General features: G+C 44.2%; 2 protein-coding genes across 4 annotated transcripts; both read right to left on the bottom strand.

Moving 5' to 3' along the window:
* Window positions 1–5,399: 5,399 nt before the first annotated feature.
* On the bottom strand, window positions 5,400–19,614 carry LOC130267316 (platelet-derived growth factor receptor-like protein). Of its 2 annotated transcripts, none has more exons than XM_056516857.1 (6): window positions 19,168–19,614; window positions 14,421–14,742; window positions 8,671–8,822; window positions 7,736–8,029; window positions 5,946–6,085; window positions 5,400–5,700 (listed from the first exon to the last, which is right to left on the bottom strand). In XM_056516857.1, exons 1-6 carry the CDS (start codon window positions 19,214–19,216, stop codon window positions 5,479–5,481), a joined length of 1,179 nt encoding a protein of 392 aa, XP_056372832.1. In that variant the 5' UTR covers window positions 19,217–19,614; the 3' UTR covers window positions 5,400–5,478. The 2 variants fall into 2 exon arrangements, with proteins under 2 accessions (XP_056372832.1, XP_056372833.1); XM_056516858.1 differs by lacking the exon at window positions 19,168–19,614 and adding an exon at window positions 18,705–18,812.
* A 5,507-nt stretch (window positions 19,615–25,121) lies between these two features.
* Window positions 25,122–77,308, bottom strand: CCDC69 (coiled-coil domain containing 69). Of its 2 annotated transcripts, none has more exons than XM_056516863.1 (9): window positions 56,947–57,000; window positions 55,600–55,645; window positions 55,133–55,269; window positions 53,748–53,823; window positions 50,189–50,229; window positions 49,188–49,289; window positions 41,290–41,409; window positions 39,857–39,954; window positions 25,122–25,668 (listed from the first exon to the last, which is right to left on the bottom strand). In XM_056516863.1, the coding sequence occupies exons 1-9, from the start codon at window positions 56,974–56,976 to the stop codon at window positions 25,494–25,496; spliced, it is 825 nt and encodes a 274-aa protein (XP_056372838.1). In that variant the 5' UTR covers window positions 56,977–57,000; the 3' UTR covers window positions 25,122–25,493. The 2 variants fall into 2 exon arrangements, with proteins under 2 accessions (XP_056372838.1, XP_056372837.1); XM_056516862.1 differs by lacking the exon at window positions 56,947–57,000 and adding an exon at window positions 77,131–77,308 and having other exon boundaries at window positions 25,123–25,668.
* Between the last annotated feature and the right edge of the window lie 25,511 nt (window positions 77,309–102,819).

The raw sequence follows: 102,819 nt of genomic DNA, 5'->3' as shown, positions 1-102,819 counted from the left end.
ATAAAATACTAGAAGACAAGTGATGTGTAATGATACGGTCAAAATAAATACTGGTCAGTCCTTGGGCTCTGCAGGGCCCAGCCAGCCCAGTCTGACCTTTCACCTAGGGTGCGCATAAGAGTAACACCACAGGGTGAGCGATTTCATATACCACAACGCGTTTCTACCTACTGGTTTATAGCAGGTGTCATCAGGAGGTATCAACAATAATAGCAAGTATAGAGACCGACATACTAGGACTTATAGTGTATGGTCCTATATAGAACTAATATACTGTTAAGAACCAGACCTCTAATAAGATGAGTGACACAGTTTTTAGTGATCAGGGAGCCTGCAAAAGAAAAAGCACATAACTCTCCCTACTATGTTGCTCAGTTTGAGCTAATTCACAATGTGACATGAGATCATATCCGTGAATCCTGTGGGGGAGAAAGGCTATCCCTAATGGTCACTAATATGTCACACATGGTCTGTAGCAGATCTCAGCAGGGTTCCCGATTTCCACCTGTGGAAAAGAGATATAGAAATACTGATATTGAGATCTATGCCTGTGGAGAAAAGTTCAGTGCTGTACAGAGACTGACTGAGGGACTCACGGGTTAGCTGGTCTGTGTGGCGTGTAGACGCTACCCTGTCTGTAACAGGGTACCGGAGGTGTCCGGGTCTTTTCGCCTACTGCGGCGAAAGCTGGCGTCTGACGTCACTTCCGCCAGCAGTGCTGCTTTATACAGCGCGGCGCGCCCCGCCCCCCGTGACGCAGAAGGGAGGCGTGCGTTTCAGTAAGTAAACAGATACACGCGCTGTCATTAATACTTAGCAGATGCTGGTACGGTGACGGTTTAAGGATATCGGCATTGTTTATGGCACAATGGTAAGTATCATAGACTAGAGACTCTTCAACAGAGGCCGGACAACCTTATAATAGTGGGACTTAAAAAGCTGATGGAGTGATAATTCTCACATCAGTTGCTCAAATCTGATAGGATCGGCAATGGTGTGTATTTCCGGTCCTAGGTATTTAAGTAGGGATTCGTTAGTTGATCAGGGATGTAATCCCGAACAAGCAAGGAGACAGCTCTAAATAGAGATAAAGCAAACATCCAGGAGATCCTTAATATCCACCGGCCCCAAGACAGGTGTTAATAGTACAAAAATGTAAAATATATAAAGATATATAGAAATATGTAGTGCATGCGATGTGGCAATAGCAGGAGGGGGGGTTCCCTATTAGATAAGAGGGAGGGATATATCAGGGCCCTAGGGAACCTGCTCTGTCCCTAATTAACCCTATTATGGGGACCTAAAGCCTAGGCGGGGTGGCCGCCCTAAAAAGGGCGGTCCCGCACAGGAACCTCCTACACTGTCCTATTATACCCTGTCGAGGGGTGGAGGTGATGATAACTCCTCATCGACCAACTAAGGTCGTCCCTGACTGCCTAGATGATCACCCCAAACATTATTGCCAGATCGCATTATAAAAAACATGAGAATTGTAGCTGCTCATTTAGACCCCTAGGTGCAACAGAGTCCAAAAGGTAGATCCATCTGCACTCTTTTTGTAGAAGGAGCCTATCCGTATTGCCCCTTCTATCTGATGGTATCACTCTCTCTATCCCCACAAATTTAATTTCACTCATTGCCCCTCCATGTACTGAGTTAATATGTAGAGCTACCGATGTATCTCGCATATTGCGTATGTCGCCTACATGTTCTAAAACTCTCTTTTTGAGGGGATGGATAGTTTTGCCTACGTAGAGCAAAGGGCATGTACATACTGCTACATAGATTACATATGGAGTGGAGCAATTAATAAATTGTTTAACCTTGTGGGGGGGGGACGATGGGACTACTGATGTTTTCAAGATGTGTTGACAAGCGCGGCAGTGTCCGCACTGAAAACATCCCTGTGGGGTTTGATGTTTCCCCAACCATGTTTGTCCCTGTGGGTTTTGGTTTTGCAGATGGCTGTGGACCAACAAGTCACCCAGACTTTTTCCTCGTCTGTACGTTATCTCTGGTGTAATTCCCACTATGTCATGGAGATCAGGATCCATTCTGAGAACTTCCCAGTGACGGTTAATAATTTCCCTTATTGGAATTGCACATTTATCATAAGTGGCAATGATCCTCGCTGGTTGTCGTTCAGTTGAGGCACCTGATCTTGGGGTGAGTAGCTCGGATCTCGGCCTGGATGCTGCGTCTCTATATGCTTGATTGAGAATGTACTGGGGATAACCCCTTTCTCTAAATCGTGACATCATATCCTTTGCTTCTGTCCTAAACTCAGTTATTTTAGAACAGTTTCTCCTGAGGTGGAAGAACTGCCCCTTCGGGATCCCCCTCTTGAGGGGGCCCGGGTGGCAGCTCTCCCACCTCAGGAGACTGTTAGTTGATATCTTTTTCCTGAGGATAGTACTTTGTAGTGTAAAGTCAGAGTCAATAAAGATCTTGATATCCAAAAACGCCAGTTCTTTTGTCTGTGTTTCATAAGTAAAAAACAGTCCTAGATTATTTTTATTAAGGGCTTCAACCAAGTGGCCAAATTTTTATGCCGTGTCATTCCACAGAACGAAAACATCATCTATAAACCTTAGCCACATCATGGCAGATTCACAGAAGTGCTCCCGCTCGTCCTGGAACAGGGTGGTTGCCTCCCACCAGCCCAGGGTAAGGTTTGCGTAACTGGGGGCACAGGGGCTCCCCATCACGGTTCCCCTGAGCTGGTGGTAGAAGCGTCCCTGAAAAAGAAAGTAATTCCTAGTTAAAGTGAATTGGAGTAGCTGAATGACCAGCTGGTTATGCTCCTGGTATTGAGAACCTCGTGTACTTAAATAGTATTCTACAGCCCGCAAACCTATCGTATGGTGGATTGATGAGTATAGTGCCTCGACATCAAGACTAGCCAAGATGGTCGTCTCATTTACCACAATGCCTTCAATTCTTTTTAACAGGTCCATAGTGTCCCTGAGATATGACGGGAGGCTGAAGACAAATTGACGCAGTATTTTGTCGAGGTAGATCCCAACGTTCTGCGTCAAACTCCCCACCCCAGACACAATGGGTCGACCCTTAAGTGGAATAAGGCCTTTATGGACTTTGGGGAGCGCGTAGAACGTTGGGATCGTTGGTGTACTAGGGTACAAGAAATCAAACTCTTTTTTATCAATCAATTTTTTATGTAAAGCGATATTAAGGATTTCTATAAGTTCCCTGCAGTAAGGCAGTGTGGGATCAGAGGGAACAATCTCATAGGTATCTCGATCATCAAGTAATCTCTTTACCATTCGTATGTACTTGGGTTTGTCCATGAGGACAATGTTGCCCCCTTTATCTGATGCTTTGATGACCAAATGATCATTTTTTTGTAATTCAAACAAAGCCCGTTTTTCTGAGTGTGACAGGTTATCCCTGTGTCCCATATTGGTAGGCATTTCCCTCAGATCCCTCTGTACCAACTGCAGGAAAACATCAATACAAGACGTGTCCGAGATCGGTGGAAAGGTTCTTACTTTTAGAGGTAGATGGGTCCATATTTTCCAGACTTTGGGGGAGATTTATCAAAACCTGTATAGAGGAAGTGTGGTGCAGTTGCCCATAGCAACCAGATTGCTTCTTTCATTTTTAACAAAACCTCCAGCAAATGAAAGAAGCTATCTGATCCAGAGATTTTCAAGTTCTATGAAGGTTTGAATCGCCGCTTATACTTCACCTCTTGCTTGTGTGACCTCTCTAGTTCTAAAGAGTCTATGTTCCCATCGCTGAAGCAAGGGGAGTAATCAACGAGTTTAGTCAGGTTTTCTTTACTATAATTGTCGCAAAATTGTCGCGACTACGTGTGTTTTCGTGCCACAATTTGCATGAAGAACAAAAGCAAGAAAATTCAAACTTGCTTACGTAGTAAATTTTTCAAAATGGATTTGCTTTAGTCTGGTATTTATCAACTGCGACAGTCGCAACTGCGCAAAAAAAAGGTTAAAAATTGACTAAATTTACTCCAGCTCAAACATGGAGCAGAAAAAGCTACTGCCAAAGTAAAAAAGGAAAAATTGCTTACGTGAAAGAAAATGATCAACAGGCTGAAACCAGTTAAGTCACACATAAGCAAAAAAAAAAAAATTACAAAAAAAAAAGAATACATAAGCAAACATTGATAAATGTCCCTCAATGTTTCTCTTGTAGTTTGCCAACCCTCTTGGATGTTGTGCATGCCATGTTCTTTCATCTAAAAAGCCTTACACTACCATCCTTCCCAATAGAGCCCTACTCAGGCTTTTAACGTTTCAGGGTAAGGTTGCACCATCCTCAAATATAAATCACGTAGTCACTTTACACACCCCTTCCTGCTGACATGTACTGTGGATGATTAAAGAGCAGTTAACCCAAAAATTTGCTTTCCAGTGGTGTGACTCATAAGCAGCTTTATGAGGACCCACGCACATCATGTTTTAGGACATCTATCAAGCTGTATGTCAAAGTGTCAAATGCAGGAGCGTTGCTAGGTCTTCAGAAGACCGGGGGCTGAAGCCCATAGTGCAGGCCACGCCCTACCGTAAGCCACCTCGTCAAAGGCTTTCTACCGAAACGCTGTGTTGGGGTGGCGTTGCTCTAGTGTCCTCCTGCCCTGCTATGTCATGTATGGTGATGTATTGGCACCTTATTGGAATATATGTTGTGATCTCCTGTACACTGCATTGCTGTTATTCTTTTGTATTATGAGTAGTTAATGATGGTTCTAATTGGTGCTAGAATAATATTCATGTATAGCATTTAGTGACACTGTCAGTTTTTTTTTTCCCCTCTGGGGAAGAGTTCCTCCATTTTTTTTTATTTTTATCATAATTCAATAGAGAAGTCTGGCAGTTGCTTACTACTCCTCTGTCTATTGGAAACACATGACCACTTGCCCATGCCAAATGTTCACATGTATAGGGAGATAGGAAGAGAAAGCTGTAGGCCAACAGTTATTGAAGATGTATAGTCATCTTTAAACAGATGTCCCTGCAGCTATTGTCTGTGTATCTCTATGAGGAGTCCAAATACAGGAAGAGAGGGAAGAACAAGCAGGGCTCTGTTCAGGGTCCTAGCTTGTCAATCATCCTCATGTGTGAGCTTGTAGCATGTCACAGAGCCTCACCGCACAGAGCCCTGCTTGTCCCCCATCACTTCCTGTATTTGGACTCCTCATAGAGACACACAGGCAATAGCTGTTGGGACAAAAACATACATATTTTTTAACCAATGTATATTACAAATATACATATAATGGTATTATCTACACTATATAAAGTTTTTGTTGATGACAGGTACACTAAGTAATAAATTAAGAACCTAATATTTGGCATGAAAAATAGTACTACAAATACAGTACATTCAAAATATGCATATAAAGAGACTGAATAACCAATCTTTTAACATGTTTATGTCATATAAGACATCATCAAACAACATACATCCCATACACACAGAATCCCAGCTATCTCATCCTTGGTTTCTCCCTCTGGTTGTAGACGTTGCGGGGAGGATGGTGACACTCGTGGTTACACTGGTGCTCCCCTGTAGGTTTTGAGCTGTACAGGTATAAATGCCGTCATCCACAGCACGAGCTTCATCAATAGATAAAGTGCTTAGAGACTCCTGCAGTAACTGGCCTCCACGTCTTGTCTGGGAGGTGTGCTCTCGGACATAAGGAGGCCTGCCGATCTGTAGAGACACAGAACTGTCAGTCTATGGCTGTGCAAAGTGATTATTTCTGGCAATTTGTTATGAGATTTGCTGACCTTTACAATCATTCTACCTTACTTGTAGCTTTTGCAATACTCCAGTTTGTAGCATGTCTGGGGCGTGCTGGGAGTTGTAGTTATAAAACAGCCAGAAAGCCACAGGTTGAAGGTCATGGTTACAGAAGTAAATTCACCTTACAAGGTAAATATTCATTTCTACTTTACCTGTTGCCCAGGATATTCCCAGTTAAACTCCACATTAATTTCCAGTTCACCTAGAACAGTGCAGGTGACAACAAAATTCTCTCCTGCTCGTGCTGACCTCACTGATGCCTCGATAGTAGGTTTGGGGGGAGCTGATGGGTCTGCAAAAATACAAACATATTAAAATCAAAAACTTTTATTCCCAGTAACATTCCCTACTGTAAAACCCAATTTGTATACACATTACTATAGAGACAGTGACACATGTTAACATTGTCACTTTTTTGGTGCAACCTAACTCCCAGAGTATATGAACCTGTTTGGTGGCCCAAAGTGTCTCTATGGTTAGAGTCTCCTGGAAGAACATATGCATAACATCTAAGACTGGGGCTATTTGCAGCATAATACACCAATATGAATTACCAGGGTGGTCACAATGCTAAGAGTTAAAGAGGTATTCTGGGGAAAAAAAAAAATATATATATATATATATATATATATATATATATATATATATATATATATATCTGGGACTGGTGTAATTTTTTTTTTTTTTTTTTTAATGATACCTACCTAAACCGTTGCCCAGCTGCTCACTGCTTCTACTTGCGGTACAAAAACAATATCAGAGCAGGACCTGTTCCATCTCAGAAGCAGTCAGAAGCAAATAGCAGCAGTAGGTTAGTATCATTTTGTTTTTTATTTTTACAATAGCCCGGCCTATATATATATATATATATATATATATATATATATATATATATATATATATATATATATATAAAATGTTATATAATGTTAATCCAGAATGACCTCAGCAGAGTATTTCCCATTGCAGATGCACTGCAGTTAGAAGAACGAGCTTCCTGCTGCATCCTGGTAGCTTTGTGTGTCTGCTCGTAGCGGTGGATTTCCTACTGTGCATCTGCTATGAGAAGGCACTGTGTCTACAGTGGGAAATCCGCCTCTACCAGTGGACACATAGAGCTACCCAGCCGCAGCAGGGACCTTGTTCTTGTGATGGCCGTTGGCGCATCCACGGCATGAAATATGCTGCAGATGTGCTACTTTTGATCCTACCCTTAAAAATGCTGAAAGGATTGCTGAAACATGACTGTTCGAGAAACAAAGCAATACATGTCCATGGGTAGTGACTGGTACTGCAACCTAGCTTTCTTATGAGTAAATAGAGCTAAAAAGTTTTCCAAAATAGTGTAGCCCTTTTGAAATTTGAATGTGGCACTAAAAGCCTTCCTGAAGCCCCAGCTTCAGTTTCGGCTTAAAGGGGTTTTAGACTGATGGTCTATCCTCAGAAAAGGCCATCACTCGCTAATCGACACAGTCATGATGCCCGCATCACACAGTGAACAGTGCCAGATGCAGTTGGCTCAAGTGTAAAGCTGATCTGCGGGCATGATGGGTGTTTGCATCCCATCAGTGATTGATGGCCTATTCTGAGGATAGGTTATCAATCATATTAACACGGAAAACCACTATACATATATGGTAATAAAGGGGAAACTATTTGTCACAGGTTCATGTGCTTGGGGTTTTTCTGCACCCTAGGCAGTGCCTATTCCTCATTTTTTGCCATTGCATAGTGATGAGATACCTGGTGCCACCTAACCATGGGCAAAGATGCCACTCTGGACAACACATTACTACTAAAGCCAGTGATTAGGTGATATGGTCATTTGACCATCATTTTGCTATTAGTGTATTTGGATTACTGTTTTTAGTAGTTGGAAATGCCCCAATTTTACATAGTTTGCAAACTATAGAGATTGGTGGCTTATGGAAAGAGCACTCACAGTGCACATATATCAGCATATACTTGGTTGACATCTGTCGAAGGTTTCCGAGCTCTGCAATGCAGAACAGTGATCCTGCAAGAGATGGCTGTGATTGGTATATGACCATTCCCTTCTTCAGGTCATAAGCAATCTTCACCCCATCCACAGGGATCTCTTCTGGTGGAAACTCTCTATGAAGAGTGACTTTGGCTAGTGGGTTAGTGACCTGGCATGGAAGTAATGCTGGCTGTCGTGTTCGAAGCTGGACGACCACATAATAGTCCTCTGTCGGGACAAAGAGTTCCTGAGGATCTAAATGAAAAATTTAGAGAAACAAATAAAACCGATCAGCTAAAAAAAAAGACATAGTGGGGCATCATCTATCCATAGGTGATCCACCAAACACTCTATTAGGGCCTCATATATCTAAATCATGCCAGAAGAGTGTCCTTTTGGCATACAATTGGTTTGTATCCTCCTGCATAATTTTATTGTGCTATACTGAAAAGTGCGGTAGACTGTGCTTTCAGTGCCGAAGCATCCTGTAAACAATGTGCAGTACTCGTATTTATTTTATATGGAATCCTATAGCATTTCTTTATTATCACTTTGAAGTGAGCAGTCACTCAAGATGGTATCTAGACACGTCTGCCTTGCAGAACTGGGCTTCTAATGGTATAGCTGAAGGCTTGCAGAAATTGCAGTTGTTCCCGGGCCCTGGTGCCTAAGCGGAACCAAAGCTCCCTATGCCACACATTAACACACCCATATTATAAATGGCACATGGTAGCTGGGGGTCCTGCTACTTATTTTACATTGGCGTCTAGAAACTTTACATTACATCTCTGTTGGAATCTGAACAGGGAGGAATTCTACTTGGAGTTTGTATAATTTTTCCCTGACATCAACCATAGACATTCCCAATAAATTGTATAGAAAATGTATAAGCTCACCGGTGACAAACACAAAGGTCTTGCCAGTTTTCTCTTCTCCATCATGGCAGTCATGTCCAGTGCATTGGTAACCACCACAGCTGAACTCCCCTGTATCGGCTGCTGAAGCATTCACCAGGATCAGTTGACTGTAACGTCCAAAGTGTTTTATCCTAAAATATGGATGATTATATGATTACATTTGTGGTGGCCCAGTACGGGAGTTGTTACCCTGAACCCTTGCTGCCCTGTCAGGCAGCCTCCCTGCAGTGTCGCCTGACCCCCAACCCCCCCCCCCCCCCCCCCCATCTATACTTTTTTTTATATATAACTGTTTATTTATTGTTTTATCAATAAAAAATTTTAATACAGCAAAAAAGGAAGAAAAGGGAGAAAAACCCAGTAGAAGCAAGGGTAAAAAATAACATAAAAATCCCCTGCATCTATTCTAATGTAATTGTATATTATCCCCTATGCTATGTATATAAGAATGTTGTATCTTTAAGAAAGGTTGACATGTGATCACCAGTTGTCCTGTGATTGTTACCCAGGAGGTATCAGTGACATAAGGGTGAACAATGGGACCCCACCAGAGTCTCCCCCATAAAAGCCCTGGGAGGAGTCTCTTCTCTCAGTTCCTGAGTCTTTGCTGAGGTGCAGTAGAGACTAAGTGTGTGTCTGGAGTCATAGGAGCCTCAAGTCAAGTCTGCAGCTACAAGTCTACAAGTAAGCCAAAGTCACACCTTAGTGTGGCATGGAGTGTGATGCAGGGCAGATGGCATTTACCCCCTGTATTTGTGACGCCAGGGTGTGGTTTATCCTCAATACTACCCAAAGGTATACCGCTGGATCCTGGGCTAGGCACGGGGGCAAGCAGAGCCGGCATCAGGGGGTTACAAACCATACACCTGTATGGGGCCCTGATCCTCAGGAGGCCCGGACATCCCTGGACCTTTTTTTCTTTTTTTACTGGCTCGTCAATAAGTGACTGCGACTGTCACTCACTGACCGCTGGGTGCCCACAAAGACTATGACGGGCCTCATGGTCTGGGGGGCCTGCACATTTCTATTATCTATTTTTAGGGTGTGGGCCCCTTAAGAATCATGACAGGGTTGGACAGGCCAAGGGCTGATGGGAGTAGAGACGTCACGTGCCCCGTGCAGGCACACACGTCTATTCCAATCACCTGACCTGTCCCTGCCTACGTCCCCGTGCAATCTCCAGCAGCCTCCCCTGCAGTGACAGGAGCAGCAGTAGCCTCACGCGGTTGCACCGATCCCCGGCAGGGTAGGTAAACTTGCGTGGGGGGTGATAGGAGGTGCAGTGGGGGGTTATGGAGGTGATGAGAGGTGCAAGGGGGGGTTATTGGGTTGATAAGAGGTGCAGGGGGGTTATGGAGGAGATGAGAGGTGAAGGGGGGTGATGAGAGGTGTAGGGGGTTAAGGAGGAGATGAGAGGTGAGGGGGTTATGGGGTGATGAGAGGTGCAGGGGGGTTATGGGGGTGATAAGAGGTGCAGGGGGGTTATGGGGGTGATAAGAGGTGCAGGGGGGTTATGGGGGTGATAAGAGGTGCAGGGGGTTAAGGAGAAGATGAGAGGTGAGGGGGGGTTATGGGGTGATGAGAGGTGCAGGGGGGGTGATGGGGGTGATGAGAGGTGCAGGGGGGTTATGGAGGTGATGAGAGGTGCAGGGGGGGTTATAGTAGTGATGAGGAGAGGTTTGGCTGGGGTTTTGGGGGATGATGAGGAGTGATGAGGACACAGAGGATAAGAGGGGGTGTATGTGTATGTGATGTGTATGCAGTATTGTAGTATGTATGGCAGTATTATATTCAGGGGATACAGTGGATGGCAGTATTATATTCAGGGTACAGTGTGTGGCAGGATTATATTCAGGGTACAGTGTGTGGCAGGGTTATATTTAGTGGGTACAGTGTATAGCAGTATTATATTCAGGATACAGAGTTGGGCAGCATTACATTCAGGTTACAGTGTGTGGCAGGATTATATTCAGGGTACAGTGTATGGCAGGATTATATTCAGTGGATGCAGTGTGTGGCAGGATTATATTCAGTGGATACAGTGTACAGCAGTATTTAGGGTACAGCGTGGGGCAGTATTTTATTTAGGGTACACTTTCTGGCAAGGTTATAATGATTACTGTCTTCATGCAGAGGATGAGGATCTGCTGACAAAGTGAGGAGCCAATGATGTCTGGATGTCAGACTCTGCAGAGAAGATGGAGTTGGGGGAAGACCTGGTCTCTGGACCCGATAAAGAAGAAAAGAGAACAGAGAAGATATCACTCAGGTCAGAAGATGTCACTGATATCATTGTGTGTTCTCCTGACTGTCCCATCAGAGCTGTAGTCACTTGTAAGTTCTGCAGTGATGATGGGTAAAACTGTGTCCAATCTGTGTCTCTCCAGCTGTTACAAAACTACAACTCCCATTGCCAGAAGCTCTCCAGACATGATGGGAGTTTTAGCTTTCCAACAGCTGGAGAACCACTTCAACCGAGGTGATCGTGGGGGTCTCAGCAGTTGGACCCCTACAAAAAAAAATGGGCTGCTTATAATAAAATGCCCAGGCCCTGGGGGTGGGTGGGCAGGAGGGAGCGGTAGGGAGCCCTGAGGTAATTTTTTGCATTGGGGCCCTTTGGTTTCTAGCTACACCCCTGCTCATTGATACAGCATTGGGGGCAACGGTTAACAGCAGAAAGCGGCGTACAACAACTATATAGTGGCAAATTGTGCCCCGGCCCATATAGTTGTTGTAGGCCCCTCTTTGCTAATAGTTTTCCCCCCCATATAGTTGTAGGCCTCTCTGAGAGGGGCCCAGGCCTACCACAACTATGGGGGCAACTAATAACAGAGGGGCCTACCCAAACTATTTGGAGCCCCCTGTATAGTTTGGGTAGGCCCCTCTGTTAATAGTTGCTTCCTTTTAAAGGAGTAGTCTGGTGACTAGACTACTCCTGCTGACTTGACAGATGACTTTGACTTGACTGACTTGTGACTGACAATGCTGTGACTGTGGCTTACTTGTAGCTTGTGGCTGCAGACTTGACTTAAAGGGGTACTCCGCCCCTAGACATCTTATCCCCTATCCAAAGGATAGGGAATAAGATGTCAGATCGCCGCGGTCCCGCTGCTGGGGAGCCCGGGATCCCCGCTGCTACACCGCGCTATCATTACAGCACAGAGCGAGTTCGCTCTGCACGTAATGACGGGCAATACAGGGGATGGAGCAGCGTGACGTCATGCCTCTGCCCCTCGTGACATCACGGCCCGTCCTCTTAATGAAAGTCTATGGCAGGGGGCGTGACGACCGCCACGCCCCCTCCCATAGACTTGTATTGAAACGGGCGGGGCGTGACGTCACGAGGGGCGGAGCCGTGACGTAACGATGCTCCAGCCCCTATATTGCCCGTCATTACATGCAGAGCGAACTTGCTCTGTGCTGTAATGATAGCGCAGTGCCGCAGCGGGGATCCCAGGGCTCCCCAGCAGCAGGACCGCGGCGATCTGACATCTTATCCCCTATCCTTTGGATAGGGGATAAGATGTCTAGGGGCGGAGTACCCCTTTAAGGCCTCCTATGACTCCAGACACACTCCTAGACTCGACTGTGTTGGACCTCAGCAACAAGAGCTCTAAGCTCCAAGAGAGAGAGCAGAGGCTCCACCCAGGGCTTATATGGGGGAGACTCTGGTGGGGTCCCATTGGTCACCTGATCACTGATACCTCCTGGGTAACAATTACATGACAATTCACATGTTAAACAGTCTTAAAGTGACAACACTTTTTTCACACATTACACAGTATAATACATGGTAAACATATGTACATGGGGGGACAAGTGCAAGGGGGGCCCAGGGGGACACTGAAGGGAGGCTGCCTGACAGGGCAGCAAGGGTATGGGGTAACAACTCTCATACTGGGCTACCACATTGACTTGGCTGGAGACAGACTAGTCACTGTCATCTATTGTCAAGTCAACGTGGTCTGCACTAAATTGTCCAAAACCACTGCAAGTCCCAGCAAGCCCTTAAGGTCTCTGAAGTCACTGGTCAACTCTGTGGACCTGGCTACACAGTATAGACTGTACCATCTGTCACTCAGTAAAGCTACCGTTGTCCGTAACTTGGCATCGGAATAGTTATTACCCCCGTGCCTAGCCCAGGATCCAGCGGTATACCTTCAGGTGGTATTGAGGATAAACCCCACTCTGGTGTCACAAATACAAGGGGTTAATGCCATCTGCCCCTAGGGTAATTCCATCTGCCCTGCATCACACCCTCTACCACAAATTATTCATATGTCTATATGAAAGACCAAATGGCCTACAAGAGCAATATCTTTTTGTTGACAGAACATAGAAGTCATAGAGAATCTATGCTTTTGCTTATGAAGAGTAGTAAAATGTAATCATAAACAATGGGGTATTGCTTAGGCATGGCATGCCATACATTTAATGCAAAGGTGGTGTTGTGCTCATAGCGCCCAAAGGAGAGAGAACATCTATCTTACCAGACTTGCTGTTCATGGGGTTGCACCATTCCACTACTGAAAGTATCTACATTTGAGCATTATAACGCCACTGTTGTGCAATGGATTAAGTCAGCCTGATGTAATGAACGACACCATGTGGATTGTTGGGAGTGTGTCATTTACATGTGAACGAGATGGCACCAGAAGACAATCCAGCAGAGGGGGTGTAATGCTGTGCGCAATGTTTTGCTTGGAAACCTTGGATCCTGACATCATGTGGATGTTACTGTATCACGTTCCATCTATTGAACCATTGTGTAGATCAAATCCATCCATTCATGGCAAGAAAATCCCCCAGCCACACAGCAAAAAAGGTTCAGTAATGGTTAAAAGTGGTATTACGGCTTTATACATCTTATCCCTATCCAACGGACCCCTGCGATCAAACATCTTATCCCCTATCCTTTGGATAGGGGATAAGATGTATAAAGCCAGAACCAAGGTTTAAAGCGTTGACTTGACCGCCAAATGCCCCAGATCTCAGTTAAACTGAGCATCTGTGGGATGTGATGGAAAGACAAGACCAATCTATGGAGATAAGACATCACAAGTCACAGGAGTTAAAGGATCTGCTACTAACATCTTAGTACCAGATACCACTGGACTCCTCCAGAGGTCTTATGGGGTTCGGACCTTGATGTGTCAGAGCCGTTTTGAAAATGGAAGAGGAACTTACACAGTATTAGGAGAGCAGATGTGATGTTATGGCTGATCGGTTTATCGTGACCTTACTTTGCAGAAATAGCAATTGACAGAGGATGTGTGTTTAGAATTAGATGTTCCTGTCAGTCAAGGCCTTGCGCCATGAGGAACCAGTTTGTATTAAAGGGGCTATATCAAGTGTTAAGCAAAAATTTATATCCATATATAGCAGACAAAAAAATAGAAAAAAAATACAACTATAGTTACTTACCTAGCCCTTGTCCCCATCAGCTCCCATTCATCTCCATCCGGTCCCCCGATCTTCTGCTTTCATCCGGCTTTTCGAGAAGAGAGCACATTATAGGATGCAGGAAAAAGACAAAATATCAGGGGATCTGACAGACGTAACCAGGAGCTAGAGTGGGCCAGCAGGGGACCTGGGCTAAGAAAGTTTATTTTTTTTATTTTTTTCAGCAGGACATACATTTTTGCAAATGGCAGATAACCCCTGTAAACTTTGGGATTCTACCCATACATTGTAAACTGTTGATACCATATTTTGCTAACACTACTTACTTCAATCTTCCCTCATCATCCTCCTGTAAGTAATGAGGATAGTTCCAGCGTACGGAGGTGCCTTTACAGCGGAGATCCAAGGTCTGAGCAGCTTTTATAGTCAATGTGTCACTGACTGGTTGAAACCTTCCCGACTGTACAACCTGAGACAGAATGGACCCCGCTGTTTGGCCCTGGTGGGATGGTTTAGCCTTGGGCTGACGTTTGATGGGGTCCAGCTTGGGCTTTTTCGTTGTCGATTTAGTTGACATCCCAAGGGCTGCTTGCTTTGTTGCCTTTTTGTTTGTAGTCTTTTCTGGTTTTTGCTTGACATCACATTCAACTGGGAATGCATTCATGATAAAATATGTTAAACAACTGTCTATATAGTGCAAAACTGGTACTATTTTTACCAAATGTATCTGCTTATTAAAATTAAAAAAATACTGATATTTCTGGGTAGTTTTAAGGGTGTTATAAGGCAGACTGGGGGTAAGGTTTTGATTCAAATGCTGGTTTGTAACTCTCCCATGATCACTTGCAAAACTGCCCCCAGGCGATTAACACGTTTCCCCTCCTTCTTCTTAGGCAACTGGCTGCAGCAGTAGCCCTCCCCAATTGCTAGATCTACAATGGATGATTACATCCCCATCCAATGGATCTCACCAATGTTATCTTCATCTCTATCTATACGGCAAATCTATCTATATGTCAAAGAAAGAAAAGTGTCGCTGTCGGCTTCTGAGTGTGCAGACTATGGGTATGTTCCAATGGTGGAATGTCCGTGCAAAATTCCGCCATAATATTCTGCACAAACATTCCGCTAGAGCAGAGTCCCATAGATTTCAATCATTAGAGCGAGCGTGGAGAAGCGTTAGGCTGTGCGCTTCCCTCCCTGACTCGCTGTGATCTCCATTCAGTTGCAGGAGACGAGCTGCATTATGGTCGACATTTATCATTGTAGGTGTAAGTGAAACATTTTTCTACGCCTTTTTTTTTTTTTGGGTGCTGGTAATGTGTAGGAGCACCACATTTATTAAATGGTCCCAGAGCACTTGATACATTTTGTGCAGGTCACATTTTCTGAAATTTCTCTCTTCACATACTAAAAAGCTAAGCTAAGTCTGGGCTGGTGTCATTTTAGAGACTTTTCAGTGACTTTGCGCCTTTTCACAAAAAGGCACAGTTCATAAAACCCTTCCATATCATGTGTATTGCCAAAATCAGTGGATTGCAACTCAAAATCAGCAGAAATGTGTAAACCAAAAGTGCAAAAAAAGGCGCAAATAAACCCTGCTTGTGCCTTTTTTGCGCCTTTTCTAGACACAAAAAACTGTCTAAAGACCATGATAAATGTCGGACTATAAGTCTATAGAGCCCGTCTAGGGCAAGTGGACAAAGATTGCAGCAAACCAATAGAATCCTGCAGTCACATGCCTTTACCCTCTTATTCTAACAATAGGAGGTGGTCCGAACACTGAGGGGACATTTTCTATTGTGTTTTGTCGCCACAAAAACAGCATAAAGGGCGCAACTCTGGTCGCAGTGTGTTAATTCGCCTTTTTTGTATATATGCCCTTTTTAAAAAGATTACTGTGAAATCCAGCTGTGGATACTTGCCGAAGCAGTGGACAATATTATTTGTGCCTTTTGGCAAAAGAGTGCATAAAAAGGCGCATCGACCATAAACAAGGCACAAATTTATTCCATGTCGAGGCAACCTTTTCATTGTGGCTGGAGCCTGCGAAAGCTGAAGTAAAATTCAAAAGGTGCTATATTAATTAAGGCTGTGCACCTTTTATAGTAAATTTGGCGCAAGACAGCCAAAATAGGCACTATAAATTCAGTGAGGAAAAATGGCATCATACAGGCAACTTTGATAAATGTCCCTCATAGACCCCAACCAATCAAAACGTTTGCCATGTCTCTAACTTGTCAAAAGTTTTGCTAAATGATAGGGATGCTTAAGGGTGGAATTCTCTTAAATGGAATCATATCGGCTGTCTGAATAGTACACATGTGTTTGGTCTCCATATTGGTTCACTCCATGCCAAAGAGGCATAAGGCAGTGCTAGAAAATAATGGCAGCCACACAAAGTATCAGCACTTTTTACTTACACCCCTAGACATCTTATCACCTATCTAAAGAATAGGGATGTCTGATCGCTGGGGACCCCCGCGATCTCAGCTGCGGCACCCCAAACATATCTATGCACGAAGCAAACTTTGCTCAGTGCCGGATGACTGGCGATGCAGGGAGGAGGCTCGTGACGTCACGGCCATGGACTTGCATTGAGGGGGCATGGCAGTGACAAACCTCCATTAATGCACCCAACGCTCTAAAGAAACTGTGGGTGCAGCAGGGAGATCCCGGGGGTCCCCAGCAGCGGGACCCCTGCAATGAGACATCTAATCCCCTATCCTTTGAATAGGGGATAAGATGTCTAGGGGCGAAGTACCCCTTTAAAGGAAATCTGTCATCAATGTAGCCTGCACTAACCTGTCGGTACAGACTGATTAAAACAAGACACAGACCACGCTCCGTAGTGTGATAACGTTAAAACATAGGCAGGTAAGTGAAAGGTGGCACTTACACCATAATGCAACGCGTTTCACAGTGATGACTGCTTCATCAGGCATTGCTTCTCCAGTGGCTGTGTCCAGCGCCTCTTACTCCTGTCACAAATTTGGAGGAAGCTATATATCGTGGTACAGACTGATGACAACAATACTTACCTTGTACCATTCCGACCATAGCCGATAACTTATACCGGAATTTCGGTATAAGTTATTGGCTATCGGCCTGAAAGTTCACAGATTATCGGTATTGGCCCTAAAAAAATCAATATCAGTCAATCCCTACTATATCTATTCTGGCCATTTCTAAGTATAGGCTCATTTTGCCGAGAACAGGATGCCGATGTATACTGAGGCAGAGTGACTCAGTTCAGGCCAAATCCGCTATTTTAACAGGATTTATAAGTGTGGTCTGCTGCGTTGTCCAGTTGAAATAGTATATATGGCCTGAATGGAGTCAATAGGTGACTCCAGGCCATAAAAATGAACGGTACCCACTGCTCTTCACCAGTGTACGTTTGGCATTGCACTCTCAGCGGTATACCGACTGATACTTATCCCAAAGAGGCACAACACAGGATGATCCTAGCCTTTATGTTTAACCTATGCAACCTATGACAGTTCAGCTGCATCCTAACTTTTATGACCATCATATTGATCAGACCATTAAGAATGGAAAGAGTTACACAATTTAACCCATTTCAGCAAAAGTGTTGATCTAAATGGTCAAGGTAATAACATTTTTTTCTACACTGTGCACACAACGTCACTGGCCTGCAATACATACAGTACACTACTACTAGGATTCAAGGGAACGAATCTACAGTGATCCCTCAACTTACAATGGCCTCAACATACAATAGTTTCAACATACAATGGTCTTTTCTGGACCATTGTAAATTGAAACCAGACTCAACATACAATGCTATGGAATCTGTGAAACGTGTCAATGGCTGGAAGAACCGACCAATCAGAATGGATATTTCACTGGTAAAACCCCTGTATTACTGAAGCGCATGCACTGACTGGTGTCTGGTTTCGCCCCCAACAGTACAGGGAGGTATTACATGTTCTGTACTCTTTACCTCTGCCAGGGTTATCTGCTCCTTTGGACACCAGGTGAGGGCGGCTCCATTTTCGTTTTTTTAGGACATTGCGTTAGAGATGAGCGAACTTACAGTAAATTCGATTCGTCACGAACTTCTCGGCTCGGCAGTTAATGACTTTTCCTGCATAAATTAGTTCAGCTTTCAGGTGCTCCGGTGGGCTGGAAAAGGTGGATACAGTCCTAGGAGACTCTTTCCTAGGACTGTATCCACCTTTTCCAGCCCACCGGAGCACCTGAAGGCTGAACTAATTTACGCAGGAAAAGTCATCAACTGCCGAGGCGAGAAGTTCGTGACGAAACGAATTTACTGTAAGTTCACTCATCTCTACATTGTGTGTTCTGTACAGACCCTGAAGAAGCTTCTTTCCTCTACATAGACCAGTGTTTCCCAAAGAGGGTGCCTCCAGCTGTTGCAAAACTACAACTCCCAGCATGCCAGGACAGCCGAAGGCTGTCCTGGCATGCTGTGAGTTGTAGTTTTGCAACAGCTGGAGGCACCCTCTTTGGGAAACACTGAAATAGACAGTGATTTACAGCTCCCAGCAGATCTTTATTACTTTTATATGTAAGGATTTGCTTTATCTATATTAGTTATCTACTTATTTTTCTTTGATCCTCACTTTTTCCTATTTTTGGATGGCATTTTGGTGGCTTCAGAACCAATTACCAGGTTCCCATAGAGTTATGGTCTTAACATACAATGGTTTCAACATACAATGGTCGTCCTGGAACCAATTAATATTGTAACTTGAGGGACCACTGTACTATATAGGCCCAGATTTATCAAACTGTGTGAGAGAAAAAGTGGAGAGATTTTCCCCCCAGCAGCCAATCACAGCTCAGCTTTCACTTTACCTCAGCTCGTTAGCTGAGCTGTGATTGGTTGCTGTGGAAAAATCACTCCACTTTTTCTCTCACACAGTTTGATAAATCTGGGCCTATGTCTTTCCGGGTAGCACGGGAAAATATTGTTATAAATTTGTGCCCATGCCTACAGTAATCCTTTTATATAAAGCGATATTGGATGTGCACAGCGCTAAGGTATCGATGAGATCAGGAATAGTGGGACCAGACAGAACTTACCTAGAAGTAATAGGCTGGGTAGTAGGATCAGCAGCAGTTTATAATCCATGACTAGTCCTCCAAATTCCTCTCAGGAGTGAGAATATGCGAACAGGACGGCTCTGGAGGGTCACGGGATTCCTCACTGCTCTCCTGCCAGGAGGAGGGGAGGTGCACACAGGGGACGTTGGGGAGGAATGAAGAGGTGGGATTGTATGGAAGGATACATTTGGAGTTCAGGTTACTTCAATAACTTGCTGGAAGGAATTCTTGAAGTCCAGAAAGAGTCTACATGTAGCTGAAGGGAGAGTGTAAAACCGTTTTGACAGAGTCCTGTTACATTGTGGGGCTCCTGTGTGCACATAGGAATGGACACAAAGACCCAGATTTACTATGGCTGCTCTGCCAAAATATTGGCTCCATCTGCCCCTGAGCTATGGGCATTTTTTTGTAATAGTAAAATGCACCATGCCCCGTAACGGGGGTGTAGGTTATTGGAAAGAGGAGGCGGCTTAAAGCGGTACTCCGATGGAAATGTTTTTTTTGTTAAATCAACTGGTGCCAGAAAGTTAAACATATTTGTAAATGACTTCTATTAAAAAAAAAAATCTTACTCCTTCCAGTACTTATTAGCTGCTGAATACTACAGAGGAAATTCTTTTCTTTTTGGAACAAAGTGCTCTCTGCTAGTATCATGAGCACAGTGCTCTCTTGCTGACATCTCTGTCCATTTTAGGAACTGACCAGAGCAGCATATATGTTTTCTATGGGGATTTTCTCCTACTCTGGACAGTTCTCAAAATGGACAGAGATGTCAGCAGAGAGCACCGGGCTCGTGATTCAGCGGAGAGCTCTGTGTTCCAAAAAGAAAAGAATTTCCTCTGAAGTATTTCAGCAGCTAATAAGTACTGGAAGGAGTAAGATTTTTTTTAATAGAAGTAATTTACAAATCTGTTTAACTTTCTGGCACCAGTTGATTAAAGAAAAACAGAAAACGTTTTCCACCGGAGTACCCCTTTAAATGCAAAATGATGCAGAAAATGCACTGAAATTGTGGTGTAAATAAAAGAGGTACTCCAATGGAAAAAAAAAAATATTCTAATCAATTGGTTCCAGAAAGTTAAACAAACAGATTTGTAAATTACTTCTATTAAAAATCTTAATCCTTACAGTACTTATCTACTGTATACTACAGAGGAAGTTGTACTTCTTTCTGGAGTTCTTATCTGTCTGACCACAGTGCTCTCTGCTGACACCTCTGTCCATGTCAGGAACTGTCCAGAGTACAAGCAAATCCTAATAGCAAACCTCTCCTGCTCTGGACAGTTCCTGAAATGGACAGAGGTGTCAGCAGAGAGCACTGTGGTCAGACTGGAAAGAACTCCAGAAAGAAATACAACTTCCTCTGGAGCATACAGCAGCTGATAAGTACTGGAAGGATTAAGATTAATTAGAAGTAATTTACAAATCTGTTTAAATTTCTAGCACCAGTTGATTTGAAAAAAAATTTGTTTTTCTCCGGAGTACCCCTTTAAGCCACCTGATAAATTGGCCAAACTTAGACTAGACAGTCTACAGATGCACCAGATTCATCAGTCATACCTTAAAGGGGAACTCCAGTGGAAAAAATATTTTAAAAATCAACTGGTGCAAGAAAGTTAAACTTATATTTAAAAATCTTAATCCTTCTAGTACGTATCTGATAAAAAGCATGTCATTTTTAGGTTAGCATGTCATTTTCAGGTTATTAAGTACATGCCACGTGCTCACCAGTTGTCAAAGGATATCATGTCTATAGACAGACAACATGACACACTATATACCAATGATGGTGAACCTGTGGCACGCCGAGCCCCCTCTGTAGGCACGCGGCCACAGGCCCCCCGTCACATTCTGGACATCCCTTTGTCCCGAAAGGTCATTTCGGGACACAAGGATGTCCTGGTTACCTCTCTGCGGCCCCGCGTTCGCTTTAAAAACACAGGGACCGCCGGGAGGTAGAGCGCGCAGGGATGTCACGTCACTGATGTCCCGTGCGTGCGCCCGTAAAGCAGAGCGGAGCATCGGGGAGGACAAAGGATGACGCGCGCATGGTAAGTGACCAGCGGGACATCATCTTCGGTGTTCCGACACAGACATACAGCCTCCAGCCATACACTGTATATGGCTGTAGGCTGTATGTCTGGGGGGGGGGGGGGGGGGACACTGCCTGCCTAATGTGGGGTAAATTTTATACTGCCAACCTCGTGGGGAGGGGGGGGGGACGTTTTATACTGCCAACCTTATGGGGGGGGGGATTTTATACTGCCAACCTTGTGGGGGGGGGGGGGGGGAATTTATGCTGCCAACCTTGTGGATAAACACGCCCACACGAGCGGATCTCCAGCACGTATTACGCTGCAGAACCGCCGCTGACGGACCGCTGTATGCTGCCTTCACAGGTGCCTGCTCGGAGTGGTAATATGCCGCTATGAGCAGACACACTGCGATGTGAAATTTTCCTCACGCATGCGCAGTATACTCGCACGTGGCGGCAGCTCTCTGCCTAGCTCATAGAGCAGGGGGAGCGGCCGCGATGTGTGCGAGTACACCGTGCATGCGCAGCGACTCGCACATCGCTTCAGTGTGTCTGCTTGTAGCGGCCGCGCCGAGCAGGCACCTGTAAAGGCAGCATACAGTGGTCCTTCAGCGTCACATCCACTCGTGATCCGCTCGTGTGGACGTACCCTTAGGCTACGTTCACACGTTTTGCTGCAGATTTTCGGTTGCAGATTGACCTAGACAATTAGAAACTCTGCAGCAGAAAAACTACAGCAGAATATGCATGTGTGAACTTAGTGCTTTTATAGGAGAATAATGTGCACTATGGCATGCAACGGGCATAGGACAATTGTTTGTCTCCTCTACATGAACCTCTTAGAACATCCTCCATATGGATCCACATGTAAACAGAAGCACTGTATGGGTACAATAGCAGGCTGTTATATACAACACAGATCCATAATAAGGCCATGTTCACACATCTTCATGAAATGTAGGCCGTATTATTAAAGTGGTTATCCAGCACTAGAAAAAAAAACACAGAGCTAAAAAGGTAGGTTCACACTACTTTACTGCTCCTGCTCCTGCTGAAAACAGGAGCACTGGACCCCATTGATTTCTATGGCGAACACCTAGTGACTCTGTTCAGGACATATGCGCTATTTTCAATGGACTCAAAAATTGTGGGCTGCTGCGCTTTTGAAATAGCGCAAATGTCCTGAACAGAGTCACTAGGTAATGCTTTAAAGGGGTACTCCGGCCCCAAGACATCTTATCCCCTATCCAAAGGATAGAGGATAAGATGTCTGATTGCAGGGGTCCCACTGCTGGGGACCCCCGCAATCTAGCATGCAGCACCCACCCTGTAAGCACTGCTGGAAGCTCTCAGCGCTATGCCTCCCGACCACGGGGACGGAGTATAGTGACGTACGACTCCGCCCCCATGTGATGTCACGCCCCGCCCCCTCAATGCAAGTCTATGGGAGGGGCGTCACGCCCCCTCCCATAGACTTGCATTGAGGGGGCAGGGCGTGACGTCACACGGGGGCAGAGTCATGACGTCACTATACTCCATCCCCGTGGTCGGGAGGCATAACGCTGAGAGCTTCCAGCAGTGCTTACAGGTGGGTGCTGCATGCTAGATTGCAGGGGTCCCCAGCGGCGGGACCCCCGTGATCAGACATCCTTTGGATAGGGGATAAGATGTCTTGGGGCCGGAGTACCCCTTTAAGGCCATAGAAGTCAATGCGGTCTGCTTCTCCCATTAACAGTATATGGCAGCAGCCTGTTTTCAGCAGGATGCTGCCAGGTACCACTACCGGGACTAGTAAACTAGTGTGAAACTACCCCAATTTCTTCAAAAAACAGCACCACACCTGTCTGCAGGTTGTGAGGGGGTAATACAAATTGGCTCAATTCACTTCAATGGAACTGTGCTGCAAAACCATACCTAATCTGCAGTCAAATGGGCTACAAATTGCAGTTTTTTTAAACCTTTTTCTAATGCTTTAGAACAGCTTCAAAGTGTTACGGTCACTTAGTAAGTTTTGACACATTGCAGACAGGTCAAAAGTTATTAATGCAATTAATAGTTAGTTAAAGCCGGGTGAGGAGAGTAGCAGTGGGCTTTACCCCTCCCAGTCTGAATAGTTACAGGTGACGACTCCATTATAATCTATGGAGCCAGTTTCCTGAATTGAGCGTCTGAAGCGCAATTCACCCGGCTATAACATGTGCGACATGTCAAAAGTTAGTTTAAATAACAGTAACACTTTAATGGTGTACCTACAAGAGAGACAGACTATGCAAATGCTTGGCCCGTGTATGACAATAAATCACAGCATTGGAGCCCAGCTGCCACTAGGGGGAGTTCACTACATTGATATTTTTACAACTTTCTTTGAGTTCAATAGTAGCTTTACTGTATAAATTAAGGTTTCCCAACCAGGGTGCCTCCAGCTGTTGCAAAACTACAACTCCCATGCATGCTGAGAGTTGTAGTTTTGCAACAGCTGGAGGCACCCTAGTTGGGAAACACTGGTATAAATCAGTATGCATAGAGCTTCCCCTAGTGGTGGCTGCAGGCAGAGCATTGACTGGGAAAAAGGGAAGCACTGGATTTGGAGCTGTATAGAGGAGAGGCAAGCCCGGATTACATAGTAGGGGCACAAGGGGCATATGCCTAAGGCTTCCACTACCTTGAGGAGCTATTGAAGGGGCCTCCAACAAATCTACCTACTAGTCAAGAATTTTCTACTTACACTCCTGGAATTATCAACATATATATATATATATATATATATATATATATATTCTCACCTCTGGGAAATAGGGGTTATTTTACTGTATAAGTGATTAGAAATCATATCCTATAAACATTGGATGGAGAGTTAGCCATATATGCTTGTGGCTCAGACTTTTAAAGTCTAAGGGGGTCTCTGGCTTAGTCTGTCTCCATAACTTTGCAGTTTGTTAACCTAACCCAAGTGTATTACGGCTCTAATGGTTCTTTAAAGACAATCTGACAGCAGGGTCTCCCAAACTAACCTGAATATACAGGTAGATAATATGAGTGACCATCTAAATCAGGGGTGTTCAACTACTTTTATTAAGGGTCCGCTTATCTAGGTCTAGCATCACGTGAAGATGTAACTCTACAGTTCCCAGTATTACCTGAATACTGCCACACACTGTGCCCCTGAAAATTATACTGCCGCACACCGGGCCCTTGAATATTCTACTGCCGCACACTGGGCCCCTGAATATTATACTGCCACACACTGGGCCCCTGAATATTCTACTCTGCCGCACACTGTGCCCCTGAACATTATACTGCCGCACACTGGGCCCCTGAACATTATACTGCCGCACACTGGGCCCCTGAATATTATACCGCAGCACACTGGGCCCCTGAATATTATACCGCCACACACTGTGCCCCTGAATATTACACCGCCACACACTGTGCCCCTGAATATTATACCGCCACACACTGTGCCCCTGAATATTATACTGCCACACACTGTGCCCCTAATTATACTGCTTCACAATGTGACCGAGTATTATACAGTGGCACATCGTGCCCCTAGTTATAGTACAGTAATTTCACACACTATGCCCCCTAAATATGCCCTTAACTCAATAACTGTGCCCCGACCCGAACCACCCCCCCCCCCACCCGCCACAAAAAAAAAAAAAGTTATATTATATATATCTAACTATATATCTAGCAGACAGCGGCACACAGGTGGCTATCGTTTTGCTAACTATATATCTAGATATATATCTATATTACACAGGGTTCCAGTGCTCAGGTGCACATTTATATAACTATAAGTTGGGCGTTGCCTGATTCCATACATATGTCTGTGTAGGCAGTTTTAAGACAATACATTCCCATAAATCTTTGTACATATCAAATCCTTAAAGCATTCTATAGTCTCTTTTTTGTGTAACTATGTTCCAAGACTAGGAAATCCAGACTTTATTTCCCCAATGGGGACAACAAAAACAACAAGTAAAACAGAGCAGAAATTTATCGAGTTTAATGTGCGTTGTGTTCTTCATCCTTGGCTTGGTTACTGTATAACACGATGGCCGATTCGGAGTAGTGAAGGGGGGTGATATGCTAGTTCAGTCATGGACACCATTCACAAAAACTGGGTTTATTGATTTAATAATTAAAAGTAATAAATAAAATCCGACGTCTGGTTCTGTCCAGATCAGGACTCCGATCCAGACACTTCCGCTCCTCGATATAAAACAATGCTTAAACGATTTGTCCATCATTATAAATGGTCCTTGGTCTAAGTTACCAAAACTGCCACGTCCTGCGAGGATATAGACAGTGAGAATGGCCGGGATCCATCTCCACTTACCGCCCGGTACACACGCTGCTCTTTATCATGCTGAAGCTGCTCCCGGAGCTGTATTTCCTTTTCTAGGGCAGCTTTGGTGCTCAGTAACTCCTCAGTCAAACACCTACAACATAATGGAGGCAGCAGGATCAATGTATAGCCTATTGTGCTTGAACTTCCAATAATCATGCATCCATTATACCAGATCATTTTGACATGGTATTTAGTATTTTTAATGGGAAGATTTTTACCTCTCTCTGTGTTTTGGACTACTAATACAATACACTGACCTAAATACTGCCACACAAAAGTGGGCAGAGTCCAATGATAAGCCAGCACAGAACTGTGGAATTTTACTAAATCATTGCATCAAGAGATATTGGGAATAAAAAACACAACCCTTGTCATTAGTTTAACAGTAGTTCAAGAAATCCAAGTGCTCCATAGTTGTGGCTGCAGTAAGCGTTGGATTTATCCTGTACTAGCCAAAAGTTTTGAGACTGGATTTTTACAAAGTCTTTTTAGTCAGATGTTTTTATGGTTACTGAAGTACAATTCTAAGAATTTTAGACGTTGTTAAAAACTTATTGACAAATACATTAAATTTATGCAAAGACTACATTAAAGTGTACCTGTCGTCAACAAAAACTTTTTATATAATGTAGATAATACCATTATATGTATATTTGTAATATACATTGGTTAAAAAATTTGTATATTTTTGTCCCTGCAGCTATTGCCTGTGTGTCTCTATTAAGGAGTCCAAATACAGGAAGTGATGGTGGACAAGCAGGGCTCTGTGCAGTGAGGCTCTATAACATACTATGGGCTCACACATGAAGATGATTGACAAGCCAGCAGCCTGCACAGAGTCCTGCCCTCACTTCCTGTATTTGGACTCCTCATAGAGACACACATACAATAGCTGCAGGGACAGCATTTTTTAACCAAAAAATATACATAATTTTAACCAATGCATATTACAAATATACATATAATAGTATTATCTACAGGATATAAAAAAGTTTATTTTTACAAATATTTAAAGAATTGACCCTTCTTTTTCAAGACTTCTGCCATTCACCCTGGCATGGATATCAGCGTCTGGACCAAATCCTGACTGATGGCAACAAATTATTTTCTATTTAGTACTGGGAGTTTATCCCAGGGCTGTGGAGTAGATAGATAAACGTTCAGACTCCGCAGTTTTTTTGTACTTCCGACTCTGACTCCTCTGTATTAATATGCAAATGTATTTATAAACACTTACAGTTGAATCTAAGAAGCTGTTCCACCAAGTTCTTCTAAGCTCTTCTAGCAGAGAGAGGTAGTTGGGCAGAAGCTGCTGCCTTCTTTTTGTGTGCTGATCTGCGGCTGAACATAGGGCAGTGGGAGGATCCAGGAAGGGGCATTTATTATAAAACATGATTTCCCTAGTAGAATCCCATAGTCATGTTTAAAGTTTAAGCTAACAATCAGAGTTTACAAGTTTTTATAGCCTTAGCTGAATGGCAGCAGTTTTTCCAATGGTTTACAGCTTCAGTCTTGAACTATTGACCCTCCATTCCCTTCACTTATACAAGTGTCTCTAGTCCTGCAAAAAATCATATTTACTTAATCGCTTATCAGTGAGAGGCTAGGTTACCCATGGGTTCCCTGTAACAGAAGAACACAACACTTATATACAAGTATAAGTATTGCCGCTCCTAATGCGCATTGTGTGCCATATAGTGAAGCACATGAAAAGCATGCTTCTTTGCGGTCACTTAATGTATTTGTTTTGCAGTTACGTGAGGCACTGCATGCATTGGTCTTTATTCTTACAGTAGAGAAGTCATTAATTAGAACTTTTTGTGAATTGGGACATTTAAACTTGCTTTTTTTTTTATTCCAATCTAAATTTAGTAGGAATCAGAGTCGGTGCATTGTTTGCCGACTCAGACTCCACAACACTGGTTTATCCCCATTACAGTGGTTTGTTTGTCCATCTGCTTTTAAGGATTGACCACAGATTCTTATTGAGATTTAGATCTGGGAACTTTTCTGGCCATGGACCCAAAATGTCAATGTTTAGCATCACTCTTCCCTTGTGACATGGTCTCCATCATGCTGGAAAAAAACATTGTTCATCACCAAATAGCTTCAGAATTGTTGGGAGAAGTTTCTTTTTGAGGATAATGAAAAGATAAAAAGGAGGAGGTTACCATTCTCAAGCTAGATGCTGTGTGTGAGGAATGCAAGAAATAATGATAAATGCTGAGAGAAATATTGATAATAGATTGTATTTAATATATATGGTGAATTATACTCACCGATAATTGTATTTCCTGGAAGTCTCCATGAAAGCACCCGGAGATTGCACCTGCCTAATTGGGACAGGAAAAACACTGAGTTTAAAACCCCACCCCTTCCTCTCCATTCCCAGTGTATTATAAAGAACACCGAGTAGAAAGGAAAAGTGATCACCAAATGACCAAACAGAAAGAAAACCAAAGGGTGGGTATTATGGGTGCTGTCATGGAGACTTCCAGGAAATACAATTATCGGTGAGTATAATTTACCATTTCCCAAGTCGTCTCCATGACAGCACCTGGAGATAATACCAAAGAATAGTATTTAGGGAGGGACCACAGCACTCAAGACCTTGCGTCCGAACGCCATGTCCTGATTAGAAAGAACATCTAATCTATAATGTCTGGAAAACGTATGTACATTTTTCCAAGTGGCTGCGCGACAAATCTGCTCCACAGAAGCAGATGCTCTCTCTGCCCATGAAGAAGAGACTGCACGGGTAGAATGAGCCTTTAATTCAAGAGGGGGACTTTTTCCCTTTGCCGAATAGGCGTCTGAGATGGCCATACGGATCCATCTCGCAATAGAACTCTTGGAAGCCTTTTTCCCCTTGTTAGGACCTGCAAACTGGAGAAAAAGGTTTTTATCTTTCCTCCAGGGACAGGAGGATTCAACATATTGTAACACTGCTCTCCTTACATCTAAACAGCTGAATGATCTTTCTTGATCATTCTTAGGGGCTGAGCAGAAGGAAGGAATAACAATATCCTGGGATCTATGAAAAGATGAAGATACTTTTGGTACAAAATTAGGGTCTAATTTGAGAATGATTCTATCATCTCTGACTATAAAAAAAAAAGGCTGTAAAGTAGAGAGAGCTTGAATCTCACTGACTCTACGTGCAGATGTTATTGCTACCAAAAATACATTTTTTAAGGTGAGTAATTTGATAGAGATGGACTCTATTGGCTCAAAGGGAGCTTCAGTAAGGGCCTCAAGGACTATGTTTAGATTCCACGGAGGGTAGAGGTTTGTAATCCTGGGCCTAAGTTTCTCAGATGCTTTAATAAATCTAGACATCCAACAATCATCTCCCAATTTCATTTGGAAAAGAGCACTGAGGGCTGAAACCTGCACTTTTAAAGTGTTTGGGGAAAGACCCAAGTCAAAACCATCTTGCAGAAAATTAAGTATCTGAGGAATGTTAGGGGATTCAAGTGAAAAAGAAGACCCACACCAGAAAAAAAAAAATGTTTCCAAACCTTAGAATAGCTCTTACAGGTGGAAGACTTGCGGCTTGCTAGTAGGGTGTTAATTACTCTTTCAGAGAAACCCTTTCTAGTAGGAGCTTTTCAGTTTCCAGGCCGCTAAGCTGAGGGTATGAACCTGACTGTGCTGAACTGGACCCTGGGTTAGTAGATCTGGACGAGGAGGAAACCGTATTGGATTTTCCACACTCATGGATTTTAGAAGAGGAAACCAACTTCTTTTGGGCCAAAAGGGGGTGATGAGTATTAACGTGCAAGAGTGGATCATCAGCTTGTGTAGTACTCTGGGGATTAGGACTACTGGAGGGAAGGCAAATCCCAGGCTGAAAGACCATTCCTGAACTAGAGCCTCCACTGCCACTGGAGAGTCTCTGGGATTCAGGGAGAAGAATTTGCTCACTTTGCGATTTTTCCTGGAGGCAAACTGGGGTATCTGGGGTAGACCCCAGGCGTTGACTATTGATGAAAATGCCCAGTCTGCTAGCGTCTATTCCCCCGGATCTATAAAGTGTCGACTTAGAAAGTCTGCTCTGATGTTCCATATCCCCCTGAGATGGACTGCTGAGATGGAAAGTAAATTCTGTTCTGCCCAACAGAATATTTGACCTGAAATTGATTGTAGGGCTGAGTGGCGAGGCCCCCCCTGATGACGAATGAACGCCACTACGGTTGTATTGTCTGAGTAAATGAGGACGTGTTTGTTTTTGAAATAAAGTTCCAAGTCCTGTAGAGCCATCCAGATGGCTAAAAACTCTTTCAGATTTCCTGACTTGTTCGTTAGAGCGGGACTCCATTTCCCCTGTATTAAAAGCTTTTCTGAGTGGGCTCCCCAACCTAGAGCGCTGGTATCCCTGGTAATGATCCTGGGGTCTGTTTGATGCCAGTGTACACCCCTTACCAGATTCTGGAGGGAAAGCCACTATCTTAGCTGCGTCTTTAACTCTGATGCAAGAGGAAACTTTTTGTCTAAGGAGGTTTGCTTTTTGTCCCATACCCCTAGAATCCATTTCTGGAGGGGTCTGGAGTGGTACTGAGCCCAAGCCACCGCCGGGATTGAAAATGTTAACAATCCTAGGACCGACATGGCAAATCTTAGGGTACAACTTTTTAGAGTGAGAAGTTGATGCATCTGATCCTGTATCTTTTGGATCTTCCCTCCTGGAAGAGAGGATTGTTGGGCTACTGAATCCAAGAGGATTCCTAAAAAGACCTTCCTGCAACTTGGTAGCAAGTCGGATTTGTCTAGGTTCAAGATCCAGCCGAGATCTTGGAGGATCAGAGACGTTCTTTTTATATGTTCTTTTAGGTAAAGAACAGAGTCCGCCACAATCAATATGTCGTCCAAATAAGGTATTACCAGAATTTTCTCCTTTCTGAGAACTGCCACCACCTCCGCTATCACTTTTGTGAAAATGCGGGGGGCCGAGGAGAGCCCGAAGGGCAGAGAAACAAATTGAAAATGGCGGATTCTTCCGTCCCATTGGACGGTGAATCTTAGAAAGGGTTGCGAGTCTATGTGGATAGGGAGGTGGTAATACGCGTCCCTGAGATCTATTGTGGCCATGACTGCACTGTCTTTTATGAGATGAATGCTGACCTCATGGTCTCCACCCTGAATTTCCTGTATGTAACTAATCTGTTTAAGGGTTTCAGATTGATTATAGTCCTGAATTTCCCATGTGGCTTCTTGATTAGAAACAGATGGGAATAATGACCTGAACCTCTCTGGTTTCTTGGGACCTCTATGACCGCCCCTAAACTCAATAGATTCTGGACCCCCTGAATGATTAGGGCTAGGGAACCTGGGGATTTGGTTACCACAAACCTTGGGTGAGGGGGAGAAAAAAACTCTACCCTGTAACCCTCTTGGATTATGTTTACTATCCAAGGGTTGGGAATCATTGATTCCCAAATGTGGGCGAAGGATGACAATCTCGCCCCTACCGGAATGGCGTCATTGTTTACCTCCACCAGCGCTAGACTGGTTGGGGTTAAACAAGAAGCCTCTCCCTCTACCTCCTTTTCCATAGGACCAACGGCCTGTTTTGCCCTTACCTCTATAGGGCTGATTAGTTTGAGAAAAGAGGCGAAAGGGGGTCTTTTTTGGTTGAGTTTTCTCTTCGGGAAAACCTTTTTTATTGTCCGAGGCTTTAGCCAGGATATTATCTAAGTCAGCTCCAAAAACAAATTGCCCATAAAATGGAAGGACGGCTAATTTGTTTTTGGAGGTAACATCTCCTGTCCAGGATTTTAACCAGAGGACCCTTCTTGCAACATTGGACAGTACGGCAGTGCGGGCAGATAATCTGACCGATTCTGCAGATGCATCTGCAAGAAAATTGGTAGCCATCTTAAGTATAGGGAGACTTGCAATTATAGTAGGGGTATCGCCCTGTAAGTGTAGCTGAAGTTGGTCAATCCACACACCCAAGGTTCTAGCTACACAAGTGGAAGTTACATTAGGTCTTAGCAATGTAGCTGCTGCCTCCCAAGACTTTTTTTTAAGAGACTCTCTGTTTTTCAGTCCATTGGATCCTTTAACTGAGAGGAGTCTTCAAATGGTAAGGAGGTATTTTTGGCCACCTTGGCTATGGGAGCATCGACTTTTGGAATAGTGTCCCAGTTAGTTGAGTCAGTTTCAGCAAAGGGATAATGTCTCTTTATGCCCTTAGGCATAAAGGACCCTATTATCTGGTCCAACCCATTTATCATTAATGATCTTATAAATGCTCGGATGAACAGGGAAGGAGGGAGTTTTACGGTCGTCTAGACCTCCGAATAACTCATCCTGAATGGTTTTAACCTCTTGTGCCTCCTCAAGGTTAAGGGTGGCTCTAACCGCTTTAATAAGTTCCTCAATGTCCTCCGGATTTAACAAAAATTTTTTAAAACCCGTATCCTCTTCTTGTGGGCTGTCTACACATTCACCCTCCTCTATATCCTGATGAGACGTATTATCATCAGAGTCGGAGAACAACATTTTAGTTTTTGATTGGATCCTTTGAGATCCAGATGGGACCGCATGACTTGAAGAAGAGGATTTAGAAGCCTGGATCTCAGACTGAATCATAGATCTAATATCTTTCATAATATCAGGAGTTTCCTCCGAGACTAAATTGGCAAGACATTTTCTACATAACGTTTTTTTGGAAGACACCTGAGGTTCCTTATTACAGATTACACATTTTCTAATTTTAGATTTAGTTTTTTTACAGAAATCAAAGCAGTATCCTTTTCTCCCTAAAATATAAAAGGGAGGAAAGGATCAGACAGTAGTTCTGAAGATAGGCCAGGGTATAACCCCATAGGCCCTCATTACTCACGGTTACTTGGATCTGCACGGGCTCAACCTCAGTGGCCTTGACCGGTGTAGACATCATGGAAACTGTAGCAGCAGAAATGGCTTCAGCTGTGACAGATAGCTCCTTCAAGGGAACAGGCATATAGGCTTGAAAGCCATCATGATAAAATGCCTAATAAAGAACCAGCGTCAGGAGCACTTACAAGATAACCTGCGGCGGGTAATAGGGCGTAGGATGTAGTAACTGAAATGCGGTCACTGGTCTCTGCGGCGTCAGCTGCTGTGGTAGCGGAGTAATCCTATAGAGCTTACTCCTCTGGAGTAAGCGTCCTTCTGTTATTTCCTGCGTCCTATATTCGTGGGGATTTTTTAAATCCTCGCCTGTTTCCCGGCCAGGTGTGACGTCAGACACCTAAACACGAGGCCGGAAACGCACTCCAGAGGACTCCTCCGTCACCGGAAGTGACGCTTACCATAGAGCCCTCTGGTTTTGCGATGCCGCCGCTCACCGCAGGACCTGAGGACCGCAATCCGGTCCCTATCGCGTCTCCCCTGCATAAGCCCGCCTGGGTGCCGCAAGGGGAGACAAGAACAATTAGAAGAATTAACTTCGTTCCGGACGGGAACCGCCGGCGTATAGAGGTATTTCCCCTATTTCTGCAGAAGAGTGCTCTCCTGCACTCTCAGAGATTCCTTCCCTACTTGGGACAGGAAAAACACTGGGAAAGGAGAGGAAGGGGTGGGGTTTTAAACTCAGTGTTTTTCCTGTCCCAATTAGGCAGGTGCAATCTCCGGGTGCTGTCATGGAGACGACTTGGGAAATTATATATAATCTGAATAGACAAGAAAGACAGGCCAGGCACAGCGTCTCTTTCGGAATCAACCTAACAGGCAGGTGCTCAAACAGTCCCGTAGCTCAGTGGGGTGCAAGGCGTGGCACAACAGACAACTTGTATAAGAAATCAAGTGGAGAAGAAAAACGCTGCAACTCACCACCTTCGAGCCCCGATGTCGATTCACTGCAAGTTGTACCTGTACTGATGATGTGACGAAAATTAAAGGAAAGCTCGAAGGTGGCGAGTTGCAGCGTTTTTCTTCTCCACTTGATTTCTCATTATATATATATATATATATATATATATATATATATATATATATATATACACACACACATATATATATATATATATATATATACACACATACATACATATATATATATACATATATATATATATATATATATATATATATATATATATATATATATATATATATATACATATATATATATATATACATATACACACACACACACATTTGTGCTATGTGTGTTGTGTCTGCAGGGCCCATGCAGACCATCCACAAAACACTAAAAAAGGTTTTACTTTTTTTTTTTTTTAAACATTAATAGAATAAAAGAAAAAGAAGAATAAGAGTACAAATGTTTATGCCGCTGGCTTGTTAGCTCATATGCTGTGGAGCTATATGCTTCTACCGCAATAGAAAGACATAGGGTGCTTGGTAGCAGTATCTATATATGTTATGTCCCACAGTGCCAGTCTTTCATGCACTCCCAAAAATTCACAAAAATATATTTCCACCTCCATTGTGCCCTATAGTGGCTGGGATTGATTCTGTGCATGAGAGACTGGCATCGTGGGTGGACCACCTACTACAACCTTTGGTGGTCCGTACCCCGGGGTACATTAGGGATACAAATGCTTTACTTAACACCATAGATAAACTACAGTGGAATGAGAGGTCTGCTTGGATGTCGCCCTATACTCATGTATACCGCATAATATGGCAATTAAAGCAGTCAGGCACCACATCAATAAGTACAGCAATTATATTCAATACAATATTTGATGATGATCATTATGTACAAGTCACGGGCTGTCCTATGGGGTCTAAATTTTCCCCCAGCCTGGCCAATTTATACATGGCTTCCTGGGAGGAGGTTCATCTATATGCGTCCACCAATCCATTTGCACATAAGATATGTTGGTACGGACGCTATATAGATGACCTCCTCCTGGTGTGGTCAGGCAATAAGGAGGAGGCCATACTTTTTTTGAATTTTATTAACGATAATGATCTTAACCTTAAGTTCACACTGGAGTGGGGAGGAACCGACATTAATTTCCTTGACATTACACTCCGGGGCGAACCTTATCAAGAAATAATAAACACTAGACTTTTCAGAAAACCTACTTAACCTACTTAATAGCACCCTCCATGCCAACAGTTGCCATCCCCGCCATGTTACGCGTAATCTCCCAGTTGGAGAATATATCAGGGCAAAAAGGGCAGCTTCATCTAGTAATACATACAGTGAAACATGCAAGTATATTGACAGGAGATTACTTAACAGAGGATATTCAAGCTCTGTACTTACGAGAGCAAAAAGAATTGCTCAACACAAAGATAGAGAGCTGTTGCTAAGGGACACCACAAAAACTAATACACAGTACAGCGAAAAAGTTACTTTTTCAACCCAGTTTAACAACCAGTTTACCCAAATTAAAACTATTTTACGCAAGCATTTACCTGTTATGTATGATGACAATAGTCTCAATGAAATATTATCTAAAGGTGTGAATATAGTGGCGAAAAGAGGCAAAACCCTTGGCAACAGGTTGTCACCAAGTGATTTTGTGAATACGCCTACCAACAATACTTGGTCACACATAAAAGGCTTCCACAAATGTGCCAGAAATAGATGCAATCTGTGTAGATTTGCTATAAAAACAAATCACTTTTTTTAAATATCCAATGGTAAACGGTTTCCTATCAAATCATTTTTGAACTGTGATACTACTCATGTTGTATATGTAGTTACATGCAAAACATGCAGGCTTCAATATGTAGGCTGCACAACTAGAAAGCTTAAACGCATATACGAACATATGTACAATTCACACAATGCGACTTTTAACTCACGTTCTCTATCCGGTTTGTCTAAGCACATTGCTGAGGTCCATCTAAGGCAATAGTGACTGCATCGAAGTGTGTGGCATAGAAAGGGTGCATCCTCCCCGGAGAGGCGGGAACTGGTCCCGTTTGTTGTTAAAGCGCGAAGCTTATTGGATTCTTATGCTTGAGACCCGATTCCCGGCTGGGATGAATTTCCGCAGTGATTTAGCTTACATATATTAAGTTGTGATTTGTAATCTTTATCCATATTCTGTTTGGTTTCTCAGGGCTTGCACTGGGTCCATTGATTAACCAGGTGCTGAACTCACGTGACCGGCTGGTCACGTGGCTAATTGCTTAGCTTACAACAGATATAAAAAGGCAGCGTTAGTAGTAACATGTACCTTGATTAAGGGCTTGTAACAGCCCGAAACGCGTCGGTCTGTGCGTTTTTTTAACTCACTATGCACGGGTGTTTTTGTTCGTTGTCCTAATTCTTCAATTTTAATGGAACCTTAATAAAATTATAATTTTACGATAAGAGGAGCTGAGTTTCCCCCACCCCTTATGTTCCTTCCTTGAAGTTTTGCAGCCTCCTGAGGATATGGCTCGGCTACAAGCTCTCGTGCTCCCAGGAATATGACACCTTTCTTTCGGGACTTTCTTCGTATGGTGAGCTGGAGTCTTTTTTTTTTTTTTTTTTTTTTTTTTTTTGTTTTTGTTTCTTTTTTTCTGCATATGTTATGGCAGACAATGTTGCAAATTGCGCATTTATATACAATATATTGAACACATCTTATTTTGTATTATCAATAGAATTGTATCAAAGTTCAGTTCTGAGGCCTGTGGGAAAGAAATTCCTGGGTACTTATTGTACCCCAAGATAAAATGCCTGTCAACGGAGTAAAGTCATATGGCGCTATGCGCCGTCCTGGAGGTTCTGTGTAATGAATATTAAGTTATTGCCTTCTGTGAAGGCTGATGCGATATTGGCACTATGCGCCATTCCTTGTTGCTGTAAGAAGATAATGTTATATACAGTTTGTATAGGTGTGCCCTGAACGCGCTGCTCATCCGGAGATGGATCCCAAGTAGCTCTTTCACGTACCCATCATAGGCCGATCTGCTCATTTCTGTCTGGCTGGTGGGAGTACGATCACGGCGGGCCTGGGCAGGGAGAGGTCAGATGGTGCATGTCCGTCGCTGAGGCTGGAAGTTGGTGATGACGTAATGAATGGCGGTCTTTCACTGGCTTGTGGAGCGCATTCAATGCGATAATCATGTATGCAGCTAAGATACTTGATGTGGTAGTGTACTCTCAATGCTGGTTAGACACGTTTTGAGACCCTCTTGGTCTCTTTTTCAATAGCTGATATCATGGCTTAGAAGTCTATTTGGCTTTTTTTATATGGTATGGGAGAATGTGATTGGTTGTTCAAATTGGTGCTGAACAGAAAATGTGGACTGGGACAGAAGACTAGAACTGGAACAGAAAGGTTCAGGATTTTCTCTCAATGTATGTAAACAGTGGTGGAAAGTTGTAACATATATAACACATGAAAATGTAAATGACGATAAAAATAATAAAAATACATATAAATAAAAATAAAAGTAATGATGGACAATCTGAAATAGGAAGGTGGTAACAAATATATATATATATATATATATATATATATATATATATATAAATATATATACATATATACACACACACACACACAATTTTCTTAATAAACACAATCTATTATCAATATTCAATATTTCTCTCAGCATCTCTAATTTTTCTTACACTCTTCACACACAGAATCTAGCTTGAGATCGGTAACCTCTTCCTTTAGCTCTTCATTTTTATTGAGGTTGTATTGGGTACACAACCTTTAACCTGTACTCGTTAGAATCTGTTTTCATATCTTTTGAACTACCTATTCCCCTTATTTCTTTTTGAGGATATTTAGATACCAGAAAGTAACATCTCCTAAAGAGCACTAAGCTTTAGGATCAGTTCAACACCAGTGAGTGCAAAGCTTGGTCAAGAATTACCGGAGGCAGTTGTCGGTGTATCTGCACACACACACAGTGAGGAGGTTTTAGGAGACTGGCCTGGTTTCAAGAAGAACAGCAATAAATCACTTGTTTCCAAGAAGATCAAGGACAGACTGATATTCTTCAGGAAGCATAGGAGTTGGTCTACAAAGGACTGGGGGAGTTAGTTATTTTCTTTGATCAAGCCTCTTCAGATTGTTTGAAACATCTGAAAGAATGATTGGAAAAGAAAAGGTGACGCTACCTTGAGTCTTGTGTTATCCCAACAGTAAAGCATCGCGATACTATTCACGTGTGGGGTCCTTTTCATCCAAGGGAGTAAGCTCACTCACAATTTTGCCTAAGAATGCTGTTATGAACAGATAATGGTATCTAAACATCCTCCAAGAGCAACATCCCCTAAGCAAAATTATAACTAAGAGGCTTGGTGAACAAAACATTGAAATGTTGGGTCCATGGCCAGAAGCTTTCCAGATCTTAATCCCATTGAGATACTGGTCAATTCTCAAAAAGGAGATGGACAAACAAAAACACTGAAATTGTGATAAACTCCAAGCACTGATTAGACAAGAATGGATGGTGATTAGTAAGGATTTGGCCCAGAAGCAGATATCTCCCATGCCAGGATGAATTGTAGAAGTCTTGAAAATGAAGGGTCTACACTGAAAATATTGAGTCTTTGCATAAACTTTATGTATCAGTATATCCCAGAAACATCTGACTAGAAGATCTAAAGTAGCAAACTTTGTGAAAACAAAAATTTGTGTCAGTCTCAAAACTTCTGGCCATGACTGTACTATGAGAAGGATTTATTAAAGACATTATCCAGACATTATACACCCGGCACCTCCAACAATCAGCTGTTTGAGGGGATTGATGCGCTTGTTGAAATACTGCAGCCTCTTCATCGTTTACGTCTGCTCATCCTTACATTTGCCTTACTTTTAGTGGCAGTGGTGCAAGGAACTGCAGCATTGTCCTATATAAGTGAACAGAGTAACACTGAAGCACCTTGTACTGTTCCTAATAATAGTAAAATGATTGCAAGGATAAGCAACAGTACACAATAAAGAGGCCGTGCAACTCGCACAAGCACTGTGGCCCCTTCCAACAACCAGCTGGATGCCCCTAGAGCAGTGTTTCTCAAACGAGGTCTTTGAGACCCCCCCCCCCCCCCCCAACAGGTCATGTTTTCAGGATTTCCTTAGTCTTTCACAGGTGATAGAATTCTGGTCAGTGAATCTGGCAACACCACAGTTACCGTATATACTCGAGTATAAGCAGAGTTTTTCAGCACGATTTTTAGTGCTGAAAATGCCCCCCTTGGCTTATACTCGAGTGAACTCTCCGTCTGTCAATCCCTTCATCAGCGGTCTTCAACCTGCGGACCTACAGATGTTGCAAAACTACAACTCCCAGAAGGTCCGGGCATGCTGGGTGTTTAGTTTTGGAACCTCTGGAGGTCCTCAGATTGAAGACCACTGCGGCCTTCGTCATCATCCACCCCTCCCCTTTTGTTTTGTACTCACCTCACCGGGAAGTTAGGGTGAGCTGGTCCATGCCATCTATGCTGCAGGGACCGTCCGGTGGGGAGGATTAGTCGTTGCGGGCTGTCCATTTTCACCGGGGGGTGGGGGAAGGGGCTTCTCCGCGCTTCGGGCTCGGCCCCGGAGTAGTGACGTTGCCTTGTCGACGACGCACAGGGACGTTCATGCGCAACGTCCCTGTGCGTCGTCGTCAAGGCAACATCACTAGTCCGGGCCCGAAGCGCGGAGAAGAGGCCCCCCCCCTGGTGAAAATGGACAGCCCGCAACGACTAACCATCCCAACCCGACGGTCCCTGCAGCATAGATGGCCGGGACCAGCTCACCCTAACTTCCCGCTGAGGGGAGGTGAGTACAAAACAAAGGGGGGGGGGGGGGCTGGATGATGACGAAGGCCGCAGTGGTCTTCAACCTGAGGACCTCCAGAGGTTTCAAAACTACAACACCCAGCATGCCCGGACAGCCGATGGCTGTCCGGGCATGCTGGGAGTTTTAGTTTTGCAACATCTGGAGGTCCACAGGTTGAAGACCACTGATGAAGGGATTGAAAGGCGGTTATGAAGGAGGGGGATGATGACGGGGGTCTGGATGATTACATAGGGGGGATGATGTATTTCCCACCCTAGGCTTAAAGTCCAGTCAATAACTTTTCCTGGGTTTTTGGGGTAAAATTAGGGGCCTCGGTTTATATTCGGGTCGGCTTATACTCGAGTATATACGGTATATCACCTGTGAAAGACTAAGGAAATCCTGAAAACATGAAATGTTGGGTGGTCTTGAGAAACACTGCTCTAGGGGCATCCATTTTTACAGGCTGAATAACCCCTTTGACATATTCTATAAACAGATTTAGTTTTGTGGTCCTGAATAGGCAAAACTCAACCAAAAATGTAACAATGGAAACCTGAAATGTTACGTAATACAATTCAATATGGAGCTCACATTGCAATGGTGGAGTGCTTCTGTGTCTGCTCTTGAAGGGCTTCATTCTCCTGCTGGAGCATCTTTACTTTTTCCTCCAGTGCAAGGATTCTCTCCATCTGGCAAGAACACACAGAAATGATGACGTATAAACAGACCTGGACCTTGTTTTTTTTGGCCCACCATAAGAAGTGACCTAAGAGACCTGAAGTAGATCGATATCTACAAATAATGCACAGCAGCACTCCCAACAGCAATCCAAGGTGTGGCTTTTATTCAACACAATGCCATAGACAATATTTTGGCCATCTCATACGGCCATTGTCAAGCCATGGCAATTGGCGTTTAACAAAAGCCACACATTAAATCGCTGTTGGGAGTGCTGCTGTGCATTATTTGTGGATAACTAAGAGGCTTAAAGGAAAACTGTCAGCCTGTTCACCCACACTAAACCCAATACACTGGGTTATATTGTGGGAGAACAGGAGTCCAATGAGGGGTCACTTACTTAAATATGTCCAGTAGGTCCTGAGATATGTCCCCCAGAAGATCCTCTGCTGAATTCAGTACATCACGCGCAGGGGGTGGAGCTTTGTAGGGGGTGGGGCTTAGTGACTCCACTTCACTAGGATGTGGAGTCACAGACAATGAATATGTAAATTGAGCTGGCAAAGCCCTGCCCCCTGCGCACGATTCACTGAATTCAGCAGAGGATCTTCTGGGGGACATCTCAGAACCTACTAGACATATTTAAGTAAGTGACCCCTCGTCTGACTCCTGTTCACCCACAATATAACCCAGTGTATTGGGTTTTGTGTGTGTGAACAGGCTGACCGTTTTCCACCCCTAGACATCTTATCACCTATCCAAAGTATAGGGGATAAGATGTCTGATCGCGGGGGTCCTGCCGCTGGGGACCCCCACAATATAGCACGCAGCACCCACCTGTTACTGCTCCGGAAGCGCTGGAGTGTCTGGCTCCCGACCACGGGGACGGAAGATCGTGATGTCACGCCCTGCCCCCTCAATGCAAGTCTATGGGAGGGGGCGTGACAGCTGTCACGCCCCCTCCCATAGACTTGCATTGAGGGGGCGGGATGTGACATCACACCGGGGGCGGAGTCGTGATGTCACACAGGGGCGGAGTCGTGACTTCACGATCTTCAGTCCCCGTGGTCGGAAGCCATACCCTCCAGCGCTTCCGGAGCAGTACCAGGTGGGTGCTGCGTGCTATATTGCGGGGGTCCCCAGCGATCCGACATCTTATCCCCTATCCTTTGGATAGGGGATAAGATGCCTAGGGGTGGTGTACCTCTTTTAGACCCGAGCCTGACTTTAGCTTGCTCCCTACATCATTCCGCGATGTGATCAATAGACAGAAAGACAGATATGAAAAGATAAATAGAAGAGAAATTTGAATATAAAGCAGATAGATCGATCCCATATATGATTACCATAACTTGCTGGTTCAGAATCTTCTTCTCTTTCTCCTTGATCAGATTATTCTTCATTTCGATCACAAAGTATAAACTGTGCAGTTCTTGTTCCCAGAACTCTCCAGGGCTCCCATAATCCTTAGTAAATACCAAAAAGGTGATATCATTAGAGAACAAAGGAGACGCATTGGCCTCAATGACTGGAATATGTGTATTATAAATAGCACAATGAAATGGAATTTTAATGACAAGCTTGTTCTTGTGCTGGAAACATATAACCAGCAGACATCTAACTGGCTGTAATAGAATAAAGGAATGCTCCACCTTACGGGGACATACAAGTTCCCCGCTGCTACACTGCAAAAACCTTAAGTATAGATGTTTGTCAATGAACTACACAGTCTTGCGCTAGTATCTATTATGTGAATTAATCTTTTATCATCATGTCCTTTTTAGGATTCTCTGTAATGATTCTTTTCTTATAGGGGTTGTCCCGCCATTAATGCCTGCACCTACCACTAGAGGGTGCTAACTTTTACATTAAATTGTTTTCAGACTAAATCTTTTTAGTGCAACCATATACCACAAAAAATAATTTACTGTTCAGGAGAGTATGTGTGCATAGATTGGGGGTGCAGTTTGTGACATAGGGTTTATAGGGATTACACTCTAGTGTAGCTCCCCCTTTATTCAGGCAGACCCATTTAACACTTCCCTGGACAGGTTTTTCCCGCACAGTGATAGGAAGAAATAGGCGAATCATCTTAGGGTGGGTGGGGTGTCAGCTGTGACTTGTTTTTTGCCTCCGCCTTGCAAGTTAATGAGATAGTTTATCCCAGTGGTCTCCAACCTGCGGACCTCCAGATGTTGCAAAACTACAACTCCCAGCATGCCCGGACAGCCGTTGGCTGTCCGGGCATGCTGGGAGTTGTAGTTTTGCAACATCTGGAGGTCCGCAGGTTGGAGACTAGAGATGAGCGAACTTACAGTACTTTGCGTAAATTAGTTCAGCCTTCAAGTGCTCCGGTGGGCTGGAAAAGGTGGATACATTCCTAGGACTGTATCCACCTTTTCCAGCCCACCGGAGCACCTGAAAGCTGAACTAATTTATGCAGGAAAAGACATCAACTGCCGAGCCGAGAAGTTTGTGACTAATCAAATCTACTGTAAGTTCGCTCATCTCTATTGGAAACCACTGGTTTATACTTTTATTTTTTAATTTACACTATGTACCGGCATAAAGGAAAGACTGCTGGAAACAGTGCGTCTGTCCCCATATTAAGCTGCCCTCAGGATAACAGTATATAAGGGTATAGAATCCGTTTCAGATCCCTGCTATCTTCACACAACCCCTTCCTGGCCTGTGTTACTTTACCCAGGTTCACACTTTACGCCAAACTGGTGACTGTCTCCTGCACTTTCAGACCCTGCTCAAAAGCGCTGTCCTCAACACCTGATACCACCAAGCAGGGCCGCCATCAGGGGGGGTACAACCCATACTCCTGTAAGGGGCCCGGAGCTTCAGGATGGCCCGGCCGGCACAGTTTTTTTTTTTGCTTGTCAGTGAGTGACTGTCACTCACTGACCGCTGGGGGCCCGCACTGTACACTGCATGCTGACTGATTGACTGACTACATACAGTCAGCCAATTAGTCAGAATGCAGCAGCGCTCCTCTGCCACACATACCTCCGGGGCCGGCGGCCACTGCCTCTGTAAATCTGCAGTGGCCGGCAGGAGATCAAACTAGCCCCACTCCCCTCCCTATCACCCGCCCACTTGCCGGTAAAAAAAAAAAAAAAAGCATAGTTCACACTGCTCCTGCCCGACTTTCTCCTGCCGCCGATCTGATCTGTATACATGTGCCTATACAGTTCAGCGCAGGCCATGACCTCTGCCCCGACGCAGGCGCCGATGACGTCACTCATTGGCGCCTTCCCTGCGTGGGACATGGTGTGTATCTTTATTTTTTGTACACGGGGGAAGGGGTGGGGTGTGGGTGTATGTATGGGAACCACACACATCATGTTACACCGGTGTGCCTCCAGCTGTTGCAAAACTACACTCCCAGCATGCCCAAAGGCTGTCAGGGCATGCTGGGAGTTGTAATTTTGCAACAGCTGGGAGGCACACTGGTTGGGAAATACTGTCCTAGCCTATTCAGCATACACATCATGTTACACGAGTGTTTGCCAACCAGTGTGCCTCCAGCTGTTGCAAAATTACAACTCCCAACATGCCCCGACAGCCTTTGGACATGCTGGGAATGTAGTTTTGCAACAGCTGGAGGCACACTGGTTGGGAAATACTGTCCTAGCCTATTCAGCATACACATCATGTTACACCAGTGTTTCCCAACCAGTGTGCCTCCAGCTGTTGCAAAACTACAACTCCCAGCATGCCCAAAGGCTGTCAGGGCATGCTGGGAGTTGTAGTTTTGCAACAGCTGGAAGCACACTGATTGGGAAACACTGTTCTAGCCAATTCAGTATTTCACAAGCAAAGAGCAGTGTTTCCCAACTAGGATGTCTCCAGCTGTATCAAAACTACAACTCCCAGGATGCCCAGACAGAGTTTGGCTGTCCGGGCATGCTGGGAGTTGTAGTTTTGCAACAGCTGGAGACACCCTGGTTGAGAAACACTGTATTACCCATGCTACTTTCTGAGAGTTTTGTTCCACCACCTGCTGCCTACCTACCATAGTGTATTCCCACCTACATATCTACCTGTCTTACTGTCTTCCTACCTAGTGACCTACTGGGCAACCTAGCACACTAACTGGCTACCTACCTGGCAACCTAGCTACCTAAATGTCTTCATACCTACTGGGCAATCTACCTACCTACCTGGCTATACCTACCTGTTTTTATACCTGACTACCTACCTGGCTATCTTTCTACCAAACTACCTGCCAACCTAGCAACCTACCTATTTGAGTTCCTGGCTATTTCTCTACCTAACTACCTGGCAACCTAACTGCATACCTACCTGTCTGTCTTCCTTCCTACCTACCTGGCTAGCTACCTACCACACTACCCAGGGAATTTTTTGCATCAAAGCCCTGTGGTTTCAAGCTACACCCCTGGGGAGCAATTTGAGGGGGGTAATATAGAAAGGGAAGCAATATCAGGGGTAATATAGAAAGGTGGAGCATTATGAGCAGCATAATATAAAATGGGGACAAAATGAGAGGGGAGAATATACAATTGGGGGCAATATGAGGGGCATAATGTACAATGGGGGAAATATTTGGGCCTGCTAATCTATAGGGACAATGTTGGGGCCTAATACTATACAGCTGCACAGAGGGATCTAATACTATCTGGGGCAGTGTAATACATATAGGGGGTTTGTGTGAGGATTTTGCTGAAGCGAGGAGCCTAAAATGTTTGTCTGGCAGATTCGTTGAAGACTAATTGTGATCGGGAGAAATCTTCATGATGACCCAGGACAGATGGAGAAGAAAGAGAAAAGTGAACGACTCTGATCAGAAAAGACGCCCCTGTGAGTATATAACTATAATGACTTATATGGTCTGCAGCCCCTGAGTACAGCTGGTATCTATTTCTATATGGTCACTGTATGGGGGATATTGGCATTTGTATAGTGGTTTTTATTCAATAACAATATAGGAGTATTAGTCAGTGGTAATGGTAGTGATCATGGTGTGGTGGAATTATATGTCCCTTGTATTGTGGTGTTATTAGTGATACTGGCCTGCGTATAGTGGCTTTTATTTCCTTACAGTATTCCCTGCAAAATTAATACAGAGTAGCGATATTATTTTATGTTTCTAGGCCCAATACTAAGAAAACATCTAGCGTGTGCCACGGGGAGGGGGAGAGGGGAGGGGCCCAGACTACAAGCTGTGTAAGGGGCCCCAAAATTTCTGATGGCAGCCCTGCCACCAAGACACAGTCCAGTAGGCTATATCCCTCTGCTGCCTTCACTTAGGCCCACCTACGCGTTTCCTCTCTGAACTAAGAGGGGAAATCTTAGTTCTACAGATCATACTTTGAGTCCACTCTCTAGGTCTGAAGGGAAATCAAAGCCTATAGCAATTATCTACTGGCCGACTTGGATAGGGGTGTCTCATCAGCCCCATACAGGACCTAGCTATAGTGTCTCATGTGTTAGAATATTACTGCTCATCCTTTAAAGGTTTCCTATACAGGGCTATCCCCAGCCCCAGCAGATTCCCCTGAGCTAACCACTTCCATGTTAAAGGTCACTGCATGCTCTGTGACAATCCTCCATTCCTTCTTGAAAACCAGCTGTACCAATCCCCCAAATGCAAACCATTTCCCTGCCTAAAGTCTACCAGTTCTTTAGCAGGATTCCCTCTTTTGCAGGAGGACAAGCCTGTATCCTAAAGCACAAGCCTCAGGCCTACTCTTCCTATACACCTATAGGCCAAAAGCAGTTTTCACACCTCTCGATGGTTGTCCATGCTCTTCCCAATTGGCAACAATAGGGTCTATGACTGAACAATGGCTTCCCCCTATAACCCATAAAGCTGGACCCTCCTGTTGCCAGCCAAAGCAGTCAAACATGGTGGCCCGCAATGCAGTAGTTTGGCAACAAAATAAAGATATACAGATATATACAGAGAAAATATCAAACATTAAAGGACAACTGTAGTGGTCAAAAATCCCTGCCCAAATGTTCCCCAAACAAAAGTTATACAATTCAGTCAATTAGTTCTATTTACCTATATGCAGCCGTTTCTGAGATATTAGAGTTGCCAGCATAGCCCAGTAGTCCTGCGTCCGTCCCCTATTCATTACATTGCAGCCGCCATCTTGGGGACGGAGATCTCTTCCTCCCAGCAGTGTTTGTGCTCCCCCTAGCCTCTGTCAGGTCCTCCCTGCTTATGCATATGCATGAGCGGGTGCTTTCTGAGGCAGCCATAGGCTCATCCTCAGAAACGCCCCTATCTGTAAGATTCAAGCAGGGGGAGAATGAGGACGTCCACAGCTCCTCCCCCCCTCCCCTGCTCTGTCTACATAGGACCTCACTTATCACCGGGAGGATTCAAGTCATCATGGGGGAAACACAGAGCAAACCACTGAGCAGGGAGGGGAGGACGTGTGTGTGAAGGAGACATATTACACTGCACGGGCTGGTGGTGTATAGACTACAGGGAATAAATATCATACTGGAGATGATTCTGTGTGTGAGATGGGGGGGGGGGGACTACTGAATGACACATGCTGGGAGTTGTAGTCCCTGTTATGTGTGTGTGTATGCCAGTGTTTCCCAACCAGGGAATGCTGGGAGTAGTAGTTTTGCAACATCTGGAGGCACCCTGGTTGGGAAACACTGGTGTATGTACTACAACTCCCAGGAGACTACAGAGATACAATAGAGGTGTTGGTGAACTACAACACCCAGGAGACTACAGAGATACAATAGAGGTGTTGGTGAACTACAACTCCCAGGAGACTACAGAGATACAATAGAGGTGTTGGTGAACTACAACTCCCAGGAGACTCCTGATACAATAGAGGTGTTGGTGAACTACAACACCCAGGAGACTACAGAGATACAATAGAGGTGTTTGTGAACTACAACTCCCAGGAGTCTCCTGATACAGTAGAGGTGTTGGTGAACTACAACTCCTTTATACACTCAAACAGCAGAAAGCTGACAGGGCATGCTGGGATTTGTAGTCTTGCAACAGCTGGAGGCACCACTGGAATTCCCAGCATGCCCGAACAGCATATAAAATAACTGGGCATGCTTGGAGTTGTAGTTGTGAAAAAGATGGAGGGACCCCTATCAGGACAGTTTTATAGACAAACAATTATGTTTTTTTACCATTTTTACTTTCACTATCCACTCTCCAGTGCTGACACTACTGTGAGCACGGAGGCAGCTGCTTCATCACTGGACAGGAGCCAGCATGGGGAGGGGGAGATGAGCAGAAGGGGAGGGTGTATGCATAGGGAAGGGAGATGTGGGCGTTACAATATAATAATTTGCTCGGGGGGATAGAACAGGGGGAGGGCAGCAGCTTACAGGAAGTAAGCACAAGGCATGATGGGAGATGTAGTTTTACTTTCACTTCTCCTCCGTAATTCGTGTGCTGATAACGGGAAAACGACTGGGCCAATTTTGATGGGGGAGACATCGTTGGAAAGGTCTTTCAAAGACCTATTAAATGAGGTAAAAAAAAGTTTTTTTTGCCCAGCACTGCAGATGTCCTTTAACATGTAATAGGAGAAGAAACTATTTACAAAGAATAAGTTTCTGTAAGGTATAAAATTGTACAGTTCACCACCCTTACAACAAGCTAACACATGATTGTGACCAGAGCCTTAATAAAAGTAGACTCCGCTATCCAAACACTGAAACATAAAGGCATTACATAAGGCAGAAAAAACAATGAGGAAAAAATGTAAACCTCATTTTGTAAACTTTTGAACTTCTAATAAAGATCCGAAAATATGAGCTGGCCCTGTGTGCATGACTAGAGGGAGTCCTGGAATGTACAACACACCTAAGTGAGGACAGATTATCAAAGGAACAGGATTACTACATTGTGCACTAGAATAACTACACAATGAACAACAATGAGTAACACTCTGCAAGAGAATAAACAGAACACAGATCACGTGTAGTCCCCTGAAGAATTTAGATTTGCCAAAAATGAGGATTCATTTGTGCACGTACACCATTATTACAGCTCGAAATTATGTAAAAATGATGCAAAATTGCTAACTCTAATGTAAGGTAGAATAAAGGGACTGCTGCTTTCCTGACATGTCTATTTTAGTAAATACTATTATTATTACAGCAAAGCAGAGTAGACACAGCTCACCCCAACGCTCTCGCCACAGCACGGACAGGACCGGACCCCAGTCCAGCAATTGCAGAAGAAATGAAGAGAACGACTAAGGCTACGTACTGTGGCCGAAACGCGTCACCTGTCTTCCATGTTGGCTGACTGCTAAATAAAGTACCAAGTATTGCTTGATTTGCCACGCTGGACTTTCTCTTCATTTCTTCTACTATTATTATTAATAGGAGTTGTAGTTTAGCAACAGCTAGAGGCTCCCTGTTTGGGAAGACACCAGTCAGCATGCTGTTTGTTAAAAAGCATGCTAAAAACCCATAATGTGAACAGAGCCTCATTTACACCCACCCCGTCCCCCCACGACTCCTGGCTGCAGCAACATCTCTAGTGACAAGTGACATCGTCACTAGAGGTGGGGCTACAATGGAGCAGGAGCCAGGAGGGTTGGTTGACTCACAGTATACACTAATGTGTGGGAACTGAGTTCCCGCACTTTTTTCCACAGCTGGAACACTGTTCTTGTTAGCAGGAGTCCTGCAAAACCAACTTTTTAGCAGAGTTCCCACAGCTTTTTACCCAGGGCTTGACCCCTGATATACAGCCCCCCCCCCCTAAAGGGTCAAGGGCTTACAGTAAGGCAGCAATGTATACTGCTTAGCCTGAGCTGTACCCGCAGGCACATTTCAGTCCCACTAGGGGAGTCCCTGCTCCTGTGTATTCTACAGCACGGCACTATGCAGTATAGTATACAGCCAAAAAACCAAGTGGAAAGTCAGCACTGACTGGAGTGTGCAGGCTCACATCCTTTAAAGGATAATCTTAAGATCAAACGTTCTCTCCTATCCACAGGACAGGGGATAACTCAGCAATTTTAAGGGGTCTGCCCAATGGGTCAGAAGGACCTCCATTCTTGGGATTGGTGGGAAACCCAGTGGTCAGATTCTCCCCACCTCCCCAATCAGCTTGTTAGCCCCAATGCTCTGGATACAAGATAAGTTTTGATCTTGGAATAACCTCTTAAAAAAAAATTAAAAAAAAGCAGGAATGGCTCCACCTGTGCTGGTACCATTGGTGAAATCTGGTTATTATTACAGTAACCAAAATAGATTCCATTTGTACCTTAATATGCCTCTCGTAGTTTTGTTTCAGGGCCGATTCCTCACTTTTCTGAAGTTTTTGCAGGAAAGATTCCAACTGGCTTCTTAGGTCAGTGATGATTTCCTATAAAAAGTTAAATATATTGAACATTTCATTTGTGCATTGTATAGTTTACAAATATCCAAACTGTGTTTAGAAAATGGGCGTATCTAAAAGCCTAAAACCCATGAAAAACTCAAGACACTTGGGTTCTAATAAACTATGTAAAAACATTTACTTATTTATTTGGCTGTTCATGTAAAATAAAATGTTTTCCACCGGAGTACCCCTTTAATTGTTTCTTCTGCGCAATGGAGGCGGGCCGCTGCAGTAGGAGCTATAGATTTCTTCCAGTTGCTCCAGCCATTGTCACTGCCCCCCTCATGAATATTCATCCCTGGTTCAATCTCACAGCATGACGGGGGGGCGGTGAAATCGGCCATTGCAGGCAGGAGAAATCATTGGACCTATAGCAGCACCCACCTCCAGTGCGCAGTACAAGGAATTAAAATAAGTAACCAGACAATTGTACTGAAACAGCTGAACAAATTTTTTCCAGGTAAGTAGCATTAGAAGCAGTATAACCCACACTATATACCTGTATATTCAGGTGGGTACAGGTGACCCTGTTGTCAGATTCCCTTTAAAGGGGTACTCCACTGCTCAGCGTTTGGAACAAACTGTTCCGAACGCTGATGCAGGGAGCTCGTGACGTCATAGCCCCACCCCCTCGATGCAAGTTTATGGGAGGGCGTGACAGCTGTCCCGCCCACTCCCATAAACTTGCAGATGGGGCGGGGCTATGACGTCATGAGCTCCCGGCGCCAGCGTTCGGAACAGTTTGTTCAAAACGCCGAGCAGCGGAGTACCCCTTTAAGACAGCTGTGCTCCCAGTGGTGTGATTTTCCCCTATCAAACATTTTTAGCATATTCTGTCCATATACCATAAATATCTATGATGGAAATAAACCTTTAATTCTTACTGTAAGTGAGGCCTTTTCTTGTTCAAAGCTTTTCTGAAGCTCTAAAAAAAAGAAATGAAATCTGTTATTTTTATTCAAAGCCAGTGAAGACGGAAACCTAAAACACAACACCTACACAATGCAGATAACATATGCCGATATGTCTGCACGGTTATTTCCTGTTCTCTTGCCTCAAAGTTTGAAGAGACTGTGAGAAATGAGGCAACTGTGCGACACCCAGATTCCTCTCCAACGCAGCCCCGATTTATGAAGAACTGGACCACCCCTGTATATGCCCCAATATCTTGTGCCACCTCTTTAACCTTCCCAGGGATGATACAAAGTACATGGAAATATAGTCGTTCTGAGGAGGTAATGTATCTCCTCCAGGAGGAAAGCCGGTTCTTTCCCAATAGGTGACACTAGAAAGTAGTCTTTTCCCCTTCTTGTAGTAAGATCATTTGCATAAATCAACCTAGTTGTAGAAGCTGGGATTGGGGAGGGTAACCCCCTTACACTGTGGCCAATACTTTCTTTACCCATGCATTAGAAAAGCCATAAAACTTACCGTACTTTATATATTTATTTATTTAGCTATCATTTTTCAGCAAATGTAGCCATATGAGTACTTTAGCACTTTGCACCATTTAACATATCACATAACGCATACATTTTGTTGAATTTTTTTTTTATGGGCATTCACTAGGAGATAAAAAGGACATGTTACTTATATTCTGTGGGTCAGTATAATTAAAGCGATTCTAAATGTTAATGAGAACTTAAAAAAGGAAAACTGTCAGATATTTTCTCCCGCGCCAGTTACAGCAAGATATACACATAGAATAAAACTACAATTGCGGGCGAATGGCCGGATCCGGGTAAGGTAGGGCTCGTTTTAATCAGTGTCTACCGCACTATCCACCAGGATAGTGCAGGAGAAAATATCTGACAGTTTTCCTTTAAGTTGCAAGCCGGAAGCAGTCACCTCCCCCTGCAAGCGCTAAAAGCCAGGCTTTTAGCGCTTGCACAGGGAGGTGACAGCTTGCCGGCGGCCCGCAAGTCATTCATTTAAAGCGCCGGCGGCCCGCATGTCATTCATTTAAAGCGCCGGCGGCCCGCAAGTCATTCATTTAAAGCGCCGGCGGCCCGCAAGTCATTCATTTAAAGCGCCGGCGGCCCGCAAGTCATTCATTTAAAGCGCCGACGGCCCGCAAGTCATTCATTTAAAGCGCCGGCGGCCCGCAAGTCATTCATTTAAAGCGCCGGCGGCCCGCAAGCCATTCATTTAAAGCGCCGGCAGCTCGCAAGCCATTCAATTAAAGCGCCGGCGGCCCGCAAGTCATTCATTTAAAGCGCCGGCGGCCCGCAAGTCATTCATTTAAAGCGCCGGCGGCCCGCAAGCCATTCATTTAAAGCGCCGGCAGCTCGCAAGCCATTCAATTAAAGCGCCGGCGGCCCGCAAGTCATTCATTTAAAGCGCCGGCAGCTCGCAAGCCATTCAATTAAAGCGCCGGCGGCCCGCAAGTCATTCATTTAAAGCGCCGGCAGCCCGCAAGCCATTCATTTAAAGCGCCGGCAGCTCGCAAGCCATTCAATTAAAGCGCCGGCGGCCCGCAAGTCATTCATTTAAAGCGCCGGCGGCCCGCAAGCCATTCATTTAAAGCGCCGGCAGCCCGCAAGTCAATCATTTAAAGCACCGGCAGCCCGCAATTCATTCATTTAAAGCGCCGGCGGCCGGCAAGCCGTTCATTTAAAGTGCCGGCAGCCAGCAAGCCGTTCATTTAAAGTGCCGGCGGCCCGCAAGTCATTCATTTAAAGCGCCGGCGGCCCGCAAGTCATTCATTTAAAGCGCCGGCAGCCCGCAAGCCATTCATTTAAAGCGCCGGCAGCCCGCATGTCATTCATTTAAAGCGCCGGCAGCCCGCAAATCATTCATTTAAAGCGCCAGGGGTCCGCAAGTCATCTGCAGGTGATAATGAATTCATTCAAGGGGGGGGGGGGGAGGGGCCCAACCGGTATTGCGGTATGGGAAAAATTTATATCGTGCAGGGAAAAAATTTCGGTATTCGGTTGATGCACCCCGTACTGCGAGTTTCACTCGTCCCATCAGAACATCCACAAACCACACATAGCATGTGGTAAGGCAACAATATAAGCAAATCCACATAACCTCAGACCCAACAGGGTAGTAACTCACGATTCAGATGAATATTAGTTTATGATTTCTTTTAAAAGAAATCATGAAATGAATATTCATCTGAATTGGGTCTGAGCTTATGTGGATTTGCTTATATCGTTCCCTTACTATGTGTGATTTATTAAGCACTAAGGTGTCATGGTCAATAGCCACTATACTGGGGGTTCCAAAGGGTTGCAATGAGTGGTGCAGCTAAGGTCTACATTAGAGATGAGCGAACTTCCAGTAATTCGATTCGTCATTATCTTCTCGGCTCAGCAGTTGCTGTCTTTAGCCTGCATAAATTAGTTCCGCTTTCAGGTGCTCCGGTGTGCTGGAGACTCACTTCTAGGACTGTATCCACCTTTTCCAGCCCACCGGAGCACCTGAAAGCTGAACTAATTTATGCAGGCTAAAGTCAGCAACTGCCGAGCCGAGAAGTTTGTGACGAATCGAATTACTGGAAGTTCGCTCATCTCTAGTCTACATGCCTACATGTCTATGGCAGGACCACAATGGATGGTTCGCAGTGTAAAGGTGAAAAGCATAATACTTTATTGCAATGCATTATAGAAGCAATCACAAGTCCTGTAGTGAAAATGAAAATGCAGCATGCCACAGGAATGCCGCGCTCCCACTAGTGTCAGTCCTCCACAGCGTCACAAAAGATACAGACTGATCAGTACAAACCTACTTATGACTGAGGCAGAAACTGCCGTCCACTTTGTAAACCTGCTGTTCGTCTTCCCATTATCCATCTGTCACCTGAAACTACTAAGTGTTGCCGAAAAGGGTGAAAGTGATCGCCAGAAGCCATTGTGAATAACGACATGTACAGACAATGTGTCTTTTGGACACTTGCTGTGACATTCTATAGCTGTAGGTAAAATAAGGACAATGACGGTATAGCTTAGCTCGGATCTGTACCATATATTTACGCTGACCAGCTGTGACATAGGGCATTTCCTCCTAAATGACATTTGAACTATAAGACAAATACGGGTTTGCATTTTTAATTCTGCAAAAAAAAAAAGTACATATAAAAGGTGCCCATACACATTATATGTAAATGCCTAATTTGTCAGGACCAGCCCTGTTTTCAGCCCTCTCCCCAACCCTGGAGAAAGAAATATAGGTCATCTCAAATATATGGGCACCTTAAAGGGGTCCTCCATCTTTCAACAGCGCAGTACCTGTGTATCTCCAGCGCTCCTATAGAGTATGCATGGAGCAAACACTTCATGCAGAGGAGAGATTCGGGGCCAGATTCTGGAGATCGCAGGGGTCCCAGAGGTTGGACACCCCGCGATCAGAGACTTATCCCCTATCCTGTGGATAGTGAATAAGTTGTAAAATGCTGGAGAACCACTTTAATAGTCTGAAAAATGCTGAATTTTGCTTTACCTGCAATTTTACCATCCATTTTGGCCTTCATTTCTGAAAGACGCCGCTCAGTTTCCACATCTGCATCTCTCTTAGCCTGTAAAGCAAAGATTGGTAAACCTTGGCCAAGATACACTGAAATTAGGTCATTACCCAATTATATGCAATTACTGTGCTGAGAAATGTATTGCTTATGTATTTCAATGGGATTCCACAGTCCCATTCAGATTTCAATTTCCACAAAAATATAAAATCAATCAGTCTTATATTTTGTGATCTGAGAACACAGAAATTCTGCAGCAATTCCAGTGGAATTCCGCAATTCCGTTCAGGAATTCTGCCTTGTAAACATAACCATAGAGAGCCCTTTGGGGAAATCACCAAAAACTGCATTGAAAATTGGTCTTCTACAGGGTTGGTCTTCTCACAAAGGTGGCCTTTTAAGGAGACTTCACTGTACCTGTTCCCACTGATCAGTAAAATGGGGCCCAAGTTCCTCCTCACAGCATAACCACAGTAAGGAGGAGTTTATATGGAGTGAGACTCTAGCATGTGCCCTGTCTTTGGGACTGATGGGCTCTGTACTCGGCTGTGTCCGTCAGTCCCATGAAGCAACACCATGCAAGCTCCACTGGTCAAGGCCAACATTTCACAACAGGTCATCATTCTTATCAAGACAACTCTTTTCTATATACCTTGTTAGGGCACAAGAATACATATTACATCATAAAAAAAGGGTCCTTTATAGGTACCTAACCCTATGAGAGTGGAGAACCCATAACAAAAAAGGGGAGCTTAGTTGGACCTGGGCACCCATGCATTAAAAGGGGTACCCCAGCCCCAAGACATCTTATCCCCCCATCAAAAAGTAGGGGATAAGATGTCTAATCACGGGGGTCCTGCTGCTGGGGACCCCCACAATCTAGCATGCAGCACCCACCTGTAAGCACTGCTGGAGGCTCTTAGTGTTATGCCTCCCGACCATGGAGACGGAGTATTGCGGCGTCACAACTCTGCCCCGTGTGACATCATGCCCCGCCCCCTCAATGCAAGTCTATGGGAGGGGGCATGACATCACACGGGGGTGGAGTCGTGATGTCACGATACTCCGTCCCCATGGTCGGGAGGCATAACACTAAGAGCTTCCAGCAGAACTTACAGGTGGGTGCTGTATGCTAGATTCCGGGGGTCCCCAGCGGCAGGACCCCCACGATCAGACATCCCACCCCCTATCCTTTGGACAGGGGATAAGATGTCTTGGGGCCGGAGTACCCCTTTAAACAGACCTCTATTTATATGAATGGCCAGTATGCCCCTGCAACAAAATTTATGGCTGCCCACAGTTTCTGTAGCAGATAGCCCGGTGATCAGCTGATCCTCAAGTCAGGTCAATACAAGCACCTAACCTGTTCCTTCAGATCACGTTCCAGCTCTTCCAGCTTGAGGCTGTTGGCCTTTTCCAGGGCAATCTTCTCCTCATGGAATCTCTGTAGGAGGTTCTTGATTTCTTGATCATTATCCTTAATCTTTTGGGTCCCATTATCTACAAATTAGGTCAAGAGAACAAAAAGACTGTGGTGGAATCCAACAGGCTACTTCTATATAGACCTATAACACTATCCAACCAGGCAAAACCACATCATGACAATGTAAAGAAACCAATGTCAAGGGTGAAGCATCCATTTGTAACACACTAGATGACTAGTGGCTGTGATCAGGGCCTCTCCAGCATCCAGAGTTGTCCGATCTTTATGCCCAGATGTGGTTCTAGCCATCAGCTGTACATATGTAGGAACAAGTAAATAAAAGCTTTGCTTTCTTCGCCAATCTCCTATTACCTGCACAACAAAAGGATTAAAAAGAACTTTCTCACCATTTACATCATTTAACTCTTGCTCATTCTTTTTCTTGTGACGTCTCTAAAAAAACAGAGAAAGAGGATTAATTTACAAGACGCTATGACATATGGAATATCTATAGGTCAGCACAGCTAAATATATATATATATATACACACACACACACACACACACACAGGATTAAGCCAGTTTTTAGAACATCGGTGGGCCTTAAAAGGGGTACTCCCGTGGAAAACTTTTTTTAAATCAACTGGTGCCAGAAAGTTAAACAGATTTATAAATTACATAAGGCAAAGAAAGTATGCTCGGCACTACTGTATTCACGCTATATGGTGCAAAATTACCGGGTTTTACCACTGGAGGTGCCAATAATGGTGCTTCCACGCTCACAGTATACAGGTGAATCACGTCCAAACAATAAAGGTAGAAAAAGCGGAGCACTCGCCACATCAGGCTTAAGGGGATACAAACAGGGGTGTGGGGGTGTCCTCTCGGTTACCACTTGGCAATGTTGGAAGCTTCAGAAAGAATGAACACAAGTGCTGACCGTGCATACGTGGTGCTGCTCCATTTAATCCAAAGGACATTTATTCTCTCAGCGTACCCCACAACACGCAAGTTATATTTCGGATAATGTAAAATGGTGTTACGTGACATTTTTACAATATGCCGGGTGTCTAATTTCAGAAAATGTGCGTGTATGGTGGTATATTTTACTATTGCATAAGTAAGGTTAATTCATGTATATTAAAAGTGTGACAACTGACCCAAAACCCCAGCAGCAAAATGGTTACAATATGTTTTACATGATATCATTTCAGACCTAAGGCCCTTAAGTATTTGGTGCAGACATATGAGCTGACACTTTTTTTTTCACGATAGCTGATCTCATTCCTGTAGCAGACCATGGCGATGACGTCGTCCCCCAGAGAAGAAACAGGATGAACAACTACCACATCCTGTACACTCAGACACCATCGAGCACTAGGCTGGAAGGAAAAGATGCTGGGCGGTCATAGATGGCGCTTTTATAGGGTCAACACCACGTAGACACCTGTACTGTGCGGCTGTCATCCCGGAGCATTGCAAAAATGAGTTTCCTATATAGAAATGCTGTAAGGAGGTTGAGGGTTCATGTGATGTATAACTGTTATTACTGAATGCAAAAATACTTGGCCGAAATGTCGTTTTAGAAAAAAAATATATGCAGAATATCGTGAAGTGAAGAGTTCTTGTTTCCGCTATCTTCCTATCCAGCGTTGTGGTCATTCAACTACAAATGTCAATTTTTACTGCTCTTATACATCTCAGATTAAGAAAAAGAAGCAACTTTGCAAGTATTTTTGATAATAAATAACCTACCGTTATGTACGCGATGCACATGTGCACCATGATGGCTGCTGCTACAGACAGAGGTTTGAGAGTAACAGGTCAGCAGTTCGTGATGTCTGACCATTGAGATACATTGGTTCGCTTTGTTGCTGTATACATAAAACAAAAGGCTATTTTCTAACAGACTATTTGCAAGTTGTTTGACCTTACATTTTGAATAAAAAATAAATAAAAAGTTGGTTTAAAAAGTACACATAGGCATCAAGGCATACTAGTTGCTGCGGACTGTGATATGGCTGCATTTATATCACGTTCGTATTACCTGAAGAAACAAATCACCGCTCCATGTTAAGGCAGTGTAAAAACCAACCTAGACCAGACAAGTGAGGTCTCCAGCTTAAAAGGGTAACTCTCATTAAAATTTATTTTTGCTATTGCACTCCTTCCTTATGGTAAATAAAAAATATTTCTAATATACTTTGTTTAAAAAAATATGAAGTTTTCTATGTTTTATTTGTGCTTAAAAAAGCTCAAGAGCACATTTACCCCCCCATCATATACACAGACTTTGGACCGACACCCAAACCCAGGAAGTGCAGCCTGGAGTTCTGAGGGGGGGGGGGGGGGGGGGGGGTGTCCAGCCTCATCCAATCATAGCTCCTCTCACACTTAACTGCCATATGCTGTTGGTTGGACACACCCCCCTCAGCACTCCAGGCTGCACTTCCTGTGTTTGGAGATGGGGGAAACGTGCTCTTGAGCTTTTTTTAAGCACAAATAAAACAAAGAAAACTTTTTCTATTTATTTTTTTTAAACAAAGTATATTAGAAATATTTTTTATTTACCATAGGAGTGCAATAGCAAAAAATGTTTTAATGAGAGTGCCCATTTAAAGGGGTACTCCACTGGAAAAATGTTTCTTTAAATCAACTGGTGTTCGAAAGTTAAACAGATTTGTAAATTACTTCTATTTAAAAATCTTAAATTCTTCCAGTACTCATCAGCTGCTGTATACTACAGAGAAGTTCTTTTCTTTTTGAATTTCCTTTCTGTCTGACCACACAGTGCTCTCTGCTGACACCTCTGTCCATGTCAGGAATTGTCCGGAGCAGGAAAGCTTTGCTATGGGGATTTGCTACTTCTCTGGATAGTTCCTGACATGGACAGAGGTGTCAGCAGAGAGCACTGTGGTCAGACAGAAAGGAAATTCAAAAAGAAGAGAACTTCCTCTGTAGTATACAGCAGCTGATAAGTACTGGAAGGATTCAGATTTTTAAATAGAAGTAATTAACATATCTGTTTAACTTTCTGGCACCAGTTGATTTAAAGAAAAATGTTTTCCAGTGGAGTACCCCTTTAAGATCAATAAATATATATATGTGTACACACCCACATATATCTCAAAGGAGTTTCAAGAAGGCTTCACAGATTCCCATAGTGATAAAACTATTTTTGCCTCATACACTAATGGACCACCCCGGTATATTTTACGATTAGAGGCAGACACTTGTAGGACGCCATGGATATGTTATTGTAACTTTAGCAGGCAGCGTATAACCTGAGATACAGTCGTCATTCTCACACCCTATGCAAACAGTCCTTGTTGGGACTATAGAAACAGCTTGGTAACTTCTGTTCACTTGAATGGCTATAGAATAGATACAGTGGAACCTACAGCCATTTTATAGCTGCCCAAACTGAACCACAACCTGCCAAAAAGTGAGCAACAGGTAACATGATCAGGCAGAAAGTGACGGAAGGGGGTGTAGTGAAAAAACATGTCCCGTCCACTATCCTTATGTGTTCTGAGCACTATGGGGGGAGATTAATCAAGACTTGTGCTGAGGAAAAGTTGACCCGTTGCCCATAGCAACCAATCAGATCGCTTCTATTATTTTTTAGAGGCCTTTTCAAAAATGAAAGCAGCGATCTGATTGGTTGCTATGGGCAACTGGGCGACTTTTCCTCTGCACAAGTTTTGATGAATCTCCCTCTATAAAGTCAAAGCTCCAAATTCCAAAGTTCAAGTGGTTGTAGGCCTTGTCATGCCAACTATGTTAAACGATGCTGCTCTAAAACTGCATCTTTCAGGGGATTCCTTAGAGCAGTGGTCTCCAACCTGCGGACCTCCAGATATTGCAAAACTACAATTCCCAGCATGCTCAGACAGCCAACGGCTGTCCGGACATGCTGGGAGTTGTAGTTTTGCAACATCTGGAGGGCCGCAGGTTGAAGACCACTGCCTTAGAGTGGGGATCGACCGATTATCGGTATGGCCGATATTATCGGCCGATAATCACGATTTTGGGCATTATCGGTATTGGCAATTATCTTGCCGATAATGCCCCACCCCCCGCACCGACCCCACCGCACCGCGATCGCTAATCCCCCCCCCCCCCGACCCGCCGCACCGCGACCACCCCCCCGACCCACCGCACCGCGTCGCACCCCCCACCGTAGTGCTGGGCGGTATACCGGTATGGATTTTTGCCCATACCGCTATACCGGTCGGGCCCCTCCCCCACCCTCCGAGTCAATAAGAAAAATTAAACTTACCCGTAATGGGGGTGGTCCGGGCCATCCATCCTTCCTGTAGTGTCCGGGTGGAGTGTGAACCGGTCCGGGCTGTCCTTCTCCGGGGGTCATCTTCTCCACTCCGGGCAGGCTCCGGCCTAGTACACTGCATAGACGCCGCTACGTTGTGACGTCAGGTGCATCGCTGCGCATGGGCGTCACTGCGCGGCGGCGTCTATGCTGCGTTACTAGGCCGGAGCCTGCCCGGAGTGGAGAAGAGGACCCCGGAGAAGAAGTACAGCCCGGACCGGTTCACCCTCCACCCGGAATGCCGCCGGACACTACAGGAAGGAAGGATGGCCCGAACCACCCTGACAGGTAGGGGGAGAGAAGCGGGTGGCGGCGGCGGCGGCCTATGGCACCGCAAAAGCCACTGCAGTGCATTGATTTAAAGCGCCCGCTTTAAATCAATGATCTGCAGCTGTGTTGCGGGGGGATAAATAGCCGATAACTTATACCGATATTCCGGTATAAGTTATCGGCTATCGGCCCTAACCTCCACCGATTATCGGCCCTAAAAAAACGATATCAGTCGATCCCTACCTTAGAGCATCGATTAGATGACCTAACATGAAGGGAAATTGTCAGGATCTAACCATGCTGGTTTCCCAGGATAAAAACTATGCTCAGAATAGATCAATAGAAGATTAATAAGGGAATCCCACCCCATCAGTTGGTCGCCAGAGCCTTGGCATCCACATATATTAAACAAAGCTGAAAGCAGACAGCTCCATACACTGTGTAGTGGCCATAATGGGTTACTGCTTCTCGGCTTCCATTTATTTCAATGGGAATAGATTTGCAGTAATCCAGCATGGCCCCTATACAATGAATGGAGCCACTATGAATTTCTATAACTGTACTATAGGAGGCCATTTTATCAGCAATTACGGGATTGAGCATGGTACGGCTGTCTAGGCAACTGTACTGTCCAGCGTGACTTGTGTCTCCCCACGCAGAAGCTGAAGATTGAACGGGGTCCCAACTTACGCTTAATAAATATGGACTTAATAAATATAGACAATTGAAATAATTTAAAGGGGTACTAAGGTATCCAAAGGATAGGGGATAAGATGTCAGATCGCCGGGGTCCCACTGCTGGGGACCCCGGGGATCGCTGCTGCAGCACCCCGCTATCATTACTGCGCAGAGCGAGATCGCTCTGCACGTAATGACGAGCAATACAGGGGCCGGAGGATCGTTACATCACGGCTCCGCCCCTCATGACGTCTCGGCCCACCCCCCGTCAATACAAGTCTATGGGAAGGGGGTGTGGCGGAGCCATGACGTCACGCTGCTCCGGCCCCTGTATCGCCCGTCATTACGCACAGAGCGAACTCGCTCTGTGCAGTATTGATGGCGGGGTGCCGCAGCAGCGATCCCCGGGGTTCCCAGCAGCGGGACCGCGGCGATCTAACATCTTATCCCCTTTCCTTTTGATAGGGGATAAGATGCCAAGGGCGGAATACCCCTTTAAAAGGGGTATTCCAGGAAAAAACTTTTTTTTTATATATCAACTGGCTCCAGAAAGTTAAACAGATTTGTAAATTACTTCTATTAAAAAATCTTAATCCTTTCAGTACTTATGAGCTTCTGAAGTTAAGGTTGTTCTTTTCTGCCCTCTGATGACACGTGTTTCAGGAAACGCCCATGTGGTAGCCCTTGGGGGGGTGTATGGTAGTGGTGGTATGGTAACGGTATAGGAGGGGTTAATGTTAACCCTATAGTTCATGACGCCAGGCTGAGGGCTGGTATGCTGAGTCAATGCTCCGGCCTATCGCCGCCCTTCCCAGTAACGATAGGTGCATGAAATCACTGAAGGTCCACAAAGAGATTGAACTTGAACAACTTTACTTAAGTGCTTGCAGTATCCAAGGCACAATAACAGTCTCATATAAACAGTCCTTATCTTGTTTAGTGACTGACAGTTGTTGCGGACCTTGAGCTAGTCATACAGTCTCTGAATTTAGGGTATATATTTGCAGATCCGTCCGGATTTAGGGGTATTATTAGGTCCGGTGATCCTGCAGAGTGTCTGGAGATTGATACACTCTAGGCTCGGGCCTAACTCGCTGCACAGATCCTTCTCTCATGACAGCCCACGAGGTAAGAGCGAAACATGGCCGCCGCTCCCTTATATGGGCAGGGGGCGGGGCAAATCCGATTAGTCCGAACATCTGCCATTCACCATTACAGAGATTAATGGGAATGCTTTCATCACAGGGCCTCCAAAGGTCCTTAAGCTTAATATCATATAGTTCACCTAGTCACATGACCCGCAGGTCCTGCAACGCTATGGCACAGGTAATTAACCCCTTATTTACAGATACATCATTATATTTACATTAACCTTATATAGACCACTGGTCTATTAGTAGAAATAGAGGCAACAAGGGGTTAATTAAGTGACAGGGATCCCTAAGTCCTAGGGACTCTGGCTATGGGGACCCACACATACATAGGTACCGTATAGGATGCGGTACCGGGACACCACACCCAGTTTAGAAGAGGTTTGCTATGGGAATTTGCTTCTAAACTGAGCCTTTCCTGAGACACATGTCATCAGAGAGCACTTAGACAGAAAAGAACAACCTTAACTTCAGAAGCTCATAAGTACTGAAAGGATTAAGATTTTTTAATAGAAGTAATTTACAAATCTGTTTAACTTTCTGGAGCCAGTTGATATATATATATAAAAAAAAGTTTTTTCCTGGAATACCCCTTTAACTCTCCAATCAGTTTTCACATGCCCCCATGTCTGGCCATAGACCACGATTGTGGTCTTAAATTTTCGGACTACTCCACTAGACTTGATTGATAGATCTTTCCTTATACCCAAACAGGGAGTGATCTATCAATCAAGGCTTTAATGCTGCCTTAACCCAACAGGAATCAGTGGTTTAGGCAGCGTTAAAGAGATTATAGGTTCCTTTAAAGGGGTACTCCACTGGCCAGCGTTCGGATGTAAATGCTCCGAAGGCTGTTTTCACGCTGCTGGGGTCGGCCATGCCCCTCGTGACATCATGGCCACGCCCCTCAATGCAAGACAATGGGAGGGGGTGTGACGGCCGTCACGCCCCCTCCCATTGACTTGCATTGAGGGGGCGTGACCATGACATCACGAGGGGCGTTGCCGACCCAGCAGCGCTAAAACAGCCTTCGGAGCATTTACTTCTGAACGATGGCCAGTGTAGTACCCCTTTAAGACCAGGCATCAAATCATACATGGCTTCTCCCTATACCTTGCATGGAGCGGCGCTCAGAGCAGGAATCAAATGACCTGGTTATCCGAAGCAGAAGATTTATTTGGGTGAATTGGTCACATGACTAGGACATATGGGAGGGGGTAAAGGGGTGATCCTTGCATAATTTGTGCCACTGCCACAATGTTTAAAGATATTAAGAGCATATCATGGTTAGTCTGAGTTAAACTTCAGGGTTCCCCAGTGGGGGAAAAAAATAAATCAAAAAAAGTTGGAGGTAAACCTTGCATTAAATTTAACTCACAAATGAGTCACAAAGGTAATTTGCATGTTTTTTTTTCTCTTAGACCTTATTTACATAGCGGAAATCGGCATAAAACTTCTGCTCTGAAGTTCGGTCCCATTGTTCAATGGCAGAATTTCCGCAACGTAAACATCTGTCAATTCTTTCTGCAGAATCTGCTCGGAAATGCATTGCCATCTAAGGAGTCTGCACATTATCGAGCGGTCCTAGCGCTGGCGTGTTTTCTGGGCAGACATACCGCCGTGTGATCATAGCCTTAGAGAAACAATGAAATTGCATGTTAATTCAGGTAGAAGAAACAGACATGGTGCACATCTACAATCTTGTATAATGATCTAATTGCTTCTCAGCGTAATACCAAAAACTAACAGGTTGTTCGTATACATGTCCGTTGCTGCCGTGGCGCCATGTCTGCGGGGGGGGGGGGGGGGGGGTGCGACCCATAGACTGGTTTGAGTGGCATTGGGGCCGCTCTGCCAGTGGGTCGTTCCCCCCCGTGGGCACTGGTGTCGCGTCGGTGGTGGTCGCCTCCCAGTGCTACGCCATTTTATGCTAGGGACGTTAGGGACCCACTCTAAATAGGTGGCCTTGACGTGGCGAGTGGGCTTGTACTTTTTGATCAAAATTGTATAACAACAACCTGTTAGTTTTTGATATTACGCTGAGAAGCAGTCAGATCATTATACAAGATTGTAGATGTGCGACCATGTCTGTTTCTTCTACCCGAAATTGCATGTTAGTCATCCCGCAATTCTATTGCAACTCCCAAATGGAGCAAGGTCCCCACAGGCCTGTATGGCATTATGTCCCCCACCCAGTGTGCCCCCAGCTGTTGCAAAACTACAACTCCTAGCATGTCCGGACAGCCTTTGGCTGTCTGGGCATGTTGGGACTTGTAGTTTTGCAACAGCTGGAGGCACATTGGTTGGGAAACACTAAAATAAACCAGTCTAGGTGACCGATACCATTTTCTACCTACCTCAACGCTTATGGAATAACCCTTTTAATGTTTCACACGATTTACACGACAGAGCGCATTGTATAATTACAGACATGCATTCAGCACCACATTAAACGCTATACGAGTCTGTCATCAATTTGTTCCCAGAGTCTTTCATTACACAGTGTGCATAACATACAACGCCTAAGAGAGTGTGAAAAAAATAATAATAAAAAAAAAAAAAAGCACACGGTCACACCCTGCAGACGTCCATCGCGGCATCATCTTTGTTGCAGGTTTCGGTGAATTTCCACTAAGTTGACAGAACACGTGAGGGCTGGAAAAGTGGTGTTTGTAAAACTGGACTCAGGGGGCACATCGATATGGGGGGGGTGCCTTGGTCACCAGTCTGCCTCCAGCTGTTGCAAAACTACAACTCCCAGAATGCCCGGACAGCCTTTCGGCTGTCCGGGCATGCTGGGAGTTGTAGTTTTTTAACAGCTGGAGGCAGACTGGTTGGGAAACACTGGTATATACGGTTAACATGTATCAGATAGGATTGCCCTTGGATCAACTAGTGAGAAGCTCTTCCGGCCGGGGGTCTTCTTTAACAATACAATCCACCATATTTGACCAACTGCAAAGAATTTATGAACATATTGCGGGAATTCTGATAAAACACTATGGAAACACGAAAGTATTTGAGAGGAGCGTCGGAGCGTAAATGTTTAGCATCCAGGATACACGATAAGGATCCTGAAGGGTACTTTCTCCTTTTCATGTGAGAAGCCGCTGTAAGGGAGTCTCTCACGAATGACATCCAGTCAACCTCACCCCTGTCACGTTTGATAGAGGAGATATATCGGTCATGTGGGTTCCAGATGGAAAACAGGAAAGTGGAGTGGAAATATATATAAAAAAAAAAAAAACTAGATTGATGACAGACAATATAAAAAGGAAAGTGTGAACACAGGCGAGAGTGAATTTACAGCTGTTGTCTGTCGCTGACTGGGTATTGTGATGGCCGCCATTATCATTCATAGACAACGAAACGCAGATCTCTCTATTTATACTGCACATTTCATCCAAAGCCTAAAAATAGGAAAGGAGACGCTCAGAGACATTTACAGCATTAAACTCCATAAATCGAAACTCCAGGAAAGGCCTGTTTAAGGGGTTGTCCAGAGAATTTATTTTCTTTCATAAATGTGCTAAAGCAGGGAAAAAAAATTAAATAATAAAAAATATATTTTTATACTTACCTTCCTCGCCATCCCCCGTCACTGTTATCCAAGATTCCTGATCCCGAAGCACAGGACCGATTAGCTAGGCGGGCAATGTCTTTTATGTCTGAACACATTTAAAAGGGGTTATCCACCATAAGGTAATTTTAGTACTTACCTGCCAGAACTGGGTATTTCCTGGTGGATTTTGTTCTCTAAACTACACATCCCATAGTTTCATGCTTGCAAGTATGAGGTCGCTTTCCTCCCTTCCACACATCAGCCACTGCACCGATTGAAACACAGTGTTTTCTAACCAGATGGCCTACAGCTGTTGCAAAACTGAAGTAGGTTAGGCTCCCTCTGATCACCTGACTAGTGATGTCAGGTCTCGGTGCACTGAAACTTGGGAAATCCAGACACCTGAGTAGTTTTTTATGCTGTTAAAAATAAATATGGGGGCGATAATCACAGAAGAATTGTGAGAAAACCGTCACACACCGGTACAGACACTATATTATGAACTACACTAACTTTACAGCCCCTGTAGTATAGTCAAATAAAAAAATATCCCCCCTAAAATAGTGTGTGTTACTATAGGTGTTTTCTATGTGGTATTTTTTCCTCTGAATTTTTTTCTTTGGAAATCACGCAACTTAAGGATTTCTAGTGAAGAAGCATTTATTCTTAGAAATCTACATTGTGCTGTTCCCCTGTTATTTCTCCTGGAAATGTATGAATAAACTTGGCCTTAGTCAATCGGTTATGTCTATGCAGTATGTTTCCGTCAGCTCTGATTGGGCAGTATGTGACCTTGTAAGGATCAACCCTATTGCCAAGGGGAATTTGAACACACAATGGTCAATTTGTTTATTCCCAGGAGGAATAACAGAGGAGCAACACAATGCAGAGTTCTAAGAAAAGGGTAATGTCCCTACAAAAGTCATCTACTGCCCAACCAGAGCTGATAGACGTACGGTACTTGATAGGTCTCCCTGAACTGAAACGTTACTTGCAGTTGCGGCTCCAATTATATTAGAAGAACCATGGAGAATGAAGACAAAAAAGAAAACCACACGAGGCACCTGGTACATTAACCCAATTAATTAAAAGGCTGGTATTGTGCTCACCTTGAGCGCAACGGATATGAGCATATTGCCCAAATATAGTGGGTACAGTGGATTCTTGGGAGTGCTGCGATGCCGTAGGGGTGTTCAGATAGACATAAGTCCATCCACGAGTGAAAGCATGAAAGTAACCAAAAGGATCCCTTTCTAGGCGCAGCTTCTCCCAATGGATTCACAGACAAGATTGTAAGGAAAAAGTTTTCTTTATTAACAAATGACGTGTTTCAGGTTTTACCCTTCCTCAGATTATCATGAATCTGAGGAAGGGTAAAACCCAAAACGCGTCATTGGTTAATAAAGAATACTTTTTCCTGACAATCTTGTCTATGTGAATCCATTGGGAGAAGCAGCGCCTAGAAAGGGATCCTTTTGGTTACTTTCCTGATCAGCAGGACTAAGCTGGTATATACTAATGTCATATCGGAGGACGACTGATATGAAGATTATGATAATTCAGGTTATAGGTATAAATTCCCTATTTACTTTCCTCAAGATCTCAGCTTGCTCTATATGAATATAAACATCTTATGTCATGAATTGACTGAAAGCCTGTACATTGCTGCAAATTAACTCAGTGCAGATAATCCTCTCTGATCTAGAGCAGTGTTCTCAATTTTTGGGCCATGAACCGAAGATGATGAATTCCCAGAGTGCTTCTTTAAGGATAGGTTCACGTGTTGCAGTTGCATTGCAGTACTACTACAACTACAGTGAAAATGCTGCAGTACGTCACCGTGTGAACATAGCCTGAAGACAAACTAAACCCCAAATTATCCGACACCCCTATACAGAGAATCGGATGCCAGCCAACCAGTCACATTACTCTCTGCGGACAAAACAACATTCTTCACTGATCCCTTATTTATGTGAAAGGTGGGGAATAGAGGAACAAAAAAAATTAAAGCTACAGCCGGAGGTTTGCAAACATTTTCCCATCTACACTCTTATTTACAGACAAGATGATGTATTTAGTAAATTTCGTTTTTTCAGCCCCTTGCCAGCCTGCTGTTCTCTAACCAGAAGATACTCCTACACACACGGCGGCCTTCTGTCAAACGCCACATAAATAACATGATGAGTTGATATGGAAGATATTACATACAATATATATGCAACGGCAAAGTCGGGACGTTTAGCCAACAAGCATGACCACCTAGGAACAGCCCTCGAATGCCCGCTTTGGGGCAGGGATTGAATAGCCCCCTCATTTTGTGGTCGGGTTTGCTGTCGTAAAAATTGAGACTTGAAAGCCAATCAGTCTGAAATGCACACTTGGGTTTTCCTGTTGTGCTCGCCATTTTCAGGATCAACGTTTAATGTCAGTGAATATCCTCTGGTTGCTATACACCAGGATAAGCTCCTAATGGTTAATGGAGGCCAGTAGAGACGCAGGACATTGCTGCGGCCAGACAGTCGTTGAGCTGAGGTATGACATACTGGGCGCTTCTGTAGATGACAGTAACACTGCAGCTGCAGGAAGAGGATTGCTGGGGGCAGACGCCAGAGGCACCGTGGGAGTACTGGAGATAGTAGATTTTATATATATATATATATATATATATATATATATATATATATATATATATATATATATATATCCCAATGAGCAGAATTAGAAAAAGAAAACTCCTGCCGGAGTTCTCCTTTAATATGAAATTGGTGGTAGTCCTATCACACGATGAAATATTCCAGGTGGAGATTCTGTGTGCTGCAGACTCCACGAATATCAATTGGTGCTATGACTGCGTAAACTACCTCATTCCCTGTCTCTTAGCCCCACAATCTGCCCCCTACATGTTCCCGTGTGTCCTCTTACCCTCCGATGCCTCTGGGTGACTTTTTGAAGGGAGTGCTGACCAGCGACCTACCTCCAACAGAGATGACAGCCTGACAGCCAGCGCCAGCCTCTGGTCACAAGAAGGTCACAAGAAGACTTTCGTTCTAACATCACCGAAGCCCCCCAGTCCATGCACCTGCTAGACCCACCGATCTCCATCCTCCCCGCACCAGGAAGATCTGTCACAGCAGGATGAAGATCGGTCATCTCTTAGGGAATGTCTACACAGAGACATTCCCTGACTGCGGAGCGCCAGCAGAACATGACGCGCTAGGACTGCTCGGAAATGTGCCGTCTCATAAACGGCAATGCATTTCTGTGCAGAGTCCACAGAAAGAATAGACATGTTTATTCTTTGTGCAGACACCAGAATTTGGCAAGGAAACAACTGGCACAGAAATTCTGCAATATGAACAGCGCAGCAGAAATTCCATAGTGTGGACATAACTGGAGATGAGCGAACTTACAGTAAATTCGAATCGTCACGAACTTCTCAGCTCGGCAGTTGATAACTTTTCCTGCATAAATTAGTTCAGCTTTCCGGTGCTCCGGTGGGCTGGAAAAGGTGGATACAGTCCTAGGAAAGAGTCTCCTAGGACTGTATCCACCTTTTCCAGCTCACGGGAGCACCGGAAAGCTGAACTAATTTATGCAGGAAAAGTTATCAACTGCCGAGCCGATAAGTTCATGACGAATCGAATTTACTGTAAGTTCGCTCATCTCTAGACATAACCTAAGGTCTGTGAACTGCTCCTTCTCATAGGTTAACCCTTCAGGTGCTCTGCCATCTATTTCTTTCTTGCTAATTCTTCAGGTGCTGTCCCCGCTCTTTCCGCTGTTTAACCCTTCAGGTGATATGCCCTTGATAACCCTTCAGGTGCTGTCCCCTCTCATTCCCCCCTGTTAACTGTTCACTGTGCGGTCCCCAAACTCTTTCCTGGTCTCCTAATTCCCCCCCCCCCCTTTTTTTTTTATTTGATCAGATAAATAATCGTCCAGCTAACAGATGATAAAAATAAAGGTTAGTTGGAGCCCAAGACTTTATCAGGACTATGAATCAGGGCTGAAGCGAATGACTTATGGAGGAATAACACGTCTTTGTGTATAGGATTCTGAATGTTTTCATTCTTCCCTGGATGGGAAATGCCTAAAAGATCAGAGAGAAGGAATAAATAACATGAATCTGGGCCTAGCTCTTCACATTCCCCCTGCTCAGTGTCTCATGACAGTGACTCCGGCTGGCAGCCATTTTACTGGAGGGATGGACAGACCATCTCTGTTAAACATTCATAAACAGAAGAAACACATAGTTAACTCTTTGCTCCGACACTGCTACTGTGGGAGCATTTTACCAAAAAAGTGCTGTAACCCAACAAGTACATTAGTGACGTACACTACTGTTCTAGGGCAACAGAAAGTTATGGACGACAGTGGCGCACAGGACACAGTTGGTATCGGTGGGGCAGAGGGTGCACCACTACAGCATATCAAAAAACATGACAAAACAATTCTGTTGAAGGGGATTACTTAAATGGGCACTGTCAGATACAAAAACTTTTGATATGTTGTAAAACCAATAGGTTTTGCAATTGCTTTATTGCTTTCATTAGAAAATTCTCAGTATTTTATACTGAAAAAGCCAGTCAACCAACTGCCCCCCTGCCTGCATGGACACCTACTAGTCCTGCTGTGTCCATGCATCATCACCTATGTCATGGACACACTTCCTTGATTGACAGCTTGTAGATAATAGAAAAAGACACGGTCTTAGAGGCGCTGCACAAAGGAGGTCACAAAAGGAGAGACTCGAGCCAGCACAGGACAATAAGAATTTATTTGACACAATGGACGACGCGTTTCGGCACACAGAGTGCCTTCTTCAGGTCCAAACATACAGTGCATCCGCTGGGGTGATAGGATGCAAGGATGCACTTGTGGGGTTCCTGTGATTTGCGGTGCTGGCGTAAAGCGTAACGCCAGCACTGCAAATCACAGGAACCCCACAAGTGCATCCTATCACCCCAGCGAATGCACTGTATGTTTAGACCTGAGGAAGGCACTCTGTGTGCCGAAACGAGTCGTCCGTTGTGTCAAAATTCTTATTGTCCTGTGCTGGCTCGAGTCTCTCCTTTTGTGACCTACTTTGTGCAGTGCCTCTAAGACTGTCTTTTTCCATTATCTATATTTTGCCAAAACTGGTCCTTGTACAAGGGTCCAGTTCTGGTTGGAGCGCGGCAGCCATAATTTATCTATACCACATTTACACGAGCCTATTGTGAACCAAGACCCCAGGACACTTGGGATCTAGGCTTACCCGATCTGTCGATAATATCACTTAGGTGTGGTGGATGGTCACACTAAGTTGATATACAGATACGAAGGGAGCGCCCCCTGTCTTTTCTTGATTGACAGCTGTGAGCGCAGGGCTCATAGCTGGAGGAAAAATCCTCCCACTGTCAGCTTGTGTCCCGCTAAGGTCAGTGAGGACAAGCTGGGAGTTGTAGTTTTGCTAATGCTAGGGGAGATGTGAGCAGACAGCATACTGAGGGAGGGGGCGGAGACCTGCACAGTGAGGCCACACCCCCTCCCTTTGAGAGAAATTCAGACTAGTGAGCAAAATTAAAAGTGTCATAAAAAAATAAAATAAAGGTGCTAGACACAAAAATTAGATGCACATGGTCAGGATTAGGTATGGACTGATATACAGTATTAAAAAAAAAAATGTTTTTGTTAGATCTGACGGGTACGCTTTAAGGATAGCTCTAGTGGCTAGTGACAGTCCCATAACCTTTAATTCACAAGGATCCACACATACCTTAACCCAAATAAGGGTATGGTCACACTGAGGAAATTCAGTAAATACCGTATTTTTCGCCATATAAGACGCACTTTTTCTTCCCCAAAGCTGGGGGGGAAAAAGTCGGTGCGTCTTATACGGCGAATACACACCTATCGCGGCGGTCCCTGCGGCCATCGCGGTGATGCCCTGTATTAACCCTTCAGACGCGGCGATCAAAGCTGACCGCCGCGTCTGAAGCGAAAGTGACACTAACCCAGCTGTTCAGTCGGGCTGTTCGGGACCGTCGCGATTTCACCGCGAACAGCCCGACTGAATAGCCGGGTTAGTGCTTACAGGACACCGGAGGGGACCTTACCTGCCTCCTCAGTGTCTTCTCCGTTCAGGGATCCCCTGTATGCCGGCGCTCTCCTTCCTCGTCATCACGTCGTCGCGTACGTGCGTCGGCGTGCGTAACGACGTGATGGCGGCGACGGAGAGCGAGGATACCCGACCGGCAGCAGAGATGTTCCAGAGCGATGGGGACACGGCGACAGCGATGGAGCGACATCCAGGGCAGCGGTGACTGGTCCGGAGCGGCGGGGACACGTGAGTACTACCTCCTCCTGCAGTGGTCTTCAATCTGCGGACCTCCAGATGTTGCAAAACTACAACTCCCAGCATGCCCGGACAGCCGTTGGCTGTCCGGGCATGCTGGGAGTTGTAGTTTTGCAACATCTGGAGGTCCGCAGGTTGAAGACCACTATTGGGTTCAAAATCTTTATTTTTTTTAGATTTTGTCCCTAAAAATTGGGTGCGTCTTATAGGACGAAAAATACGGTAAAATCCTCACTGAATTTCCTCAGTGGATTGTTCAAAATGGCCTGAAATCTGGATTTATTTTGTGTGGAATTCGCAGCAAATATGTTCAATCTTACGGCAGAACCCAACCATTTAACTTACATGAGTGTCCCCACTATCTCAGATGGCAGATTCCGAGGTAAAGAGAAATTGGGCATTTTAGATTTCAACAAGCCAGATCTTTTAGAGGTGTCTGGCAGCATCACCCCCCCCCCCCCCCCCTCAACAATTAAAAATACATGCAAACTAGGCGTTAGGAGCCAGGATTTTTTTAAACTGGGATGTGATGCGACCAGAAATCCACAGTTGTGGCCTTTGAAAACATTTTTTAATAAATACATTGCTACTCCCTGCACTCGTCCTCACTGCTCCAGGAGTGCCGAGAACCCTCCCCGAGTCTGGCTACATACTCTGGACAGATCCCTAGAAGGAATGTGTTGGGATACAGATCCGCGGTTCATGCCAACCACATTTGTAATGTCAGAGTGTTTACGAGATTTGCGCTGTCTGGTAATAAAAAGGGAGCTGGGAGCATCTGTGTACATCAGGGCCGTGCACTGGACGGCACATAATTTAGAGCCGCAAATAGCAGGGCATACTATGTGTGAGCACACTGCAATAACCACACAGGGCTAGATCAGGACCGGCTAAGTCCACCAGCCAGGGAGCCAAGGACACTTAGGCTAGGTTCACACTACGGAATTTCCGCCTGCAATTCTGCTTTGAAATTGCAGGCAGAAATTCCGCTTACTAAAATGTATAGTGTAGTCAATGGGTTTCCGTTCACAAATTCACACTTCACAAATTCCGCTTCACAAATTCCGAATGGAAAATCCGCTTGAAATTTCTGCCTTAGAATGGCGTTGCTCATTCTTCAGGCAGAAATACTCGCAGAACACATTGCAGTCTATTGGAGACTGCAGTGTCCGCTCGGTCCTAGCGCCGACTGATTCAGTCGGTGCTGGCCGCACTTATAATCTTCAAGCGGAAATTTTCTGCTCGGAGATTCCGCAGTGTGAACCTAGCCTTAAGCTAGGTTCACAAGTCGGAATTTCCGTGCGGAATTCCGTTTGGAATGTCTGCACAGAAGTTCCGCTGCAGCAGAGTCCCGTTGAATTCAACAGGATTCTGCTGCACTGTGCACATGGGACTACTGCTGCACTGTGCACTCCGTGTTTGCACAAATTATGAAAACGTGCGGTAGATTATGTTGGTGCCCCCTGCAGTGTAGGCACGGCGATTCTCCGTGCGGATATTCTGTAGTCTGGCCATAGCCTAAGGCTATGTTCACATGGGAGTATATCCACACAGCCAATTTTTGTGCAGACATTCCCCCGACAGCGGAGCGCCAGCTTGACTGTTCGGCAATGCATTTCCGAGTGGAATCCGCAGAAAGAATTGACCCGTCTATTCTTTCAGCTGATGCCTGAATCAGGATTTCTGCGGCAAAAACCTCTCCCACAAAAATTCTGCCGTGTGAACAGTGCAGCAGAATCCCATTGAAATCTGCTCAAAAATTCCTCCGTGTGAATATAGTCAGAACGCAGGTCTGACATCCTGTCACTATCATTAAGCAATGTAACTTTCTGAGTCTGTTTTTCTAATCCTGGATAATCTTTTTAAATTACCTTCCCCCTCTGGATTCCGAGTTACCAGGGTCCTTTTAGGGTCCATTCATACCTTTCAAATTTTGCAACAGGGTAGCTGGGCATGCTGGGAGTTGTAGTTTTGCAACAGCGTGAGGCATCCTGGTTGGGAAACACTGATGTAGATAAATGTGACTGCTGCAAAAGCACCGGCAACAAATCTGCAGTGTGCGAATACTTGCTTAGGGCTGCAGACCCTACAAAGTTGCAGAGTAATTAAAAAGTATTCCTTCTGTAGAGGATCAGCAACATCTCTAAGGACAAATCCCCAGCTTGGTCTATATTGGGAACCACTGGTGACAATGTAATGGATTCTGTTGTGCAATATAATCTGCCAGGACCTTCAGTTCTGGGGTGGTAGCGGAAAGTGTGTGGGTGTATCAGGAGCAGCAGTATATATATATATATATATATATATATATATATATATATATATGTGTATATATATGTGTGAGAATGTGAGGAGCAGCGCAGGTCAAGTCTGCAATGACTGAACGGCCCAAAACAGCCAATGCACATTCCTGCCCATCAACACAGCCCTGACACCACATGCTTGGAGTAAAGGGGCCGGGTCACTGTGACCCAGCTGTCAGGAAGGGCACGCCAGCAATAGCAGGTTGGCATGAAAGCTCTAAAGCCCCTCAGGCAACCCCTCTTCCGTATGTCAGGTCCTGTCATCAACCAGCGACGGATCTAAAACTGGGGAGCTGCCATAGAGAAAAGAAATGTGGATTCTACTTAACTTTAAGATGTAAGTGGCATCTACATGGTATCAACATAAAGTAGGTGCAACCATCTCACCAACCACTCTATGGACATAACGGAAATAGATATAGTAGTGTGCTCCAGCCACTGATGCACGCACCTTCATAAGATGACAAGATGCACCTGCAAAAGTGGTCCCTGTAGGGTACTCCTTCAACAAAAGCCCCTATAAGAGGGAGTAAATGCAACAAATGCCCCACCATAAGAGAGTGCACCTGCAAAAAATGCCCCACCATAAGAGAGTGCACCTGCAACAAATGCCCCACCATAAGAGAGTGCGCCTGCAACAGACACCCCTCTATAAGAGTGCACCTATACTAAATGCTCCCCCATAAGAGTGTGCACCTGCAACAAATGCCCCACCATAAGAGAGTGCACCTGCAAGAAATGCCCCACCATAAGAGAGTGCACCTGCAACAAATGCCCCACCATAAGAGAGTGCACCTGCAACAAATGCCCCACCATAAGAGAGTGCACCTGCAACAAATGCCCCACCATAAGAGAGTGCACCTGCAACAAATGCCCCACCATAAGAGAGTGCACCTGCAACAAATGCCCCACCATAAGAGAGTGCACCTGCAACAAATGCCCCACCATAAGAGAGTGCACCTGCAACAAATGCCCCACCATAAGAGAGTGCACCTGCAACAAATGCCCCACCATAAGAGAGTGCACCTGCAACAAATGCCCCACCATAAGAGAGTGCACCTGCAACAAATGCCCCACCATAAGAGAGTGCACCTGCAACAAATGCCCCACCATAAGAGAGAGTACACGTGCAACAGACACCCCTCTATAAGAGTGCACCTATACTAAATGCTCCCCCATAAGAGTGCACCTGCAACAAATGCCCCACCATAAGAGAGAGTACACGTGCAACAGACACCCCTCTATAAGAGTGCACCTATACTAAATGCTCCCCCATAAGAGACTGCACCTGCAACAAATGCCCCATCATAAGAGAGTGCACCTGCAACAAATGCCCCATCATAAGAGAGAGTACACGTGCAACAGACCCCCCCCCCTCTATAAGAGTGCACCTATACTAAATGCTCCCCCATAAAAGAGTGGACCTGCAAAAGATGCCCCACAATATAAGTGCACCTACAACAATTTCCCCCAATAACAAGATGCGCCTGCAACATATGTCCCCCACAAGAGAATGCACCTGAAACAGATGCCTTCCCATAAAAGTGTATCTACAATAAATGTGACCCATAAGACAGTGCCCCCCATGACAAGATGCCCATGCAACAGATGCTCCCATAAAGTCCACGTAACAGATACCCCAAAATTTGGTAAAGTGAACCTGCAACAGATACCTTCCCATAAGAGAGCACCTACAACAAATACCCCCCATAAGAGTGCCCCTGCAACAGATGTCCCCCATAACAAGATGTCCATGCAACAGATGCCCTCATAACAAGGTGCAAATGTTACAGATCCCCTAAATTTGGTACTTCGACACTGAAAAAAAATGATATACCTGTAACTAAGCATCTAGTGGGCGCTCTATAAAAAATGCGCACCTCATCTCCTACTTAGAGTACGTTCACACATGCACATTTTTCTGCAGATTTTTTGCAGCCGATTTTGAAACCCATTGACTTCAATGGGTGGAAAAATCAGCTGCAGGAAAATCTTTAGCAAAATACGAGTGTGTAAAGGTACCCTTACCCCTAATCTTCTTTAGTAGGGTCTACTGGGCATGGAAGCACCAATACATAAGCATTCCGGATATTGGGCACAGTGCGAGAGGGTGCACTCCAACTAAATATACCTCCTGCAAAGCATTGCCACACAAAACCCACCTTGTTGGCTTCTTAGAGGCACAAACAGACCCCCTAAACCACCATGACTGGGGCATTTCATACCTAGAAACATATGAACACACATAAGGGACACTGTGACATGGTCGCACGTTGTGCCCATTTGGGGTTCCACTTTTTTTTATTATTTTTTTTATTTTAATTTTTTTATTTATTTATTTATTTATTTTTTATAAGACAAGTATATGAGGAAATAGGAACTAAACTATGGGGGTGTGAACTCTTCCCTTAAAAAATAAATACATTTAAAAATAAATGAATGTTTTTAAGGTGATCCTATATTTCTACCTGATTGCTATCCTGCTGTAGACGGAGGAATATCAAGCGCCTCTTTAAAAAAAAAAAATGTTTTTTTTTAAAAGTTACAACAATAGTGATAACAACTATAGGGACCGCAGATAAGTCCCACAATGTAACAGATAACATGTCTATTGAACACCACCAACCAGAACCATCGCTCGTGGTTGGGGTTTCCCAACCAGTGTGCTTCCAGCTGTTGCAAACGTTTGGCAGAAAGGGGGGGGGGGGGGGGGGGGGACAGGAGTTCTCTCATATCTGGATTTTTTGGGCATTTGTCTACATCCCCTATCTTGTCTTCAATACGTTAATATGGAATGGAAGTTGCTGTTTTCTACCCAAAACAAGCCCTTAAGGGTCTAATCACGCGTACAGTATTCTGCGCAGATTTTATGCGCAGGATTTTATGCTGCAGATTCCATTGTAAACTAAATGACAATACAGCTTCAAATCCTGCGCATCAAATCTGCGAAAAATACAGTACATGTGAATAGACCCTAAATCAGTGTTTCCCCAACCCAGGTGCCTCCAGATGTTGCAAAACTACAACTCCCAGCATGCCTGGACAGCCTTTGGCTGTCCAGGCATGCTGGGAGTTGTAGTTTTGCAACAGCTGGAGGCACCCTGGTTGGGAAACACTGGTCTATGGATGGCTGTGCACCATATAGGACCACCAGCTGACATTGCAGAGGGCAAACACATCACCCCAACAGTGCACTCTATGCTGGACAGGAAGGGGTAAATGCGTGCTGGGAGTTAACCCCTTCACTGCCAGGAAGCCCCAATGCCTGCCCAGAACTTCCTCTGCTTGCTCTCCCCGGGGATGTTTACCTTCTTCCTGGCTCCATGGTGGAGGCAGCAGCAGCTCTTGCTCCCCTGGCAGCCCATGACCGCCCCCAGGTCTTGCAGGCAGCAGGGTGTCGGTCACATCTTGCCCCCGTCTCCTTTCTCCTTCCGCCCCGTCCCCTCCGCACTCACTAAACCTGCCGCCTGCTCCGCACAAACTTCAGGCAATACAAAAACTATTGTGGCCGTAATGACTGGAATAGCTGCGCACCAGAGGCTGCTGCGAGGTTTAAATTTGTAGGCTTTTTTTTCTTTTTTAGATTTCGGAGTTTGTTTTTAAGCTTTTTTCCTTTCTTTCTTTTTTTTTTTTTTTACATTTCGAAGTAAAAATCTTTTAGGTTTTTTTTTTTCTTATTTTTGCTTTTTGTTAGTTTTTTTCTGCTATTTTAGTTTTATTTAGCATGTTTGGTGTTTTATTTATTTATAAATTTATTTTTTCTTTTTCTTTTTACAAGGGTGTAAAATAAAAGCAAATCAGATCTTTGCAGTTTAAGGGTACGTTCCCACACGGCGTATTTGCTGCGTATTTGCTGCTGCGTATTTTATTTTCCCTGTTGAAGTCAATGGGTAGGAAAATACGCAGCACCAAATACGCAGCAAAATACGCCGTGTGGGAATGTACCCTAAGGGTGCATTCCCACGTGGCGTATTTTGCTGCATATTTGCTGCGTATTTTGTGCTGCGTATTTTCCTACCCATTGACTTTAACAGAGAAAATAAAATACGCAGCAGCAAATACGCCGTGTGGGAATGTACCCTAAACATTAAGGCTACATTCACACAGCATTTTTGTCTTCCCTTAAAGGGGTAGTCCAGTGGTGAAAAACTTATCCCCTATCCTAAGGATAGGGGATAAGTTTGAGATCGCGGGGGGTCTGACCGCTGGGGCCCCCTGCGATCTCTCTGTACGGGGGCCAGGCTCTCCGGCCAGATAGCGGGTGTCGACCCCCGCACGAAGCGGCGGCCGACACGCCCCCTCAATACATCTCTATGGCAGAGCCGGAGATTGCTCTGCCATAGAGTTGTATTGAGGGGGCGTGTCGGCCACCGCTTCATGCGGAGGTCGACACGCCCCCTTCCCGCGGGCTGTCGGGGCTCCGTACAGGAGATCGCAGGGGGCCCCAGCGGTCGGACCCCCCGCGATCTGCAACTTATCCCCTATCCTTAGGATAGGGGATAAGTTGTTCACCACTGGGTCACCACTGGACTACTCCTTTAAGGCTAGGTTAACTCTACGGAATCTCTGGTCAGAAAATTTCCGCCTGGAGATTCAGAGTGTGGCCAGCGCCGACTGAAAGGCTAGGTTCAGACTACGGAAATTCCGCTTGCTAAAATGTATAGTGTAGTGAATGATTTTCCGTTTACAAATTCACACTTCGGAATTTGTGAAGCGGAATTTGTGAACGGACAATCCGCTTGGAAATTTCCGCCTGAAGAAAGGCGGTGCTCTTTCTTCAGGCGGAAATCATTGCAGTCTATTGGAGACTGCAGTGTCCGCACGGTCCTAGTGCCGACTGATTCAGCCGGCGCTGGCCGCACTCGGAATCTCCGGGCGGAAATTTTCTGACCAGAGATTCCGTAGTCTGAACCTAGCCAAACAGTCGGCACTATTACTACGCGGACACTACAGTCTCCAATAGACTGCAATGAGTTCCGTGAGTATTTCCACCCCTTTCTTCAGGTGGAAATTGTGAAGCGGATTTTCAGTTCACAAATTCCGCTTCACAAATTCCAAAGTGTCAAGTTGTGAACGGAAAACCATACATTTTAGTAAGCAGAATTTCTGCCTGCAATTTCAAAGCGGAATTGCGGGCAGAAATTCCGTAGTGTGAACCTAGCCTTTTTGTTATGCGGTTGCTGGCAATGGGACTTCGCTGCACAGCGCACAATTTAATCGGCAGACGTTCCGACACTGAAATTCCGCCAGCAAAAGAATGATCTGGGTCATTCTTTTGGCGGAATCTGCTTAAATACATTGCCATCTATGTGGATGGAATGTATCTGCGGTCCAAGTGCCAATTTTGCAGTGTAAACCTAGTCTTACAGTCCATTTAATGCTGCTGTGTGCAATGATGTGGTCAACAACACTATTGTGTACAGTCCGTTTGTTGTTGTTGTCAATGGGAGACAGGTTCCACAGTGTGGCATACAGCAGCATTCGTTTTTAGCATTTCTTTCTGGAACAGGAATTTACGCGGAAGGCAAAACACTAAGAGAAAGGTTAGAATACAAAAAAAAAAAAAAAAATACAGTAATTTCTGTGTAGGTTGTCATCATAAATCTGTAGGTTTTTGATAAAAACATGTGGACACGCCCACTTTATTGGTTTGAAAAATATAATTTGTGGGGTTGTTTGGGTTTTTTCCTAAAAAGTGTTGCAATTTGCCCTGGAAGGACTTAGGCTGGAACTCCACTGAGGATTTTTTTGCAAAAACACCGTAAAAAATGCCAACTTTCCCGCACGGCGTTTTTTCAGCGACAAAACACAGCGTCCAGATGTTAGCTGCAAAACAATAGTAAACTGCAAAATGCCAAATCCACTTGGCGTTTTTCAGTTTGCCATTTTTTCAATCCTTTTGGTGTTTTTCAGTAATTTTGGGCTCAGAGGCTGGTTTTTCAAAACACCCAACAAAACCAAGTTTGGCGTTTTTTGCACAGAAATCCTGGCGTTTTCCTCCCATAGAAGTCTATGGAAGAGCAAAAATGCCAAGAAAAACGCCATGTTGGTTTTAACTTTGTCGTTTTTGCCGGTGGTTTATATTCTTTTTTGGAGATACCTTTTTTTATTAAAATTTCGTAGGGTACCTTTAAAGAGAAATAATAAAAAAGATACAGTAGTGATGCAAAAATTTTTATTTTTTAACGAAATGTATCTTTTTATAATGAAATGTTTATTAATTTTTAAACAGGGATCAATTTATGTGAGCGGGCAGGGCAATAAAAATGTAGCCGACAATAATAAAAATGTAGTGTGTATGTGTGTTTTTGACTGTTTTTTTTTTTACATTTTTTAGGTAGTACTACTACTCCCAGCATGGAACACACTGTTCCATGATGGGAGTAGTAGTACCTGTACTAATTGACAGATCGGCCCAGGTCCGTTGCAATCCTCTTCTATAATTTATAGATGCGGCCGGCCGCTCTTCTATGGTCCCCTGCACTGACGTATATATACACCTATCCATATTTCCCGCAGAGCTGTGATTGGCCAGAATGGTTCCAGCCAATCACAGCTCTCTGTGGGAAATAAGAATATCTGTATATATACAGCAGTGCAGGTACCATAGAAGAGCGGCCGGCCGCATCTATAAATTATACAAGAGGATCACAGCAGATGTCAGGAGTGACATCCGCTGTGATCTGTCCTTAACTGCAGGTACTACTGCTCCCAACATGGTGCACATTCTGCTCCATGCTGGGAGCTATAGAACCTGCATTAATAGAAAGATCGCAATAGGTGTCAGAAGTTACACTCGCTGCCATCTGTCTATTAATGCAGGTACTACAGCTCCCAGCATGGAGCAGAGTGTGCTCCATGTTGGGAGTAGTAGTATTTGCAGTTAAAGGGGTACTACCGTGCTGACAACTTATCCCCTATCTAAAGGATAGGGGATAAGTTGCCTGATAAGTTGCCTGATAAGTTGTCAGCATGGTAGTACCTCTTTAAGGACAGATCACAGTGGATATCACTACTGACACCGGCTGTGATCGTCCTGTCTATAGCAGAGATGTGGAGCGGCTTTCTCATGCGGTCGCACCTCTGCACTATACTCGGGCCAGTGATGTGAATAGAACATCGTTGATTCATATTTCCCCCTGAGAGCTGTGATTGGCTGCAATCCCCACTCTGGGCGGAAAATATGAATGAGCGATGTGAATATCTATTCACGTGACTGGCCGTCGGAGTACAGAGCAGAGATGTGAGCGCTGTATAGAGTCACTCCGCATCTCTGCTATATTATGGACGATCGCATCGGGTGTCAGTAGTGACACCCGGGGCGATATGTCTATTAGTACAGGTACTACTACTCCCATTATGGAACAGTCTGTTCCATGCTGGGAGTAGTAGTACTACCTAAAAAATGTATTTAAAAAAAAGAGAGAAAAAAAAGTGAAACACACACACTTTATTCAAAATGTATTACAATTTCTTTATAAAAAATAAACATTTCATTAAATATTTTTTTTCCACCCCTACTGCATCCTTTTTTATTTAATTTTTTTTTTTGGTACCCAACAAATTTTGAAAAAAAAAAAAAACCTCATTGAATTCAAGCCTCATACTTCTATGTCCTGCTGGATCCACTTTTGGATTCAGTTCAGACACTACAGCGGCAGTTTTCGAAACAACTACCACGTGAGACTCCAACCATAAAGCTTGACTGTCATCTATACTAAACTTTTGACATGGCGTCCAGACATGTGATCAGTTTAGATTGCATTGAGCGTGTTTCTCCCTGCTTGTTCCAGTTATCAGTGGGGGTCTGAACACCCCCTCAAAACTGTCAAGGTTTTTTTTTCCAATGATCGTGCCGTTTTAATGCTGAGATGAATGCTGAGATGCCTAGCGATTTTCTATATATTTCTATGGTAACATTTGAACTGATGACATTTTTAATTTGTATGATCTTGTTTGTTACTTTTAAAAGTTCAGCTCTTCTATTAGGATCATTACGGTAGGTGTGTAGCTGGGACAAGCTTCCTCCCATGTGAGTAGATGGGGCAGGACTTACTGTTGTGGTTACTCATTTCTATCACAACTGTATCTGTTATAACACTCACCCTCACATCCCTCCACTAAACCAAAGGTTACACCTTATTTTCTATTTGGCTGAAGTTCCAGAACCGACATGGACGAAAGATTCTGATTGGTCATCCCACCTCTAAATCCGAATAGTTGTGTTGTAATCGGTTTTACAGAGAAATAATACTCAAACGCTGCCAAAAATAAAAGAATAGGATCTCTTAAAGGGAAAGTGCAACATTTTAGCTAAATGCATGGAATTGCACTTGCAGTTTTTTCACCCAAAGTCAGAAGTGGATCCATCAGTAAAGGACCACCTTTCTCTACATCACAAAGTGCACACTTGACTTAAAGGGGTACTCCGGTGACATTTATTTATTTATTTTTTTAAATCAACTGGTGCCATAAAGTTAAAGATTTGTAAATTACTTCTATTAAAAAATCTTAATCCTTCCAGTACTTATCAGCTGCTGTATGATCCACAGTTTTTTTTTTCTTTTTGAATTTCCTCTCTGTCTGACCACAGTGCTCTCACCTCTGTCCATGTCAGGAACTGTCCAGAGCAGGATAGGTTTTCTATGGGGATTTCCTCCTACTCTGGACAGTTCCTAAAATGGACAGAGGTGTCAGCAGAGAGAGCACAGTGGTCAGACAGAAAGGAGATTCAAAAAGACAAGAACTTCCTGTGCATCATACAGCAGCTGATAAGTACTGGAAGTATTAAGATTTAGAATACAAGTAATTTACACATGTGTTTAACTTTAGGGCACCAGTTGATTTAAAAAAAAATGTTTTCCAGTAGAGTACCCCTTTATGGACACAGCCTGTTTGGGCCTTGAGGACAACCATCATTTTCATTTTTGCATTTTCATTTTTTCCTCCTCACCTTCTAGGAGTCATAGCTCTTTTATTTTTCCATCCACGGAGCCACATGGGAACAATTGTACATTGTAATGACATCTTTCATGTACAGCAAAACAAATAAAATATTTAGTGGGTTAAATTGGAAACACCATCGACCAATTTTGGAAATATTGGGGGGGGGGGTTGTTTCTATACAGTGCACTTTAAAGTAAAACTAACATGATATGTCATCTGTAAGTCATTACAACTGCAACACGACCCATATTTATACACATTTTGTATTATTTTACTACTTTAAAAAAAAAGTCTAATTTTATTTACATAAAATCCGTATGTTTAAAATTGCCTTATTCTGACCCCTATACCTTTTTTTTTTTTTTTTTGCCATCTACAGGGTTGTTTGAGGGCTCATTTTTTGTGCCATGATCTGTAGATTTTGAGGGAGATTTGTCAAAACCTGTGCAGAGGAAGAGTGGTGCAGTTGCCCATAGCAACCAATCAGATTGCTTCTTTCATTTTCCACAGGCCTCTTTAGAGGCCTGTGGAAAATGAAAGAAGCGATCTGATTGGTTGCTATGGGCAACTGCACCACTCTTCCTCTGCACAGGTTTTGATAAATCTCCCCCTTTATTGTTATCATTTTGGTGTAGATTGGACTTTTTTGATCACTTTTCATAAAAAAAAATTCTGACCTATGATGTGACAAAAAAGCATAAATTCTGACCTTTTTTCTTATTTTTGTTTCCACCATTAACCTTGCAGGATCAGTACTCTTATATTTTATCACTTCAGACAATTCTGCATTCCATGATTCAAAATATGTTTTATTTTAACTAGCAGACAGCGTTGCCCGGTTTTTCCTACCTAATACTTGTGGGAGAGAAAAGCAACATATGAGGAAGCTTTTGTCCTCATATCCCTACCCCATATCCCCTCCTTATATCCTGACCCCATACCCTGTCCTCAGGTGAAAAAAGGGTTGAAAATAGAAAGGGATGTGGAGGGGGTGTGGCTTTAAGAGAGGGGCATGGCTTGCGGGAGAGGTATGGCTTGCAAGCCGGACTAACACACTCACCAGGGGATGCAGAGCAGAGATTGTGGAGTCATGTACTCGAAGTCCCATAGACTTTCTTGAGACTTCAGACAATACCCCTCACCCTCACATAAGGGGGTAGGTTAGGGTTATTTTAACTATTCTATAGACTATCCTATAGAGTTGCATGGGACTTTAAAGGGGTACTCCAGCGAAAAACATCTTATCCTTCGGATAGGGGATAAGATGTGTGGTCGCAGGAGTCCTGCCGCTGGGGATCCCCGCGATCTCTGGTGCGGCACCCTGGTCATCTGTGCACAAAGCTAACTCCGTGTCTTGAACACCGCTTTTGCCAGCTCGGAGATCGCGGGTGTCCCCAGCTACAGAACCCCTGCGATCAAATATCTTATTCCCTATCCTTTTGGATAGGCGATAAAATGTTTTTCACCAGAGTACTCCTTTAACCCCTTAAGGACGCAGGACGTAAATGTACCTCCTGGTGAGGTGGTACTTAACGCACCAGGACGTACATTTACGTCCTAAGCATAACCGCGGGCATCGGAGCGATGCCCGTGTCATGCGCGGCTTATCCCGGCTGCTGATCGCAGCCAGGGACCCGCCGGCAATCTCGCGGGCGTCCGCCATTAACCCCTCAGGTGCCGGGATCAATACAGATCCCGGCATCTGCGGCAGTTCGCGATTTAAATGAACGATCGGATCGCCGCAGCGCTGCTGCGGGGATCCGATCATTCATAACGCCGCACGGAGGTCCCCTCACCTTCCTCCGTGCGGCTCCCGGCGTCTCCTGCTCTGGTCTGTGATCGAGCAGACCAGAGCAGGAGATGACCGATAATACTGATCTGTTCTATGTCCTATACATAGAACAGATCAGTATTAGCAATCATGGTATTGCTATGAATAGTCCCCTATGGGGACTATTCAAGTGTAAAAAAAAATGTTAAAAAATGTAAAAGTAAAAGTAAAAAAAAAGTGAAAAATCCCCTCCCCCAATAAAAAAGTAAAACGTCCATTTTTTCCTATTTTACCCCCAAAAAGCGTAAAAAACATTTTTTATAGACATATTTGGTATTGCCGCGTGCGTAAATGTCCGAATTATTAAAATAAAATGTTAATGATCCCGTACGGTGAACGGCGTGAACGAAAAAAAATTAAAAAAGTCCAAAATTCCTACTTTTTTAATACATTTTATTTAAAAAAATTATAAAAAATGTATTAAAAGTTTTTTATATGCAAATGTGGTATCAAAAAAAAGTACAGATCATGGCGCAAAAAATGAGCCCCCATACCGCCACTTATACAGAAAAATAAAAAAGTTAGAGGTCATCAAAATAAAGGGATTATAAACGTACTAATTTGGTTAAAAAGTTTGTGATTTTTTTTAAGCGCAACAATAATAGAAAAGTATGTAATAATGGGTATCATTTTAATCATATTGACCCTCAGAATAAAGAACACATGTCATTTTTACCATAAATCGTACGGCGTGAAAACAAAACCTTCCAAAATTAGCAAAATTGCGTTTTTCGTTTTAATTTCCCCACAAAAATAGTATTTTTTGATTGCGCCATACATTTTATGATATAATGAGTGATGTCATTACAAAGGACAACTGGTCGCGCAAAAAACAAGCCCTCATACTAGTCTGTGGATGAAAATAGAAAAGAGTTATGATTTTTAGAAGGCGAGGAGGAAAAAATGAAAACGTAAAAATTAAATTGTCTGAGTCCTTAAGGCCAAAATGAGTCCTTAAGGGGTTAAACAAAATTCCCGACCCTCGCAAATGGGGGTAGGTTAGGGTTAATTTAACTCTGGTATATTTTTAGTTGACATCTAAGTAACATATTTTTTTTTCTTTAATGTCTCCCTAGGGGGACTTTTATAAGCAATCTTAACATTGCTTATACTGATTATTGCTATGCTACAGCATTGATCAGTCAGTTCAGCGCTCTATCACAAAATTGGCCCATAGCCAGCACAGAAACCTTCAGAAGGCCACTGCCTGCCATGGAAACTGTGTGACACCACACAATCACATTATGGAGGTGCCAATCAGAAAGGTGACGGGTGTTACTCTTGTCCTTAGGGTACTCTGGTGGAAAAAAAATCATCAACTGGCTCCAGAAAGTTAAACGGATTGTTAAATTACTTATATTAAAAAACCTTAATCCTTCCAGTACTTATCAGCTGCTGTATGCTCCAGAGGAAGTTGTATTTGCTCTTTTCTGTCTGACCACAGTGCTCTCTGCTGCCACCTCTGCCCATGTCAGGAACTGGTCAGAGTAGAAGCAAATTCCCATAGCAAACCTCTCCTGCTCCGGACAGTTCCTGACATGGACAGAGGTGTCAGCAGAGAGCACTGTGGTCAGACAAAATAACAACTCAACTTCCTTTGTAGCATAGAGCAGCTGATAAATACTGGAAGGATAAAGATTTTTTTATAGAAGTAATTTACAAATCTGTTTACCTTTCTGGAACCAGTTGATTTGAAAAAAATTGTTTTCCACCGGAGTACCCCATGAAGACTTTTAAACGCATTGCAACATTTAAGGGGATTGAGGCAGCCAGCATACCAGCTCTGCGTAGTAAATATATATGGTGCTCGATGTCAAGCAGTTAAACTGCATGGAGAAAAAAACATATATATATATATATATATATATATATATATATATATATATTAACAGCAGAGTATGCATCAGGCTTCAAAAAGTCTAAATACCGTAATTACCACAAGGCCTTTTGCACTTGTTCTGCATCTATTTAAGGCTGTGTTCACACGATGGAATTTCCATGCAGGATTCTGCTCACTGTACACACGGCACTGCTCACTGTACACACTGCTCGGAAATGCATTGCCGTCTATGAGACAGCGCATTTCCGAGCAGTCCTAGCTCCGCTGTGAGATTTTCCATGCAGAGATTCCATCTTCTGACCATAGCCTAATGGGTGAGGCTTCCCACACACAACACAAAATTTACTTTGATTTACACCTAAAAACTTTTAAATTGTTGGTTGAAATTGTAGTTGAAATTTACACTAGCTTCAAAGTGGCACAGATTTTCTAGGTTGTCTATTGAGCACCCTCAGATGCCCTCCGCAACATAATCCAGCACTGGTGACACTGGTGGACTAATCTCTTCCATTGATCTTTGCCTTAAAATATTCCCTATTAAATGCAATGACAACTTGTTGGACATTTTCCTTTTATTTTTTTTTTGACAGACAGAATTATTGCAGCCATAACAATGTGCACAATACTTATTTTGGATGTAATGTGACCATTTTACATGCAAAAAGACCTTGTGGTGGCCCAGTGCGGGAGGTGTTATCCCGTACCTTTGCTGCCCTGTCAGGCAGCCTCGCTACAGTGTCCTCTGGGCCCCCCTTGCATCTGTCCCCCCCCCCATATATAAATATGTTTCTAATGTATTATACCATGTAATGTGTTCTGAAAGTGTTGTCACTTTAAGACTGTTTACCATGTGACTTATCATGTGATTGTTACCCAGGAGGTACCAGTGACCAGGTGATCCCAGGGGTGACCTATGGGCTCCCTGCTATTCTCCCCCATATAAGCCCTGGGTGGAGCTAGCTCTCTCTCTCTTTCCTTACAAGTCTCAGACAGTTTCTTCTCCTCTTTCTGTTGTCCATGCTTAGTGTGCGAAGACTAAGTGAACTTCTCTCCTTTTTATCTGTTTTCAGGTGTGATTTTCATATTGCCCACACCAGTTACAGTACTTGCCCCAGGTGAGTTTAAAGGAGCATCACATGCTTGAAACAATCTTATTTTTCCACAATTTTGAAAGGGTGCCAATAATTTTGTCCAGCCCATTTTTGGCGTTTGGTGGGACATTATGACCAATTAGCTTATTTTTTCCCCCCTTTTTTTGGTTTAGTTCCAATACACACAAAGGGAATAAACACGTGGATAGCAAAACGTGTTACTGCAATCCTTTTCTGTGAGAAATACTTCTTTTTCTTGAAAATTTTCATTTACGGCCATGACTCTATATATATATGTGTAGAAACAAGCAACACCATAAAACAGAGGCCACAAAAATGTACTGCCAAAAACCACAATTATTGCTAAGGGTACATTCACCAAACGGATCCGCAGCGTATTTTGCACTGCGAATCCGCCAACGATGGACCCCTACATTGTTTATCCATCTGTGCCTGCTCATAGCGGCAATCCGCCACTACGTCATGTGAAGTATACTCGCACACATCATGGCTGCTCTCGGCCTAGCTCAGGGAACAGAGGGAGCAGTCGCTATGTGTGCGCGTATACTGTGCATGAGTGCAGCGACTCGCACATCTCATCGCGTCTGCTGGTAGCGGCGGATTGCCCCTATGAGCAGACACAGATGGAGGCACAATGTAGGAGTTCATCGCCGGCAGATCTGCAGCGTAAAATAAGCTGCAGATCCATCCGTGTGAACGTACCCTCAAAATGGAACAAATATGTCTCTGTCCTGGAATCCTGCATATGAGATTAGATAGCATAGTGCACCACCTGTCCTACCATGGGTAGGAGAGAAAAAACAAGATGGCCATGTTTGGAGCACTTTATATAGGCTCAGGCTTCATCCATTAAAATTCCACCTGTCCTATCGGCTTACAGGATAGGGGATTTCCTCACATGTCTGCCAACCGGCGTGCTGACTGTTTCTAGTAACAACCAGCAGAATTCAGTCCTGGACTGTGACTATGGGTACATTCACACTGAGGAACGGAGGAGGAACTGATGAGGATTCATTTCAATCAGAAAATTCAGCAAATCTGCTATATTCCAACTGGCGCAGAATTTTGTGTGGAATTGATGTGGAATTGGTGAGGAAATGTTACAAAAATTGATGCAGAATTTAAATGAGTAAATCAGGAGGAGGATCAAGAAATTCTGTGAAGGAAGTTAAGATATTATGGGGTTTGATCCATGAGAAAATTCTATATCAATTCCGCTTTAAACTCATTTGGTGAGGAAAAATAAAGTGCCATTGACTTCAATTGGCTTTTACCCTTGACACGCTTCTGTGTCAGAATTTCGTCTGCGGAAATTCCTCAGTGTAAACAGAGCAGCAGGAAGACCATTAAAGTCAAAGGAACTTTCATTCAAAGCGGTATTGGAGTGGAATACTGGTGCTGTATTATGTGAGTGCGAACGTACCCTAATACAGTCTGTAACAATGAGAAGTAATTTAAAGGGGTACTCCGCCCCTAGACATCTTATCCCCTATCCAATGGATAGGGTATAAGATGTCTGATCACGGTGGTCCGGCTGCTGGGGACCCCTGCGATATTCCTGCTGCACCCAGCATTCGTTTAGAGTGTCAAGTGCAGCGCCGTAGGCTCGTGACGTCACGGCCATGCTCCCTCAAGGCAAGTCTATGAGTGGGGGCGTGACAGCCGTGGGACCCCCGCAACCAGACATCTTATCGTGGTGGCCCAGTAAGGGTGGCCCCAGCAGTGGGCTCCCACGATCAGACATATTATTGTGGTGGCCCAGTATGGGATGGTGTTTCCCCACACCCTTCTCCTGCCCTCTCAGGCAGTGTCCCTTTAAGTCCCCAGGGCCCCCTGCAGTGTTATCACCTATGTACATGCGGTGTCCCGGTACAGGACATGGTCCTGTACCATCTCTAGGTCCCCTGCGGAAGAGTCCCTGCAGTCCATAGGGCTCTCCTGCAGGGCTCACCCCTTGCTCCCCTTCTGTTAATGCATTGTGAATGTGTTGTGTACATATTGTTCATTATACATAAAGTTGTACAAATGTATAGAGGTTAGTCATGTGAACCACTGTCAGGTGACACTACCCAGAGTGCCATGTGGACAGGAACCACAGGCTTAGCAACCAATGGGCTTTAGTCCAGCCCCCCTAGTATATAAGGGGCTGTAGTCTCTAAACTCTCTCTCTTGATTCATAAGAAAGCACAATACCTGTACTATCTAAAATTCATCTCATCTGGGCCAAAGCCTAAAGAACCTGCAGCCACTTCAAAATGTGAGTTATCAAGCTCCCTACAAATCTAGTGACTACTACTCAACTCAAGAATAATATTAGTAGCACAGTGGCCTGCTTAGATATTCTCAATACTACAAGTCCCAGCAAGCCAACGAGGTATTCTGCATCCCGGTTGCCTCTAGAGAAACTGCATAATTATAAAGACTGTTTAATAAGGATTCCAAGTAAAAGTTCCAGTTATTTTCACAATTCCTGCTGTGGACATTCCTTTATTGCCTGACGTTTCTGGGTTGGTTGTCAGCAGGGCCTTATACAGAAAACAACCACATCCTGGCGTCACGACTAATCGGGGGTTAGTAACACCTTACCCCACAGGGTTAATACCATGAGACCCTGCTACACCATTGCAACAGCCCGGCACCACATACATATGTTAAAAGTGTAATGTTTCTTTAATTACTGTGACCATGTGCTTGTTACCCAGGAGGCACTAGTGACCAGGTGACCCCTCAAGTGACCTATGGGCTCTTTGCTAGACACCCCTATAAAACCAGGGGTGGAGCTACAATCTCTCTCTTCCAGCATTCCTACTCCTGCTGAGGTCCAGTGCAGTCATCTCAGTGTGTGTCCGGAGCATTGGAGGCCTCAAGCCTTAAAGGGGTACTCCGGCGCTTAGACATCTTATCCCCTATCCAAAGGATAGGGGATAAGATGCCTGATCGCGGGGGTCCCGCCGCTGGGGACCCCCGTGACCTTGCACGCCGCACCCCGTTTAAAATCAGTCCCCGGAGCGTGTTCGCTCTGGGTCTGATTACTGTCGATCACGGGGCCAGAGCATTGTCACTCCCCCTCCCATAGGCTTACATTGAGGGGGGCGGAGCGTGATGTCACACGGGGCGGAGCCTTGACATCACAACACTCCCCGTGATCGACAGTAATCAGACCTGGAGCGAACACGCTCCGGGGACTGATTTTATTCGAGGTGTGGTGTGCAAGATCACGGGGGTCCCCAGCGGCGGGACCCCCGCAATCAGGCATCTTATCCCCTATCCTTTGGATAGGGGATAAGATGTCTAAGCACCGGAGTACCCCTTTAAGTCTGCAGCCACAAAGTCAGCTCAAGTAAGTTCAAAGTCATCTCCATGTCAATTGTCAAGTCAGTCAAGTCAAGTCTTCTATATAGTCACTGTGGTCTGCACTAAAGTGTCTCTACATAAGTCCCAGCAAGCCTGCGAGGTCCCCCTGTTCACTGGTCCCCTCCTTGGGATATTGGCTGTACTCCATAGACTGTCTCACCTGCCTACCCTCAGTAAAGCTACCGTTGTCAGTAACTTGGCGTCGGTATCTTCACTGCCCAGGATCAACGGTATTACCTTCGGGTGATTAAGGCTAAACCCACCCTGGCGTCACGACAAGAAGCGGTTAATAACATCTGCCCTACATTGCACCCCCGCACGCCACATTATCCCCTATACCAGTGGTCTTCAACCTGCGGACCTCCAGATTTTTCAAAACTACAACTCCCAGCATGCCCGGACAGCCGAAGGCTGTCCGGGCATGCTGGGAGTTGTAGTTTTGCAACATCTGGAGGTCCGCAGGTTGAAGACCACTGCCCTACACTTTGGATAGGGGATAAGATGTCTAGGAGTAGTACCTCTTTAATGTATGTGCACATGTGTCTACTAGGACTATAGAAAATAAGGCTGTATGGCACCATACACAGGAATTATAGCCCTCACTGTCTTTGTTCCAGTAGCAGTCACTAGAGATAAGCGAACTTACAGTAAATTCGATTCGTCACGAACTTCTCAGCTCGGCAGTTGATGACTTGCATAAATTAGTTCAGCTTTCCGGTGCTCCGGTGGGCTGGAAAAGGTGGATACAGTCCTAGGAAAGAGTCTCCTAGGACTGTATCCACCTTTTCCAGCCCACGGGAGCACCGGAAAGCTGAACTCATTTATGCAGGAAAAGTCATCAACCGCCGAGCCGAGAAGTTCGTGACGAATCGAATTTACTGTAAGTTCGCTCATCTCTAGCAGTCACCTACATCCCCAGTTTCCAAGGACATTGGGATGTCAAAGTCAAGTCAAGATTTTTGTGGAAAGAAGTTATTTATATCCACCCTCTGGTCCATAAGTGGAAAGTGATAAGAGTCAGCAGATGTCATACCTCTGTGGTGTGTGGGAGGCCGACATCAAAGTGGTTGTGTATATAGAGATCCTAAGCTGAGTACTGGTAGGAAATCTCATTAGATACACGGCTGAGGAATGGCGGTGCTTCTCCACTAACAGATCCCAGAAGAAGCCAAAAAAGAAAAAGTTCTATTTGGCAAATATCTTTGCTCTTCTGTCTTTTGAAACAGAAAAAAAAATCATTGTGCGACAAAATTGAAAAAAACCCCGCAGTTTTGTAACTTTTGGGGGCTTCCGTTTCTACGTAGTACATTTTTTGGGTAAAAATGGCACCTTATCTTTATTCTGTAGGTCCATGCGGTTAAAATGATCCCCTACTTATATAGGTTAGATTTTGTCGTACTTCTGGAAAAAATCATAACTACATGCAGGAAAATTAATATGTTTAAAATTGTCATCTTCTGACCCCTATAATTTTTTTTTTTTCTGTGTATGGGGCGGTATGAGGGCTCATTGTGTGCGCTGTGATCTGAAGTTTTTAACGGTACCATTTTTGCATTGATAGAACTTATTGATCGCTTTTTATTCATTTTTAAATGATATAAAAAGTGACCAAAAATGCACTACTTTGGACTTTGGAATTTTTTTGCGCGCACACCATTGACCGAGCGGTTTAATTAATGATATATTTTTATAATTCGGACATTTCCGCATGCGGTAATACCATATATGTTTATTTTTATTTACACTGTGTTTTTTTTTTATTGGAAAAGGGGGGTAATTCAAACTTTTAATAGGGGAGGAGTTAAATGATCTTTATTCACTTTTTTTTCCACTTTTTTTTTGCAGTGTTGAAGCTCCCATAGGGACCTATAACACTGCACACACTGATCTTCTATGTTGATCACTGGTTTCTCATAGGAAACCAGTGATCGATGATTCTGCCGCATGACTGCTCATGCCTGGATCTCAGGCACTGAGCAGTCATTCGGCGATCGGACAGCGAGGAGGCAGGTAGGGGCCCTCCCGCTGTCCTGTAAGCTGTTCGGGATGCCGCGATTTCGCCGCGGCTATCCTGAACAGCCCACTGAGCTAGCCGGCAACTTTCGCTTTCGCTTTTAGCCGTGCGGCTCAGCTCTGAGCGCGTGGCTAAAGGGTTAATAGCACGCGGTGCCGCGATCGGCGCTGCGCGCTATTAGAGGCGGGTCCCGGCTTCACTATGACACCGGGCCCACCGTGCTATGACGCGGGGTTACTGTGCAACCCCGCGTTATATCAGGAGAGCAGGACCAAGGACGTACCGGTACGTCCTTGGTCCTTAAGGGGTTAATAACTGAAGTAATGTAAAGGTATCCAAGGGGCATTCAGGATTTTCCTGTAGCGGTCACATATACACATGCACTTACTTACGAATCGAAAGGACAATAAAGGCCAAAAAGACCCCTTTATCACTCATAATACAGTTTTTTCAGAGGTGACAGATTGTGGTTCCCCTAACGTCGGAATTTCCATGCTGAATTCTACATTGGAATTAGGCCCAGAGATTCCGCTGCAGCAGAATTTCCATGACAGATGTTTCTGGCACGGAAATTCCACTTTCTGTGTCTGCAGAAAGAATGAACCTGTTCGCGGAATGCATAGCTGTATATTAGACGGCTATATTCATGTGCAGTCATTCCATGCGGACATTCCGACATGTGAACATAGCCTTAGTGTCAAGTCTCCTCCAGTTAAAATTTTTACAATTAAATACCTCCATTTAATGCCGAATAATACTCCCATACAGTGCCCAAATATAATGCTATAAAGGGGTATTCCAGGCAAAACCTTTTTTTATATATATCAACTGGCTCCGGAAAGTTAAACAGATTTGTAAATTACTTCTATTAAAAAATCTTAATCCTTCCAAAAGTTATTAGCTTCTGAAGTTTTCTGTCTAACTGCTCAATGATGATGTCACGTCCCGGGAGCTGTGCATGATGGGAAAATATCCCCATAGGAACTGCACAGCTCCCGGGACGTGAGTCATCAGAGAGCAGTTAGACAGTAAACAACAACTCAACTTCAAAAGCTAATAACTATTGGAAGGATTAAGATTTTTTAATAGAAGTAATTTACAAATCTGTTTAACTTTCCGGAGCCAGTTGATATATAAAAAAAAGTTTTGGCCTGGAATACCCCTTTAATTCAGCACTCAAAAAATACAGCAATACAAAACCTAAATACAGTAATACCTTTATACTTCGATATAACACTGCTATATAACTTTCTTATTATGCAAAAAAGTAATTTAGTGGCTTTTTTTTTTTAGTGATTTTTTTCCCATTTTTTTGTGATCTTTTTTCTACAATGTTAGTGTAGGGACTCGTAAGAGACTGAAAACCCTTGACGTGGGTTGCGAGATTATGTTTTTGGGCCAAAATATCAACTAATACCTCATGTTTTTCATATGGGGGGACATTTATAAAAGCATTTACCTGTTTTTTCTTTCATATAATTGTCGCAAAAAAGTCGCAACTGCGACTACGCTATTTTCTGTGCGACAATCATCCCTAAGAGCGAGAACAGCAAGAAATGATTTTTTGCTTATGTAAGCAAGTTTTAAAAATAGACTTGTAGTACTAAGAGATTTATTAAATGCGACTGTCGCTAAAAAAGTCGCTATAGAAAACTTTGCTTAACCTCTTCAGGACGCTGGGCGTATGCATACGCCCTGCATCCCGAGTCCTTAAGGACGTGGGGCTTATGCATACACCCGTGGGAATTCCGGTCCCCGCTGCTAGTCGGTTGGGGACCGGACCGGGATGCCTGCTGAATATATTCAGCAGGCATCATGGCAAATCGCCCAGGGGGGTCCTGAGACCCCCCCCCATGTCGGCGATCGCAGAAAATTGCATGTCAATTCAGACATGCGATTTTCTGATATTCCGGGCTGATCGGTTCTCTGGTGACCCGATCACCTGGAAAATAGGGATGATCGGAGCTGTCAGTGACAGCCCTGATCATCCTGAGGGCTGGGAGCGAGGTCGCAGTGCTGCGATCTCCTCCTATCCCCTGTCATTGGTCAGAACTGATTCGTGGATGTCGTGGGGAACATGGAGAGAAGATGGAGGCCGGTACCTGGTGATCTTTACTGTGGCAACCACTAGGAAGGCCAAACTGCAACTCCCAGAATGCCCAGACAGCCAAAGGCTGTCTGGGCATGCTGGGAGTTGTAGTTTTGCAACATCTGGAGGGTCACAGTTTGGAGACCACTGTTACAGTGGTGCCCAAATGGTAGCCCTCCAGATGTTGCCAAACTACAACTCTCATCATGCCTAGACTGCCCAGGCTTGCTGGGAGTTGTAGTTCTGTAACATCTGTTCCTTCAGATTTTGCAATTTTCATGAAATTTTTGAAAATTGCTGCTCTACTTTGAAGCCCTCTAATTTTTTCAAAAAGCAAAAATATGTCCATTTTATGATGCCAACATAAAGTGGACATATTGTATTTGTGAATAAAATAATTTTTTGGGGGAATATCCATTTCCCTTACAAGTAGAGAGCTTCAAAGTTAGAAAAATGCAAAATGTTCAAAATTTTCATGAAATTTTGGGATTTTTCAACAAAAAAGGATGCAAGTAACACCGAAAATTTACCACCAAAATAAAGTAGAATATGTCACGAAAAAACTATCTCAGAATCAGAATATTCGGTAAAAGCGTTTGAGTTATTAATTCGTAAAGCGACGGTGGTCAGAATTGCGAAAAAGGGCTCAGTCCTTAAAGTGAAAAAGGGCTGCGTCCTTAAGGGGTTAAATTTACTCCAGCGCATTCCTGGCTTGCTTACTAAAATGCCTTACATCCTCTAAAATGAATTGTCCTCTTTTATGAATGTTGTTCTCTTTTTTTTTTTTATGAAAGTGTGTTATAACTACATTATTTATTTATAATGCTTACTTTTGTGCACTGTCTATGAATTTATTTATTTACTAGCTGAGTACCCGGCGTTGCCCGGTTTTTCCTTCCTAATCCTTGTTGGGGAGGAAAATCAAAGGAGGAAGCTTTTGACTTCATATCCCGTCCCCATATATGTTGTATTATCCCGATCTCCTATCCCGTCCTCCTATCCCGTCCTCCTATCCCGTCCTCCTTTCCCGTCCTCCTTTCCCGTCCTCCTTTCCCGTCCTCCTATCCCGTCCTCCTATCCCGTCCTCCTATCCCATCCATCTATCCCGTCCATCTATCCCGTCGTCTTATCGCGTCCTCCTATCCCATCCTCCTATCCCGTCCTCCTTTCCCGTCCTCATATCTCGACCTCCTTTCCCGTCCTCCTTTCCCGTCCTCCTATCCAGTCCATCTATCCCGTCCTCCTATCCTATCCTCCTATCCCGACCTCCTATCCCATCCTCCTATCCCGACCTCCTATCCCATCCTCCTATCCCGTCCTCCTATCCCGTCCTCCTATCCCGACCTCCTAACTCAACCTCCTAACTCGACCTCCTATCCCGTCCGCCTATCTGGTCCTCCTATCCCGACCTCCTATCCTGACCCTTAATATGTGTACCAGTTATTGAAATATCTCCAGCCGTACGGAAGTTATGTGGGAACATACATTTCCCATTGATTTGCATGGGACTTTAAACAAAACCCCCGACCCTCACAAATGGAGGTACTTGAGGGTTAAATTACCTATCCTATATTTTAAGTGGACATATAAGTAACATTTGACCAAGTATTATCGAAATATCTCCAGCCGTTTGGAAGTTATGCAGTAACATATATTTCCCATAGACTTGTATGGGACTTTAAACATAAACCCCGCCCCTGGCAAATGGGGGTGAGTAAGGGTTAAATCACCTATCCTATGTTTGTTGTTGACATATAAGTAACATGTGTGCCAAGTTTCATGTTAATATCTTTAGCCGTTTGGACGTGATGCTGGAACATACATAGACACACACACACACATACATACATACATACATACATATATACACACACGTTGAGTCTTATATATATATATAGACTTTTTGCCGCTTTCCTGGACCACCGGAATCATCAAAATCAGAACTGTCTGGTGAGTTTGGTGGAATAGAGTCTCCTACAGGTTGTGTTGTGGCAATGGCAGACGACATACTTTGTAATATTTCTTCCGCGGCACTAGGCTGGGAAATGTGTTTGGATTTGGACCTCCTCTTACCACCTACTTGGGCCATCACAACGGTTTAGGCAACGCTGGATGATTTTGAGCTGAAGAAACAAGTGAGGACAGCAAAGAAACACCTCTTTAGCTAACGTGGGAACAGCAGAGCAATCTCTGGCACTTACCTCACAGCTTTTGCTTACGTGGAGGGTTTTTCCCGCTTTTGCTTACGTGCGACAAATTTATTAATAATAAATTTGTCACATTTAAGCAAAACAGTAGTTGAAAAAAAATGGCACCCTGTATATGCCGTATGCAACTATAATACTAAGCAGCTACCCCCCTCATGAAGAGTAGGCTTGTGATAGCAGTTCATCAGTATTTTACACCTGTGTGACCGCTCCCATATAGCATTGTGTCCTATATCATAGTGGGAATAGGTTGCAGGCCAACCTATGAATTATTTTTCTTATTAAGTACGGTAATTTAGTGCCCAAATAACATGCCATACACCCCTTAATAAAATCTGAAATGGTTTCATAATTAATGTAGGGTAATGAAAGGAATGGGTAATGATAAACCACTAGTGAAATGATTGATGGTAATATCCTTGGTGGCCTAGGGTAGTGGTTTATGGAAACATTCTTGTAGCCATGTAGCTGGATGAAGCCTTAAAGGGGTACTTCGGTGGAAAACAGTTTTAAATTAACTGGTGCCAGAAAGTTAAACAGATTTGTAAATTACTTCTATTAAAAAATCTTAATCCTTCCATTACTTATTAGCAGCTGTATACTACAGAAGAAATTCTTTTCTTTTTGAATATCTTTTCTGCCTGTCCTCTGTGCTCTCTGCTGACACCTCTGTCCGTATCAGAAACTGTCCAGAGCAGCATAGGTTTGCTATGGGGATTTTCTCATGCTCTGGACAGTTCCTGACATGGACAGAGGTGTCAGCAGAGAGCACTGTGGACAGACAGAAAATAAATCCAATAAGAAAAGAATTTCCTCCATAGCATACAGCTGCTAAGTACTGAAAGGATTAAAACATTTGAATAGAAGTAATTTACAAATCTGTTTAACTTTCTGGAGCCAGTTGACTTGAAAAGACCAGAGTACTCCCTTAATTTGGTAAAATTTCGGTTGGTGGAGGCTCCAGATGCAATATCTCTCACCACTGGGTATTATTTATGTCACGCCGTTTCTGAGTCATGATGCACAAGCACTTTATTTCTTTACTTGATTTACTTGCTGTAACACTCATGTTTCAGAAGACAGGAACTTTGGTGGATGTGGATCCGCTGGACCTGTGTGGCAGATGACTCAGACTGTACCAGTTCGCTACCCCTAAGGTGCTGCTGGTTTTCACCAAAGCCCTGGATGGACTTGCTGCGGCAGGCAGCACCCAGGTCGCTACCCCTGGCACGGCTCGACCACACAGGCGGCTGAGGAGATGCGAGGCACAGGAGGGATAAGGCAGCTTGTAGTCTGGATAGCAGAAGGTCAAGGCAGGCGGCAAAGTAGCGTAGTCAGGACATAGCTGGAGGTCAGTAGGCAGGAGCAAGGTCAAGTCACAGAGAGAGGAGCCGGCCAGAGCTCCTTACATGACAGTGCGCTCAGCCTATCACCGGCCGAGGCAGGACATCGCTGCGGCTGGTGATATGCTGACGGCTCTGTGACGTTACCGTCCCCAGGAAGCAGCAAGAGGACCGCAGCAAAGGACCGTGAGGCTGGTACTGGAGCAACGGGGGAACGTAGGAAGGTGAGACAAAGTTTATTTTGTTTATTTTTGCAGCCCGGGCACAGGAATATGTAAAATTCATGCAGTACAGATGTTCTTTAATAAACAATACTATTGATTCAAATACACATTTTTTCTGGATATTTAAACATTCCTGGATGTCTAGGCCAGTGGGGTTAATGGAGACGTCCCTTGTGGTCTGTGACAGAGAAGTTTAAAGTGTTACTGTCCTTCAAAAAAAATCTTTTGACATTTGAAGAGTCATAGACACATGTCAAATGTTTTGGTCAGGGTCAAAAGTTGTGACCCCCACCTATCACCTTTTCGATGCATCCTCGCTGCAGAAGACAGGCTCCATAGGCTTTCTATTGAATTTATCTCCTGCAGTAAGGAGACACTTTACCACTTTATTAAAAAAAACATCTCTGGTGGTCTACAGGTTATATTATATTATACATAGGTTATACTACTGGAGTTTGGTGGGTTACCCACTTCTCTAAGCTCCAGCGACCAGGTGAGTGATGTTTTTATTTTATTTTATGGCATTTCCTCAACTTGAACCAATATTTTCTGATCTTGGAAAACCTCCAGTTTAATGCATACTTACCAACTCTCCAAGAAGAGAGGGCAGATACTCACCTTTTCCTGTTCATGTTGTCGTCTTTACTCTTGGGTGGATGAGAGTGAAGGGGGTGCAGGAATTTAAAAGTCTGGTCTGGGATCTGTATACAGTAAATGGGGGTCTAGTCTGTATAAATGGGAAGTCTGGTCTGGGGTCTGTATAAATAGGGAATTTGGTCAAAGGTCTGTAGATTGAGGGGTCTTCTCTGGGATCTTTTTCAATGTGGGTTCTCTTCTTTATTGGTTCTAGTAGTTATGGGTCTATCAATGTGTTTAGGGATCTGATCTGGCTATATATATTCATTCATATGATCTGCTCTGGGGTTTATATTCATTTAGTGTGCAAGGGTCCTATATTTATGTTATTTAGTGGTCTAGATCTGTATATATTTTGGGGTGAGATGAAATGGGTCTTATGTACTATAAATAATAATTTTATCAGTGGGACACAACCAAAAAATTTTTGAGCTCATTGCAGGTCACTTTGTACAAGACTCTTCTAAATCTCCCTAATGTTTTACTGTGAACAGAGGATAATTCATTTTCTTTTCAGACTGTTTAAAGCAAGTACAAAACTACAAATCCTAGCTTGCCCGAAATGAATTGCTGGCAGAGCATGAGGGTACCTTATAGATAAAGAGAACATTACATCACAGCCATTATTTTTGTCTATCTGTATACACGCTAGCCGTAAGATAAGCTATAGTTACATGTCTGTGTGTATACATATAATAAGCCATATTGATCTTATGCAGTGGAGAGAGTTCTTACTACATAGATACAGTACATGGTTTCCATAACAAACAGATATACATTACGCTATACCGCTCCATATGTGTACCTTGAAGTTTATTGTACAGTGAAAGAAAGAAATATTTCTACAGCGTATTTTCTATGTTTTCCCACTGACAAATGAATAATCATTCTATAAATTTAATGGTAGATTTACTCAGATTTGCATTTTACTCAGTGAAATAAGTATTTAACCCAATCAGCAAGATTTCTGGCCCCCAGGTGTCTTTTATACAGGTAACGAGCTGAGATTAGGAGCACTCTCTTAAAAATGAGTGCTCCTAATCTCAGCTTGTTACCTGTATAAAAGACACCCGTCCACAGAAGTAATCAATCAAATTACAAACTTTCCACTATGGCCTAAACAAAAGAGATGTCCAAGGATGTCAGGGACAAGATTGTAGATCTACACAAGGCTGGAATGGGCTACAAGTAGATCACTATGCAGCTTGGTGAAAAGTTTACAACAATTGTCAATCTCCCTCGGCAGGGTGCTCCATGTCAGATCTCACCTCGTGGAGTTTTAGTGATCATGAGAACATTGAGGAATTAGCCCTGAACTACATAGGAAGATCTTGTCAATGATCTCAAGGCAGCTGGGACCCTAGTCACCAAGATGACAATTGGTAACACAATACGCCGTGAAGGACTGAAATCCTGCAGCGCCCGCAAGGTCCTCCTGTTCAAGAAAACACATGCACAGTCCTGTCTGAAGTTAGGCAATGAACAAAAAGAAAAACCGTTTAGTATACTAAATAAAGGTACTACTACTGAAAGGTGCTGGTGTTGTATCTGGGCCTATGCTTGGTACAGGTTCCCTGCATGATACATGAAGTAATTCAGTAATTTGTGCTTTGCGAATGTGACACCTAGTGGTTAGAAGTGGAATACAATAAAATGACACCAAGAAGTTCTGCTCTACATTTACTGGGAACATCCTGGACAACACAAGCTGTGCTTCATTACACACGCTATAACCAGCCACTATGGAGCCTCTGTATTCACATATGAATATGTTCCCATATGCATCAGAGGCTCCATTGCAATATCTGTTCAAATAACTAGGCAAAAAATGCTGCATGCGGTATTTTTTGTTTGTCCAGTTATGTTCCAGTAAAATGATGGCCACCAGAGAGAAACCTGATAGACCCCTTTAAAGTCAATGTGGTCCCTTGGTGTCTGTCATAATCTTTCTGGACAGACAGAATCTGCAATTGGGGCCCCAAAGCAGATGTAATCCTAGCCTAAGTATATACAGAGATCCAGCATGTAAAACATTTTTTTATCTGCCTCTTATATAATGCCTCTGCCACCTTGGTATTGCATTAATTCTGAATTTTACTATTGGGTTTTAACACTTTCTTTATATGCTCAAATGCAGCTTGTGGGTAAAGCTTCACTAGAGAACAAAGCGAGCAATGTTGAAGTAGACCCTCAGTTGTGCTATTTTTAACAACATTATTTACATTAAATATGTTTTTTACGTAAGTAGGTTATAACATACTACTAGCATATGCCATGACTATGTCATTGATGGGGTTTAACGGCCGTGACCCCAACACTCCCTTGTATGAAAGTCAGGAAAAAGGTGGTGCTGCTTGACTTAGACTAGTGCCAACTTAACCCCAAACCCCAAAACAAAAGGACTATGGCAGCCATAGTCCTTTTGTTTTGGGGTTTGGGGGTTAAGTGGGGGTCCTAGCAGTTAAAAAGCTTGTCTAGTCACAAATAACCCCTTTCATATCAGAGCTACTGGGCTGATCAGATGACCACTATGGTTTTGCCTCCTGACACCCTGTGCAAATAGCTGACACTGCTGGGGAAAGCTCTGGCCTGCCATCCATTTCTGCTGCAGAGGTCACCGCAGGAGACATGTTGCATCCACTAAGGCTCTGCTTACCTCTGGGATGCCCAAATGTCCCATTGGCTGCCTTCATTAGGCAACTCCTTTAAATGGGAACTCTCATTAAAACTAATTTTTGCTATTGCACTCCTTATGGTAAATAAAATATCTTTCTAATGTACTTTGTTTAAAAAAAATGAAGTTTTCTATGTTTTGTTTGTGTTTAAAAAAGCTCTACTAGGTGTCTCCCTACTTGTCCCTCCCCCCATCTCTTGCACAGACTTTGGACTCCTGCTGGGGGGGTGCAGCCTTAGCGAATTATAGCTCATCTCACACTGAACTGCTCTGGGCTTTGTGTAGCAGAAAGAGGGAGGAATTTCTCCCCTGTATGGCTTCAGATGATGTCACAGCCTGCTGGGGAACGCCCCTGACTGAGACTGAGCAGAAAATACAGAGCAATGTCAAGGTAGAAAACAAACAAATAATAAACATAAAGGGAGGGGGTGATTTATCATGATGGAGACTGTGAACTGGGAGGATTATAACATTAAACAAGATCATGAGAGGTCTTCTTTAAACAACTACAGACCAGATAGTGAGACACATGACTATCTTGACAATATGGAGAACTTTGGCATGTGTGGATTAACACAATTATTATGACAGACCTTTGGTGACATACTGTCTATTGTGACTGTGTCCTGAATGTAACAACAAGTGGTGCATTGGAAAATGTCCTCATACGCACTTGTTATCACGTCGGCTGACCTCCTTTATTTAGCTTGGATCGGTCTCCACATTT

Source organism: Hyla sarda, chromosome 4, assembly GCF_029499605.1.
Source record: "Hyla sarda isolate aHylSar1 chromosome 4, aHylSar1.hap1, whole genome shotgun sequence".
In the NCBI taxonomy this organism is placed as follows: Eukaryota; Metazoa; Chordata; class Amphibia; order Anura; family Hylidae; genus Hyla; species Hyla sarda.
This window is presented reverse-complemented; position numbering and strand designations above follow the sequence as displayed.

Bases quoted from the DNA above. Each gene is read 5' to 3' on its own strand.
- LOC130267316 (XM_056516857.1), bottom strand. From the start codon at position 19,216: ATGGATTATAAACTGCTGCTGATCCTACTACCCAGCCTATTACTTCTA. The intron at 14,743-19,167 runs GTAAGTTCTGTC...ATGCATTCCCAG, and splicing joins ACCCAGCCTATTACTTCTAG to TTGAATGTGATGTCAAGCAA. The intron at 6,086-7,735 runs GTGAGTGCTCTT...GTATTTTTGCAG, and splicing joins TATGCTGATATATGTGCACT to ACCCATCAGCTCCCCCCAAA.
- CCDC69 (XM_056516862.1), bottom strand. From the start codon at position 77,187: ATGGGCTGCCAGGGGAGCAAGAGCTGCTGCTGCCTCCACCATGGAGCC. The intron at 55,646-77,130 runs GTAAACATCCCC...CTGTTTTTTTAG, and splicing joins ACCATGGAGCCAGGAAGAAG to AGACGTCACAAGAAAAAGAA. The intron at 53,824-55,132 runs GTTAGGTGCTTG...TTTGCTTTACAG, and splicing joins AACGTGATCTGAAGGAACAG to GCTAAGAGAGATGCAGATGT.